The 106,641-nt window shown below is 51.6% G+C and overlaps 1 protein-coding gene across 1 annotated transcript; it reads left to right on the forward strand.

Moving 5' to 3' along the window:
* The first annotated feature begins 3,949 nt into the window (after window positions 1-3,949).
* TRIM8 (tripartite motif containing 8) lies at window positions 3,950-58,918 on the forward strand. Its single transcript, XM_030570900.1, has 6 exons — window positions 3,950-6,752; window positions 49,280-49,375; window positions 51,152-51,385; window positions 52,772-52,803; window positions 53,979-54,094; window positions 57,456-58,918. Exons 1-6 carry the CDS (start codon window positions 6,183-6,185, stop codon window positions 58,064-58,066), a joined length of 1,659 nt encoding a protein of 552 aa, XP_030426760.1. The 5' UTR covers window positions 3,950-6,182; the 3' UTR covers window positions 58,067-58,918.
* The last annotated feature ends 47,723 nt before the right edge of the window (window positions 58,919-106,641 follow it).

Below are 106,641 nucleotides of genomic sequence, written 5' to 3' on the forward strand. Positions count from 1 at the left end.
AACATATTTTGCTTCCAACACCCTAGCACATTCAGCAGGAGTCGGATATACAACCCCCCTCCTCCTGCGAAAGCAGCTGCTGATAAGGAGATTGGCGGGAGAGATGTGATAACAGGCACACCCCTATGTTCTCTTCCAAGGGAAAAGGAGAATTGCTCAATCTCCAAGAGAAGGAAAAACAAAACAAAAAAACACAGGTGGGAATTTTGGGTTTAAAGAGACCTTGTGAGCAAAACATAAATTGTTCAAAAAACAGCTAAAATGTCTGGACACAAAATAATGGCCCCGTCCTGACCCTAGGGCAAAATTCTCACTGGGAGCTGGATTGGCTCATGAGGATTCGGCTCTTTCCAGAGATTTTGGTACCCATGGCCAGTCCTGCAGTTCGCAAGACCCCAAGCTAGAACCAGCTACTGGAAGGGCTGGATCAGTCTATGAATTGCTCCCCTGTGTGGTTGGAGATGAGGTTCTCCATCCCTCGCTGGAATCACAGCATGATAGGGACAAAGGCCCTGGGTGAGCTGTCCTGGGACTGTGTGTTCAGATTGTGTGCAAGGCTCACCCTGATTGTACTCATTTGCCAGGCTAACAACTTGATTTATCACCCACTGTTTGCGTGGGTCAGGACTTGGATCTGTCTTTAACTGAAGTATATTCTCCTTACTTTTCACCAGTTAGGTGCTGCCCTCCCGGCTAGAGATGGCAGCATTCAGATCCTGATGTCGGTTACACGGAGCAACTCTTCTGAGGCAAGGTACCATAGATTGTAGTCTGTAAAATGGTGTGAAGGTCTCTATAGATTGTCAGCAGCTGCTTCCTGGTCTGCTGTGTGCTCTCTAACCTGGCCGGTTGCGAAATCGTGAGACTGCTGTTTGGAGCCGACCCAGCTCTCCTGAGCCCGAGGGTGGGGGCAGCTGAGTTGGATGCAGTAGCACATCAGGGCCCAACTTAAGAGGCTCATTATTAAGGCAGGAATGGGGCAGCCACAGGCTCTAAGGCCTGTGGAATCAGTGCCTGGAGGTGCTTGGGAACAATTGCTGTAAACCACTAATGGCGCTTGTCACCCTCCAGCTTGCTAGGTGCTAGTTCAGCTGTGTTTGAAACCATTGCATGGATGCAAGCCACCACCAACCGTTTCAAATGTGGTTATGAACCCTGGTGGGGACAGGCCATACAGAGCTTGTTGGGCCCCTGTTTAAAAGCAAGTGGCTATTGGCTCCTCCTTTCTCACTTGACCTGCTCCCCGTGTGTGTTCAGAGTCAGACTGGCTCACTTTCACGAGTAAAATGAGTGCTTACTACTTCTGTCTTCCTCAGTACTTTGGTCTTCACCACTCTGAGCTCCTGCTTTATACTCCCCTTCTCCTTGCAGAACCAACACAGCACCGAGAGAGAGAGAGATCCAGATTCTAGCCTGCATTGCTCATAGTCAAAAGAATTAACGAAACGGTGACGTTATGTGAATTGTTTCTTTAAATCTGTAGCAATCCGCCAGGCAGCACTGAAGCTCAGGGAGCTTCTGGGCAGAGCTCTACAGTAAAGCAGAGAGAAACAGAGGTGCTTTTGGGTTAGCATTGCGATGTATATTCTAATAAAGGTCCATGTTCTGTGTTGGAAGAAAGTGATGGTCTCTAGGATTCTTTGCCGCTGGCACATGACGGTGCCAGAGATAAACTCGTTCTGGAGCAGGATCAAGAACAGGAAAAGAAAACTGCAAAAGTTCAGGGCTTCCCAGCCCTTTGGGTTTGACAAGCCCATGGACTGGCCTGAATGAAAGGAGTTTCACCAAATCCCAAGCTGTGATGAAGCTAAATGCAGAGCGCGGTGAAGTACAGGTCAGCTCAGTGTGATCAGCACTGGTGAGTAAAACTGGAAATATTTCTACATCATTCATCTTTGCTGAGGAAAGAGATAAGATTCACTCCTAAAAACTGGGGTGAGCATTTAATTCCAAAAAGGATTTGGCTCCAGGGACACTTACAGTGTTGCCCACTCTCACAATTTTATCCTGACTCTCATGGCTGGGTTTTTTTGTTAAAGCCCCAGCTCCCAGATTCATGTGACTATTCATATTTTTAAAAGGGTAAGGTCTGGGCTTCAGAAACATGACCCAAGTGTAGCTCAAAGGCTCAAAACACAGAAGTAAGATAACAAGTAACCAAACTTCATTATTTTTGGTTTCAGTCTCATGATTTTGAAGCCAATCTCATTGTCTTTATTTTTTTGGGGGCAGGGGGTGACATGATTTTGGAACACTTGGGGTTGGCTGTACTTAGACTGCCTTTCTCATAGAGTGCAGAAAACGTGGAGGCCTTTACAAGGTTGTATGCAAATCTGTAAGACTCTGCTATGCTTAAAAACCAACACCCCTAGAACCAGTGCACACATCCCTGCAACGTCCTAGCTCCAAAATCTGTATTGCTGGCAATGCGTTACTCTGTCTCTCAGATCTCAGGCTGAGTTTGCAGGGCAGGCAGCTAGAAAAACCACCAATTTTCCTGGAGAGCTTTAATCGCACACAACATGGTCTGGTGCTTAGGCCTTAGCTGCTCTGTGCCTCAGTCTCCCATCTGTAAAATGTGGATGATAGCGTTTCCCTATTGCACAGGGGTGTTGTGATGGTAAATATATTAAAGATTGTGAGGCCCAGCTCCCCAAAGGTACACCTCTACCCCGATATAATATGAATTTGGATATAACGTGGTAAAGCAGTGCTCTGGGGGGCGGGGCTGCGTGCTCCGGCGGATCAAAGCAAGTTTGCTATTACAAGGAGGAGGGTTAGCTCAGTGGTTTGCACGTTGGCCTGATAAATCCAGGCTTGTGAGTTCAATCCCTAAGGGGGCTATTTAGAGAACTGGGGCAAAAATCTGTCTGGGGATTGGTCCTGCTTTAAGCAGGGGGTTGGACTAGGTGACCTCCTGAGGTCCCTTATAACCCCAATATTCTATGATAACACAGTAAGATTTTTTGGGTCCCAAGGACAGCATTATATTGGGGTAGAGGTGTATTTAGGCACCTACCTGACGTTGATTTCAATGGGAATTACATGTCTAAGGGTGTCTCTACACTGCCTGCAGCAGCCAGCCTCCGAGCACGTGTCAACAGACTTGGGCTTGCGCTACCCGTGGAGTGGGCCCTAGTCTGTCGAGCCGGGCTCAGAGGCTTGCTGCTGTTAACCGCATCCATGTCCCCTTACATGCCTTGGAGGATCAGGGCCGAAGATACTGTGGGAACGGGGGCCAGAGCCGATGGCTGTAGGCCTGTGCCCCTTGCTGGAGTAAAACAATTGATGCACCAGAGCCCTGACCCCTTTGCTGCCTTGCACACTCGGCCGGAGCGGCCGCCCATAGCGTTTCGCACCGGTGCATCCACCGCCTCTCGCGCTAACCAGCGGGGCTGGTTGTTCCCCGCAGGTCCCCCCCGTCCTCTCCGGCCAAGGGCTGGAAGCTCTTTGGGGCAGCGCCTAGGGTGGCCAGACAGCAAGTGTGAAAAAGCAGGACGGGGTGGAGGGTAACAGGCGCCTGTATAAGAAAAAGCCCCAAATCTGGGGACTGTCCCTGTAAAATCGGGACAGCTGGTGACCCTGGAAGCGGCTGTCGGTACCGTGCCTCGCGCTGCGGGACCCAGGCCTGGGGGTGCTGAGGGCCACGGTCACAGCCCTAAGCCCGCCCGGGGGGCAGGGAGGGTCGCAGGCGCGGGGGCGTTGGAGAAAGGTGGGCCCCACCCCCTCCTGCCGGCCCGGCGCGGCCGCTTTAAGGCAGGAGGCCGAACGCGGCGGTGTTTCAATGTATCGAATTGTGGCGGTCACGTGGCCGGCGGGGCGGGGCTCGGGCTAGAGGCTGCGGCGGCGGCGGCGCGGCCCCGGCGTGAGACGGAGGCGGCGGCGCGGCCACGGGCGGGGGGAGGCAGCGGCAGCGGCGGCGGCGGGCGAGGCGGCGGCGGCGGCCGCGGCACCGGCACCCTCCGGACCGGATTCCCCCGCGCTCCCCGGGTTGTCACTCGCCGGCGGGAGCCTGCTCGGGGCGGGGGGATCGGGCCGCCCCCCTGCACAGCGACAGCCCGAAGAGGACCCGGACCCCCCTCCCTGCAGCCTCCATCGCCCCCCCCACCGGGGAGCCGCTTCCCTGGCCGAGCCCCGCCCCCCAGTCCCGAGGACTTTGGGGTCCGCGCCCCCCCCTTGGGGATTTATAGTGCGCGGTGGGGGTCGCTTCTCCTGCTCTCCCCCCCCCCCCCCGCACCTGGGATGTGACAGCCTGGTTCTGGAGCTGCCCATTGACTATGGCTCCGTAGCTGTCAGGAGTCCGTATTCCTGCTGTATGGCCCAGCCTCGAGGAGCCGCTGCCCCGCTCGCCTTTCCCCGGGCCTGCGTGTGACAGCGGGGCCGAGCCCGCTTGAGTGGTGGCTGGTTTGGGGTTTTTTCCTTTTTCTTTTAATTTTGTGGGGAGTCGGTTTATTCCGCCCCCCCGCACCTCCCCCTGCGTGTGGCAAAGAATCCGGGGGGAGAGGAGAGGAGAGGGAGCCCTGAAACCAGCGAGCTGCCAGAGTCTTGGTAATGATTCTGGGGGCCTAGGGAGGAAAAGAAGAGACGTCTATTTTTATTAAAGAGATTATTTAAAAAAAACACAGAAAACCAAGATGGCTGGAGGTGGCCGTGATGAGCGTGTTGGCTTTTTTTTTTGATCTGATGATAAAGCCAAAAGACAACAGCAGCTGCCGCTGCACAGACTCAATTTGGAGTTTCCCCTCCTTAAACTGACACATCAGGCGCATACTTTGCAGGGTGGTGCTGTCTACCAGATCGATTATTTTTTATTGTTTTTATTACTTTTTTTTTAATCTACCCTTATTTCTCTTGTCGCTCTGTTTTTAAAATCTAAACTGAGAGCAGTAACTCAAAATGGCTGAGAATTGACTAGATCCTGCTGGATTTGTACATTTCTGCAGTCCTCTTTCAGCTTCTCCCTCTCAGCCCCTTTTTGCAGCCTGGATCTGAAAGGAGAAATAGCTTTCATGTCAGAGAGAAAACAGAGAAGAGAAGGAAAAGGAGGGGGAAGGGCTGTTCATTAGCAGTTGAGAAATTCCTTTTCAGTTTGATCAAGGCATGCTTGTTTTCCTACCAGCGACCCAGCTCTCTCCCAAATATTGAGGTTCTGTTTTGTTTTGTTGTTTCTACTTTTGGATGTTTTTACCTTGAATGAGAATCTCTCCAGATCCTGAAACAAGATTTTCGTTTTCTAAACCTGTTCCCTCATGAGCATTTAGAGCACAGGTTGATTTTTGTTTCATGAGCCTTTTTCCCCCCCTCTCCCAAACCTTTTTTCTTCTTTCGTTCTCATTCCTGTTTGTGAAAGGAGGAAGGGATAGGGAGGGTTCCTTTGGCTCTGGGCTGGAATTTCATCTGAATGATTGACCCGTCTTCCCACTGTGTTCTTCCGTCCAAGATCTCACTATTCCAAAGCAACCGAAAGAATTTTTTTTGCTGCTCATCTGGGTTAGAAGAAATCTCTGGGGCAGTTGAAAGAATCCAGTTCATTGTTTCATTGTTTTTTAATCTTCCATTTGGATCTTAACTTAGATTTTTTTTTTTAAAGACTAATTCCTAGCTCCCCTCAGGGAGAAGAGGAAGGGAGAAAAAAAAATCGGAGGCTGTCTATTCTCTTGGGCTTCTGACCGGGTTGGTGGACAAAAGTCCCTTTTAAAATATTGAATGTCAGTTGCAAACCGAAGACAAGAAAAATCAAATCCGGAGTTCTAAATGTAGGAGGTTTTTATAGAACTTGGACTCTGCTACTGGATTTTGTATGGATTTTTTTTCCCCAACCTTCAATAAGTTTTGATTCACCTTCTGGAATCAAAAGAAACAAAACTGCTCCTAAGAGTTGTTAAAATTGTGGGCTTTAAACTCTGAAAGCTTGTGTGGTTTTGTTTTTCAGCTGACAGTGGCCCTTAATCAGATCATATATATACATTTTTGTTAGTGTTTGAGTTTCGTAGAACTCTGGGGGTTATTTTACTTTGAATTTTAGGGTATATTGTAGTTTTTATTTTTTATTATTATTTTTTTATTTTTCAATAGCAATTTATCAGCAGATTTCCCACTGCAGGGGGAGAAGCCCACTCTCCAGCTGCATCTGTAGATCAAGCTGAAATAGTAAGAAAGAGATTATAAATATATCCGTAGAAATGGCTGAAAATTGGAAGAACTGTTTCGAAGAGGAACTTATATGTCCCATTTGCCTGCATGTCTTTGTGGAACCCGTTCAACTTCCTTGTAAGCACAATTTCTGCAGGGGTTGCATAGGGGAGGCATGGGCCAAAGAGACTGGGTTAGTGCGCTGTCCAGAATGCAATCAGGCCTACAACCAGAAACCCAACCTGGAGAAGAACTTGAAACTGACCAACATTGTGGAAAAGTTCAACTCCCTCAACCTGGAGAAGACCCCCTCAGTCTTGCACTGCGTCTTCTGCCGCAGGGGCCCTCCGTTGCCCGCCCAAAAGATCTGCGTGAGGTGTGAGGCCCCCTGCTGTCAATCTCACGTGCAGACGCACCTGCAGCAGCCCTCCACGGCCCGGGGGCACCTCCTGGTGGAAGCGGATGACGTCCGGGCCTGGAGCTGCCCCCAACACAACGCCTACCGACTGTACCACTGTGAAGCAGAGCAGGTTGCTGTGTGCCAATTCTGCTGCTACTACAGCGGGGCCCACCAGGGCCATTCGGTGTGTGACGTGGAAATCCGGCGCAACGAGATCAGGGTAAGTGGACTCTGCAGTTGTCCCTTTTTGTCTCTTTCTCTGAGACGGTTGTGCAGGTTGCAGCGTTCCCGTGGCGTGCATGGTGCTGTCCAAGAGACGAGCAAAGCTAAGGAAGTCCCTGCCCCGAGGACATTCCAGTCGAAAACAGATGGTCAAAGTCCTTAAAAATAATGTGTCATTGGAACCGACCTGGGACTGGCCAGTGGGGCAAAACGAAGGGACTTCCTAGATCTCTTCCAATTCAAGTGTGGGATGGAAGCGAATCACTTCCCCGCATTTTCCACGCTGCATATTTACCTTTCTGAACCTTCACCTAGCCCCCCACGGTGATTCTTTCTGATCAAGGGCTTTTACTCAGTTGTGAAGATTCCAGACTCAAGTGGGCACGGTCAACTCTGACACCCCCGCCCCTCCCCAAATTCCATCTGCTTTAAAATCATTAGGGGAGGAATTTGCCACCTATTCCCCGATCCGCCTTATCTTTACTCCTCTGCTGTGCCCTTGAGAATCTTTTTATTTGTTTATTGAAAAGGCCATGTTTATGTAGGACCTACACAAAACAACTCCTTGCACTCCGCCCCCCTGATGGTTCTGCAGCTGCCATTTGATACAATGTCCTGTTCCCAGCTCCTCCCTGTTGCTGGGGTAGAAATGAGGAAGTAAACAAAAGCAGACATGAGACAGACAAAGTAGGTGAGGTAATATCTTTGCCTGGACCAACCTACCTACTGTGTCTCATATCCTGTGGACTAGCGTGGCTACTAAAGCAGACGTTAATTTCAAGCTCAGCTGGAAAGGCATGGTGGGGGGAAGTGCATGCCAATCAGGAGTGATTGATAAAATCACTGGGATGGGGTATGTGTTTTCCGCTTTCAGGGGGTTATTCAGACAATGGAGCGGAGGTGGAGGAGAGGAAGCAGCGAGGCATTTGATGGGGAATCTTTTGAAGTCATTTGTCACCCACTGGTGACAATAGGACTTGAAACCTTCAAACTGCTTTGCAAACTAATTAACGAAGAGGATATGGGTAACTTGCCGATGCAGCTAATTATGGGTATGGGGTTATAACTTAAAGGATCTGAGTGATTCCCTCCATGGGCCATTTGTCGCAGCGAATGAATGCTGAACGTAATCATCCTGACTTAGAACAAAACATCAGCAAAGAAAGACCCTTGCCCGAGACCTTGCCCCCAGAACCTTTCCTGAAGGCTCTGTCGTCTTCCGCTTTCCAAATAAGCGAGGGTGGAAGGGATCTCAGACGGGTTCGTAGGTTGAATTGCACTGAAATCTGGTTTCAGGCAGCTTGCTCCCAGGGGTGGCAAGCAATGCCTTGATTACAATGCATCCCTCCCTTTAAATCAGCCTCTCCTCTCTTCTCTCTTCCCACTGCCCGGGGCTCCACCAGAGTCTCCCTCCTCTGGTGATGTTTGAAACCCCTTGGAGGTGGGTGTTGTGGAGGAGGGGTGAGGCAGGGGTAGGAACATGAGCAGCTGGGGGTGGTGTCACCAGTGCTCGGCCTTCTCCAAAAGCCCTGGGGAGAAGGCAGCATGGGGGCGCAGTTGGCTAATGTGCCAGCTTTTCTGCCTGTGGGCACTTAGGCTGACATTTGGCTGAACAATGAAGAGTTTGTGGTGGGGACGGGTGGGACCCATGCCCATCCTGGGAGGAGCACAGACCACTGGGGTTTTGTGAGCTCGTGCCCAGAACTGGAATAATAGGGGGTTTTGTCCGTTGAGGCTTGTTTGGCAGCATGGCCTGGTGGAGCCCTTCCTGCCCTAATCCTGGGGTCTAGACCCTGCCTTTAGCTGCAGAGACTGGGGACAGCTAACAAGCGCGGAGGCCATCAGCCCGTCCCAGCGTTGCTGGCTCCCTAGGCCTCTCTTCTGTCCTGCTGTCTCCCGTACAACTGCTTCAGGGCAGTGGGGCCCTCGGCTTCCTCCCAGCTCCATAGTGCACGGAATAAACATTTAACAGTGAATCGAATGGTGATTGCTGTGAAATGGGGACCATTTCCTGTGTATTTTAACACTGCCAAGATGAGTCACCGTTTAGCAATTAAAAAACAACAACACGGTAATAAATAAGAAGCGCAACATAATTACTTTCCAGTTGGATGATCAGGCCGGGGGAGCGGGGGGGATCCTCTGCAGAGAGGAGCCAGTGTGAGCTCACACAAAAGTGGTTTTTCCCCCTCTGGGTTTTTTTGGGGAAAGCCAAGGCTTGCATGGAGCTGCTAGTGGTTGCCCCCGCACACCCACCCTGAGGAAGGGCAAAGACTCAGCCAGGCTTGTGAGAAGCATTTGTTTGCTTCTGTTAATTCATCCTCTCTGGGAAAAGTAGAAAAGATACCTTCATCCCAGAGCCGGGAGTGGCTGGCCAGGCTGGGAAACCCACGCAATGGGGCGGTCCGCTGCCCAGCGCCAAGGAATTTTCCGGGTGCGTTCCCAGCAGACTTGGATCTCATCCACGCCCACTTTTAAAATGTGTTGCTGCTCGAAGGATACCTTCTGCTGGCTCTTCATCAGCCCCTTCAGGGGGTTTCCTGGCTAAACTGCAGGGTGCAATGCTCCAGCCAGTCAAGGAATACACTTCAGCCTCGCTGCAAACCTTTAGTATTCAGGAAAGATGGTCCAGTGGTTAGGGAACTAGCTTGAGACTCGAGACCTGGGTTTGATTCCCTGTTCTGCCACAGACTTCTTGTGTGACCTTAGGGGAGTCACTTAGCCCCTGTGTGCCTCAGTTTCTCCTCTGTGCCGTGGGGATGATGGCACTGGTCCCCCATACAGAGCCATGCACTGAAGATTGTGAAGTGCTCTGATGTAATGGGGACCTGATAAATTCCTTACATAGATTAGGCCAAGTATTGAGGTTCTTAATCAACAATTCTCCAAGTCATCAGCCTGAGTTTGTCTGAATAAGCGAGGCACCATAATCCAGTGGATAAACCACAGAGCTGGGAGTCAGGAGATCTGGCTTCTATTCCCAGTTCTCCCATTAGCTCACTATGTGACCTAGGTCTTGTGCCTCAGTTTCCCCCTTCAATAAAATAGCAGTAAACCCACTTGTTGTCAGTAGGTCTTGGGATCTGACCATTTATATGTTTGTTTTGCATGGTGCTTTGCAGACAAATAAGAGATGGCAGCTTCCTGCCCTCAGGATCTTGGACTGTAAGAGCTGGAGCTGGTGATTCTTTCTCAGGCGAATGTTCCCTTTGGTTAGCCACAACACAACAAGAGATGGCAAACCCCCCCGAAGAGCTGGGCTATACAATGACATTGATGAATGGCTAATAGCGCATAGCTAGTGAGATCTGGGGCTGGGGGGAAGGTGTCTGAAAGTCACTGGTCATGCGATATTCCTCGTAGATCTTTTTGTAGCTCATTTTTTGATTATGTAACAAAAACGTTCGGAGACTACGGGCCTGAGTCTCTGCTCTGTCACCTTCCTAATATCAATGTGCAGCGGGACTCTGGATCCAGCTCTGTGTCTGAGCAAGGGCCTGGGGCTGACATCAGCATGGGAGGCCTTTGAAGGGAACCTGATCACAGCTAGCCAGATGGCAAGTTGAGATTGTTGCCTCGACAGGCTCAAGGCATGTGCCTGTCATATTATTTTTCTTACCCAGGTCCCCCGCCGCCCAACTCTGACCCTTTGTTTGTGTCCTCCACTTGTTAGGTCTAGTCTTGGAGACTGTAAGCTCTTTGGGTGCAGGGACGGTCATGTTCAGTGTGTTTGTACAACCCTAGCGCAACTGAGACCAATCTAGTTGGTACCTTCGGGTACCACCGCACTATAAACGGTATGTTGAGCACGAGTCAGGCGAGATCTCTCCAGGTTGGCGGGGTGGTGGCGCAGCATCAGCGCTAAGACTGTGTGGGAGAAGGGGCAGGTGTGTCTCGAATAGACGCATGCAGAATTGCAAAGGCAGATAGTCTTGTATGTAGATTTCAACTCTTCAGGGCGAAGGATTGTCTTTTTGCTCTCTGTGTGTACAGCTCCTGGCACTGTGGAGTCCTGGTCCATGATTGAAGCTCATGGACACTGTTGCAATACAGATAGCACATATCATTTGTGGTTAATCTGTCGCGTGCAAATATCGCCTCCCCCCGCCCCTTGAGATTTTTTTCTCCTTTATTTCCTGTTTTTGTGGCGTGGAAATAAAAACCCTCTGTTTTGTTTCTTTTCATTTTGTTTGTATCAAGGAATCAAAACATGAGGGGTTTCTCTTCAGGCCAGACCCTGCCTTCATTGTTGAAATCTTAAAGTTCCCAGGCTTCCCTTTATCCCCCATCATAATGGAATCTCCTTCCAACCCTGCAAAATAACCATCTTGGGAACAACTATTTGTTGTTCTTTTGTTTTATGTCTAGTAAAGAAAAGTTTGTATTCAGTTCTGAAGTCACCTAATGGGGATTTGAAGGAATACCAGGAAACAAAACCAGCAAAATATTTTTCCTCCCAAACATTCTGCAAACATTGCCGAGTTCATCCTGGCCTTTACACTGGATGCAATTGACTTAGACTAGCCTGAATCAAAGCTCACTTGAGAATCTCAAAGCAGACAGTACAGAGTTAAAATGCCATTTAGGCCAAAGCACAGGGTATTTTTTCTTTTTTTCTTTCTTTTCTTAAGGGATCCTGAGGGTTTTTAATCCTGCTATTTGACTTGCCTTAAAGGTAGAATAGCTTGGGGAGGGGATGTGTTTGGGGGGATTCTTCTATATTCTGAATAGCGTTAGCATATTTTTTAAGAAGAATGGGAGAGCTGTATATAAGGAGCTTTATTTTGGTGAGACCTTTTGAAAACAATGTTCAGTGCTCCCCCTTCAGGTGATGAAGCAGTACAGCACTGTTTCTAGGGCAGTGCTGATTGGGCTGTTGCACAAGGAAGGTAGTTTTGGCTTTATAGATGGACATGATGGGATGGGGAGTTGTTTGGTTTTTAATCACACAAAGAGCTGAACTGATTTCAGCTCTGTTTTAAAATTCAGGAGGGAGGAGACCTGTAGTATTTGCCAAAAGTCTGAAATGGATTGGTGAGGGGAACAGTGATGAATTCTAAGCTCCTGCCAGGGGAGATTTTTTGGGAGCGAGATTTCTGTACAGAGGCAGGCCTTGTGCCAGTGCACTGCTGGGAGAATTGGCTGCAGAGCCTGACACAGAAGTGACCTGTTAATAGTGCTTGTCCAGGCAAAGCAGTGGCCGGCCATACACTCCCTGCAGATGGTCTGTGAAAAATGTCCATTGTAACTTTTTTCCACCCCCTTTCCTGGCTGACCCTATCGATTTTTTCCCTGACGCACTCCAGCAAGGACAAAAAATTGTCAGTTACACAATGGGTTTCAAAGGGGGAGCTCTGCAGGCCTCTCTTTGATAGACGGCTGCGGAGCTGGGGGAATTTACCTTTTTCCCTTGAAAGGGTCCTTCTCTCCCAATGGGAAAAAATGTTATTGGAACTGGAGTGCCTCTAAATACCAGGTGGCTGGCACTGGCTAGAACTGAGAGCCTGTAGGGAGAGCTGAGGTGGGTTGCATTTTCAAAACAAACAAAACCAGGTTTTGTAGTTTATAGTGCGTAGGGTTTGATTTTAATAGGCATGTATATTTCCAGGTGATTTGTTAGCAGGTGTGTGTGTGTGTGGTACAGCTCATCGGATGGGTACTGTTCATACATATTTGCCTAGAGCTTGGTGTAATTGAGTACTTGTGACTGTGGTCCGTGGGGGCAGATGCTGTGCAAGCATTTTCCATAGTTCTCTGCAAACGTGCCTCACTCCAGACTCGCAGCTATTCCAGCATTAGGTCTCGCCCAGCTACGCCAGTGCACCACCACACTCACGGGAAGTCCCTGGCTATTCTGGTCCTAGACACCCGTTACACAGCTCTGCTGATGTCCTTCAGTTCCCTGCCCACAGCCCTTCCGATATTCCTCAGCCCTGACCTGCAGTGCCCCTGGTTATTCCGGTGCTGGGCTGAGACTCTGGTACTTCTAGTAGCTAAAATCATGGTCCTACTAGCCCGGTGCCGGGCTGCCGAATGGGAACCATTTTTTGTGCCCTGGGATTCTGCCCTTATGTGCAGTGGCTTTTTAGGCCGTCATAGGTGATCTCATCAGACCTCCCTGTCCCCATCTCCATGGCTTTAACAGTCGTTGGTTTGTGTGGGCTTTGCTGCTGCCTTTGGTTTTCCTGACGATTTAGAAGACAGGAAATTAAATGCATAAGATAGCAGGAAAGGGTGTTTCAGAGGAATCTTGGGAGCGCATAGCCATCCCTGGTGTAAAGCCTTTGAAGTCCGGGAAGTTACCCCAAGCATGAACTTGTCTTGATCCTAGGAGTCTCTCAAAGCTGGACGGTACCTTTAGGCCATCAGTCAACTAAAACTGTCTTCAATTTCCCTGTTGAATTCCTTGGCTGTGGGTTCAAATAGTTCTTTCCTCTTCCTATGCCCTCCCCCTCGTCTTCCTTGCTGCATTTATATGAAGGCTCGGAATGCAGTCATACCTAGACAGCTTGGTTGCTTGTGCCTGCTTTGCTACAGATTCCCATCCTCAAGTGCTTTGTACAGAGCTAACTAAAAAAATAAGGGCAGAGACCGGAGGAATTAAGAGGCAGAGGTCGGGGATTGGTTTTTGGCCTAGACTGGATACAAGATACGGAGCTGATGAAATGGGAAGGATGGAAGAAGGCTGCTTGGTGTGGTAGGAGCTGCAGAGGAGAAGGCCCTTGGGCCGCAGTTTCGGACTGCATATAGACATGTGCAGTGGAGGAGGGACAGCGTTAGGGTAGGTGTATGTAGATTACACTCATATGAGACAGGTTGATGTGGTACTGTGCATAGCATCTTTTATCAAGGCTCTCAGAGTGCTTTAGAACCAGTAGCGAGTTGAGGTCCTCCCCTCACCTATGGTTTAGGTATTATCCCTTTTTACAGATGGGGAAACTGAGGCACAGAAAGACTGGATGATTTGCTCACTCACTGAGGCCAATAGCTTGGGGATAGACCCTCCCTCTTCCAGCTGATCTCCCCGTGTCACAAATTCTGGCCCAAAGACCTTCTCCTCTGCAGCTCCTACCATGCCACACAGCCTGTTTTGCAGTGCTTCAAAAGCAAAGTGGGGGCAACCGTGAAATAGACAGGAAGTCAGGGCAGCGTTGGCCAGGTCTGTTCCAGTATAAACCTGCGGGTATAAACAGAGCTTGTGATGGCTGCAGAAATACCCTTGTTGTAATAAACTTGGTCCAGCATCTTGTTCAGTCTGAGGCTAACCTGTGGTGTTCATAGAGTGCCCTTCAGCGGAGAAGCTAGGCAATGGAGAACCATTCTCTTCTACACGTGCTCTGGCTGGGGGAGGAGAGGGCCGGTGGTTGAAAAAGAGAGGAGAGAAAAGAGGCCTTAATTTGAAAGTATAATTTCTTCCCCTTCCCCCCCACTCTCCTCCTGTTGGAACAGAGGTGTGATGGGGAAGGGAGGGGAGGTTTGACACCCTCCCTGACCAGCTGTAATCAAAGGAGCAGAGGAGTTTTGGTAAACTGAGAGGTTTTGAGGACGCTTCCCACTGGCCTCCCCCACCTCCGTCTTTCTCCACGAATGGATTGTTCCCAAACTTCCCAATTGCAAGGGCTGGTTTGGGCCAAAGGCAGAAAGCAGCAGCTCTCCCTCCACCCCCTCACCCCCCCCTTCCCCCCTACTGCTAGGAGCCCGTGGACCTGATTCTGCTCAAAACCCGCTGAGGCCAGCAGGTGCACCAGGGTGAGCTCCTGGCTCATGCCAACATAAGAGCAGAATGAAGCTGCCTGTCTGGCCGCAGGAGGGCAGGTTGTTGGATTAGTGGCAATAGGGTAGAGCAATGAGGGAAGCAAAGAGCTCTGTGCCCGCCTTGCAGTGCGTTGGCCTATTCCGTTGGGGTGTGTGGGGGGGGAGGTTTATTTTTCCTTAGCACATCTCAGTGATCCTACCAGTTTTTGCACTTGTAATCAGAGCTGAACTGGGCAGATCCTCCCCTAGAGTAGGGGACGAGAGAGGGGGAAGGAGAGGAGGGACTAACATTGAAACAATGAAATAGCCGAGAGAGGGCAGCGCCGTGAGGGAGCTTTGCAGAAAGAAATGCTAGCCGGTGCAGTGTTTTATATTCCGCTTCTGTGTTGCCCTGGCCTGCAGCGATCAATGTGATCGGTGTGGAATGCGGTGAATTCAGCGGCTGGCGGCCGTCGTTCTGTCAGAATTCAAATGGACACGTACATACGGATTTATAAATCAACACTCAGGGCCGGATCCTGCTTTGGGTCATGCATGTCGCTCCCGTGGGCTCCAGGGCAGAATCCAGTCTGTGCTTTTTATTTATCTCCAGACGGGTGACTGTCACCTTTCTGTCTTAGCGGCAGCAATAGACTAAGGGGGAGCAGGGGTTCTCAATCCCTTTGTTCAGAGAGATGGTGTTTAGTGGACTTGTAGCCAGGGTCTCCTGAGTTAATCTTTGGCTCCTTTATTTACTTCTGTGAATGTAGACAGGCCGCTTCACTTCTCTGTTCCTCGGTTTGCCTACCTATAAAATGGGGCTAACATTCATTATACCATGGGTGCGGGGGTTGTGTGTGTTTGTATAGTGCTGTGGACAAAAGCGTTGTGTTAAACTGGCTAGTGTGGTATGGGTAAGTACACCACTTCCCTTTATTGCATGGAGTCAGAACTGTTCAGCTATGTGTCATAAACGCTGTACTGATAAAGAAGATTCTCCTTTAGCTCACAGGGTAGGGGCCTGTGCTTTTGGAGGAAGAGAGAAGAGAGAACTGGTCCTGAGCAGCTGTTGGAGGGCAGCATAGTTTCAGCCACGAAATCCTGGGGTTGTTATAAGTATTTTATGTCTCTCCTGCAGATCAAACCCGTGAAAATAGTCCTTGTCCAAACCCAGTTGTTTTCAGCAAAGGAGAATCTGCAGCCCCAGATCCAGCATTCAGTCTCAGTCTCAACCTCAACCTCTTCCTCTTTCTTATTGGTTGTCTTACGGCAGCACCGAGAGACCCCAGCCAAAACTGGGGATTGGTTCTGCTGGGTGCTACATAGCAATATAGCAGGACGTCACAATCTAAATTCTTCCTGTCTCCTGGTGGTGATGTACCTGAAAAAATGGAGATTTATTTTTCAGCCTGAGGTTCTTGTCTTCCCTCCTTCCCGCCCCCACTGATGCTTTTTATTCTTTGATTTTTGCCTTTTATTTTTGGACACATCCACAAGCGGATTTGGAAACGTCAGCAGCGGATGGATCCAGACGAAGCGCTTGGCAGACACGGAAGTTCTGGCTGGGGAACGAGCACTCGCACGCTCTCTAAAATATGAGTGAATATTGGCAGGCCGACAGATAGTACAGTCTGGTGGATTCATGGTGAGCTGGGCTCTCCTTCCCCTCAGCATGTTCTCTGAGGAAGGATCCTCTTGTCTCTTTGGCGCTCCTGCTTTCAAAAACCTCAGGGTGACCTGGCTTCTGAAGCTTTGCTTCAGTGCTGGACCTTTTCAATAATAATAATAAAAAAAGTTATTAAATTGAACTGGCAGTTTCCCTAGAAATACATGGGGGTGATATAAACCCTGCTTTGAGCCAGTGATTGTGTGGGTTTCATATCCTGTTCCCTGGAACCTCCCTCCCGTCGTTTCTGATGTTTTACTGGGGTGCTGCAGGTAAGTGGGAAGATAGATGCTCCACCAGACAGACAAGCATTGATTGGGATTGGGGTAGGGGGGTGTTATTTTGGGCCTCTTCAAGGTTGTGCAGCAGGCATGAGATGCAGGTATAACCTCCCCTCTCTCCCCTCCCCCCTGCATCAGCACAAACGGCAGGTCGCTCAGTGGAAGCTGATGTGGCTGGGCGAGGATCCCTGCTTGCAGACAAAGGGATTCTCTCTCTGTGTGTGCGCGCGCCTGTCTCTTTGTTCTCTTGGCCAGGCACGCCGGGCTCCGACGGCGAAAACTCATTTGAGCTCGGCTTTCCAACAGGCTCAAAGGAGAGAAATAAATAATCAAGCCACGAGGTCTCCGTCACTGCCAGCAGCGTTGGGGGAGGGATGAACGATGGGAGATTTGGCCCCTGGATGGTTTAATGTCATTTGGACTTCCCCAGGCAAGTGACGCTTTTTGCTCCAGGGCTGTTAGGTCCAGTGGAAAAGGGGTGGGGGGCTGGGCTGGGCTGGGAAGGCCGACAGACCATTCTAACTCTGATAGGGAGGGCCTTTTCCAGCCTCGGCTTGACTTTAATAGAGCTGTCCTGCAGCTCACGCCTTGCTCCGCTGGGAAGGCCCTTGTGGATGGGGTCATAATATTACATCCCTGCACCATGCAGGGTCCCCAGTTTTCTCTGTTTGCCCCTGCTGTGCTGTTCCCACAGCTAGGAGGTGTGGGCAGGCTGCCTCCCTGTGTTAGCCAGCAGGAGGTGACTTCCCTGCCCCAGGCCAATGTTCCAACCCAGCAGTTGTAACAATGTGCCTGTCTCTGGCCTCTGGCCAGGGATTTCAAAGCACTCACCGTACATCGGGGAAGTGAGCTTAATCGTACCGCTGTGATGTAGGCTGGTGTTACCCTCGTTTTACAGCTGGGGAAACTGAGGCACAGAAAGGGGACACACCTTGCCCACGGTCACACGGCAAGTCATGGGCAGAGCCAGGAGTCCTGTTCTCTAACCGCTTGTCCGTGGGCAGACGCCATCACCATACACGCTGCAGTGCTGAGAAGGTGGCCAAGACTGGAGCGTGTGGCTTCTGTCCCCGATTCAGCAAGCTACTTACGCACATGCCAAATCTGTGAAAAGTCCACATTGAAGTCAGCATGGCTACTCAGGTGCTTAAGTGCCTTGCTGAATTGGGGCCCCAGTGGCCCAGTTGTCCTTCCTGACCTTGATTCACTTCAAGTTTGGCTTGTGATTCTTGTTACCTGTTAATTTAAATGGCACTGATCTCCACGCACCAGTGTGCACCACGGCCGGCTAATAACAAACACACGTGTGACAAACCAAAGCTCAACCTCCAGCTGGGTGGTAAAGCTCCCCACAGAACAGAGTGATGTCCTGCGCGAGAGGCGAGGCATGCAAAGGGGCGCGCTTAATGATGGAGGGGCTGGAGAGGAGAGTCGAAGGGGGCATCTGCACTGTGCTAAAAGACCCGCTGCACAGCCGCAGCTGATCTGCATCAGCTGCCATAGGCTCCTGAGAGTTGGGTTGCCAGGTTCTAAAATTGCAATGTAGATATTCGGGCTCCCCCGTCAAGAGGGAGGGTCTCAGAGCCCAGGCTCTGATTTGTGGAATCTCCTTCCTTAGGGGGTTTTAAGGTCAGGCTTGACAAAGCCCTGGCTGGGGTGATTTAGTTGGGGATTGGTCCTGTTTTGAGCAGGGGGTTGGACTAGATGATTTCCTGAGGTCCCTTCCATCCCTGATATTCTATGATTCCAGCCCACTGCAGTTTTAAGCCTGAATTTAAACCATAGCCTGTGAGCCTGAATCAGCTGATCTGGGATCTAAGGCAGGGTGCTGTGGGTATTTTTAATCCCAGTGTAGCCATATCCTAAGGGAGACTGAAGAGACCCCTCAAATAACATGTAATCTGAATGTGGCACTTCTCCGCGAAAGATCTCAAAGCACCTGAAAAAAGGGGGAATAAGAGTCAGTTTTCCCACGTTTCTGGGACTGTAGGGAATGAAGGAACAGAAATTGATTTGCCCCAGCCACGGCAGTGAGTCAGTGGCTGAGTGAGGAATAGAACCCAGGAGTCCTGGCTCCCAGCCACCGGGCACGCCATTAGCCCACAGCTGCCTGAGCCAGATCCTGCCAGTTGAAGGGAGCAAATGTTGACCTGTTGAAGGTCAAACCAGATTTCAGACTGGATTCTGAGGTGTTGCTGTGCAAATATCCAGGTAACTTGGAAACAGCCAAGAAAGACCTCTGCAAGCAGTCAGGCTCTGATTGATAGAAATGCAGGAAGACAGTCCCTAGGTCAGAATAAACAGCGTCATGAGTGAAGCCAGGAGCTCCTGGTAAGGATCTGGGAGCACAAAAGGTCAAAAAAGATTTTGGAGAGGATGAGACCTCTGGAATTTCCCAGAAGAACGGGCATGATGAGCAAACTCTAAATCCGGGCAAACCAAGTCTCCGAGAGCCATTGCTGCAGCCCCAGTGGAAGGGCATGGCACTTGGACACAAGAAAATTGGCCTCCTCTTTGATCGCTGCTTCAGAAAATGGCAATACACCCAAATCCAGAAATTAGGCCTGAATTTGAACCAGTGCTCTGACACACACTTCCCTCTGTGGCCACGGGCAAGTCACTTAACCTCACTGCCTCAGTTTGCCTATCTTTAAAATGGAGATAATGTTAAGACGTGGGGAGGGAGAATGAAAAGGTGTCATAGACCTTGTATTGCTGAACACTACAGAGTCCTAACGGAGAGTCTTCTGGAGCTGAAGGGGCTATACTTTTGAGTCAGGAGACCCGATTTCAATTTCTGCTGACGGCCAACTTCCTTGGGGCTGCTCTGGTTTACATGTACCCCATGGCTGTGGGAAGCAGGAGCAGTGCACTCTGGCTACTCTTTATGCCAGATTTGAACTAGCGCAGGGTTCTTATGCTAGTTATGTGCCAGCTGGGAAGGTCCCCTGTGCAGGGTTTTTTTCCCAGGCTTGTCGCCACCAGCTTTATACGCCTCTGAAGTGGGGTGAATTGTGATGGAGAATCTTTAGATATATTAATATCAGCTGCAGAGAGAGGATACGGAAATCAACTGTAGCTTTATCAACGTCAGGGTAGGTTTGCAGATCCCAGGATAAACATCCAAAGTCCAAGGATGGTTCCCTCAAATACCTCAGCTTAATTTTCCAAAACTAGAAAGAGATTGTTGCCACACATCACTTGAGGTAACTGACTAGGCTAGATTCAAACACCTGAGCACCAGTCCCTGGAAATCAAAACAAGAAGATAAATGAGGCATCAGGATCTTAAGATCAATAGTGTCAAAGGCTGCTAACAAATCAGGGAAGATTAAAAACCAATGACAGGCATCCAGATGCTAGCAGAAAAAATAAAATGCAATTTTAAAACAAAACCGTTACAATAATTGATTCTCATGGCAAGTACCCAAAATGTACTCCCCAGACACAGAGGGAGTCACAGTCCCTTCCCCAAGGAGCATACGATGCAAGAAGATCCCCAGAGAAATATTTACTAATCATACCTATTGAAAAGGAATGTTGGAAACTCCTGCCGCTACTTCATGGTCTCCATCAAACAGCCGGGACATCTCAGTCCCTGAGAACAGCCATGGGTCTGACGCTCCCCGGGAAGAGGTGTGGTCTGATTATAGTTTGAAACAAAGGAAATTGAGCTCCGCATCTGAGCATGGGGGTCTTTCCAGGTTGCAAGGTAAATTAGGTTGTGTGTCAGGGAGGAAAAAAATTTTCTTGGGTTAATTAACAACAGCTTAACCACTGTTCAACTTGGCATCACTGGTGCTAGTCAAGGGAAGCGTATGGTCATAAAAAAAGGTGGGTGCAAAACAGGGTGTGAAGCAGACCCTGGAAATCGATAGTAAGAAGCTGCAGGGATTTTCATGGAGTAGGAGCTGCTGCTGGCCATGTGTAGACCTAGGCTGAACTTAGGTTTTTAATGCCATTTGGCCCTGTTGGTATTTGAGCCAGTTAATGCTGGTTTAATGCAAATATAGCCAGGGTTCCAAGAAGGTTCTCTGCTATCCCAGGGAGTGAGCAAAAAGAAAAGACAGGTGTCTTCATGAGCTGGTGGGCAGATTAGGCTGGCCAGCAATCCTGACCCGTTGATCTTACAGGTGATCTGCAAAAAGGAAGGAAAAAACAATTGTGCTCTTTATTCCTTCTTCATGATGTGTAGAAAAAGCTGTAAGGTTGTTCTGGGTGTGTTTGGGGTTTTTTGTTTTTAGCCTGACCTATTAAGAATTAAACCCTCATCTCCCTTGCTTTTGCTGGCAATCTCCTTGGAGTATTTTAGTGGGGAGGGATAGCTCAGTGGTTTGAGCATTGGCTTGCTAAACCCCGGGTTGTGAGTTCAATTCTTGAGGGGGCCACTTAGGGGGATCTAGGGGAAAAATCTGTCTGGGGATTGGTCCTGCTTTGAGCAGGGGGTTGGACTAGATGACCTCCTGAGGTCGCTTCCAACCCTGATATTCTATGTCTATACTACCCACTGGATCAGCAGGCAGCGATCAATCCAGCAGGCTCAATTTATCATATCTAGTCTAGATGCAATGAATTGACCCCCGGGCACTCTCCTGTACTGCACCATGGGGTGAGAGCGCAGGCAGAGTTGACTGGGGAGTGGCAGCAGTTGACTCACTGCATTGAAAACACAGGGGTGAGTAGATCTAAGTACATCAACTTCAGCTGTGTTGTTCAGGCAGCTGAAGTTGTGTAACTTAGATCGACCCCACCCCCGGTGTAGACCAGGGCTTAGAGAACTGTGGATGAGTGTTTACGCAGTCTTTGCCTGAAGGAGCAGGAGTGGTGGATGCCTTTACAAAGAGAACTTTTCTCCCAAGAGTGTTTTGGGTGTTTGAATTCAAACACCGAGTGTAGAGCAAAGCCAAGGGTTTAAGCCAGGGATAGTAAAATACTTTTTGTCAAGGTCCAAATTTCTTGGTCAAGGTATAGTCAAGGTCCAGACTCCAGAGAAAATTATTTTAAAAAATGATAAGATTTCAGGGTCCATTCAGAAGCGTCTGGATGTCCGGATTTGGCCCATGGTCTGCCTATTGACTACCCCTGATTAAAACAGTGCAGTCGGAAAACCCCACCCCAGCTCTTCCTTGCTCAACTTTTATCTCTTGAAATGTCACAATTCTACAAAATTTTCCAACAAAAATGAGGAAGACGGGAGTACATAGATTTCACAGGCCAGAAGAGATCATTATGATCATCTACTCTGACCTCCTTTATAACATGGCCAGAGAACTTTCCCCAGATAATACCTAGAGTATAAATAATTCCTAGACTTGGTATTTTGGGTGTTTTAAGAAAAACACTGAACAGATATTTTTTTTTATTTCAATTTTTTCTTTGGACCTCATAAAGAGTCGCAAACAGATGTGGCTGTGATAAGGCCGAGCAACTGATGGTCTCCTAGACACATTGGCATGATAGTAAAGACACTGGGAATTTAACCGTATGGACTGGGAAATATAACATTTCCTTTATTTCTCTGCTGTGAGCCCATACTGTTCTTCCATACTAGTGTTAGCTAGAGGCCCCAGTTTGCCATAGGCACAGTGAGTTTCCATCCCGTGTCTTCCCAGGAGGCGTGGCCTTTGTGTGAAATAATCCCTCATGATATCAAAAGGGGTCAGTGGCTTCCTGAATGACCTGTCCGCTGGCCCAGCAAGGGAAAGGAGGTGCTGCTCTCAGTAAGGGGCAAAGAAATCCAGAGGCTCGCTGGCAGATGCCGGGCTTGGGAGGAAATACTCAACACCATGGTGCTGGCCCGGGCTTGTTCACATCAAGTGCCCCTAGTAAGCAGCAAAATACCCATTGCTGTCCCATTGGCGTGACCCCCTTTGGTGCTTTCAGTGCCCTCTTTATGAGCCATAAAGTGCGTGGGCAGAGCATCCAGGAAACAATTCCCTTGTATCTCCTGCAATCTGGGGTGTGCACGAAATTTACCTACGACGGGCGCCGCTGGAATTAAGAGCCGAGAAGCCTGTACAAGAGTTTTCCCTCCTTTATTAGGCAAGCTCTTGTCTTAAAGCACCACCCCAAGCTGTTGGGTCTGATTTTCCTCCTGCTTGCTGCTGTAACTCCATTTGCTTAAATGGAATCGGTCTGAAATCACACAGCTGAGTGGGAAGGATTGGGCTCTAGCATTGGGGAAATTCCCATGATCTGTCTACAGGAGATCAGACAAGATGCCCGTACGGTCCCTTGGAGCAGTTCGGTGAAAATTAGGAGCCTAAATACCATTGTGGAGCTGCCCCTGCACTAGTGTACTAGGCTTAGCATAGGCCACCTGCTCTCAGCAACAGTGGCCAAATCCCAGAGAACCTGGGGTATCGACTCAGCCGGGGAAGCCAGCAGTAGGAGAGGGATCAGAACCCAGATTTGCTGGCTCCCAGTCCTGGGCCTTATTCATCAGAGAAGCATTCCTGCCTGGGTGCTGCATCTCTTTGGTGAGGACACTTTTACAGCTGAGCACAGGTAGGTTAATGGACTGGATTTAGGCGCCCGGGGGGAAGCTGGCAGCCCTGACTTAAGGTGACCAGATGTCCTGATTTTATAGGGACAGTCCCGATATTTGGGGCTTTTTTTATATGGGCTCCTCTTACCCCCCCCACCCCTATCCAGTTTTTCACACTTGCTGTCTGGTCACCCTACCCTGTCTTAGCTTAAAAGGCAAGGAGATTAACATGGGGGTCAGACCCCAATTTTTTCCCAAACAGGAGGCTGTGTTCACTGTACTGGATTCTTACCAAAATGATGTGGATTTGCAGCTGCCCCGGCACAGCAGTGGAACTCCATCTACCAGAATGCAATGTTCTACATAGCCTGGCTCCGGAGAGCAAGATGGAGCATTGCATGCTGAGACACAGTCATTGTTGCCACTTTGATTGATGCTCCTTTTGCAATCAATGGGAGTTTTACCATTGACTTTAGCGGGAATGGGATCTGGCCCAGAACCTCCATGAGCGGCATTTGCTCTGTGGCTGGATTTTAATCACCCTTGTTCCCTGTTAGCCTCCATCCTCCCAGCATAGGCCTGGATTTAGCTTGGGAGGTTTGGCCTGTTTATGCCAACAGAGAATTTAGTCCCTTCGGTGTGAGTGCAAGATTTAAATAATCTGATGTCAAGTATTTGTTGAGGGCTTTACTTAAGACTAAGGGCAAAGATTCATTAATGCCGTGCAGTGCTAAGTGTAACGAATCATTGTTGGACCTGATCTGGACAGGTGTGGAACACTTGCATTGGGACAGAAAATATGCGGCAGGCTGTTATGAGCGAGGTAGAAATCCCCTTTCTCCATGGGGGTGGTTATATCCTCTCTTGATGCACGGGAAGCTTATTGCCATGGATAGAGAAGATTATTTCACACAATCTGTGATTAACCTCTGGAACTCCCTGCCACATTAAATTAGCGAGGCAAATAATTTATTAAGTTTTGTCAAAGAAGCAGATGTTTAGTAATAGGAACAGATTCTGAAGTTACTTAAGCAAGGGTTAGCTCTGGAGTGGAGTCAAAACTCCAGATCTGAATACCCCACCCTTGAGAGTGTTTGAATTATGGGTTTGCAATCCTGGCCCCGTTGACTCCAGGTCTGAATTTAATGGCTTGAGCTCACGTGCCCAGGGAAGAAAAAAAAATCACATGATATTGCATTGTATCCTTGTACTTCAAGCTGTAAACTAATCGCCATGTGGGGTTTCCCCATGGGGTGGCATTGTGCCACTGGCCAGATGTGTTTCAGCCGGGGTTTGTCACCTTCCTTGGAAGCATCCCACAGTGACCATGGTGAGAGATGGGATGTTGGACTTGAGGGACTAGGGGGCTGTTCCAACAGGACAACTCCTTTTGTCCTGTGCCATTCAGTGCTTGTAGCCTACAGTATTAACTTCAAAGTCAAGTCCCGTTCCTGCCTTGGATTCTTCTTACTAGGTTTGGTTTTCCCCAGCATTACAATGGAAGCTCGGGCAAGAGATTAAATAGTCTTAACAGAGCCCTCAAAATGTGAAGAAGCGTGGAGAAGAAAGGTGGCTGGAATTGTTTCCTGGTATTAGTTTACTAATAGGACTGAAGCTGCCCTTCTCCAGCGCCTTCCATTGGAGGCTTGCAGAGCACTTTACAAACCTTCATTAAGTTCCAACGTGGCGAAGCATTATTAGTCACAGAAACTGACCGCAAAGGGGAAGTGATCAATTCAGGGACTCAGCGGCAGATCTTGATAATATCTTGATTTCCAGTCTTCAGCTTTAACTGCTAGACCCCACTCCTCTGCAGATGGATGATCAGGATGACTTTTAGTCAGTCTCCATCCTGCGAGAGGCTCTGTATCCCTTCAGCACCTCATCCTGAAACTGCCACCCCGTGGTACCGTACATGTTCCTTTTATAGCGCGTTGGGGGTGGGGAATCTTACCATGAGCGAAAAATGAAAATGTGTGGGATTTTGCTCTTGTGAGTTTTGGTGGCAGGGGAGCCCCGAAGTGTTAAATGGGCCCTGGGGTAAGTGAAATCAGTAAATATAATTATCCCCATTTCATGGGGAAACTGAGGCACCATGGTTAAGTGACCTGTGCCCAGCGAGTCTGTCACTGAGCTGAGAATAAACAAAGATCTGGCTCCTATTCCTGGGACTCAATCACAAGATCATCCTCTCTCTCCCCAGACCTTCCCCCTGCACCCCTCAAGTAACACTTATCTGAATAGAAACCCAGAATGGCCCCTCTTCACACACCCCACCCTTCTCCCCTTGCATCTCAAGATAAACTGTGTCAGCGAGGTGATGCCATGAGACCCGGTCCTGGCACCCTTAGTTAGATGGTGTTTATTTGTGGTGCTTTTCTTTTTATTGGCAAGTTTGGACAGACCTTCAGAAATCCACCTCCCACTCAGAAAGTAACGTGATTCTTTCCTAGTAGGAAAAGGGCCAGGTTTCAAGGGAGGGTTGTTGCAGAGATCCATCCCTCTGCTGCCATTCCCACATAAGAGAAGCAAAAGCCACAGCCTCAATCAATACCATGAGGCGTGCGTGTATCTAAAATGTATATAATATTTTTTAATATAGATCTATATCATTTTGCTTTTTAAAATAAAAACAGGCTGCAAGCAGCTGCTGGTTGGCAGCTTTGCTGGAACATCTGGTGTTCCCAGGCCGTTTTTCAGCACATTCTAACTATGGGATTCATAAAGATCCTAATCCAAGCCTTTAGAATTCTGAGCAAACACCCCCTCAAAAAAAAAAATTATCCAAGCTGATTTTGTTTTAAAGGAGACAGCTGACGGGTCCTGAGCTTCAGCAACATTGTAATTGGTAATGGCATTTCATGGTTGAAATGCCAAGCTTCATTGGCAGAAATCTCATGGTGCTATAAACTGTGTGCTATTTAATCAGCTGTCGGGTTTTGCTCCAGAAGTGAGTGCGTGTTAGTATTTGTAGTGTGATCCCTGAGTGGGATTTGAGAAGGCCTAAATTAACGTTTGTAAACCGCTTTGAGATCCTGCGATGGACGGTGCGGTAGAAGTGCAAAAGCTGATTTGATTTTTCATTTTGATTGCCGAGTCCAGCTGGCTCTAAAATTCCTCTGGTTTGTTTCTCTCTCTCTTTAGCTGAGGCAGCAGGTTTGCTGTTTGCTGGACTAGCCCTTTGCAACTGTTAGAGGCACTAAGGGACTCTGTAAAAACTGGAGTGTTTGTAGAAAGTGAATGATGATGCAACAACATTTTCAAAAAGTGCCTAAGCCTAAATCCTATTCAGAAGGGGTTAGGGTCAGATTGTCAAAGGTATTTAGGCATCTAAAGATCCAGATGGGCACCTACTGGAATTGCTCTTATCTGCATGTTGAGGTGCCTAAATCCTACTGACTCTCAGTGAGGTTCTTGAATGCTTGAGTCACTTTGGAAAATGGGACTAGGTTCCTGGGTACTTTAGAAAATGTTGCCCCACATCGGCACTAGAAAAGTTGCCCCGGTTTAACTTAATCCGTGTGGAAATCTGTCCCTTTAAACTGGCGGAACCACCTCCTAGAGATGCATTTAAGCAGCTTGAACCCAGGTGCATATCGATTTAGTCAAAATTGGTAACTTACTGACACAATTTAAATCTCTTTGCATGAGGGTAAAACCACCATGTGCATCTATATTAGGGTTTTGCATCAGTTTAACTAGATTGAGTTTAAAAATCAATTTACTTAAAACAGGGCAAGAGGGGCTGGATAGTGAAGAGTGGGCACTTCAGACCCAGACTGTAGAGACAACTAAAAGTTGTTACTCTCTTGTCCTGCTGGGTGGTCTCAACCCAATTCCCAGTGAAGGGCAAAACGCCCACCACAGTGGACAGCAACTAGTCCCCTTGTTGCTGGCCTTGGCCGAGGGCAATCGAGGACTGAATGGAGACCGAACCGCACACTCACCCCTGGAGCAGTGTCTTCCATGTCAGGACTGAGACAAGTGGGCCATTTTTTGTTGCCTGCTCTGTTTCCTAGAGGTGCCAGTGTATCATCAGCTGGAGGTGCAGGCAAAACATAAGGATTTTTTCATCCCATTGTTAGAATAAGAATGAGAGCAGATAGGGGGTGCAGGAGAGGGAGCCTGTCAGGCTTAGGTAACAGATAAAGATGGATTGAGATGATCCCATCTCAGTTGAAATCATAAACCCCCCACACAACTGGCAGACCGAGACCCGGGGCTGGGATAGCTGTGGCGGCTCTGGGTCGGGATTGAGGGGCATCAGCAGAGCCGTGGGGGTGGGAGGAGAGCCCTGGACTGGACTAGCCAGATTGGGCTTGAGGGGCAGGCAGGTGGTGAGGTGGAGCCCAGGACTGGGATTGAGGGGCATGGGCAGAGCAGGGAAGGGGAGGAGAAATGGTGGAGGCGAATTGCAATTGAGGGGCACTGGCAGTGCTGTGTGTGTAGAGTCCAGGGCTGGGAAATGGGCTGTTGCAAGACCAGTTTGAGGTGTACGGGCAGAACATTTTGGGGGGGTGGGAGAGGTCATCAGAGCGGGTTTGATCTCCCATAGCACTCGTCTCTGCTACATCTGGCTCAAGCTGGAGGTAGGGGGTTCTCCCCCTCTGACGAGCATTAAACCCATTCGTGCTTTCTTAAAAAGATCTCCCCTTGTGTTCCGGAACAGGTGAGGGAAGCAGTGCAGCAGTAGGCTAGATATGTACCGTGTTCCTCTTTGAAAACACTCCGGATCAAAGCTCCCCAAGGATCTTGAGGACATGGTCTTCCCCTGGTGCTATCTCAGTCCCTGTGTGCAGATTGTTGTGTGGTCTCAGACTGGAGGGACACAGGAGTTCTGGCAATGATGAATTTCCCCCAGTAAGAAAGGGGGTGAGGGTGTGTTTGCCGCGGTTAGTGACTGAATGCAGTGGAGGACCAGAGTTCTCTGCTCACTGAACGGCACAGAGCGAAATAACATGAAGCATTTTAAAGGCGGAGATATTACTGTCTATCACGCTTTCCATCTGAAGCTCTCAAAGCACTCAAGAAACCCTAATTAACCCTTTTTCACACATCCGAGAAATAGGGAAACTGAGGCCCCGAGAAGTGAATTGATTTGCTTGAGGTTAGCCAGATCTCCTGATTCTTCCTTCCTGTGGTCTGAGCCACAAAACCACCTATTGCTCTCTCTAATTTATTTTTCCTGCGCTGTAGCCAGCACAGCCTGTTTTTTCCAGGATTTCATGGCTGTGGAATTCACACAGTGTTGAAGAATTTGACTGCAGAATCTAGATTTTCATAGGGGAAAATAAAGGTCAGGTCTCTAACCATTAGGAGTGTGAAGATGATCTGAATGTAACCAATGCTGTGATGTCTGCAGGCAGCCTGAAACAGCTCTGAGAAGTCACACCTTGCACACATCTAGTTGTGGTGTTAACTCTGAAGCCTAATGCCAACACAAGTGATTATTTCACTGCTCAACCTTTTAGCAAAATCATTTGGCTGTTGTGCTTATCCACCATTGATACAGTGAGTGTGTTAGGGAGGTGGAGTTGCTGGGATACAAGAAGAGGAGTTCAAACTCCCCAGAGAATTTCAAGGTCTTTTCCCCTCTCACGCTCCTCGGAGCCTGCTTGCCTAGTCTAGACTGGAAATAAAGGAAGGCAGCTTTGCAGTGTGGATGATTCAACCGTTGCATGTCCCCAGTTCTGCACGCTGTCTGCCCACCAGGAAATGGACTGGGCTCTAATGCGGTTTTGCATTGCCTTCGGAGACCAGACAACCGCGGCTTGGTGGAGCTGGGGGTGGGATTGGCAGCTGAGGAGTAGCTGTGTCAGGCACTTGGAGGCTCCTGTTGGATCGCGATGCCTGTTGTGAACTGGAGGGAAGTGGCAGCTTGCTCACCACTGAAACCAAAGTGTTTTGCTTCACAGTAAAAAATAAACTGAGAGAGGCCCCACAGGTTCCACTCTGCACCCCCATGAAGCAGACACAGGATTTGGCTGTAGCCCAGCGAAAGGGGGTTTCTTTACTGAGGCTGCCGGACACAGGCAGACCCTGTGGTTCCTTTTGGCCAATTGCTATCTGTGCTACCTAGTTTTTCCGTGTGGGAGCTCCCTGAATCTTGGCCTGCCCTTTGCAGTCGTGGAGAGGACGGCTGATTACATTCCCACACTGGCCTCGCAGCCTCTTAGCAGCTGGGTGGGGATATCTGCCGCTTTCCCTTCTGAGTACCAGGTCGTTGGGTTGTGCAGGATTTCCTGAGTTCCTGTCCCTCTGAGAGCCTGCCTGGTTATTGGTTACCCTGCCCTCTGGAAATCCAGCAGGGCCTCTCTCTGCTGCCTCCGATCTGGCCCCACGCCCCAGCCTGCATGCATTAGCAGAACCACCTCATGCCAGAGGAGATGGCTTGGAGAGCACAGTGCATGGGGGGGGGGCGCTGGCAGCACCACTCGGCAACGGGGCAAGCCACAGTGTGACCTAGTTTAGATCTTCTAAAGTACAGAGCGGATCTGCCTGGGCTTGGCAGGGGATGGAATGGAGTTGGGGAGAGGAGAGGCTCGCCTGCTTCCGCAGAGGAGGAAGGGACCCGAAGCGAAGCTGGGAGCACGACCAGCCAGCCAACAGATGTCGGAAGTTTGATAGCTGGCTGTGTAGCGCCGGCTTCAAGCAACAGCCCAGCATCTCTCTCTGCTACCAGCCTTCGCTGCTGGGCTCTGAGAAGGGTTTGGGTTCAAAGCTCCTCTCAGTTCAGGGGGTCATGCTCATCTCTGGCTCATTTATACCGTAACCTCGCCAGCGTCACAAAGGGGAGAGATTCAAGGCACCCAACTCCCAGAAGTTGTTAGCAATATTGGGGCAGTTAAGCAGCAATCTCCTATTTTAGAGCTGGGGACATGTGGTGGCACCTGAGGAGTTAGGTGAGCCGCCCAAGGTTGCACAATGAGTTGGTGGCACAGCTGGGACTAGAACCCAGGACTTCCAGGCATCCGCTGATTATGTTCAAGCCAGCAGGAGAGATCAGCTGCTGGCTTTGGGGTCACATTGTTTCCCTGGGTTGGCCCCACCAGGAGAGATCAGCTGCTTGTGCAACAATTAGGGAAAATCCAGGGACGGGAAGTCAATGGGAGTTTTCCCATTGTTAGTGAGGGCAGGACTTCACCCCCAGTTCGTTCTTGATTGTTGTAAAGGGCTCTGGCCAGGACTTTCAAAGTCCGAGGGATTTGGTGCCTGACTCCCATAGGCTCGTTTGCAAATACCAGCTGCTGGCTTCAGCCCCTGTCCTGTTGGCTGTTGGTATAGCACCTGGTCCGTGACTGGCGTTCCCTGCTGCTGCCACAATACATGTTATAAATCATCATTTCTGTGCTACCTGGGCGTGCACTGACTGTAGGAATAAATCCCTCTTCCACAGCATGGCTGGCTTGTTCTTTTTCCTCTGGCTTTTCAGCCTCTCTCTGTCTGCTTCCTGGCCAGATTTCCTTTCTGCTACCCCTCCACTTTCTCTCCTGTGCGCTGCCCCCACCACCCCAACCTGGCATTGCTGTTTTGCTGAAAATCAATACAACTCTTAATAGTTAAAAAGCACAAGAGAGAAAACAATGAGCCAAGGAAGCGAGCGGGGTGCGGGGCCGTGCACTGGAGCCCCACCAGTGCTGAGCACCATGCATTCGGAGGGGCTGTGCTTCCGGGGTCAGGAAAGGGGTCTCTCTGTGGCTTTAAACCCATGTTCCAGCAGTTAGATGCGGGGGGGGGGGGGAGGAAGACACAACACCGTGGATACAGGGTTGAGTTCTATGCAGGCCCTGCCGCCTCCTTTCTGTGACGTTTCAGGAGCCTACATCCCAGTCAAGCTCCGCCCCCAGAATTATAAAAGGACCTAAAAATGAACCCTGTGCCCTTATCAACCAAAGGGAGACAGTTGTTACCACCCCCTTTGCAAAGCGCTTTGAGATCCGCCGGTGAAAGGCAGCTGTAGAAGAGCCAAGGGTTGCTGCAAAAAGACCAAGGATGATGAGCAGTTGGGGGCAGGTCACCTGGGTGTTATGTACCCGTAATGGTTTGGATCTTGCCTTGGGCCGTATAGCCTCTAGATTGCCCTTCGCAGCCGTGCTTTCTGTAGGGAGGTGGCGGTTTCGCTGGCCTGTCATCTTTCTCATCCCCTTTGCTTTAGAGCAGACAGGAGCCTGGGCAGCGTGGGCGACTGTTAGCCATTCATCCGCTCGCTGGGCCAGAGGCCGCACTTGGGGGTCCTTATGCTGATGAGGCCATGTTGACTGGGAGCTGCTGACCTCTTTCCCCTCCCTCCTTCCCCGAAAGGGGGTTTCTCCATCCTGTTGCCATGGTGACTGGGCAAGTGAAAGTGGCTGTCTCTGATTTGATGTGGTGGGGCCTGCCCCTTAGGAAGTTTATGGCTGGGGATGTCGTTATGCCCTTAGAGAGACTTTGCTGCTTGTTGTGTAATTACAGTCAGGAGGCTGATCCTTGTTGGGAAATGTCAATATTGATCAGTTTCCTTCCCAGCTCCCCGTGGTCCAGAAAGGGGGAATTTTTCCTTGTTAATCATCAGGATTTATAAAGAGGGATATTCCCTCCCTCCCCCCCAATATCAATTGAGGGCAAATTACAGAGAGAGACTCCCTCTCTCTCTGCTGGACCATGGGACTGTGACTGAATGTGAGAGCATGTGTAGGTGAAACCCGGATCCCTGCACAGAACTCATCAGTCCACGATGCCTGATGCAGCATTAAAAAAACCAACAAAATCTGCGGCTGTTGTGAACTATCCCGGTTACGAAATCCGCGTTATTTTTCACTCTGAGAGCAGTGCGGTCTCTTGCATTGTTGCCGTGCGGCAGAGCTAACCATTAGTATTCAGGGTGTTCAGGGTTTTGGAATTCTGCCAGGGCAAAAATGTAAGTTGATTGCAGATCGAAAATCAGCCGAGGTCACTAGAAGAACCTCTCTGTAGACCTGGAGACAGCACATCCTCTCACTGCCATGTGACCACTGCTTTAGCATTATTATTTGCATGACGGTAGCACCTTGAGCTGTGCAAATATGGTGAGAGACCGTCCTTGCTTCGGAGAGCATGTCCAAACCTAAACGTGGGACCCAAAAGGTGGGAAGGGAAACAGAGCAAATCAGTTGCCATCTGTAGGTCACACATCTGGTCAGTAGCAAGCTGGGAATTGAATCCAGGTCTCCAGACTCCTTAGCCTGTTCATTATCCATTAGGCCACACTGCCTCCCCCGTTCAACATCCAGCCAGCCTTCGCCTTCTGCCACGTTCCTGTTAGTCTAGTGGCCAATGCAGGAGCCCTCTGCTCTGCGGAGTATTTTGATGCGTATAAAGCATCTGTCCCTGGATTATGTGCAGAACCTCGACTGTGTCATCTTCTAATGAGTCTGTCGGGGGGGGGGGAGCAGCCTGATGAGAAAGGAAAAGCGTTCTCAGCTAGTGCTGAGGAAGGGCAGGCAGTTAGAAGGGGAGGTGTGTCTGGCTGGCCCAAGATGGAGCTGTGACGTCCTCTCCCTGTCCAATCTGTCTTCTAACCACAGCAATATTTGTCCTGTCCGTCGCACGTGAGTTAGTCCTCGGGCTGTGACTCTAGGCAATAGTTACCCTGGACTGGGGTGAATCGTGCTGGTGCAGTGTCTCTGCACGAGGGGTTCACACTGATGTTACCATGCTTGTTTGGTTCCCCTTTGCAGATCCCTGCCTGCGGCTCTGTGCTCAGCCCCACGGTATAGTGCTGGGACTGAGGGAAGGAGCTCCTGGATGGAACAGGGAGATCACCAATGTGACCAGGATAAACCCACTGTCCCCACCTTATCTGTGGCGAGGGGGAACAGGGGTGGGGGGAAGCACTGGGTGTGGGGGAGGGATCCTCCTGCATTCACTCCCGCCAGGAGCTTTCTGCTCTTCCACTTTTCTCCCCTCCTGTTTATCTTTCCTAACCCCTTTTTCTCTCTCTCTCTCCCCCTCTCCTTCCTACTCTGGCAAAGGACCCTGGCCAGCTAAGGACATGCCTGGCAGCATGCACTGGTCTGCAGCGGTTGGAGGAAGGCTTTGCCTGCTTGAGGGGGTGGCAGCCTGGGGGAGAGCCGGGAAAGGATCAAATTATCCGCCTCGGTGTGCAGTCACAATCATTTGCATTGTCTCCCCCTGGAAACCGCTGACTGTGGCTTTCCTGTCTCAGGCACTCACCACCCCAGAGGGGTGACCCATAACAATGCTGCTGAGGACCCAGCAGAGGTCCCTGGCTCACATGATTCCAAGAGGGGACGTTTTCCCCATGGCAGCCTGGAAGTGTCTCTAAAGAAAATGGGCCAATTTGTGGGGCCATTGAAACGGGCAGGACTCTTGCCAGGTGGGCCCCCCGCTGCGGTACCGGCGCCCAGGAAGTGAGTTCAGCAGAGGGCACTCGCAGGCCCCCCGCCCCATGGGAAATGTGGCTTGTCTCTTTCTGCGACTGCAGCGTCAGGGTAAGAGGGGAGAGAGAAGGGGCTTCTCCTGCAGCTGTGGGCTGTGATGTGGATGGAGCCGCAACACAAGGGAGGCAGGCAGGCCCAGTGGTATTTAGGCTCCTAAATCCCATTGGTTTCAGTGGAAGTTAGGTGCCTCAGTACCTTGGAAGATCTTCCAGAGGAACACTTGGCCAACCCGACCATGGGGCCAGTGTGTGATGCTTCAGAGGGAGGCCACCATGATTGGACGGCACTGTGCACACAGAGAGGGTGGGGAATTTCTTCCTGACCTCAGCCTCCTGAAGCATGAAATTTAATTACCTTGATCTCTCCATGCATGACTTGAACATTATGGCCCATAAAATTATCCAGCCACAGCATTTGACTCCTTGACCCTCTGCGAATTGGCTTTCCCAGGCTGGGGGAAAAGGAGCTCCTCTTGCTTGTTCTGCCTGTGTTTGCTGTTCCTTGCTCCCTGTTTATGGGTGGGACTAATCAGTGTTTGCTGGGCCCTTTGTTGCCCTGCTCTGAGCCATTTTGCACATGGTGTCCGTGGCGGGAGGAGGGAGGCAGCATCTAGACAGAGGGAGGGGGAGTTTCTCATAAGAACGGCCAGACTGTGTCAGACCAAAGGTCCTTCCAGCCCAGTATCCTGTCTACAACAGTGGCCCCAGAGGGAGTGAACCTAACAGGTAATGATCAAGTGATCTCTCTCCTGCCATCCATCTCCACCCTCTGACAAACAGAGGCTAGGGACACCATTCCTTACCCATCCTGGCTGATAGCCATTAATGGACTTAATCTCCATGAATTTATCTAGTTTTCACCAGTCACTGGATGCTCTGCCTGTGTGTGTTTGGCTTTGTAGGGGGTAGATTTCCGGGTAGGGCTGGAGTGATGCACAGACACCGCCCCCCCCCCCCCATGCAGCAATTCTCCACCCTCATGGTGAATCCAGACCGTGTGTTGGGAAGGCTGCCCCTGAAGTTCGTTAGAAAGTCTGATGAGCTCTCTGGCATGTCGAAGCGAGTGTGGGGAGCTGTGACCAATGACTATCCCCCTCGCTGTCAGCTGTGCTGGGGAACAGAGCATGATTGACTGGGTGCAGTGGGGCTTTTTGCTTTAGTGATGTGTGCGCATGGAAGGGAGTGGTTGGAAACAGCAGGGAGCAGTGACTGGAAACGGGGTGGGCGGTGGAGAACTCTGGAGGGAACCCAGGCACATAACTCAATATATGGAGATCTACCTATCTCAGAGCTGGAAGGGACCCTGAGAGTTCATCGAGTCCAGCCCCCTGCCTTCACTAGCAGGACCAAGTACTGATTTTGCCCCAGATCCCTAATGGCCCCTCAAGGATTGAACTCACAATGCTGGGTTTAGCAGGCTAGTACTCAAACCGCTGAGCTATTCCCCTGCCCCTTCTGTTTCATACCAAGCTGGGTTGGAGCCCAGTACAGTGCAAGCCCTCCTTGCCCCCAGTTCTGCAGGTGAACCTCAATCCAGACCTCATGGTGTCCTCTAATTTCCTCCTCTCCTCCCCTCACCCCCCGAGCTCTCCCAAGGAGAATAGGGAGCTAGCCTGCAGTGTCTCCTGAGCAGGGGTGCTGGTGCTGAGCATCCGGAAGTACCGAGCAGTGGAAGGGGTGTGAGAGAGAGACATGCTCACCTCTGCAGTGCTGCTGCATGGGGGCTTTTTCGCAGGGTATGGCTGGAGGGCCACCTGGCTGACAAAATAAAGAAACCGGAAACATGATGCACCTCTCTCCAAAACTAGCCAGTGGTAAGAAGGATCCTGCGGGCATCCATGTCCCCCTCCTCTTCCCACTCGGCCTGCGAGAGGTAATCTGATGGGATGGGGGAAAAGGGGATGTACCATTAAGGACATGAAGTCACTGCTGCTGCAACACAGATTCAGATTGCTCTGCCCAGAGCTGTGCGATATTTCAGCAGCAGGCGGTGACAGTAAACAGGCTCTCAGCCCTTTCCCGCCCGACATCCTCCCACTGGGTTCCTTCCATGTGTCTCTTCAAAATTACACTCTGTGTGGACAGGTGCAAATGAGGGCGGAGCTTGACTGCAGGTGTTGTCCAAGTAGCATCTCACGACATCCGTCACGGCCAGGGGGTTGTTTGGGGCCAAGAGCTGAGCTTGCTCCATGTCCCGCTATGGTTGTGAGTCCTGACTCCAAGGAAGGACTGGAAGTGGACTGAAATATACAAGCAATAGCATACTGGGGAGGGGAGAGCGTGGCTGGACTCCTGGGCTCGCTTCCTGTGTGAATTTTAAACAGGTCACTTCCGCTCTCCGTGCGTTAGTTTCCCACATGTCGAAGGGGGCTCCAGCTCACAGGGGTGTTGTGAGGTTTGATTAAATGTTTGTCCAGTGCTTTGAGATCCTCCGATGAGGCGCTAGAGCCAACTGAAGGTGGTTATTTGGGAAGGTGACAGACGCTGCCCCAGGCAGGCATTTGGTCAGGACTTCACCACCCAACATGCTGGTTTCAAACACATTGGCGCTAACCGTGGAATTTCAGTGCCCATATATCTGGTTTTTTTTAAATTGTGGCAGATCTGCAAGAGGGCTCTGTGCATAACCCCCAAACATAGAAGTCAATAAAAGCTGCAACCATTTGGGGAGACAAGGTGGGTGAGGTGATATCTTTTATTAGACCAACTTCTGTTGGTGAGAGAAACAAGCGTTTGAACTTACACAGAGCTCATCTTCGGGGCTGGGAAACATACTGAGTGTCACAGCTAAAGACAAGGTGGGAAAGATTGTTTAGCGTAAGGAGTGAACACATATTTCAGACCTGAAGAAGAGCTCTGTGGAAGCTTTAAAGCTTGTCTCTCTCACCAACAGAAGATGGTCCAGTAAAAAATATTTCCTCCTCCACCTTGGCTCTGTAATATCCTGGGACCAACATAGCTACACCAACAAGGTATAATCATTTGGGGAATCATATTCAAATTCCACTTAGAAGTAGTTTTGCGGTTACATAACTTATTCTGTTCAAGGATCTTAAACCAAATGGCTTCTCTGTGTGTCATGGGCCCTATACAGTTCGGTGCTAGGGGAGATTTTCCTTTAGTTCAAGTCGGCAAGGCCTGTCGTTTTGGAGCAGAAGGATCTGAGTTCTGTCCCTGCTAGGAGTGTGAAGTTCCATGTGGCCCAGCTGTATTCAGCCCAGTGGCCTCTGTGAAGCGTTTCCTGGATTTGTTACAAGGCTGTCCACAGAAATACGAGGCACCTTTGTCAAATCACTGAACTTGCAAACACCAAAAGCCAAAATGCAACTGAATAGATTGCAAAGCTAGAAGGTAACCACTGTGATTGTGGAGTCTGAATTCCTCTATATCACAGGCCACAGGGCTCCCCTAAAATGACACCTGATTTCCTTATAAAAGGCTGGACTGACAGGAAGAACCGATAGGTGCAAGCAGTGTGGTTTTGGTGCATCCGTAATGGTTTGCAAAACAAGACAGGCTTCTTTGAAATCCAACTGCAAGAGTGATCTTGAGGTGTAGCTGAGTGGGGGTGGTAAGTTCTCAAGACCATTTTTGCATTTTCTCCCTCCCAGGGTGACATTCAGCCCTTGCGGGCGTTGTGCATATTTTCCCCTTCTCCCCGTAGCGTTGGTGGAACTTGGCCCGAGATTTGGATCCACCCGGAAGTAGCATGAGACTGGCCAGACCTGAAAATAGATGAGATATGTGTTTCGCTAGCTGGGGGGGAGGAGAGGCGTTCAGCTCGCCCAAGACCTCCTCTGTTGACTGCTGGTTACTGTAAATTTGTGTAAGATGAAACCCAGAAAACATTTCCTTCCTGCCTACAGTCAGTCTCCTGGGGGTTGGAGAGATAATTAAAGGGCCAGTGCCTCTCTGTTTGCGTCAGTCGTAGGCACTCATCCAGAGCTTAGCGTGTTTCATCCCTTCGGAGGCCGGGGTTGTTTCAGATGGGGACAGGTGGGGTCCCAAGGTTTGCCCAAGGAGTTCACGGCCTCAGAGCCAGGAAGCAGCTAAGTTCTGCACTCTGATTTCGCTGTGTTAAAGGCAACGCAGTGCTCCTTCTGTCCACGAGGCTGTTTGTACAGAGACATCACCTCGGGCTGTGAGCGCATCGCATCTGATGAACTAAGTGGGGCTGGGCTTGCATAGGATTTGAATGAGAGGCACGAAGGGGTTTCAGGGTCACTGATCTCCTCCTCCCGCAGTACTGGAGCAATTCCCCAGCACAGTACTAAGGAAGGAGACCCTGTCTTCTGTATCGGGACCCTAAACGCTTTGTCATTTAAAGTTTCTGCAGTAGGTGGGGTGTTCAGCCCAGTGCCCTGCCAAATTCCAGCCCTAGTGTTTACTTCCACCCCTCCCCCCTAAAATTCCTTCTGTGGTTTCAAATGGGTACGCTGTTCGTCAATTCCTGTCTTAAATTGCACTCGGGCTGCAGCATGCTGTTAAACAGCCATCGTGGTCCACCCCAGAGATGGCTGCATTTTAGTGGTGGCTGAGCCATCTCTGTATAAAGTCTGTTGCTTGTTTACAGGCTGGAGCACAGTAGCCCTCCCCTGGATGGGAAGGGGTCGCCATAGTTACGAACGCGTTTCTCATTGGAAATTCACTTTTTTTGTGGCGCGGGCTGAAAAGGAGGATGTTAGCAACCATGGAGGGAGGAGTCCAGTGTTGTATGCAGCCTGAGGGGAGGGGGCGGGGGGGGTGCCTGCGATGTGTCTCTAGTTCATTGTGTTCTAAAATTCAGAGCTAGTGACTTAACCCCACTGCTATGCTGGGATGCTGGGACAGCCAGGATCAGCTTTCCCACAGGACCGCCGTGCAGGACTCTGGTCTCAATGTGGGGCCCGGATACCGTTTTACCTCTGGACGATTTAAGGTGTCTGGAGTTGTTGCACCGTTTGTGACCTCTTTGCTCTTGCTGCATCCTTACCTTCCCACCCCTACCGCCCCCGTGTCTTTCCCTCAGCTCTGTCTTTCCGGTTGTTGCAAACAATGTCCTTATTCACTCGGGCGCTCAGCGCTGTAATTTGGCTGCAAGGGGAGAGCCAGAGCGAGGAGAGAGAGAGATCAAAGCCCGACAGCACTTGCCCGCTGTACAGTGAGAGAACTGGACTAGCTAGCCAGTTGTGCTTAAAGGGACAGTGTCTGGTGGGGTAGATTTAAAAAAAAAAAAAAAGTTTTTGGGTATTTAAAACAAATACTGTAATACACGCTGATCAGAATGTAAGTGTTATTCGTGGTTCAGTGAAAGCATATTGTTTATTGTTTGCATTAATGGTCGCCTCGAGAGACCCCGTCTTGCCTTCCTTGTGCAAGGCGCTGTGCACAGATAACAAAAGGATGGTCCTCGTACATTACAAGAGGTGAGAGAAATAACCAACAGACAGGGTGAGGCACAGGAGGACAGCAAAATGATTCTGATCAGTGTGGCTAGCAGCGGTCACAGCATGCAAACTAGCTAGCCAAAGCTTTTTTGTGTGTGTGTGTGTGTTTGGGGGGGGATTTCAAATGACCTTGTGGCATTTGCAGCCCAGACTTCTGCTGCAGCGTGAGAACGGGTGAGCGAAACTCACTAGAGTCAAAAAGAAACGGGGGTCCCTCTGATTGTGCACTGCCCCGAGCTCAATGAAGGAGCAAAAAGGTCAATGAAAGGCAGAACCAGTGTGCAGCGAAATGTAAAGGTTTAAAATGCTGCTTTAGTGGTCTGTTAGTAAGGACTTAACCAAGCCTTCCTTGGAAACGGACAGAACCCCCTTCTCACTGATGGTCGCTGGTCTGATGCGATGCAGAGATCTCGGCAAGAGGTGCCATGGAAGAACCTCAGCCAGACAAAGCTTTTTGGAGGAGGGTGCTTCACTGGGGTGGATCGTGTGGCAGATTCACTTGCAAGTGTGAATTTAGTCTGGGCCGCTACAAAAGCACGGAAGGGCTCCCTGCTAGGAGGCTGATCCCCTTTGTTTTCAAGGGAAAGGGTGTGCACGGGAATTCTCGCTTTTGTGATCCAGAGAGCAGGAAAAAGCAGCTTTCCAAGGACAGCCTGGGGTGGGACCCACTCCCACAGAATTCCATAGGAGCTTGGCCATCGGCTTCCGTGAGAGTGGGATTTGAGCACGTTGTTTTCAGCTTCTGCTGTGGGTACAGCTCAGACACTGAACTATCGCAGGCTGGGCTGTCACCTCGGGTTAGCCATGGCGGCTTCCAGGCAGGGCTGTGGGGTGCTGCTGGGGGCATCGATTATTATCTGCTAAGCGCTGACCAGGGCTCAGCACTGTTCAACGCTTGAAAGTAGGACAGTCGCAGGATCACTGTCGAACGGATTGGGTGGAAACACTGTGTACAAGTGGCCAGCTGCAGAAAGTATGGCCTAGTGGTTAGGGCATTCGCCTAGCCATGGGAGACCCTGGTTCAATTCCTTCCTGTACTGCAATGAGCTTCCTCTGTGACCTTGGATGAGTCATTTGAGTGTCTCTGGCCCTCAGTTCCCATCTGTCAAATGCAGATAACAGCCCTGCCTTGCTCTCTTTACCTAGAACACCTTGTTTGTTTGTTTTCCCTTCTGTCTGGAAACTCTGTAGAAATTATATAGGTATATAAGTTTTAGTCCCTAGTACCAAAACCACCTCCTCCCAGGTCTGTGTATGTATTGTGCCCAGCACCATGGGGCCTTGATCTGTGTGTGTGTATGTGTGTGTGTAGTGATGGCTGGAATTTTTATAGGCAAATCCTATTGCCGTTCAGTGAGATTTGCGCACCTAACTCCCCTCGGCACCTTTGCAGGATTCCAGCTCCCGTGCGCTCACTGTGCTCTGGACATGTATAGATAAGAGAGTTTAGCTGAAATTTTCAAAACGGATTAGCACTTTAAGGTCCCTGTGTTTTTGGGGTGCCCGATTTGAGACATCATGGGGTACATCTACACTGCAAAAAACCCGTGAAAGCGAGTCTCAGAACCCGGGTCACTGACTGGGGCTTGTGTGGCTCGTGCTATGACACTAAAAGTTGCAGTGTAGACGTTTGGGCTCAGTCTGGAGTCCGGGCTCTGAAACCTGGCAAGGGGTGGATGGGTCTCGGGGCCCAGGCTCCAGCCCAAGCAGGAACGTCAACACGGCTATGTTTAGCCCTGTGATGCAAGCCCAAATCAGTTGGCAGGTGCTGAGCCTCACTACTGTGGGGTGTTTTTTTGTCGCAGTGTAGACATGCCCTGAAAGGAGCCTGGTTTTCAGGAAGTGCCGAGCCTCTTCCGCGCGTGTGCCCTGCAATTAGAATTAGCTGTTTTCGCAGCAAGTGCAGCCTCTCCTTCCTGCTCACCAGTTCCCCGCTCCCAGGCCTCAATCCTTACCAGTGTATCCGTCGGTCTAAACGACCCGGCGATCAGTTTGCATCAGTGGAGCTCTGCCTGGGAGCTGCTTGCAAGCTGCTGGTGGTGACTTAGAATCATAGACTCTCAGGGTTGGAAGGGACCTCAGGAGGTATCTAGTCCAACCCCCTGCTCAAAGCAGGACCAACACCAACTAAATCATCCCAGCCAGGGCTTTGTCAAGCCATCACAGGGTCCTTAGCGCTTAGGGTCCTTGCACTTCCCGCAAAGAAAATTTTGCTCCTGTTCATGATCGCAGGGGACCAGAACACCACTAACCCGAATAAACATTCCCAGATGTTCACCCAGCCTAGACCAACGTAGATTCTCTGATAATTAACCTGGGTTTTCTTTCCTCCAGTTACCTTTAATAACAGCTTGGTGTTTGTGGCCTTCATATACTTGCAGAGCATGATCCCATCCTTCCCTTATCACGGTTGGATTGAAGCTAACCATACAGCTACTTTTTTGGGGGGGATGATTTGTGACGCTAATGGAACAGGCAGGTGGGGAGTGCTGTGCTGCTGGGGGTTGTAGTACGTCCACTCAGCCCAGGCTCCGATTCATTTGGGGTCCCCACTGGCAGGCTACTCGGAGGAAGTAAAACAGTATTTCCCTCCATTCAGAAGTCCATTGTGCTCCGATGGTGGAACTGCTTCCGTTTTCCGCCTGTGAACCAATGTATCGCCGGCTGCTAAGGAACCAGTTACTGCTGGGGTAACTATGCACCGAGCAAACAATAGACTCCGCACAGTGGGGGCCAGTCCTTCCAGGTGCTGAGCGCCCTGCTTCCTATGTGCTCAGCACCCAGTTCCTCCAGCACCTTGCAGGACTCGGACTGTGTTCAGTGTTGGGGCAGCATCTCCTTACTTGTGGGGATTTCTGGGGCTAGTAATGTTATTTATTAATAAGACACTGTCAGAATTTGCATATAAAATAAGACTTCTTCCCTGTGTTACTGACAGCACCGTGAATTACTAAACCTCAAAGAGTCTAAACAAACAGATCCACTTTTCACCAAGGATGCTGTTGATTCTCTTTTTGCATTTCACTTGGCTGCAGCGGTGAAACTGGACCAGTCAGTTTTTCTCAGTGTTTCTGTGCAGTTTCACTTTTTGTTTTCTTAGGCTACTAGCTTCATGTCCTTGTACTTGGGTTCACAACACCACAGGGGAAGACTTAAATTTAAAAAAAACCAACTCCAACTCTTTACCCTGAAACAAAAAGGAAATTCATAATCTTCATTTTATCTCTTGTACATTTTGTTCCTCAAAATTCACGTTGTGGGGCAGTGTAAACTGGGGTGGGGATTATTGCTTTTTAAGGATAAGGGGTTGGGGTTTTGTTTTTATGTTTTTTAAATGGAATAAATTGGTCAGCTGCCATCCCAGAAAATGGCTGCACCATCCCATTTCTCAGAGAGAGGGCATAAGGTTTCTTAGACTTTGGGAAATGCAAACAGATATCCAGACATCAAACCAATGCAAAGGGGCTCAGGTTGTCCCTACAGGAAAGTCAGGCGTGAACTGTGAGATTTTGCTGCAAATCTTGGGGGGATCACTGGTTAAGTGGTGAACCCTGCTGAGCTGAGGGGAGCAGATCATTCCGAATTCAGAAATACCTGTTTGGGAGGAAGTTGGGGGAGAGGACAGGGATATATTTTCCTTTTCAAAATACCTAAAGAACTCAGTCCATACTACAGAGAAAGGAAATTGCTGTCATCAATACAGCAAGGGGTGGTTTCTGCCTATCTTTTTTATTATCGGAACTAGTTGCTGTGGGTGCAAATACCTCTTATCCCATTGTGCCCTCAAGCATTCAAAATCATGAGTCAGGACCCTCCCCCAAATCAGAGATTGGCTTCTGAATCATGAGCTGTATCAAACCATCATAAATCTCAGATTCTTTTATTGGTCTTCTGATGTCTGAATCTTTAGATCATACTTCTGACACATTTTCCAGCTTTTCTCTGCACCAGTGAGGCCTGGGAACTTCAAGCAAGCAAGTGAGCAGAGATTCTCATGTAATCACAGGATTCCAGGAGCTGGGGCTTTAGAGGAAACACCACATATTATGGGGCTTGTAGTGGAATCACGAGAGTTGGCAGCACTGCATGGAAGGGTTGAAAGGAGGTATAGATAGATTGCGGTTAAATAAGCTGCCACAGGACAGGAGAGACACTAAGTGCTTAGAGTGTTGGTCTGGCCTTTCCAGAGGCTTGGGCTGAGAATCGAACCCAGAACTTTTGCATTGCTGCACAGTGCTAACAACTGTGAGCCAGTAGACCTGCTCCGGGCCCCATTCTCACGTTGGAATGGAGAGTCCCGTTGAGGTCAGCGGGAACTTTTCCTGCAGGCTCCGGGGGGCCTGCTGCAGGATGTGTGTGGGCGCTTATGATGGAGCTGGAGTGTGGGAGAAGAACCAGGGCTCAGGAGCCGGGAATGTGGACGGGATTCTGCATCGAGGCTGCTGAGTGGACACAGCCCCCAGAGCTTCATGGGTCAGTTGCCTGCAGCATGAGAAAACCAACCTGTGCTGCACAAGGTCTGGGTGGGCCTCCCTGGAATGGATTGCTAATGGCACTGCACCCCTCCCACATTTAAAACTCACGGGCAATCAGATGACCAACTCTGGTTTAATTACTCCTTGCTAGGAACCCAGATGCTTTGACACCAGTGGCAAAGTTCCCATTGAGTTCCATGGAGCCAGGATTTCACCCACTATTTTTATATTTAAAAAAAAAAAAAAATCCTACTGTCCCACAGAGTCGATGACCAGGCCACATTGATCAGTCACCACGGAGATCTACAGGGTTCTGGACTCTCAGGAGTCATCGGAGTTAGGGGCTCTGGTTGTGGAGAGACGTCTCCCTCAATGTATTCCTCTTGCTGCGTGGCTGGAGTTCTTTGCAGCGCGACGCATGTCTTGTTACAGAATGTCCGTTACGTGGGCCACTGAAGGAGAATTGAATGGGGCCGTCCACTTCCTTCCTTGCTCTGACAGGCTGGTATGGTGGCCTCACGAAAGGCTTTTCATCAGGCTGCTGCGCCGTTGTGCGGCTGTGGGAACGGCCTGGGTTATGCGGTGTGCAGCTTGAGGCCGGGGATCGGAACGGGCGTGCAAGCAGGAGCTGTGCCGGAGATTGTCCTGGGCGTTCTTTAGCGTTCCAGAGAAGCTTGTGTCACTCCTGTTTCCATGGCTGCCTTTCTGCTGCAGAGGCAGTAGTGGCTTTTTGTAGAGGTTTCATGAAGCGCTCGGCTTTCTGGGAAGTCCCTGAGAAGTGATGTTTTTCCTCTGAGGGGAAGCTGGAGACATGGCAAATTTTGTCAACTCCTGGCTTGGACAGTGGTGATTCATGGTTAGATCTGACTTCCCAAGGATATCCCAAAGGTAAAGAAATCTTTTCAAGCAGTGAGGTAACCTTGTGAGCAGATGCAGAGGGGGCCAGCTCTCCGGCTGGTTCCCTGTGTGTTGATTGAGGAGAACCAGGAGCCAGTCATCAGGGAAGAAGTGACCCACAAAAATCATCAGGGTCCTTTGGACAGATCTTGCATTTGATGAAGATAGTTGGCTTATGTCAGTGGCAAACGGTTGCTTGGCTTGGGACCGGGGGACTCAGACAGCTTGTCAATGCCCGTTGTCCGCTGTGAGGTATGCCGCTCCAGGTGGGCCGTGTTGTTTCGGAAAGAAATGCCACATGCCTTCCTGCTTTGAAATGGACCCTGCTGGAAACCCCCATCTCCTTTTGTGGCTATTCCCAGTTCTTCCCAATAGTCGGACGCTTGTTCTGGGTGTGGAGTGGGAGCTATCGATGTGGCTGGCAGTAAGCAAGCATCAGGATGGAGCTGTTTTCTTGGAAGTCTTGGAGTCCTCTGGGTGACGCTGGTCGGTGGCACTCTTTGGTACAGTGCGAATGAGTCCAAGCAGGGAGGCTAAGCAAGGACCTGTGTGTGCCTTGTGCAGTGCAGAATATGGTTCTAGTTAACACGGCTAAAGGACCGAGCTGCCGCTTGTAACTTTCCCATCAGTCAGTGGCCAAGTGGGGAAACGCCAGCTATTGTCTTCCGGAGTGTAAGCGCCTTAGAGGCCTTTACATCCAGAATAGTGACCCTGACTCCTGAGCAGGCCTTCACCAGGGCTCTGATCCAAAGTCTCTCTGTGTTTAAACGCACGTCCTCTTTATTTGTCTTGGGATAGGTCACAGCTAACTGGTCCGTCTGTCCAAACCTAGGGGGCTTTACCCTGGGATCTGGCCAAGCTGCACTCATAGAATCATAGAATATCAGGGTTGGAAGGGACCTCTGAAGGGCATCTAGTCCCACCCCCTGCTCAAAGCAGGACCAATCCCCAACTAAATCATCCCAGCCAGGTCTTTGTCAAGCCTGACCTTAAACACCACTCAATGCAGGCTCCAAGGAACGGGCCCTCGCAGGCTCCAGAGCTGCATGGTTCTGTGGTTTGCAGGAGGAGGGAGAGGTCTGGCCCAGACTGAGCAGTGGTAGACTGGGTCACGGACACTGCTACACTGGGGAGCCAGGATTAATCGTAGCTGGTGCCTCAAACCGTCCTGTGTGGTTAGTAATTGTACTTGGGCTTTTTCAAGGCCTGACTCAGAAGGGGGAAGTTCTTATTCCACCCAGTAGAGGGGAGTGATGAGGGGGGCAGTGAAGCCCAGTGTATCGCACTGTCAGGGGACTGGGGCTCTGTTCCCAGCTCCACCACTGACACGTGTGACCCTAGGCAGGTCATGTCCCCTCCCTGTACCTCCACTTCCCTTCCCACATGGCCTGGCTGTTGAGATGGTGAGTTCTTCAGGGCGGGGGCGCTCACTGCATATGTACAGCACCTAACACAGCAGGGCCCTGCTCTCCCTGGTGGCCAATCAGTGCTACTGCAATATAAATATTAATGCTGTAAGAGTGTGTGTGTGTGTGTGTGTGTGTGTGTGTGTGTGTGTGTGTATATACACCCACAGCCTCCAACACCAGTTTCTTTCAACCACCTAGAGACACACACACACCAGGGGCACCAGAACGGGGGGGGCCAGAGAGCCATGGTCTCCCCACTTTTAAAATGGGAAGGGCATGGCCATAAGAGCAAGTGCTGGGGGGAGGGGGTGGAGAGGAACGAGCAGGGGGATTCTTGGGGGAAAGAGGCAGGGGGCAGGGCCTCAGGGGAAGGGTCAGCTGGGGAAGAAGGGACAGGGTGGGGCCTCGGGGAATAGGGAGCGGGGGCTCAGGCAGAAGGGGTGGTGAAGGAGGGGCACCCCCCCACATTTTTAGGGTGCTTCCGCTGTTCCTGATGCATACACCCCCTTCCTGTTCATTGCACATCCAGTCAGGCTTCCCCCTCAGGTCCTCGTGCCCCGCCCCACCCAGGAGAGCAGAGTGGGGGCTGCCTACAGACCCGCTGGGGGCTGCCGGTTTGATCCAGAGCCGAGATTCAGGGCCACTTTGACCCGTCAGTATCTCTTTAAGGGACCGAGGCTGGAGACGAAGAAACCCAAGAGGCCCCCCTTGTCTACTAGTGCCTGACTTACCCAAGTGTTAATGAGGCTGCAGGTGCCCCAGACCTTCAGAAAAACAAGGAACGAGGAGGCTCCAAATTCTTGCTTACGAATTAAGTTGAAGGCTTCAGCCTCTCCCTGTGGTGCAGTTAATCGTGGCAACTCCATCCACCGCCTCTCTCCCACCCTCCCTCCCCCTGCTTAGACCAGGAATTAATTACTTGATTATAAATCCCTGAGCGCTGGTTTATATTAGCAATAATCCCCTCAAAATTGGTCTTTGCTGCCATTTCCCTCCATGTCCCCATTGCTGTGCCATGTCCAACTGGTTCGTTTCCCAACGACCTCTCCCTTCTGCCTCGGTGTTAGGAGCCCAGCGGCTTTTTCTGATAGGATTAATGCAGGACGAATTAAGGGCAAATGTCTGAGAAGTGTGTGTGTGTGTGTGTGTGTGTGTGTGTGTGTGTGTGTGTGTGTGTGTGTGTGTGTGTGTTACAAGTAGGGCGCCCCTGACGTAGCAACTGGAGTTGCCCAGTGCTGATCCTATACCGGTGGCTCTTCGCTGGCCTTCTGGCAGGGATGCCGGGCCTCCGAGCCAAGCTGTTTAGCAGATGACTCATATGGTCGTAGCCATTTTTGGATTTCTAATTTATTCTGTCTTTTAGGGCGTGGGCGTGTGTGTCTCTTCCATCTGGCTGAAGCTGGAAAATACACTGTCCTCTTCCCAGAACAAGATTCCCCCTGTTAGAAAATAGAAGTTGCTTGCGGGGCAGCATTTAAAATGATCTTTCCTCTCTCATCCCTGAATTCTCAAGGACAGACCTTCTCTCCAGGTGCGCTGTCTCCAGTGCTTCCTCTCTCACCGAAGGAGCCTGAAACCCCGTTTTTAATCAACGGGGAACTGTACCAGCCCAGCCACAGATTCCACCTTGATGGTGATCAGCCTGGAAAACGTATCATGATATTTCACTCCCCCAGCCAAAAACCCACCTTGTGGTGGGAGTAGGATTTCGCACACTTGGTTTAGCTGAATCTTTGTTATCCAAAAAACACGTGTATCAGAAATGAGGTCACTTTCTCCCATCTTTTGGGACACATCTGAAACGCTGTTTATCTGAATTACCTTCCTATCGCCCATCTTGTGTCTTTCACTCTGTACACAACAGAAACAATGTGAAGGGACCACAATTAGATCCCAGATAACCATGTTTACTAAATATACATGAACACGTGAGGCCTTGGGACAGACACATGGCTGTTCTGACTGGTTTCTGGTAGCGTCTACAGCACAGAACACAGTGAGCGTCACTAGAGGGCTCACAAGCTATTAAAAGGGATACTGCCTCGTTCCTATACACTGCACATTTCACTCAGATCAGCGAGGCGATACTATAAATATTTCCTTCTGTCATCACCCCTAAGAGAATTGGGGGATATAGGGATTTGGACTGGAGGTCAAGAGATCTGGCACTCGTTACCTATTCTTCCACTGCCTCGCTCTGTGACCTTGGATATCTCTCTTTGCCTCAGTTCCTAGTGTATCCAATGAGAGTAACCTTTCTTTTACACAGCACTTTGGGATCCTCCCCATGTAGGGAAAGGTCTTTAGAAGTGTAACTCAGTAGTAATAAGATCCATATATAGGTAACAGCCTGTACTGGGAGTCATGAGCGGGGATTGAACTTGCATACTTCTGTACCTATGCATCGGCTTCTACCTGTAAAGCTAAAGGAGTAACTCCGTCAGCTGCTGGTGTAGTAGGCTCTTATCCTTACCAGCCATTAGAGAAGGCTACAACATGCTCAGCCAGCCTGTTAAATTTATTGCCAGTATTACTATTCCCTGGTTCTTTACTTGGTTGCTTAGACACAAACCCTGTCCCTGAGTAATGGGGAAGTGGGGCTGCACGGGACAGAGGGAGGAGAATGGATGGGGAGCAGATGGGATGCACTTTTTTCTCCATTCGTCTTGTTTACGCTGTTACTTTTGGTAGCCCCTTCCGACTGCGTGAACACTTCTTTGCAGCCGGACCTGGTGGTCCTATAGGAAGCAGCTGTGGCAAAGGGGACTCGTATGGGAGACCCCGGGAATGCACTACAGCCCTATGATTCTCTGAAGGTCTGGGAGGGACAGTGGAGAGATAAGTGGATATCTTTGCGTATCCAGGGAGGCAGCTGTGAGTGGAGCCAGCATACAGCTAGACCCAGCCCCCCTCAGATTATAACGGTGTGCTGTTTCCTCCAGGCCAGCCGGAACCCCAGACCTCCTGCTGGGGTGCCAGAGCGTCTGCCCCACCAAACCCAGTCAGTGTCGGCCCGCTGGGGTAATTGTGATGGTCGTTGTCCTTCTGACAGGGCTGGGCAGTGTCGCTCGTAGCGGGGAGCCGAAATGCAGGGTCCTAAACAGAAACAGGTTGGACCCCACGGTGGCCAGGCTCGCTGCGTGGAGAGGGAACGCTGACCTTTCAAACCCGACCCTCAGGACGGCTGTTCCAAGGGGGTTTCCAGGCACAAACAGTCCTTCAGCCTAGAGGATCAGTTCACTAAAGCCACCCAAAAGGCTTTGCTGACATGGGTTGGCCCAGAGCCAGCGAGCTAGAGCTGAAAGGCTCCACTGATCAGTTCCACTTCCACTAAAGCCACTGATCAGTTCCAGATCAGTTCACTAAAGCCACCAAGAAAGAACCAATATAAAGTCCCCCATGAGGGAGGAGGCGGGACCGTCTCTCTCGCTCTGTAAGACCCTCCCCATCGTCATTGCTACCCCCAGAAAGCCAACCAGGCAAAGACTGGCACTAATGAGAGGCCGCAAATCAGGGACGGATGCTGCCTGCTAGCTGGAGAGAGGTGCTTAGGATGGGACCTTGTAGATCAGGCTGCTCTGGGGAATTTCAGACCCCTGAACGGTTGACCCGGCACGCCACCTCAGCCGCCCCGGTGATGTGTAACGCTGATCCCGCTTGCGACTCTCCTCCCTCGCGTGCCCCTGCAACTCTCCCCAGTGTCTAACGGCCGCTTGCCCCCTGTTCTCTTGCAGAAGATGCTGATGAAGCAGCAGGACCGCCTGGAGGAACGGGAGCAGGACATCGAGGAGCAGCTCTACAAGCTGGAGTCGGACAAGCGGCTGGTCGAGGTAGCTGGTGCTTTTCCCTCCCTTGTGCCCGCGTCCTTCGACCAAGGCAGGGTCTCACGCGGCAGCAGGGCATGAGCCAGTCCTCCCATGCCGGGGGCTGCCCAGGCATCGCTTTCCGTCCTCGAGGCGCCTGCGGCTCGGTTGTGCTGGGCGTGCTGGGGTTAGGGGGACAGAGGTCCAGCTGTCATGGAGTTAACTCTCTGCTTGGGGCCAGGGCAGTCACCCTAGAGCTGCATTGCTTGGGGGTCCAGCAGGGGCCCGATGCTGCTGGGAGGTCTCCCGGAGCTGCTGATCATCCGGATTCATTAGGATCTTGGGGGAGGGAAAGGGAGTCAGTGCCCAGAGTGGACCCCCAAGTGAAGCCGTGGCTAAGTGAGGGTGTGGGGAGCAAAGGGGCTGATGTGGGGCTGCCCTCGTGGCGGAGGAGGGGGCACCCTGCTCAGACGCTGGGGGGCTAGGTTCGTCTCTCTGTGCCTTTTTCCTCAGGTGCCAGCCAGGCAGCCCTGGTTGGGGAAGTGGGGGAAAGTCATTTGGTACAAGAGCTTTTCGTTGCTGGTCCACGCAGCCTCTCTGCCTGTCCCCAGCTCCATCAGGCTATTGGGGGTTCTCGCTGCTCTCCCCCAGCGCCATGGAAGAGGAAGGAGTGTGGGTGGGGGGGTGTTGGGAGGGTGGGGGAAGGAACTATCTTAATACACTCCAAGCCAAGCAGGATGCCAGCGCCTCCTTGGGCAGGGCATGGAACCCAGATGTGTGAGACCCTTATATAGGGATGGCCGGGGGGGGGGGGGTGTGCCGAAATCCACAGGAGAGGGGAGATTGAGGTTAATATTTTGTGTGGGGGAAAATCTGTAGCATCCGCCCCCCTCCTCTTGATGGCCCCATGGCATGGCAGGCCACCCCCCTGGGGGGCTCAGGCAGAGCAGGGGGCAGGTGGAGCCTTTCAGCTCTAGCTCGCTGGCTCTGGGCCAACCCATGTCAGCAAAGCCTTTTGGGTGAAACTGACCCGGGGGGGAGTGGTGTCTCAAGCCGGTGATTGCGGAGGGATCTGGCCCCTCGGCGGGTAGGCTCGGCTGAGGAACCAAGGCCTGAACGGGCCCTGGAGACAGCTCCCCTCGCTGGTGGAGTTGGTTGCTCTGGGACAGAGTTGAGGCCCCATACACCCCAGGCGATCTGCTTGGATCTGGAGGGAATTCGCTTTCCCAGCAGAGGCCTTGAGCCTCCACGCTGCCCTAGGACCTCTGCGGTTTCCAGGCTGCTCAGCTGCACGGCCAGGGACGGTCCAGCTGGCAGATGGCCCTGGAACTGCTCTTCCACCCATCACGGGCCTTCCCATGCATGGCAGAGGCTGCAGGACGGAGTTAGTGCAGGGTGGGGCAGAGGGCAGGAAAAGGCTGTTCTCTGGGTTGTTAGAAGCTAGGCCTGGGTGGGCGACACTGATTAATCCACTGTGATCGCTCCTAAGCTCACCCTGCCAATCCTCCCGCCCCCGGGCCAGGAATGGAACCCAGGCGTCCTGACCCTCAGGGCTACACTGTTCCCTCCTGTAAATGCCTCCACAGCCCTGAATATCTTGGTCAATGGGCTGAGGCAAAGCCGAAGGGCCGGCCTGTCAAGAGACAGGTGGTGGGGAGCACAGGGCAGGCCGGGGATGTCAGCAAAGTACTAGCAGGCCCTGTCCCCGTCCCTCCCTCCCTCCGCGAGGGTGGTGGGCAGGGCTCTGCAGCGAGCGGGCGTGGCGGGCGCTGACCCTGCGCGCTCTCTCCTCCCCTCCGGCAGGAGAAGGTGAGCCAGCTGAAGGATGAGGTGCGCCTGCAGTACGAGAAGATGCACCAGCTCCTGGACGAGGACCTGCGCAAGACCATGGAGATCCTGGAGAAGGCCCAGGCCAAGTTCTGCAACGAGAACGCAGCTCAGGTGCTGCACCTCAACGAGCGCATGCAGGAGGCCAAGAAGCTGCTCAGCTCCGTCCAGGTCATGTTCGACAAGACCGAGGACATCAACTTCATGAAGGTGCCGGGAGGGGGCCACCTGGCCATGGGAGAGCAGAGGGGGAGCCCATGGGATAACGGGGCTGGTGGCTGGATTCTAACAGAGTAGGGGAGGGATGGGGGACATCTTGGGGCAGAAACTACTTTGTCAGGGTCCCTGACCTGAACATATCCCCCCAGAACAAAGACAGTCGAGTTTAGTGATGGGCTGGAAGCAGAGTAACCTCGTGGTTCCCCCATGCCAGCTCTCCTCACACCATCGATACCCCCATCTCCCAGCCTGGAAGTGGAGGTGGAGCGCCGTAGAGGAGGGGGCTTCTGGGCAGGGGACAAGGCAGGATTGGCTCCTCTCAAGAGTCGAAATTTGGCCCCAGTTTCCCGGTGGCCGGAATAGCTTTTCCAGCCCACCAGCCCATTTGTTCAGCTGTAAGCCGGGACGCTCCTCCGTCCTTGCTGTGGATTAGCTGGTTTCTCCTGGGATAGGCTGGCAGTGGTTGGCCCTGCCCGTGTCATGGCCCGTGGGGATAATGAGCCAACCCGGGGATGGGCCAGGAACAAAGTCCAAGTCTCACAGCAGAGTTAGGGGTCGGGGGTGGGGAAGACATCGAGTGGATCGTCTCTAAACAGAAAAGGGGGACCCTGAGGATCTTTCACCTTCCTGAGCCTGGGTGGGTTTTAGGACCTCCCACCCAAACCCCGATTGAGCTGGTGCACAAAGCGTTCAATCCCTCTGCCTCACCTCGCTCCCCGGGTGGATTCCGACTGATTTAGGGGCCCTTCCCGGCCTCGAAGCTGGGGTGAGGTAGTGGCTGGGCCAGTATCTCCCCTCCCCGCCCCTCCCCTCCCCTTAGCCTCCTCTGGTGGTAATCTCCTGCTCGCAGGCCCCGACAGCTCTGCTCCTTTAAGGCGGATGATCAACCCCTGAGCTGCTGCCGCCTGTGCTGGCTTCCTTAGTAAAGAGGCTTTAAAGGAAGCTGGGAAAATCTCTGGCCGAATCCAGCTGATGAGTGGGAATTTACGCCCTGATAGAGGGGAGCGCTGTGGCCAGTTGCAAACACAGCCAGTGGGAAAGGCCAGGGCCCCAGATCCCTTCCCAGAGGTGAATCCGAAGGCTGCTGTTTTGGGGAGTGGCAGTGAAGCTAGCTGAGGGGTGGGCAGTGCTGCGTTAGCCGTTCAGCCCTGGAGAGCCTCCTCCTGAACTGTAACACCGGTGCCAGGTGACTGTGTCCCATCCCAGCTCCCGGTGGGTGACTTATCCGCATCTCATGCTCCCCTGCGGCAATTTGGCATGATCTCTGCTCAGGAGAGAGCCAGGCCTGGAGCGAGTAGAATGGGGGGGCTGCAGGTCCCGGGAGAGGTGCATCGGGACACAGCAGCCACTGACCAGGGTTTCTCCTTTCCCTCGTAGAATACCAAGTCCGTGAAAATCTTAATGGACAGGTAAGAAGCCAGTTTCTTGCCAACTCATGTTCTTGAGCAAGAGTGGGATCGGAGGCATTGTCAGGCTTTGTTGCAGGGCTACGAAGCGTGGCTTAGACTCAGGGCTAAGCCTCGCACGACGTGGCTTCTAGGCCTGTCTCTCACTGAGTGATGTTGGGCAAGTCACTTCCCTGCCTTGTGCCTCAGTTTCTCCCCTCTGAAAAATGGAGCAAAGAATTTATCCCCCAGGGGTTTGGGAGGTTTGAGTCATTGCCACGTGCAGAGTGCTTCGAGATCCTCAGCGGAGAAGCGCTGTGGAAGTAGAAAGCGTAGTGGTTGTGTGATCCACAGCCGTTATCTGGGGTGGGGAGGAAGGTGGGGAGAAAAGTCACACGCTCTCCCAGAAGGGCGAGCCCCCATCAGATGGGAGTGAGTGCAAGACGCGTCCCTGTTATAGTGGATCCATCCCTGGGCCTAACTACCGGCACCGCGAGGACTCGCGGTCCCCACCCCTGCAGTGTGCACCTCTTGGTCTCTCCAGCCTGGCCTTCGCCTATTTGCTGGCTGCAGAGATGCACGCAGGGCACCCCGAGGAAGTCCATGCCCTAGTCGTGACATGGTCAGGCCTGGGAAGGGCCCTAACAGATGCATTCGCCTCCCGTCGAAGGGCAGCTCCAAAGAGAGCCACGGACTGATTTGGGAGGAGAGATTAAAAGAGCTGGAAATGAGGGGCTGTGATCACAGTGCATAAGACCCCCAGAAGGGAGGAGGCCAGTGTCGGATGGTACCCTGGGATCTGCCTGGGGGTAATGGTTTGAATGGAAAGGAAATGCAGGCTAGATATCAGGATCAACGTCTTGCCTGTGCCGTGTCCGGCTGCAGGGGCGTCTCCTCGGGGAAATAGTACATAGGGGTTGGGGGAGTCGCACCACAGGGCCCTTTTAAAACTAGGCTGGCCAAAGCCCCAGGAAATGGCGCCCAGGAGAGGGACTGGCTGATGTAAAGGCCTTTCCGTCCCTGGCTGAAGCGGAGCTAATTACAGATGAGGCTGCCTGGCAGATGTTCAGCAGCTGTCAGCCTCTGGGAAAGGCTTGGGGAGAGATGGGAGCCGGGCAGAGCGTGGGGGGGTGAGGGGAGAGGAGGGGAAGCTCAACGCTTTTAATAAGTCCTTTTGCTCTCCTTGCCGGTTCATCAAGGACCCAGAACTGCACGGGCGGCAGCCTGCCGCCTCCCAAGATCGGCCACCTCAACTCCAAGCTCTTCCTGAACGAGATCGCCAAGAAGGAGAAGCAGCTGAGGAAGCTGCTGGAAGGTGAGACATCCCCCTGAAGCACTGGCCTTGTCACGCAGCGCTCTGCGCCCTGAGATCAAGATCTCCTGACACTCTGCTGCCCTTCCCTGGGTCCGCTGCAGCCACCAGGCAACTTGCAGAACTAGCCTCCAGCGCTGGTTGTGGCACAAGTTGGATCTGGATCACCTGGATGAGAGTTCTGGTTTAAGCAATCATTAAGGATCCCTGGCCCCTTTTCCCAGGACAAGTGATAGCACCGGTGCCCTGGCCAGGTTGGATAACTGCATTCTCCCTCCCTACATGCCATTTCCATCGGTTATGGCGTCATTTGTTGTGTATATATAGTGCCATGGGCACCTCTGGGGCTTCACCCGGCCCAAGAATCTTCCAAGCTAACGTAGAGTTAACCGAGCAAGGAGGACAATGAACAGTGTCTGGCGGGAAGGCATGTGGCAGGATGGAGGATTGGGCAGTGGTGATCAGAGCTGCTCATATGCAACTTCCTGTCCTGAAATGCTGTGCACAGATGCTGGCTGTACCAGCTTCTCTGGGCGAACCCTGATGGACAAGCAGGTTTAGAAATCAAAAGAGGCGGCACAACTCCGAGCCGGGTGCCCACGCACAACTGCTGCGCATGCACCTGGGTGAATTTTAGGTTTGCTTTCTGCAAACATTTGTGCCAGTAAAATGCACTGTCTCTTGAAGGCTGCTCAGAGGCTAATACAAAAGGGGACTGGAGTGAATTCTTTTAAATAGATGCTAGTCTTTTTAATGACTGTCCCAGCTCTCCCAAAATAGTAACAGAAAATGGTTATGCAGGCAGGTGACTTTCCCACCCTGTTCCAATCACAGAACACACAGGATCTGAGCCAAATTTACCTATATCTCTGGTTCCCATCACCATGGTATCTGGTCACCTTTCTGTCATTTGCCTTTAGCATTAACTTAAATGACAACAAAAGAAACCTCAACCGGCTGACCTTAGAGTTTGTCTCTGCAGGACCCCTTTATCCCTGTTCTGAGTTCCCTTTGTCTCCTTTCGTAGCCCTGGGTTGGAGCTAATAGGGCCCACCTGGTCTGGCTGCCAAGGTGAGTCAGCAGACATAACTCTGCCTCTCTGTTAGCAAGAGGCCTGCAGGTCCGCACGGTCAACTAGAACTTGGCTCCGTGTTACAAGGTAGAAATCTGAGTCTGATTCTTCTCCTGCAAATGGCTTTGGAATCAGTGGTGTTACTCTGGAAGTCTACTGTTGTGCCCCTTTAGGTAAAGAGGAGGCAGAAATCCTCTCTAATGGATGTAGATGGGATTTTGTATTGAGGCTGCTGGACACAGACAAACCCCATGGCTCCCACTAGTTTCCAGGATAATTAACACCCCATGGTGGCTAGCATCGCCACCAGGCAGGGGCTCCTGAAATTACGCCTGGGACTGCAGAGCTGCCTCACACACAGGGGTGACTGAGCTAGCCCCAGATCTGGCTGCTCCAGGCTCTGTGGTTCTTGCCTGCCCTCCCGCGCTGCCTCCTCTTGCTCCTGGGCCCTGCCAAATGGCTGCACTACTAATGCAGAGCATCACTAGCCAGCAGCTGCTCGGCAAGGAGGGTGAGGTAATGTTTGGCTGGTGTACGGACCCCTGCACTTCCAAGAGACCCAGCCGAGGTTCGCCTTGTACGCTGGCCGACATCAGTGCAGCTCTAGTGCTGGGAACAGGCTTTGGGAGGGCTGGAACCGGACCATGGCCCTGTAATTACAGCTCTGACCACGGCTCTGAAACCAGCTTCCAGCTCCTTCCCTGTGGGCCCTCGCCTCGGTGCATGGGGCAAATTCCATCCCTTCTCTTTGGATGGTTGCCGAGGGTGCGGATTCCAGCTCCCTCCCTCTGGACGAGTGCGATGATTGGGGGAGTCCGGTTCCAGTGCCCGCCCTCTCTGGAACGTGGCAGCGACGCTTCGGGCAGGGCTGCAGGGAGAAGGGACTGCTGGGAGAGCGGGGTGGAACTGACTCTGCAGTAGCAGGAGAGGAAGTCAGACAGCCCCGGTAAGCGTCCGTTGCCTGCTCTCTCAGAACGCGAGCTGGGGCGTTGCAGCGGGAGTGTCAGCGCCTGCCTCTCGGATCCTTTCTGCAGCCCCCCTGCTCGCTGGGCTCTTGCCTGCTTCTCAGATTGGGCCACTGCGGTCTGTGCAGGATGGAGAGCATCCTCATAGACTCATAGACTTTAAGGTCAGAAGGGACCATTATGATCATCTAGTCTGACCTCCTGCACAATGCAGGCCACAGAATCTCACCCACCCACTTCTATAACAAACCCCTAACCTATGTCTGAGTTATTGAAGTCCTCAAATTGTGGTTTGAAGACCTCAAGCTGCAGAGAATCCTCCGGGCCTCTGTACCCTGCCCTAGAGAAAAATTCCTTCCTGACCCCAAATATGGCGATCAGCTAAACCCTGAGCACGTGGGCAAGACTCACCAGCCAGCACTCAGGAAAGAATTCTCTGTAGTAACTGGAGAGCTCCTGCCCGCAGGGAGGGACTGGTACCGACAGAGGTCTGCAGGTCCTAGTGGGCTGGCTCAGGAGAGCAGATGGGGTGGGGATTGCCTCTTCCCACTAGCTTAGGGTGGGAGACAGGATGGCCTGGTAGGTCTCTCCCAAAGGCCTTGACGCTAGCCGGATTGGCTGAAGCCAATTTCCTGACAGTTTCTTGGTTGGGAAGACCTGCAAACCCAGGGCTCAGCATGGGCAACAATTAAAATCCTCTGGAGTATTTCCTGGAAGCTGCAGTTTGCCCATGTGTCCTGGGTCAAAATCTTCTTTCTGCCTTGTTGCCGAATGTTAACTGATCTGCCTGGCTGCTTGCCTCCACCCCAGAAGCAGTTGCAAGCCAGCGGTGCCATGTGTAAAGTGTCACTTACTGGCGATGGGCCAGGCTAGAAGTGGTTGGGAGACCACCAAGGGCTATTCGATGCTTCCAGAAGAGCTAGTTGTGATTCAGTCTCTTCCAAGTCAGTACCGCACCAACGGCCTAGGAGGTGCTGTGCTCCCTTCCTGCCCTGCCTCTTCCCACCCCCACTTGTCCCCCTCCTCCTCAGCACCTCCCGCCTGCTGCTGAACAGCTGATTGGTGGCAGGGGGGAGGCACTGGGGGGAGGGAAGGAGCCAATCAGGGGGCCCCCTGAACAGCTGATTGGCGGCAGGTGGGAGGTGCTGGGGGGGAGGAGCTGGTCAGCGGGGCTGATCGGCGAGTGGCTGGTGGGTGCTCTAGCCACGGAGTTGGCACCTTTGGTCTTGTTGTTTCTCTGAGCCGTTGTTAGTTTTCCGCTCTGGCTCCTGAACTCCAGCGCTGGTTTCTGATCTGGCCGTTTTGTCTTTTCTCTCTCCTCATCCAGGTCCATTCAGCACCCCGGTCCCATTCCTACAGAGCGTCCCCATGTACCCGTGCCCTAGCGTCAGCAGCTCTGGAGCGGAGAAACGCAAGCACTCCGCGGCCTTCCCCGAAGGCAGCTTCCTAGAGCCATCGTCTGGGACAGTGGCTAGCCAGTATATGAGCCAGGGGGCTTCTGCTGGTGAGGGCCAGTCCGCACAATCCATGGTGCCTTGTACCTCCACGCAGCACATTGTCGGACTGCCCAGTGGCCCGCAGCCAGTCCACTCTGGTTCGGTCTTCAACCCGTCTCACTATCCCAATAGCACGTCATCTCAGCAGTCTGTGCTATCCCAGTACGGCGGACGCAAGATCCTCGTGTGTTCAGTGGATAACTGTTACTGTTCCTCGGTGTCCAACCACAGCGGGCACCAACCGTATCCCAGGTCGGGTCACTTCCCCTGGACAGTCTCTTCGCAGGAGTACTCCCACCCGCTCCCCCCTGCTCCGGCTGTTCCTCAGTCGCTTCCCGGACTTGCCGTGAGGGAATGGATTGACGCATCCCAGCAGCACGGGCGGCAGGATTTCTATAGAGTCTACGGCCAACCTTCCACCAAACACTACGTCACCAGTTAACCATCAGACTCCCCATAGAGTGTTGTTAATTACACATTCGGAGCTAAAAATCCAGTTTTCTTGCTTTCTTTTTAAATCGCACCCAATTTTCTTCCTTCCCACCTCTTCGGAATTTGGGAGGCTCTTTTCTCTCATCTCTCTCTCTCTCTCTTTTTAATATTGGTTTTTAATTTAATTTTTTCAAAATTCCTCCCTTCGCTGGAAAAAGATGAGGATGAAATTAATGAAGAGAAATGAATGAGGTTTTTCAATCAGACACCTGGTTTCGAATTTCACATGTACCTGCTACTTCCTAGTTTGGAAAACTTAGAGGGATGGTGGCTCCTTTTCTATTTCAGTGTCTGTGGGTTCTTTTTGGTTTGCTTAATTCTTATTTTTTCCTTCCCTTAAAAAAAAAATTCTATCATTGATTCAGTAAGAAACGATACTTGTAGATTTTGGATTTGTTTTTTTTAAAACAAGGCTTATCTTTTTCTGTGTGTGTGTGTGTGGAAAGGCCACTTATCATGCATCCTGGCTTTTTTTTTTTTTTCCTTCTTTCGAAGATTTGTAAATACACAATGGCAGGAGATTTAATGCACAAACAAACAAAAACAAAAAAAAAAGGGAAAAGAAACTTTAAAAAAAAAAAGAATAAATAAGAAAAAATATTTCTGTTTTAGTTTCCGGGGGGGGAAGCGTCGCCAAGTTGCACACGCCCCTTCCCGTGTATCGCTGATGCAACTTCCTGTAACAAGCACTTTGTATAAAAAAAAAAAGTGGACTTCCTGCTATAAGGCACAGGTATTTATTCTGTAACCAATTTTAGAACACAAAAAAAATATTCAAATAAATGTGATCACTTAGTGCAAATGCCTCGCTTTGCTCCCCCTCCTGCCTCTCCGTGGGTCCCCCAGGGAACAGGGACCCATCTCTGCTCCAAAAGAAGGCTCTGACTTCATTTTAAAGAATATTCTCCGGTTAGGTGGGTTTGTCTCTTTAATTCAGGCGTTGGAAATGACCTAATGAGCAGTGCCCAGGTTGGGGGAACACACGCAGGCGTTGGGCCGCTCGCACTGATGTAAATCTGGAGGAACCCTTTTAAAATCAAAGGGCCCAATTCTGCAGTGGCTCAGTGCTTTGGATCGTTGCGGTTGACCTGCTTCTCCGTTGCTTTGCACGCTTTACCTGATTCTCCTCTCATCTTACTCCAGTTTTGCCATGGTGTAAATCCATTGACTGGAGCAGAGTCATTCTTCATTTGTGCTGGAGGGAGCAGCAATTCAGCCCCCTTGCGTCGACCTTTTGCCCTAATGCAGCAGAACACTTTAACACGTGCTTCAGTCCTGTTGATTTGACTTCCATTGGGTGCTGAGCGGGCGCCTTCCCTTGTTCTGATCTGGGAGCATTTCACATTCACTCTGGCAGAGGAGTGAGCACAGTCCTTTGACTTCAGTGGGGCTACACCCGGTCATAGGGGTTACTCCAGGTAATAAGTGCGTGCGGAACCAGGGGCTCATGCTGGTTCTACCTGGTGACGTAAAGTGTAATTACTCCTGATTCTCGCTGATGGAGCGCGAGATCCGAATTGGATCCATTTTCTTTTCAATATAAACTGGTCCCCCGGGGAGAGCCATAATTGGGCTGTAACGCTCTAAAAGCTGTGACCAAGCAAGGTTTATTGGGGGATGGGGACAGGACGGAGATTGCTGTCCCAAGGAACTAGAGTGAAATCTTGTTGACTACAGTGTGTGTAAGGATCTGTCTGCCTTTATAAAGTAGCAGTGAACCCAGTATGGATACGGTTCAGAGCTGCCCCAGGCACATCGGGGGCTGGATTGCACTCCCGGCTGTGGCCAACTAATCGGTCCCAGGGATGGGTGGGCGTTTCACATCTCTGCTTTTTATAGCGTAGCCCGTACTTAGGCCAGCCGACCTGGAAGCTGTGGGGGCGGATCAGAGAGAGCTGTAGAGACGAGTTCTAATTCGTGTTGACTTCCACAAACCACCAAACTCCCCCCTTTTTTGCTGCAGAAGCAAGTTGGGAGGTGCAGCCAGTGAAATCTGGCTCGGCTCTGAGCTGGTGCCTGTGGGTTTAGGGCTGTTGACTTCACTCTTGACTTACATGGGCATTAGTGGCATCTGGCCTGGCCCAGTCAGGACACCAGACTCCTTCCTAGAGGAACATTTTCGTTGAGCTCGTCTGATGTTTTGGCTTCAGACACCAGGGAGTGGGAGGGAGGCTGTGAGGTCCAGGAACATTTGTGGTTCCTGAACTGGTGACAGCTTCCCATGTGCCCTCCCTGTTAGCCGGCGGAGGGCTGCGTGCTGGGGAGAAGAGGCACGCGTAGTCTAGGCTAGCGCTGCAGAACCCAGGGTCTGGGCATTGGCTGCTCTGGCGCAAACAGAACCAGAGTCAGCGCCTGGGTGTGTTTGGACCTGGAGTTCCCATTTAGGCCCCTCTGATCCACGCTGCCTGTGCACGGCCCTCAGTCCGTGCCATCTCCCGGGCGGTCACAGGAACAGGAACTGCGGCTGCTGTCTTTTTTCCCGACCTGCCGTGTGCAAACGTGACGCGCTGCTGCTTCTCCCCAGTGGCTACTGACAGGCGCATGGGCTGCAGAAAACCTCACACGGGCTGCGTAGGCATGAGTGTACCAGGGCAAGACATCGTACAAAGGGATCAGATCCCACTGGGGTTTGTGTTCTTCTCTTTCCTGTTGCATTTGAACATGTAGACATGGAATAAAGGTATTTTCTGTCCGTCCCCCCACCTCATTCAGCATGTCCCCTCCTCTGGTTCCTTCCTCCCCCTCACCTGGCCCTGTCTCCTCTTCCTCTGGTTCCCAGGAGGCCAAAGTTCACAGGCTGGTGTGGCTTGGTGGAGGACTGGTGCTCAGAGAGAGCTGGGCCTGCTCCCATGCTCTGTCTATTATAGCAGCACCGAGAGGGCCCCTGGCAGGACCAGGCCCGGTTGTGTTCTGCTCTGTACAGACCCTTAGTGAGAATCAGCCCCTGCCCAGAAGAACTCGTATCCCAAATACACAAGAAGGGTGGGAAAGGAACCGATTTGCCCAAGGGCACTGGCAGAGCCAGAGATAGAACCCAGGTCTCCTGAGTCCCAGCCCATTGTATTATCCACTGGACCCAATGGCTAAACTCTCGTCGGTGTCTGTCTATGCTGCAATGAAGGACCCAAGGGGCTGGGTCTCAGAGCCGGGCATCCAGCTGAGTCAGTTGACCCAGGCTCAGAGACCCAGTGCCGTGGGGGGTTTATGGCAGTGTAGACGTACCCTTGTTGGCTTTGACGAGAGACAGATCGCGCCGCTGGGTTCTCATGGGATGTCCCAGCGGGCCACGGCGCAGCTCCCCCCTCCGCAGGACGGGGCGGAGGAGTGAGCTGAAGTGGTTCCTCTCTCTCATGCAGTGCGAAATGCAGTGGTAGTTCCTCATTTCGGCCCCAATCCAGCAAACCACTTACATATGGAACAAAGCGGCCGTCTCTGCCCCCAGTGAGATCCCAGGGGAAGGGCTTTGCTCAACAGGGAATACAGCGAAACAGGCGCTTAAGGCCTTGTCTGAATCCACTATGGAGGGTCCAGTCCTTGCTTGACTCAGCTCAAGCGGGATGGAGACACTGAACGAGAAGCCTTTACTTCCCCCCCCCCCCCACAGTGTTCCCATGAGAAGGAGCTGCTGGAGGGAAGGGCACCTCAACTGCTGTTTCATTCCTATCAGGTTGGAGCAGGAACTAGTCCTGTTGTGCAGGGGAGGCTCCTCCTAGCTGCTGTTTGAAGTCAGCTGGGATTTGAGCCTATGGCTTTGATGGCAGCAGGGCCTCGCCCTAGATTTCCTCCCTCCCCCCCACCCTGGTATGTCATTGCTCTGTCCTCCCCCACCATCCTTTCCTCCAACATTGGTCGCTCAGGTGTTGAGCGGGTCTCCGGAGCTGGGCTGAGACGCCCGGGCAATGGCGCTGTCACATAGGGACCAGGAGGCGCCCGGCTGCAGGCAGTTTGCCTCTGGCAGCTGCAAAGTGTTTCTGTCATGCAACCTGCCCCATATGGCTGGTGTCCTCCGCAAGTGTTTATTGCCAGCCTGTGGGTTAGGGACGCATAATGAGGCCTCTTGGAAGCCTCATCAGCCAGGCTGAACAGGGCGTGGGTCCAAAACTCGTGGGGGTTTTAGAGGAGCAGCTTCGCAGCCCTCACTAACCAAATAGCTAATGCGAGGAAACTAAAATGAGAGTTTGTATTGCAGTACGTTGCCCAGTGGGTCTGGGCTCCGCTGCCCTCTGCTGGTTGCAATCAGCACTGCTGAGCTCTGTGTCATAGGCCCTGTACTGAAAACAGCTCATGGGAGTTCTCTTTTAGCACAACTTGTACAGTCTTGTGCGTTCGGAGGAGAGATTTTTTCCCTGACATTCTGGGTGATCGTGAGGCACAGCACAGAGACCCCCAGGACGTTCTAAGCCACTGTGGATTTGCTACAGGAACATTCTTCCCATTTTACAGTTAAAGAAACTGAGGCACGGAGATTGTGACCTGCCCTGGCCTTTGACTCCCTAGGTGACCTCAGCCAAGGAATTTCACCTCTTTGCCTCAGTTTCTCTTCTGATAAAATATCTGTTTCCCCCACCCTCTTTTTTGCAGCAGGTCACAAGTTTCCATGTTTTTCTTTAAAGTCCGTATGCAGAGAACTATAGAGAGGTGGGGGGTTTTGCGGGGAGGGGTGGTTGATCTGTGATGGTTCTATACAAAGGTGATGTCAGGCATCCAAGAGGAACAATAGTCTAGAGATCTGTCTCGGAGAGAGTCATTTTTTGAAGTGGGAAAAGGTGCAGCGGGGAACTCTGCTAAGAGGTTAAATAGACACAGCCTATTAAAAATGATATTGTCCATCACTCCTTCCTTTCGCTACTAATGACACCGGTAAGTGTCAAAATCGAAACCCGGCAGCGCTGCTGTTTACATTCCTTTTGCACTTGGACCGCGGGTCTGTCTCCCCTTGAATAGCCTTGAGTCCTGGTTTGGCGCGTGTTAATGAACATGACTGACTATGCTCGTGTACAGGCAAGCTCCCACAGTGGGAAGTTGAAGCTAGAGCAATTCAAACTGGAAATAAAGTGTCAGATGAGCTGGTGACAATGGACCCTTCTGGCCATTAAAATCTACACCCCAAACATTTCTGCCCAGCCGTGAGGCCAGCCTGGGGTTAAGCATATCTAGTAACAAAGGGTTGTGTCCTGTCTACACTAGAATTTATTGACATGCCAATACGTGTTAATACCCAGCTAAAAACTGACATGGAGCCAGACCTAGCCTGGGCAGCGCAGTTTAGTATTAGATTTTTGTACAATTTCTTTCTTTCAAAAAGATCCAAAATCTGTACTTTTGTGCCAGGCAATGTTTCAATAAAGAGGGGTTCTTTACCCTTCTGCCTGTGCCTTTGTTTCCTGGCAGGCTGGGTAAGATGGTCCCACTTTGGTTCTCTTTGCACTGCCCGAGCAATCAGAGTTTGGTACCCACTTGTGACCAACTCATCTGCCCTGATTGCCATGGCTGCTTTTTCCACCAGCCATGCTGTCTGTGTTTGGACTCGCAGAGTCTGGGAACATCTGGCCAGCTCTCCCCTCCTGCAGGGTACAGAATGCCATGGCGACGTGCATTGCCAGGTGGAGCAGTGCCCTCTCACAGAGAGATGGATGGATGGATGGACACCTGGCCTCCCCGTCATAGGCAGGTGGTTGGGGATCACCTCTGTGCAGCAGTATGAGGGCTGGAGCCGGACTCCAGGAAGACCGCCATGTGGCAGTCTTGGGCACAGCTAGCTGGTGGTTCGTATTTGCCTTGTTGGGAAGCAAAGCGTGGCTGGAGCACCCAGGTTTCCCAAGGGGTCACAGACCCAGTGAAAAGCTGGAGTGCAGACAGGGCCTTGGGGCGAAGGAGCGGAAATCAAAACTGGGTGTGAGGCTGATGTAGGGGCATCCTCGCATCGGCCGTCTCCGAGGCGCCTGTCTGGGCTACAGAGGGACTGACGTACACGTTCGTCTGACCAGCTCCCACTACTCCAGTTCAGTGTGTCTACGTGATGGTATTTATCTCCTCACAACAGAGTGCCCGCAGTGCTGGTCTGCCCAAGCCTCCTCTACTCACAACCATGGTGCCATCAGTGCTGTCTGTGCTATCCTATCCCATCCCATCCTGCTGCTGCTGCTGGGGGCGGTGAGGTTACAGGTGCCTCTCACCCAGGGCAGTGCTTTCGGATGGCTCCTCTCGCGCTAGGAGGAAAGACTTAGCCGATCACACAGCTACACCTGGAAGGGACAGAAGCCGGTTAGTGATCTAGGCTTGGTCTGGAGTGACACTGTCATGGTCTGTCGGGATGGGTGGGTGGGTGATAAAACCACTCCCCTGACCCCCCATAGCTATCACACCCCAGTGGGCAGAGTTAAGGTTGGTTGGGGAGTTGGTGATCCTACACTGGCAGCAGAAAACCCCTTCTGCCGGCGTACGCTGCCTTGACCCCAGGGACCTAGGATGGCACAGTTTCCATGGTGTAGTCATAGCCCCGGTGACCTCATCTGCAGCAGGAATGAAGCAAACCTAGGTGTGGTAGGATGTGACTCACGTGTGGAGTCAGCCATGCTATATCCTGCCTGCGTGCTCAGAGCAATCTGTCGTGTGGCTGGGTGCTGGGGCGGAGGCTGACGGGACCTTCCTTCCTGCCTTGCCCCCTCCCTTCCCAGCAAGTGGCCTGGCATCTCTTACCACGCAGCTCCAAGCTGCCTTGAAGCCTGACATCATCACACTGTTCCCATGCACCGTCCATGCAGTCAGGCTCTCGGGGCCAGAGGGAGGAGAGGCCACAACAGTGTCTTGCAGTGAACCTGCCCCCAGCAAGAACAGAATTCCCTGCATGTCAGAGCAGGCACCACACATGTTATTTTAACATGGGGGCTGAAGCACAGATAGGCTGAGGTCTGTTTTAAAATGGAAAATCTGTCAGTCCCTCTGCAGATCGATGCACTTTGGCTTGTACTGGCCTGCCTCAGAGAATCCGACAGCCCATTACACTGCACCCAGAGAGAGGATTTCTTTGTAAGATGTTCTGTTGTTATTAACACAAGTATCTAGCACAGAAGCTCATTGCTTTACAGTCTCTATATAGGGAGCTCGCTCACCCACGGCTAAAATGCAGCCACCTCTGGGGTGGCTAGAAATATGGCCAGTTATTAACACCACGTTGATAGAGCCCGGAAGAATCCCATTGCTTTGTAGCCCCCGAGCCCGCTTCTGCTCTCGCTTGTGCTGGTGTAAATCAGGAGCAACGCCATTCAGGGCAAGGGAGCTGCTGGTGGGAATCATCTCAGAATCTGGCTCTTTGCGTCAAGCGATCACCATGGAAATGCAGCTAATTCTGGAGTGGAATGGGACAGTCATTCCTGTGCTCCAGCCCTTCCTCTCTGTTCCACCCGTCGCTGGCTCTCAGAGCTGTTCCACATCCCCAAGGTTGCTGTTCCTCCTGCAGCTTAAGTCCTCTGTGTCTTTGTTGCAAAGTTATTGTGCTGCATTATCATCACTGCTTGCTGTGCGATGAGCCAGCCTCACCTGCTAAGCTTGGCCCGGGCGCCGGCTCCGTCAGCACTTCTGATGCGCGCTACCTCTCAGCTGCTGGCCTTTCTCCCCAGACCCCCCTGCCTTTTCCAGCTCAGGCAGAGCCCGGATGAGCACAACTCGGGAGAGGAAGGACGAGCGGCTCGGAAATCTAGGCAGAGCTATTGCTTGGCCCCTGAGCTCGACAGCTCGAAAGTTCAAAGGGGGATCTTCCCTGGCATTCTGCTTTGGAGCCATCTCTAGGCCAAGGCAGGGTGAAAGCAGCGTGAAGGGAGCAGAGAATGTGGCTCGGGGCATTTCTACATTGCAACCAGAGGGGTGATGGCAGCGCCTGTAGGCATAGGCCAACAGCCAGCTAGCAGGGCTCGATAGAGCGATAGAGCAGTGGCATGGAGACTAGGACCTCAGGTAGGTACCCACCATTCTGGGCCAGCTGGTATGGCTTCTGCTAACCCTGCCACTGCACAGGGTCGGCTCTAGCCATTTCGCCGCCCCAAGCACGGCGGCACCCCGTGGGGGGCGCTCTGCTGCTCGCCGGTCCCGCGGCTCCGGTGGACCTCCCGCAAGCGTGCCTGGAGCCGGCCCTGCCACTGCATTTTCGCTGTCTTTAGCCCAGCTAGAGCTGCAGTCACCTCTCCCCCCTCCCCCAGATTGCACCGTAGCTAGATCCTGAACCTCTAACGCCCTCAGATGTCATGGAAGGTGCTGGGCTGACCCAGGAGAGGGGAGCCCCCTGTTTAGCCATGCAGTAGACACAGCACGGGCCGTGGCAAAGCCAGCTTCCTCGCACGTGCTGCACTCAGCTGGGAGCCAGCTCACAGGACTGGCATGCAAGCCCCAGGATCAGTTCAGTCCCAGGGGCCCACCAGAACTATCGCTGTGGGATTGGGCTATCGCTGGAAGATTGGAAGCAGAGGCCCCAAAATGCGCAGCCCGGGACTGTTGGTTGGATATTTCCTACCTACTCCAAATCAGGAAGCGTTGGAAAACTCAGGGCCAGTGACATTCCTGGAGTCGTGCCATTGCAGCCGGGTGTTTGGCGCTTTTAGGAACCTGCCTGTCCTTGTGAGAGCCAGGAAAAATCTGATCCTGCCACTGGGTCCTTCATTGCTCCAGACCCTTCAAGACAGATCCTCTCCTACTGCTGTGAGCCTCATCTGAGGACCAGCCTACCTCCATGCCCTCCGTGTGCTCTTCTGCCATGCAGCCTAGGGAGCGTCCAAGCCTTTAGCACAGTGGAGATTAGCACAAACCTGCCAGAACACAATGATTTCTGTCCCTGGGTCAGCCCAGGAGAGCTAAACTCCCACTGGCATATGGGCCCAGCACACCTCTCATTTCAGTGCCACCCAACCATGTACACACCAGGACACAGGAGGGTCTCAGGGAGCAGATGGCAATGCTGCAGTCACAGCGTCCGTTCTTATGCTGCCCAAGCCCCTTGGTCAGATGACAAGGGATCTGTCTCAGGCAGGGGGATGTTGGTGGCGACTCAGAGTGGGAGGAAGTGCCAGCCCACAGCACAGGCCCGTCAGCATCAAACCACAGCCCAGGAAACGAAGCCGTTTTGGAGCACAGATCTGCCTGACATGTCTGCCTGTCTGTCCATCTGCCTGCCAGCAGCCTGGGTGGTACCGTTCACCTGGGCTTCTGGTCTGGCTGCATGTGAAGAACTAGGGAATGTACAGAGGCTGTAGGGGAGGCAGGCAGGCAGCAGGAGACTGCTGGAGTGGCGGGAAGGGGACCGAGGCCCAAGGTCATGGGCAGGGAGAAACCCGTCCTGCCTAGCTGGCAGAACTGTGAGTGTAACTCGGGACTGTTGCCCTGTGGCTTGTTCTCATTTTATGCTCGAACACTGAGCAGCAGGGACAGCACCAGCCCTTGTTCCCTAGGCAATCTTAGTTCATTTCCTTTCCTTTCATCACTCACTGCCTACAAAGCCTCCTGCGTCAAGCCCTTTCACCCAAGCAGCTGCACCTGCAAAGAGAATCCGACCTGTGATCGCGGTCAGTTTCATTATGCAGTCAGCTCGCTGCACAGGGACGACTCTGTCTTGGTGCTTGAAGCTGGCACCTGGACTGATTGCAGGGGAGGTTGCAGGAGAGCGGTGTGGGGGTTGGATGAATACAGCAGAGGGGCCTTGTCTGGTTCCTGGGCCAGGCTTTTAGCACCCCGGCTCCAACATTCAGCAGCGGTCTGCTTGAGCCACTCCTTCCTGCCGGAGAGGAGGACGGCAGACAAGGCAGCTACTGCTCAGCAAGCAGAGCCGACTCTAGTTTTTTGCCGCCCCAAGCAAAAAAAAATTTAGCAACTCCCCCCCAGCCCCCGCTTTTTTGTGGTTTTTACACGTTTACACAGCCCCTGATTTGAGTTGTTTTCCACTCTGCTCAGCAACGGCTGCTGATGGCTCTTTAACCTCATTCCAAGGGCATCTCTTAGGTTCAAAAGAAAGACAGGGCTTGTATTCGTTACTTGGTTTATTGGGGGCAACATGTCTTATTAAAGGAAAATCTCTTTTGTATTTGCTCTTCTTTCAGCGCATGCCCCTCCAACTTCACTTCCCACCCAGACTGGAAGCGAGATCAGAGAGTTTCACTCCTTTTAAGTCTAAAAGCCACCAGTGTTTCCTTCCCTCGCTTCTCTCTCCTTTTGGTAAAAGATTCCTGGTGTCTTTCGCTTTCACCTTAATTGGAAGGAATGTCCCCTGTCACCCCTCCCCAGGTCCCCGCTTTCCCATCAGCACCCTCCTTCCAGTGACCTGCTCCTCAGCGAATGCCTCACATGTCTAGGGTCGGGAAATATCCTACAAATAAAAAGGGAAGCGGGGGTGGGGGGATTGGGACAATGGGGTCTGAGGGTGCCACTCAGTCTGTTCCAGAGCCATGAAAAAACCTCACCTGGACAGGTCAGTTCCCAAATCCCTCTCTCCTCTTCCATAACACTAGCAGGGTTTGCATCCAAGCAGCTGTGAATTACACCTGTTGTTTTACCGCAGCGAGACAATAATCCACACGAGTTACTGGACGCTCTTTTGCTAGCAGGGCTGCACTTTAAGGCGCTTGGGTTTGGGAACCCCCTCCCCCTTTGCGGCTCTGATCACTCTGCAAAAAGACCAAAAGAAAGCAGCAGCCGGTCCTCAGCTGGTGTGAATTGACACTGACTTCAGCTCTGACCATTCCCACCATCTGAGGAGCTGCCCCCAAAGGTGTTTCTCAGCTACACCTAGCATGTGTGACACAGGTCCGGGAATATCTCCACCACCCGAGGCTCTGAGCCTGCTCTCATGAGAGAGAAATCAGCACAGATCCTTGTCAATCCCTGCATGACACTGTGGGATTGGGTTCCTGGGCACACCTGGCTGGCCGGGGGAGTCCCAACAGGCATAAACAGCAGCCTGCCCCAGGCCGAGACTGAGTTTTCTCTCCTTCGACCTCCAATGAGCTCTTCCACATGGTGACATCCCCGCTGGGTGAGCTGCAGTTGCTTCGCACACCGCTTCCATAGCAGTGAGCAGAAGATTGTTTGCAGGACCAAGTGACCCGCTCTTAAACCCCATAGACCACATCTAACCACACAACCTGCCTTCCCTAGACTCTGCCCTGCTGGATGCACAGGGGAGGACAAAACCCTGCATTAGCGGGGTCCTTTTCCTCTCTCTCCCCTGATCTAGCACCCACAATGAAGACATGGCTGTGAAGTGCAACAGCCCAGTGGCCGCTGATGTGCTGAGCAGAACCACAGGCCCATTCCTGAGCTTGGATCCCCTCCATGAGCAGAAACGTGCCATCTCTGGGGAAATATTGTCAGCAAGGACCCTGCCCTGGTACTGAACGGATCCAGATCCGGATCCCCGCCAATCCGCTGTCGGTTCCTTCCCCAGGAGTTTATAAGAATGTCTGGACAGGATCTATACATCTGTTGTGCTGCCCCACAGTCAGCTACACCCTGACACGGGGAGCTCTCCTGGGGCTTGTGTTGTGTGGGGTCTCACTGCCCGTCGTGAGCTCGAGGAAGGAGCAAGGCTGGAAATAGGATGCTGGAGTTCTCACTCTCCAACCCTTCCTGAGGCAAAACTCCCATTGAGTGCCGGGGGGTGGGAGGGGTAGGCTCCAGCCCTGCGCCTTTCCATGCAGCCCTGCAAAGCACATTCCCCTGGCAGATCTTGTATCCGTGTGGATGTGCCTGCACAGGAGAGGGAGAGAAGCCAATTATCAGGCAACCCAGCGCCTCGCGTCTTTCCTGTGACACGGGCAGCACCTGCCTGTCTTTCTGGGCTGCTGCTTGGCAGAGGGGCTGTGTTCAGGGGGGAGCACGTGTGGGTTCCTGGGTGCAAGCCAGGGTCACGGGCAGCAGCTCGGGAAAACGCTTGGTTCTCAGAGAAGCACAGAACACATGGGAGGAGTCAGCCTGGCCCTGACTCACCTCGTCATGTCCAGAGTAGCGCAGAATGAGCCCAGGATGGCGTCTGGTGTCGCTTTTGTTTGGAGTGTGTTTGAGTCTGACAGTTACATTCATGGGAGTCTTTGCTTCTCCCAAAGCCACCTGGGTGGAAGCAGCAGGGTGCTGCCGAAATACAGAGACAAGGAGAGAGAGGAGATTGCCTCTTCTGGAAAAGTGCCCTTATGCCCTGTCCCTCTGACCAGTCCTTGTTTCTTTAGAGTCAAGTCTTCTTTTGACACTGCCCTGTCAGATCAGGTGCCTTTGGCTGGGGCAGCCTGCTGCAGCCATACAGAGCAATTGGGGGAATTGGGCTCCAGTGGTGATGGTGGGGCAGAAATGGGGCTGGCTGCATCAGCCTGACCCCCTGTGTACGCTACCTATTTGTACAGACAGGTCCCCCTAGGTTTCCCTAGGAGAGCCCAGTCTGGAATTTCTCTCTCGATCCAGACACACGAGTGTGAAATAGCCTGAACTCTGTGTTAGCCTTGCCAAGGGTCAGTCCACGTTCGCTTAGAGGACAGGGTCAATGCACGTGTCATAAACAGATAGTTAAGGGTTAATGTCTGTTTTACCTATAAAGGATTAACAAACAGGGAACCAAATACCTGACCAGATACTTTCAAATCTCGGTGGAGACAAGATACTTTCAAATCTCGGTGGAGGGAAGCCTTTGTTTGTGTTTTTTGGGTTTTACTTTGTTCTCTCTGGGCTCTGAGAGTGACCACACGTACCTACAGGCTCTCTAATCTTCTATTCCAATTTTGTGAATACAAAGGTAGAAAGGCGGTATAGTCTTTTTATTTGTTTTCCTTTATTTGCAAATGTGTAGTTTGCTGGAAGTATTTTAAATTGTATTTTGCTGGGGGGGAGGCTTCTTTCTAATTTCTATAAGCTGACAGACCCTGTAACTTTTTACCATCTAAATTGCAGAGATAGACTTTTACCTTTTTTCTTTCTTTTTATTAAAAGCTTTGCTTTAAGACCTGTCTGATTTTTTTCTCCTAGTTAAGGCTCAAAGGAACTGAGTCTGTACACACCAGGAAATTGGTGGGGAGAAGGGAAAGAGAGAATGGGGGAGAAGGGGAAAGTGAATTTCCTCTTTGTTTTAGATTCATGGAGTTTGAATCTGGATTGCCTCTGGGTGAAGGGAAAAGAGGAGGGGGGAAGGTATCATTCCTCTCTGTGTGGTGATTCAAGGAGTTTGAATCACGGTGATCTCCTAGTGTACCCAGGGCAGAAAGGAGCTGGGAGGAAGAAAGGAGGGGGGAAGGGAAATGGTTTATTCCTCTTTGTTGTGAGACTCAAGGAATTTGGGTCTTGGGGTCCCCAGGGAAGGTTTTGGGGGAGACCAGAGTTTATCAGGCACTCTACTCTAAGTCCTGATTGGTGGCAGCACTACAGGATCTAAGCTGGTAATTAAGCTTAGGGGAATTCATGCCAGTACCCATATTTTGGACGCTAAGGTTCAGAATTGGGAATTATATTATGACAGCATGTGGGATCCAGCTGTCAGGCTGAACTTCACTCTGCAGATCCATTAACCAGCTGTTTGATCTCTCCCCTCGGTGCCTTACTGCGTTCTGACACTATAAACCATTGAGGTTACAAGGTATCCCAGTGAAGACCCTGCATTGGCTGACACGCTGTGCTAGCCCCTACGTGCTCTCCTCTTCCCAGATGTGCTGGCCCCTTGCACACCCCTGAAATTCAGGATTGAGGGCTTCTGAGCTTGATGCTAACTGGTTAGCTTGAAAACGGTACCGATTTCCGTTTGAACCCTGCATGGATTGGAGCCCAGAGAGGCAAACCTGATTGGAAACAGTGAGGTCTGCGCTCGGAGAGGTTCTAGATTTCAGCTCCATTGGGATTTGGAGAGTGGCTCTGCAAACCCTTCCTAGCCTGAGTAATTCTTACCCCACAACTTGTTCCACTGGAGCCAGTGGGGTCAGTCCCATTAGTAGGGATGGCAAGATCTTAAAGAGAACTAGACCTTGCAGACATTTGTCTGGTCAAGCCCCGGCCTCTGTTCTCAGCACCTGAGCTCCTTCTAGCTTTCCATGCGCCCAGCTTCTCTTTTCTAGCGGGCAATTGTACAGTAAATCCCGTGAATCTCGAGTAAGCTCATGGACCGGTGCTCTTTTCCTTGCAACACCCGAAAGCCTCAATTCCTGGGAAGAAGATGGCCAGAATGCCGCCCCTGGAAATGTGCCGCCCCAAGCTTGTTTTGCTGGTGCCGAGAGTCGGTCCTGTCAGCAAGGCTGCCGGACACCAGGACTACGAGGGCACAATGATGCTCTAACCAAGCTCACATAAGTTATCAGTTGGGATCGAGCCAGGGACGGGGACCTCTAGCACAAAAGGCCAGAGCCAGAGTCCATTGAAATCAATGGAAAAACTCCCAGTAACCACAGTGGGATTCGGCTTACGCCCCGAAAGCATAAGCCTTTCCCCTCCGCAGTAATTCTGGGCTGGGAATAAGACAGCAGCAGCCGTCAGAGAGGGAAGACAAAGGCCTTCTGCATAGTAAACTCTCCCTCTGTGACTCAAGGGCAGGGCCTGTTTTTCCATAGCAGCACAGAGCCAGCTGGACACCTTTTGCTTTTATTATTTCCTCTTGATTTCTGGGCAGCTGGTGCCTTTTCAGTTCAGATGCCCCGTGCTGGATCTCTAGAGCTGTTAGCTGAGGCGAATCTGAACCCTCTCCTTGAGGGAGGCAGCGCCGGCCACAGGTACTAGCGTAGGCATAAAATCATGAATGTGGAGAAGGCTGTGGCCTTCCTCCCCAAGCAGCGCCATCACAGAGTGAGAGAGGGGCATTCTGGGCCTGGGAAAAGCCATCCCACCGAGGCAGGGGTACCGTTTTAGAGGCAGAGAAAAATTCCAACAGCCTTCCCAGGGCACTTGCATCTACAGTTGCCAACCCTCCAGGATTCATAGAATAGCAGGGTTGGAAGGGACCTCAGGAGGTCATCTAGTCTAACCCCCTGCTCAAAGCAGGACCAATCCCCAGACAGATTTTTGCCCCAGATCCTTAAATGGCCCCCTCAAAGATTAAGCTCACAACCCTGGATTTAGCAAGCCAATGCTCAAACCACTGAGCTAGCCCTCCCCTCTGGAGTCTCCAGGAATTAAAGATTGTCATGTGAGGAATACATCTAACCGAAACTGGCCACCCTACTCGCCTCCAGCTCAGCCCTTGCAAGGAGGACTTGTTGCTTCTGCGGGCGTGTCTGGCTGGGGGAACTTCCTGGGTGTAGAGGTAGCGAGTGTTCAAAATTAACAGTCGCAAACGAGGCCTGCCCCAGTCAGTCCTCATCACAGGATTTTTCTGTCTCAACCGTTTCCCAAGGCAGACCTGGCTTTTCGACTAAGTGAAGCCTTATGTGAAAGGTGCCTGCTTTCCATCGAAAACTTCAGTTTTTCATCAACAAGCCCCAATACCCAAAAAGCAAAATATTTCCTGCCAGGGAGCCTCATGCAGCTTGTCGTTCCACGTCCCTCTTCTCCTCTATGGGCCAGGTGCACCATGATGCACCACAGCCAAGAACTCCACCAGGAGGGGAGATGGTGCTGCACTGTAAGAAATGTAGTCTGAGCTGGGAGCCCATGAGGTTCGCCAGCGGGAGGGAGCCATTTCAGATTTCAGCAGAAATATTTCAGTTTTTCACTGAAAAGTCTAAATTTTCAATGGGGGTTGGAAAACTCTCATTTTTTTTACCAGCTTTACCATCTAGCGAAGCTTTCTATGGAGCATCTGAGCTCTCTGCATAAAGCCAAGTCCTGAAAGTGATGAGTACTATGCCCCCGCACCTCTAGGCCTGGCAGTTCACAGCCCCGGGACCTCTGGGCTTGCCACGTCAGTTACGAAAATTAAAAAAAAATAAAAAATCACTTGAACTCCAGCACTTCTTTCATTGCAAATTAAGCACTGCTCATCATCACCTCTCAGGATCGCCCCCACCTTGCCTCTGATGGACAGGGAGACCTGTACTTATAGGGCTCCAGCTCCGCCTCCTTGCAAAGCCCCGCCTCCTAGCGGCAGTCCCCAGGGGAAATCCAGTGGGCATGCTCAGTAGGATCTCTGCTGCTTTAAAAACCCAGGAATGCTTTGAGAAGGAAGGACAGTGGCTGCAGCTCCTGCTGGCCAGGGTGCATCAGGAAAGTAAGGAAGCTTTGGGGTTGTAGCGCACAGCATGTGTGTCCTGTAGCTTATACATTCAGCCATGATCACAGGGAGAGACACCAAGAGGCAGAAACAAAAGAGAAAAGTGACTGGAAAAGCAATGGTGAGTGAGGAAGGGGCAAGCCTCTCATGTCACAGCTGGCTTTGGCCCCCTCAGTCTTGGAAACTGAGGCCTGACTGGGGGCTTGTCTACGTGGGGAAGTTGACTGGAATAGCTCCCTGGGAGGGATACACTGTTCTGGGATCCAAGTGACCAATTCTATAATCGAGTTCCCATGGGGAGCTAGTCCAGTCAATGTCCCTGCAGAGAAAAGGTTCTAATTTCGGTACCCCTATAGCCCATGGCAAGGGGTTGCTTTCACTGCTGGTTGGGGCACTCCCGGCTAATGCACCCATCCTGTGTATTCATGCTGCACATCTTTATCCCACCTGCAGATCTGGCCCTGGGCATTGATCGTGTGCCCCTCGCCCTAGTATTGGGCCTGTCACAGGTTGCATTCTCAAGGTGGTTCTCCTCCAGGTAGGCCTTGAATGTCTTCTGCAAGGCAAAGGTGGTTTGTCCGTCCACCTGGTGCCCAGATGCCTGTGCTGGATCTTGTCCGCTGTTACATCGAAGGGATTGCTGTGGGGCAAGGTAACGGCTCAGCAGCCCTGGGGGCTGACGTCCGGTGTTTTCCCCAGAACAGATGCAGCCAAGGCAGCGGCTGGATGAGCTCCCCCATACTGCCCAGCTGCTGAGCTTTAATCCCGATACATGGGTAGGGGAATTTCTGGGGACTTTCTACCCAGGCTGCAATTCTTGCTTCAGGCCAGGTCTGCGTTTGCCTAAGGCTGGGGAGAAAGGAAAGAGGAGCCCAGCCAAGGAACAAGCGACAAGCCGGGGGTCCCGGCCCCTTCGCCTGGCTGGCCTGTTCTTAGCATTGAGGTAGTGCCTAGGAGGCCCACCCCCCCCAGGCCCTGGAACAGCAAACAACACCCAGTGCACTGCTGAGACACCGCCCCCCCCCCTCCATGCCAGCGCAGAGCCTTTGTCAGCTGCGGAGGACCCTGTGCGGGGGAATTCTCAGGCTGCCGTCTCCACCTCGCTTCCGCCGCCAGCTTCACTGTGAATCCTGGCCCTGGCTCCCAGACACAGAAATGCTACAGGAGCCCCTTGTGGTGAGACCAGCCCATGGGGTGCAGAGACGCCTCCAAAGGTTGGGCTGTTTCTCCCAGCCCGATCCCAGCGTGTCGGGAAGCTGGGCCTGCACCAGAGCTAGCCCCCTTGCCACCTGCAGAACATAGCTGGCCTGCAGAAAGCTGCCTGGCTCTTAGGCCAGCAGCAATGATGGCTGCTGCACCGGCTTGTTCCCAGGCTCGCTGCTGCCTGGACAATCAGTATTATCCCTGCCTTGCCTTGCTCTGGGTAACCTGGTCCTGACCTTCGGCTCCGGCATCTGGCTACTGCCTCCAGCTCTGATTCCTGGCTACTGGCTCCAGCTCCAGCCACTAGGCGTGACTGCCCACTCCCCAGTCATTGACGCAGCCCCTGCAGGTCACCCGACACTAGTTCTGGTGGGAGCTGGGTCTGAAGCAAAGCCCATCTCCCTTCTGTGGCTCCTGGCCGGGCGAATCTCCAGCCGCAGGAGCAGAACCTGTGTGCTCCCTCCCTGGGAGGGAGGGCGGGGGGGAGTGAAGGACAGGCCCCAGCCGAGCCGGCGGTGGGGAGAGCTGGCTCTGACCTCCTTCCATGTGCTCTGCTCTGGTGCTGTGCAGTCACCTAGGAATCATGGGGAATCAGTGGCTAGTCTGGATTCCCAGAACAGTTTCTGAACAGCTGCGTGGCTCGTAATAATCCCCCGAAAACCGGTCTGTAAACTGCCTCCCTGCTCCAGCTCCAAATTGCCCAAGAGTTTTTTGCAAGGGCTTAACCGGGCTGGGGTGGGGGTGGATAACTCACCCCTGGCCCATTCCCTCCCACTACGGCTCCCAGTGGATGGCTCAGCAGATAGGACACCGCCTCTCCCCCCCGCCAGCCTTCCCTCTTGGAACCCCCTCTGCTGTGGGGGGGCGGGGACAGGAGGTGAGCCGAAGGTGGCCCCTTTGGGATGGGGGGGGGGCCAGGGTGCTAGCTGGGAAATGGAGGCTGGCTGGCAGGGCAGAGTGCTTGGGCGGGGAGGGCCCTGCATGGGGGAAGGGGGTTCTAGGGAAAAGGAGGCCCAGGGGTGAGAAGCGGGGGGCTCAGATAAAAGGTATTTTAGGGGAGAGTAGGGCGAGGTGGCCATGGAGAGATGGAGTCTGGGGGGCACAGAAGGGAGAAGCACTGGAGTGTGTGTGGGGGAAGCTTGCAGGGTAGAAGCCCAGGGAAAGCAGCGGGTCGGGGGCCTTGGATGCCTCAAAGCAGCAAATACAATTTCCTTCCCTGGCCACTGGGCCTGAGATGGGTTGTTGTGGCCTTTAGGGGGTCATTAAAGCCCCAAATACAGCAGGGAGAGGGATTTCACCCCTCCCCTCTCTTTAAAACTCCCCTATCGCCCCTGCTCCCCATCCTCTGAAAGCCCGAGTGTATCAGTCAAGCTGCTCTCCATCTCCCACCTACACACAGATCCCGCTGAACCCTGGCAGCTCTGCCTTTCCCTTGGACTGAGGGCAGGAGACTGCCAAAGATAGATAGATAGATATATTGGTCAAGGTGGCTAGCAGGGACGGGGTCCCCTTAAGAACTCCGTGCCCTGCCGCCTCTGAGCGCGTGTTATGGTGGGTCAGTTGCAGACAGGATCTGCGGAGGGCTGGGGGTTTCCTTCCCAGGGCTTTGCCTGGCCTCCATCGCTGGGACACATGCATACACACAGAGCCTTTGTCCCATTGTTTATCGCCGGCTGTAAACACGCAAGGCTGCAGCTGTATTTAAAACAAAAATAATTCAACACCACCAGCCCTGGAATGGGAGGAGAGGCCACGGGCTGGGTGCGAAACGGCGGCCCTGCTTTCAGAGGGCTGGAGCCCGTCTCCGACGCTTTGGAGGAGGACCTCCCAGGGTAGGAGGATGTGGGATGCACTGCCCCCAATGAAGATCTCATCCTAACACTGATCGATAAAGATCAGCTGAAACCCTGCAGCACGAGGTTTTCTATTCCTTGTTGTCCATACAAGTGTCTGGTCTATCTTGCTGAACTTGGCCTCTGGGACTCCCTGGGAGGTGCTCGGCACCTCCAAAAATCAGGCCCGAGGGGGTCACGCTGTGGTGCCCAAAGGCTGGTCTCACCGCCTGCTTGTTTTCATACCAAGCGCTCTGCTGGCAAAGTGGCCACTCGGTGGCAGGAGGGTGAGTCAGCGTGAACATGTCCCAGGTGAGGAGTGACTAACCAGGCCCACCGGGCAACCAGAGAGACGTGATGGTGTTCCTGCTTTACCCCAGCCTGCCGGCCCAGGGGAAGGACAGCAATGTGTGCTGGCTATTCATTCCCATCCCTTGTGGCTTACGCAGCTTGCCCACCGATCTATAATAACACAGCTACAAAAGCCCCTCTTCGGCTCCCACGCAGATGTCTCGGCTAAGAGGCCAATTCAGACTGCGTTCAGGGAGCCCGATAAGAAGGATCTCCTGGTCCTGGTAACTTAGCTCTGCCCGTGTTCCAACTCTCCTGGTTTTGTCACGAGCCTGGTGCTATTTGGTGTTTTTCACAGAGGCTCAGCACCGGGAGGCGTGTGATTAGGTGCAACGCTCAGCTTTCGTTTGAAAAAAATACAAGTTTCTGGGCCTCAGTGTTGCAGAGGAAAGCTTGCAAATGTGCCCCGCGTGTGACCTAAAGGCTCAAAACCCAGAAGGCCAATTAAAAGAACCCTAATTTTTAAAAAAGGAATCTGTTTTCGGGGATTTTCTTTGTTTTTTTGTTTGTTTTTGAGGCCTAAATCACAATACAGCCCTTACCTATCATTTTCCATGATGGACGTGCTGCATAATAAACACACTAACCATTTTCAAGTACATAAAAGTTTGTTACCGGGAGGCAGGAGAAAAGTTGTTCTTGTTAACCTCTGAGGACAGGACAAGAAGCAATGGGCTTAAATTGCAGGGTTAGGTTGGACATTAGGAAAAACTTCCTGTCAGAGTGGTTAAGCACTGGAATAAATTGCCCAGGGAAGTTATGGAGTCTCCGTCATTGGGGATTTTTAAGAGCAGGTTGGACAAACATCTGCCAGGGATGGTCTAGATCAGTGGTCCCCAACGCAGTGCCTGCGGGTGCCATGGTGCCTGCCGGGGCTTCTATGTGTGCTCATGTGTACAGGACAAGCATCCACTGAAATGCCACCAAAAAGCGACGTCACCAAGAGGCATTGCTGCCGAAATGCCGCTGATTTTTGGCAGCATTTCAGCAGCGGTGCCTCTTGATGACGCTACTTCAGCACAGATGCCTCTTGACGTTGCCACTTCTCGGCGGCATTTCGGCAGATGCTTGTCCACCGGCCACGGTCCTCGGTGGCTCGTCGTCTGGCGCCCGCCACCTGGAAAAGGTTGGGGACCACTGATAATACTTAGTCCTGCCATGTGTGCAGGGGACTGGACTAGAAGATCTCTCGAGGGCCCTCCCAGTCTTGTGATTCTATAATGATCGAACACTCCCGACAAGTCCCAGCGTAGCTCTGGCGTGTAGAATGGTCTCTGGATTTGGCTCTGTTGGGCCAGCTGGCTCAGCAGGAGCACTGGGGGCTGATCGGTGATAAATGATGAATTGCAGGAGCGAGTCTGTAACGAGAAGCCAAGGACAGCTGCTGGAGATTTGCCTTTTGAAACGTTTTAAAGTGAAAAATGACCTTTTTAAAGCAACTTTTTTTTAGTGAAAAACTTTCCTTTTTTTTTAATGGGGAAAGACTTTTGTGGAGTTTTTTTTGTTTTTTTTTTTCAGTGACTGGGTCTTCCCCGGCCCCTTTTCCAGTGATACATTTGGAAAATAAAGGGGCAGGCGGGAGAAATAAAAAGAAAGGGGACGAAAACTCAAACATTTGAAAACCAACTCATGTTTGCTTTAGTTGGGTTTTCCACTACTATAAAAAGTCAGTTTTTCTTTTGGGGCCGGGGGGATAGTAAAATTTTCCAAGCTTTTCAGAAAAAAGGTTGAGAAAATGAACAAGTTTCTAACTGTGTGTGAACGCTTCCCACTGTGTTGGGGTCATGCCTAGCCCCGGTCGTCCTGCACTGGGGAACCAGACAGCCGCTGGGGCACGGTTTTGCAAGGGAAAGCTTTGCTGGTGATGCTGGGCATTGTCTTGGTTTCAGTATAACTGACCTGTTCCTAATCTCTGCCAGCCAGTGACCAGACAATATGCCTCTTCTGCAACGCCCGCTCTGGCTTCTAGACCTTGTGTCTGCAGCTGCCATCTGCACACGCGCGCTTTGAGCAGGATGTGTGCCTGGCTGGCTGCATTCCTGTTTGCACTGGAAATTGCAACCTGGGCCCAAGTTGCAACAAGCCAGCTGCAGGCTTCTGCCAACGGCATCTTGCACCGTAACCATCGCCTGGCACATCAGCAAAGCTGGACAGAGGCCCCTGGTTCATTTACTCGCAGTGCTCAGCACTGGTTGCCAGGCACCCAGAGGTGAACCAGGGGCCTTAACTGAATGTATTTCATTTGCATCAAATAATAACAAAAATAGAAGCTGTGACCATGCTCAAGGTGCCCTGCTGCTCAACATGACCGCGTAACCCAGTGGTGGGCAACCTCCGGCCTGCCACTTCCAGCAGCTCCCATTGGCTGGGAACGGTGAACCACGGCCACTGGGAGCTGCGGGGGGGGGGGAGGCGTGCTTGCAGCCGGTCACTGTCAGCAAAATGTCTCACGGCCAGCAATCAGATTATGACGCACGTTGCCCACCACCGGTGTAACCCCAGTAGCATGAAACAATCCATCAAGGAGACACTTGGCTGGCCAGCCACCTCCAAAACCGCTCCTTTCCACTGCTTCATCGTTCTGGGAGCGCGTGCTCAGCGCTCTGCAAATCCCACCGTGGGTAGGGATCTTTTGCCGTGTGCCCAGGCCACCAAATCCAGGCCCTTCTGGATCACGCAGGGCAGCAAATTGCCCCGAGGTGGCCTGCCGGCTGCCGCATCTCTCTTCCAACGGGTGGGAGCAGCTCAGGCATCTCCACTGGCTGCAGCTGTGGCAGTGTGGCCCAAGGAGAGAGCTCAGACCCAGGCCATAACCAACCCCTTAACCTCCACCCAGAGACCAAGGGGTAGACAGTGCAGACTCCAGAGCACAGGATTCGGGCGCTCCCAGCGAAATGCCCCGCACAGTCAGTGAGCCGCTGCATCCTGCACCAGCTTCCTCCTCCGAACGGAGTGTCTTGCAATAGTCTAAACCCGAGGTGACAAAGGTCTGGATGATGGTGGCCGGCTCTGCAGCCAAAAGGCAAGGTCGCAGCCTCCCAGCCAGATGCAGAGGGTGGAAGCTGAGTGGGTCGCTGCTCTGCTGGGAGCATTACACAGCAGGGGGGAATTGCCCTTAGGTGGCCAACCCTGGTAACTAATGGAGGCTGCACTCCCACTGTCAAAGGGGCTGTGATTACCTCTGCCATCTCCTCCAGCAGCTTCCCTCACACTCATCCCTCTGTCTTCTCGACTGGACACTTGCTGAGAGGCTGAAGTGCATCGGATGAGACACAGATATAGAATCATAGGACTGGAAGGGACCTCGAGGGGTCATCTAGTCCAGTCCCCTGCACTCGTGGCAGGACTAAGGATTATCTAGATCATCCCTGACAGGTGGTTGACTAACCTGCTCTAAAAAATCCCCAATGATGGAGATTCCACAACCTCTCTAGGCAATTTATTCCAGTGCTTAACCACCCTGACAGTTAGGAAGTTTTTCCTAAATTACAACCTAAACCTGCCTTGCTGCAATTTGAGCCCATCACTAGCTTTGCTCTCTTCCAGTCTTCTGGAATCTCTCCCGTCTTCCGTGAGTTTTCAAAGATAATCGCTAATGGCTCCACTATCTCCTCAGTCAGCTCCTAGAGTATTCTAGGGTCCGTTTCATCAGGCCCTGTGACTTGAGGACATCTAACTGGTCTAAGTAATTTTTAACATACAGCGTGGGTGTCATAGCATCCTGAAAACCCAGCACCATGTGCCTCCTATGCAATGAGTTCTGCTCAGTCCAAGCTGCACCAGCAGGCTGGAGAGAGAGAACCTTCCACTCTGCCCCACTGCAGGGAATCTCCGCCTGCCCAGTTCAATAGCCTCTCGTCCTTTGCACCATCTCACCGGCTGATCATCTGGGGCAAAGAGCGCAATTGCCAGCTATCTATGAAAGCGGAAGCCTTGTATTGTCCTAGCATGGCATGCCCAGTTGCATAGACAGCCTGTGCCTAGCAGTGCACCTCCCCAAATACACTGACACACACTCACCTCCCAGACCCTGCCACAAAATCGACATAGCTCGAAAGGACAGGAACAAAACCCCACACTCCCCAGCACTTTGTGTTTCTAATTCAAGAGACAGAGAGCTCTCTGCAAGGAGACAGTTCAGAGGCAGGAAGGCAGAACCGAATGGGCCGCTAGCAGTCCCTAAAATCTGACCTAAGCCAGCCATGCCTAAGCCAGAGATCATTCATTTAGTGTCTCTGTCACTCTGCCTCCTGCAGCCCAGATGCTGCCAAAGTGGTTTAGTCCTAGTTTTGATTAACGACTGTGATTTTTGCAACGCTCCAGAGCCGGCCAATAAAATGGACTCTTCCTTCCCTGTTTCCAGCTTCGATTTTGATGCACCCAAACCAGCAAATGGGCAAAAGTCTTATGCTGAACCAGACATCAAATCAAACCCCTCTGGTTCCCGGCTTCTGCCACACTGGCCCTGTTCTATTGAAACCTCTAAAACAAACGATGCCCGAGGGGCGGGTTAATCTTGTAAGGGAAGCATGTTTCTAGCTATGCTGACGCTTTAAAAATCATGTACCAGGTTCCTTCTCCACATCACGCATAACGTAGAAGCTTATGACAGCTGAGAGGATGTATAAACTCCAGGCTGCTTTCGCTATTTATGCTCTTTGTTCACTTTCTGCATTTCTCCTGGTTTGGCCAACGAATGAACTTAGGTCAGCCAGTTTCACCTTGTCTAGTTCATCTCCGGTCACATGCACTAGCACAAGGCTGCAGGGTTGGGATTGTAAACACTGTAGGGGAAAGTTTATTTGAGCCAAACCTGGCTGGTTCATGTCCCCATTCATATCTCTTGTTTAGCGGCAATTTAAAATCGGTGATGAAAATACGTGGGCCTGGGGTGCCAATCTGATCCATGTAAACGCTGTACAGCAGAGGCTCAGTATGCTGCACGCTCTCCAGTTGAAGGTAGTGATACTATAGTGGTTATGCTAGAGGGTAGGGCTTTAGTGAGCTAAGCTGGAGGCCTGACATACCTAAACTCCTTCCAATCCCAGGTTCAAATCCCAAAAGGGGTCAGCTCAGCCCTTGCTCCTTCCAAGGCAGAGAACCATGTGTAATGAAATGCAGTATCAGATGAGATCTTGAAAATCAACATGCTGCATGGCACCCTTGGTCAAAAATGCTGTTTTCAATGTCTGCTCAGGAGGCCACTTGGCTGCTGCACTCCACCCCAGAGGCAACTGCATTTCAGCAGTGCTTGTCAAGTTTGGCGGGGTTCCAAGGGTGACAGCAGCATTATCATGGGAATGCATAACACTTCAGGGCCAGAGCCTGCGTCCCCTGGCGTCACTGACCCTTGGGTCACCGCCTGATGGGAGCAGGATTAATGGACCTCTATTTTAGGAGCAAGTTTCTTCTCTTACTAAGTCACTTTTAGCAGAAAACAGCCACCAGCCTCCCCTTCCCCCACTCCATTGACCCACAACCTCATCCGTCATGGCACTGGCCATTGGGCCTGTCAGCATTGTCCTCCACTCCAACATGGGACCATTCAGCGAGCTGTGCGCTCGCATCACTTCAGCAGCCTCAGTGGCTTTATAATGGGGACGGAGCGGCTCCTGGCTAAGGCACAGGACAGGGGGGCAGGACGCCTGCTGCATCCTATTCCCAACTGTGCTGTCTAGCCGTAGGTAGGTCCCGCCCCACCCCTGCTCTGTGCCTCAGTTTCCTCATCTGTAAAATGGGGGCTATGATACAGACCCGCCTCACACGGGTACTGGGCAGCTTAGTTCAGTGGTGTCTGGAAAGCATATTTAGAGTATTGTTTCTGCTCAGCCCATTTTATTATGCTGGCATTCTGGCTTTCAGCTTCTGAGCCCCCCCTGATGCCCCCTGGCATAAATCTGCCAGAGTTCCCATTGATGCCAAGGAAGTTACTGCAGAGCTAGGGGGCCAGTCCTGCCTCCATTGACCCCAGTGAGAGTTTTGCCCTTGATCTCCATAGGGGTGGGATTTAGCCTGCTGTCAGTGGGGATGTACTGACAGAATGGCACCAGAATAACAGACTCCTGTATGGAGAATGCCCCTGGCTGCCTGCTCCACCATTCACACTGCACCCGACACACATGCATATGGCCTGCCCTGGAGCTGGGCTTTCCTTGGGGATGTTGGCAGCGAGTGTTTCAGTTTGACGTGTCAGCCAGGGTCGTGGGAGTTTATCATGGGCATAGATAGATCAGCTAGACAGGGCCAATGCTTGGGTCCTCGTCCCTTTTAGTAAATGTTTTCTTTTGTTATACACAGACTCAGTGCTCGGGTTGCCTCTTAGAGGCGCCCAGGGGTGGTGATAAGTTTTCCCCGATTGCTGGGTAGAGGCTCGAGCCAGTTCTGTTGGGTATTCTTAGGAGACGCCAGTACTGAATAGCTGAAAGCGTCATTTGGCTGAAGGCGATGAGCAGCGTGATCATGAATCTTCCCCTCGTTAAATCTCACCTCAGACCCTCCCATTGCTCGTTACCTGACGGCTGGATTTTCGGGGAAGGTGTGTGGGGTCACTAGTGCCAACCCTCAGGATACGGCCACCCTGGCGCTAGACGTGTAATTTCCAGCCCTACCTATGCTAGCACTGAGCAAGAGAATGGGCTAAAAATAGCCGTGTGGCTGCACCTGTGCCAGTGGGGCTAGCCCCTTCTTCCCCTGAGTACATGTTGAGGGTCTCGGCCAGGATCTTACGCAGGTGGCTAGCCTGTGCGGCCCCGGCCTAACTGCTGTTCTCAGTGTAGTCACTCACTCAGAGCCCACGTGTGCACGGCTGCCGGAGCTGGGAATTGCAATCCGGCTCCAGCGTAGCCACACCCCTCAGCCTGGCCATAGCCCCTGCCATCCACGCATGTCCAAGCGCCTTACACCCTTGGGTGGGCTAACCCTCCCAGCCTTCTGCACAGGTCAGGATCATTATCCCCATGTCACAGACAGGCAAACCAAGGTCCCAGAAGAGCTAAGTGATTTGTATCCAGCCAGCACATCTCACAGAGCCATTAACCGGCCCGGTACAAACGCCACAGAATCCCCCACTCACAGGGGCCTTAGCCTCTGCGAAAGCAACCTGTTTCTTGAGGCTTCCCTAGGCAAAGCTGCCCCTTCCTTGACCTTCGATCTCCCTGCCTCCTTCCGGGTGGGAAAGCATGTCTCCCTGGAGCTAGGAGCTGGCCGCTGATTCCGTGCTGGGCCTGTCTCTGAGAGGCGCTGGCCCGGCCTTGCTTTGTGTGTTGGACGCCTCAGGCCACGGGGAGCATGTTCTGGCCTCAGGAACGTGGCTCAGGCTGGTGGGATCTTTGCTCGGTCCCTCATCTCCTGTCAGTGTTTACACCGGAGGAGGCTCGGGCAGCTCAAGCCAGGAGGGGCTGTATAGTAGCTAACGGGAGGCAGGGTGGCCAGCACACAGGCGGGGCAAGTGAGACAAAAGCAGGAGAGGCGAGAGCAGCTGCCATCTGGAACCGGACCTCACTGGAGGGATAGCGAGGCCAAAACAGGAACATGGGGGGTCTCTGAATGGCTGGAGCAATCCCCTATCAGCCAACCCCGCGTGGCGGGGAGTCAAGGCCCTGCACCTCCCACTTCCTGCAATTCACTGTCACTCTCAGCCAGCCAGTAGAAGAGAAGGTTTAGTAGCTGACAGGAACACAGTCCAAAACAGAACTTGTAGATACAGACAACAGGACCCCTCACTCAGGTCCATCTTGGGGGGCAGGGAGCTTAGACCCCAGAGCTGGGCTCCCCTCCATTTCCCCAACCAGCTCCAAACTGAAACTCCCTCCAGCCCCTCCTCTGGCCTTTGTCTCTTTCCCGGGCCAGGAGGCCACCTGATCTCTTTGTTCTCCAACACCTTCAGATGGCACCTTTTCAGGGGAGGGGCTCAGGCCATGAGTTGCCAGGAGACAGGGTGTCGGCCATTCTCTGTGCAGACACCATCCCACTGGCCCTCTGGGGCTCTGCAACAATCACATACCCTTATCCCACCACCTAGATACTTAAGAACTGCATAGGGGAAACTGAGGCACCCATACAGTATTCAGAGAAAACATTAAGAACATTCCCACTTCATCACACCATGACTGTGAACGATTCCTTTTGAGTGGCGAGAGGCAGTCCCTGCAGGGGATGGGACCCCCGCTACCAAATGGAGCCGCCTCAGCAGAATATCACCTCACCAAGAAGGGACAGGGGCCTTTCACCACCCTGGCACCCCGCCTCCCCCACAGTCACAGAGTCAGTGCAGGGAAGGGAGAGTGAAGGACACTCATTCTGCAGGCAGCCAGTGGCCCTTGTTCAGATGCCAGGGACGGGCCTTGGAAGCACAGTCCCCCCCGTAAAGGACCTGAGGGGGCGTTTTTAGGTCATCCAGGGGCTGGGCAGGACCCCTTGCTCCCCTGCATGGATAGTGTGCAAAGGCCAGGCTTGATTTTGATGGGTCTGCTGTGGGCCTCATGGGGTATTGCAGCCATCCCCAAAATAGCCAGTATCCCACTAGGAGGCAGCAGTGTTGTCCCTGGGGGATGCTGTGGAGTCAGCAGGGTCGTCTATGATGGCTAACTCTAGGGTGACCAGATAGCAACTGTGAAAAAACGGGACAGAGGGTGGAGGGTAATAGGTGCATATGTAAGAAAAAGGCCCCCCAAAATGAGACCATCCCTTTAAAAACGGGACATCTGGTCACCCTAGCTAAGTCCAGCCCAGGACTTAGCTCCTGTGCCTGGGGTCCCTATCTGTGCCCAGAGGCCTCAGTGAAGAATCCCCTTTGCATTCATTATATCTGAGTCCTGGTTCTTCCCTATCACCGGGGAGGCTCCAAGGGCAAAGTCTGAATGGCAGCGGCCCCGTGTGCCAGGCTGTGGGAGAGGCTAAGGCTTAATGCGGAGTATCATGATGCCCTGTAGTGGTGGTCCCAGGTACAGTGCTCCTTAATACAGGAAACCCCTGCTCTGCTAAGACAGCCTTAGCAGCACGCTTCAAATGATCAGCGAGGTGACTCCCAGAGAGACAGGCTCACCCTGGCCCAGCCCCAGCAAAGTGACTCTCAGCACAGATGGAGATGGTTCAACCCCATGAAGGCACGAGGCTCCCACCAGCTCTGCCAAGACATAAAACCCCATCTGAGACCAGCTCCGTGGATCTCCCAGCAGCTCGATCCAAGAGGAGATGGCTTTGAGTGGAGGCCAGACTTCTCAGCTCCAACTGGCTCAGCTTACGAGGAGACTAGGCCCACTAGCTCCCCCAGGGGCAGATTCCCTCTTTCTTCTCCCGAGAACATTGCTCTCTGGCTCTTGGGCTGGGTCTGAGTTGTGGGGATGGATGGGCCCCAGTGCAGCCTCTGGCTAGCGCATGGAGACTGCATCTCTGGAGACTGCCAGCTGGCAGTCTTGCCCACCTGCTGTCCCGTAGCTGCCTCTTTCCATCACAGCCACTGCTGGGAGCAGCCCCACTGGGCTCTCACAGCAGCTGTCACCCTCACGGGGGTGTCAGTAGCAACACTGGGGATCAGAGGCAGAAGGATGGGATGGGGGAGTGGGGATTAAAGCAGCTGTTGCTGCCTGCTGCTGGGGCGGGGGGGCAGGGTGGGGAATCTCTCACATACCCGTTAACTTACTGGTATAGTCTCTCGCTGAGCAAGGCTGGAGCCCATGGGCAGTGTCCCTTCCATTGCTGCCTGCAGCTGCTGTCATATAAACAGGAGGGAGGCCGCCAGGCCGAGGAGGCCAACAGCTGTAGCAGCTGTACTAACTCCTTGCCATCCTGGGAGCTCTGCACACGTCACAGTGCTGGAAAGGCCATTGCTAAGGCAAGCCTGGAGGCTGATGAGGAATTGTACAGAAGGCTGGAGGAAGATGGCAGCAGGAAATTGGGTTTGGGTTGGCAAAAAAAAGAGGAACAATGAAACCCAACCTTTTTGTGGGAAGAATGGGAACCAACCCATAAGCGATGGTAGAGATATGGGAAAAATATTAAATGAAAAAGCAAGCTGCCAACTGTTATGTGGATGCCTCAAAAGGTGTCGAGCTCTGTAGCCGAGGCAGAAGCAGCACTGGATGAAATGAAGTGAAGAATGATGAAGACGAGATAACTGTTGATATGATCAAGGCAGTTGGAGGCACTGGAGTCAAGCGGCTTCGTAGATTACTAAATGTTTGCTGGGATCAAGGTTGGGTACCCGGAGGGCAGGATCGATGATGCCTCTTTGGAAGGGTAAGGGTGATGCAAATGATCCAAACGCATATCAGGGGATCACCCTGTTACATCAGCCTCTCAAAGTCCTTGTGAGAGTTTTGGAGGCAAGGTGGGGGAAAATATAGGAGAGGAGGAATATGCATTTTGGGCAGGAGAACTCTAGACCCGGTATTTGCAGTGAGACAGAAGATTGAAAGAATGATCAATGGAGGGCATTGTTGCTGTGGAGCATTTGTTGATCTTGAGAAAGCATATGGCTTGGTTCCACCAGAGTTGGTGTTTGGAGTATTGAGATGGATGGGAGGGGGCCTTCAAGAAGTGGAGAGGATAGCGAAACGGTATCAAGGGTCAGAACCTAAGGTAACAATATATGGAATTTCCGAGAGTTCTGAGGTGATGGTGCAATGGAGACAAGGCAGAGTGCTGAGTCCACTTCTCTTCCTCTGAGTTATGAAATGAATTAGTAGAAGCACCAAGCCTGAGGAGACAAAGAGAGCTAATGAATGCCGCTGACCTAGCCCTTTTGGCTGACAACGAAAAGGAATGGCTAAATATGGTATCAGACTGGGCATCTATGTTGGAAGATCCTGGTTTGAAGAACACAAAGAAAGCTGGAGTTATGCAAGTTGAGAAGGTGCAAGAAGCTGGTGATAGACATTTCAGGAGAATAGCTGATTCAGAAGAAAGAATCTGTGTCCTTGGGAAGTACACTTAGTGCCACTGGAGAGAGATGAGGAGAATTGAAAAGAACCCCTTGTGTGTTGGTGGCAGCAGTAAAAAAGGTGGCAGGCAAATAAGGAACAAATTGAAAGGAACAGTGTATGCAGCCTGTGTTTGTCCCTGCTGGCTCCGTGGTTTGGAAACAGTGGCTCTTACCAAGATGGAAGAAAAGACGATATAAGTAGTAGAAAATCATATACTGAAGAGAATGCAGGCAAGTGCAGAGTAGGCAGAGTGTGCATGGAAGAAATGAGGCGTAAGATGAACTTGAGACCTTCAGTGATAAATGGGATGGAGAGGGCATGTTTGAGGGGGGGCTGGACATCTGATAAGAATGGGAGAAGAATGACCAGCAAAAAAAACCAGGGATGAAAAGGAAAGCAAGCAAGGACATGGAAGACTGAGGATACAATGGAAAGACTCTGTTGACCTGGTGGTGTCTACATGAGGGCTGAGGTCAGCTTAACGATATCTCTGTGTAAAATTTACACCCCTGAGTGATAGAGCTAGGTAGACCTAAGTTTTAAGCATAGACCAGGCCTAACTTAGAGAAATTTTCAGTCAAACCCAGGAACAGAACTCACTACCTTGTGTTCTATGAGGTAAAGACTCCTACCACTAGAGCCAAAGGGGAATCTCTGTTTGGGCTAGCAGTGGTAGGGCTTTCATGCTTCAAGGGCTGTAAAAACTCTAGGACAACAGGATTGCTCTGTCACACTCGCCCACACACTAGTTGCCATTCCAAAGAGCTGTGATGCATGCAAACACTACATGGCATCTTGCGGTTTCCAAATTCTCTAGTATCCCAGCAGTGCCCTAGGACCCAGCTCATTGGGTGAGTGGGCAGGGAACAGCCAATAGCTACAGTCCCCGAATAACCTATAAATTCTGGCCAAGTAAGGCCTTTTCTTTCATTTCAAAATGGCTGCCGTCAAGACAGTTCTTAGCTCTAGAGGCCAGGGGTTCAAAGTAAGTCAGTCATTTTAAAGTGAAAGTTGCCATGCCCTAAAATAAAGTGTGTGAGAGAGACACACACCCATCGTCTGTCATGCAACAGTCCAAACCCATGTGGAATTCAGTCCATTATGTCTTGGTCTCTACTCCACTTTTTCCATCTAGAATTTAAAATCCTGTCATGACCAAATGCAGGATTCTGAGCTTGTCATGTTCATCAGTCTCACTTGCTTCAGATATGATGGGCCAAAGCAGGGGGGAAAACACAGCTTTTTAAACTGGGGTCTTGGAAGAGACATAAAACAGGGAAGCTGTTTCTCAAGTATTTTGTGGCTGTTGGGAATTTCTGAGCACTTTCCAACCTCTGCTTTTGTTTGACCGCTGCAAAATCTTTGCTGTTTGACTAAAAAAAAACCCAACGACGCCTTTGTGTTATGCAGGTCAGACTAGGTGGTCACAATGGCCTTCCTGGCCTTGGGATCTGTGAAAATAGTAAAGGATCAACTGTGAGCAAATGTGCTTTTAATTTACCTCTAAAACAAATCTCTTTCAGGTCTGCCTTGTGGGTGATCAGCTACGTCTTCCAGGCTGGTGAGTCAACTGAGTAAGGAGCATTTCTGCCAAGGGTAAGACTTGAGGATTTTTCCCAGACTTACTAGTCAGCAGTTCTCTAAGGCTTTTCCTTTCCGTAAGAGTTCTGATCCCAGATTTGCATGTGACTGCCTCTGTGATCTTCGGCAAGTCATTTTACCTGGCTGTCTCCTCTATGGGGTGAGACGCTCCTAGTTCACTGAGGGGCGGGCGGTGGCGTGTTGACAATGAATGTGTCAATCAAAGTAAGTACAGTGCATTGAAGCTGTAGGTGCACAGTGACAGTAGTACTCTCAGAGCTAATCAGGTGTGTCCAATGTCTCTCTCCAGCGGCTGCTGCTACAGGTCATAAATCTTAGCACTGCTGCAGCGAGTGAGGGGTAATCTCTGTACCTCATGCGACAGAGGCCTGTGCATTTGGGGTTGAAGGTTGAGATTTCTCTTCCTGGGTGCTACGTGAAGGAAGTGGAGCTGAGTTGATGTCTGTTCGTGTATGTGGCAGATGTTAATTAGTTTGGTTTGCCTTACACTAGTATATAGTATTACAGATGCCATTTGGGAAGTAGAAACTACTTAGGACTGGATTAAAAGGTCTGGGGATGTTGTAAGAGCAAAGGGAAGATCCATTCTGGCACAGTTGTTAAAATGTGCTTTGGAGTTGTTTTATCATTATACTGAGGCTTGGCAGAATTCCAGCTTTATTTTTTGACAATATCAATGTGTATATTTTTAAGCATTTTTTCTATTTTATCCATTTCAGTTTGCAGAGTTGCACAAAATTCTGGGTGCGAAGGCATTTACTGTTCTTCGTTTCTATTTCAGTGTTGCAGGAAATGATGGGCAGGTCAGCCGATAATTATCTCATGACAGTAGATATGGAGATTCCAAAAGTGAAAGCTTTATAACCATTAAAACACAAATTGTTCACATCACATGACAGCATCTACAAAGTAAATGTCCTTAAATCAAACTCGAATAGGTTCTCAAGCAATGTTTTTCTTACTTTGCCCAGCTGTACATTTCGATGATTATCAATGGAAATGGTTTTTTGTGGGTTTGTGTGTGTATAGTGAAATTATGGATAAAAACCTAATTCTTCTAAGCCTAATTATACTTTGTGTCATCAGATGCTCCTGGTGTGGTGCTCTATTCTAGTCAATGTTGATATCAATCGGCTGCGTGCGTGTTCCCTCTGTGTGCTGCCCTGGCTCTGCGCAGATTGCTGACCCAGCAGACCCCGAGAGAACCCCCAATGACCACAGACTCTAGTGAGGTATGAAGGCTCCCGGGCCAGGTTTATTGTTGAAGAGAAACACAGTCTCCAGCTCCCCAGCATAGAAGTCAAAGATGCTGCTAAGGTGCTGCTAGCTAGTACATATGTGCTCCCTGACAATGGACCAACTCAGTCAGTGGCAGGACTTTCCACTGCCCCCTTGCCGGACAAAGACATCCACTCAGGGTGCATTCTTATCCACGGGTACAAACAAGTTACACATCACTCCTGACGTATTGAGATGCAACCCCTCTACGTAGCAAGATGCTGCCTCTCACCTTGTACATGTTGGTTCAAACAAAACTCTATCCATCATATTACCCTTTTGGCCCGGTCATTGGGATGGGTCAGCCTGTTCCTTGTTATCTGTATGGAGTGTACAGTATGCGAATGTTCTGATATCTGGTGTCCGGTACCTTTTAGGTCTGTCTCTTTTTGCAGCATCAGCCCTTTCCTTGCCAGCTTCTGTGGGCAGGGCCTGCCTCTGGCTCACAGCTTCACTTGGCTTTGTGTTAGCGAAGTCTTGACCATTACTTTAGTTCAGGCCTTAGGCCTCATACTGGGCCTCTGATAAGGGTTTATGTTTCAGGGTCTCATCTTACTACACTTTATTTGTCCCACTCTTTTGAGCCAAGTATCACAAAGCTCACGGCAAACAATTAAATCCCACAATTTGTTGGGAGGTGAGAATTGTCACGCATACATTCACTCACTCACACACACTCACACACTTTACAAAGAGAAATGGAAACAAAAGTAGAATCATTTGTCTAAGATCACACACTGAGCTTACTTAGATTATAAACAGCTTGGGGCAGGGACTGTCTTTTTATTCTGTTTTTGCACCAGGCTGAGCACAATAGGGCTCTGGTCCCTGACTGGGGCTCCTAGGAGCTACCACAATACGAATCATAAATAATCAGTGGGCTCTCAGGACTCATTGCTCTAACCGCTAGATCAGGGGCGGGCAAACTTTTTGGCCTGAGGGCCACATCGGGGTTGTGCAACTGTATGGAGGGCCAGCTAGGGAAGGCTGTGCCCCCTCTAAACAGCCTGGCCCCTACCCTCTATCCTTCCCCTCCCACTTCCTGCCTGCCCCCTCAAAACTCCCAACCCATCCAACCGCTTGTGCTCCTTGTCCCCTGACCACCCCTTTCTGAGACCCCCCCACTGCCCCTAACCACCCCCCCAGGACCCCACCCCTTATCCAACTCTCCCTGTCCCCTGACTGCCCCAACCCCTATCCATACCCCCACTCCCTGACAGCCTCCCCCTCTGGGACTCTCATGCCCATCCAACCGCCCGTGCTCCTTGTCCCCTGACCACCCCTTTCTGAGACCCCCCCCGCCCCTAACCACCCCCCCAGAACCCCACCCCTTATCCAACTCTCCCTGCTCCCTGTCCCCTGACTGCCCCAACCCCTATCCATACCCCCACTCCCTGACAGCCTCCCCCACCGGGACTCCCATGCCCGTCCAACCGCCCCCAACTTCCTGTCCCCTGACGCCTCCCCAGAATTTCCACCCCATCCAGCCACCCCCTGACTGCCCCTCAGGACCCTCTGCCCCTTATCCAACCCCCCCACCCCCTGCCGGAGCCAGTCATGCGCTGCCCAGCAGGAGCACAGGGTCAGAGTGCTGGCGGTGCAGCAGCGTGGCTGCAGGGGAGGAGGGACAGCAGGGGACAGACCAGGGACTAGCCTCCCCGGCCGGGAGCTCAAGGGCCAGGCAGGATGGTCCTGTGGGCCAGATTTGGCCTGCGGGCTGTAGTTCGCCAACCTCTGTCCTAGATCATGCTGCCCCTCAATTTGACTCTCACTGAGTGTTTTACATGGAGGCAGTATGCATTCTCTCTGGGGCTTGCATCCGGGCTGGAGAACATTTCCACTGCACTGCTTAGCAAGACCTTTCCTGTGTAAACAGTCCTTGTCTGCTTTGCACTGAGCCTCCACTATAGATTTCCCAGGATGCTGGCAGGGGAAGGGAGGGTGCACGGGAAACCTGACATGGCATGTTATTTTATTGATAGGCTGCTTCGTCCTGACTGGGGGCAGGGGGAGGGCGGGTTAGAAACAGCGCATCAATAAACAACTCGAGTTGTGAATGGAGAGAGACGGATTAGGAGCCGGGTGAAAACGTGTCAGAATGCAGAAAGAAAAATGAGCAGCTGGCTGAGCAAAATTGGTATCTGATGAAGGCCGCGGGGCCTGGTGGAAGCAAGACACCAGGGCCTGGTGACACTGATCGAGAAAGACTGATGAAGAACAGCTGGAGCTGGTTGCAAACATCTGGAGAACCAGGGCTGGTGTGAGAGCAAAGTCTAATAACTACAGTGGCTCCAGCAGCTACTTCTCGGTGTTTTACTTCGTGGCCTCGATAACGCGTCAGCAGGAGTTTAATTAAAAGGTTGCAATTGATGTGTGTGCAGGCAGGATAGGAGCAGTCACTTCTTTGGTGAGAGGAGATTGAAGTGTAGCTTTAGACACCGGGCCCCTGCCCACCCCCCCCAGACTTAGATTAGGTGTAAAACTTGGGAACATTGAGGCCAAATGCAACTTCCTTGGGCTAGTGCCTGAGAAACAGGATTGGAGAGGTGCAATCGACACAGGCCTGGGCAGTCCAGTCCTGTTCCAAAGCCCAAGCTAATCCAATTGCACCAAGTTGGCATAAATAAGAGGGGCTACTATTGGGAAGGACATTTTCTCTGAGCATCTCCGGACTTCAGAATTCACTCCTTCCTCCTAGTCTGAAATAACCGAAGTATGATCGCCTGCAGGTCTTATCATTTTTCTCAGGCGTTTGAAAATGAGGTAGGGTGGGGGGAAGTATCAAGGATGGGGGAATTGTTGGAAAGGGAGATAACTTTCAGGGTTTTAAGTTGCCTGGGTTACTAGCACTTAAGTTATAATTAACTGGATAGCAGCTTAAAAGTACAGCTAAGCGCAGTGGCAAGGCCCCCAGGGCATATGGATAGGAGCCTTTTTGTAGCATTTGCATAAATCTAAATAAACAATCAGGGTAAGGATGGGGAAAAAAAGTTTGATCGTAAATCTGATTTTAGTGTGAATCTAGAGGGTAATGTTTGTAACCTAAGGAATCTTTAAATGAATTTCTTGTCCCTTTCCCAATGTTTCTGTTTTATTGAGTCTTACATGAGTTGGTGGTTTTCTTAAAGCCCTAGCTGCTGGAGTCAGGTAATGGGTTGAGGACTCGGCTTTTGTTAACAAATCAAAGGAAATGCCGAGCAGAAAGAAATGTAACCTCTCCTAGCTGTAACAGCAGAAGGCAAAGTAAGACCTGCCCCCCCCCCAGGTATTACTGTGTAAATCTCATGATTTTTAAGCCAATCTCATAATTTTGGCAGGCCCATCTCATGATTTTGGAATGCCAGGCACAGTTCTGCTTGTCAGTATGATTTATCACAAGTCATTGGGTTGGATGCAGGCATTACTGGATGAAATTCTCTGGCCTGTGTTATGCAAGAGATCAGATTTGGGGCTCATGCTGGACCCTTCTGGACTTGGCCTATGAATATCCAGGAACCGAAGAGAGCTCCTGGTTCACTTGTCTTCTAAAATTCCTTGAATTTAAAATTCTATTTCAGGGGAAATCTTCCTGGTTCATTAGAAGTTAAACACAGAGCTTAAATATGATGGGAAGCATACTTAGATGTCATCATCTTAAACACATACATCAGCCTCATCAATATGGAAGATAACATCATCCACTCTTGGAAATTATGAAGGAATATTAATTAGCCAGGATCTGGGTAGTATAATAAATCAAAACCCTCGCTGCGTAAGATAAATCACTGTCGGGGGGAAGGGGGGAGTAAGTTCCCAAGATTGATTATTGTTTTATACAGCACCTTCCTACCTCAGAGAACTTTGCAGATATATAAAGATCACTGCAGCTGCTTAACAGCTGATAGCCCCACAACACAACTGTGTTTTTATTTAGATTTGAGACAGTAGCTAGAGGCCCCAAATGGGGATCAGGGCTCCATTATGCTAGGAGTTGTACAAACACACAGGCCATGTCTAAACTACAAACTGGGGTTGCCGGTCCCTGCCCCAAAGAGCTTAGTTTAATAGACAGGGGTACAAAGGGTTGGATGGGAAACAGACTGACCCAAGGGGTGTCTCAGACAGCAGATCAGTGGCAGAGATAGGTTTAGAATGCGGGTCTCCCAGTTTCTAGTCCAGCACCTCCATCCATTAGGCCAGGCTCTCTCTTCCTGACGTGGCCCTCTCCCTCGCTAACGTGGCTGAGGAATTTTAGAATGTGCTGCGACAGCTCGAGCTGGAATTGAGCTAAGATGCTGCATGGAGCACCTTTGCTCTGCGGGGTGGAAACCCTGGAATCTTCCCCAAACTCAATTGCCCAGGCCCTTGGTTTGACATTCACCCCCAGCAGCACGGCATCCCCTGCCTTGGTTTGGCGAGCATTTGTGTGTTACGAGCTAAGAGGGAAGCGTGCCTGCCTCCCTACTGAGTCATCAGCACTGCTTTCAGCAGCATCCTGAGGAAATGCTGTTCTGTCTCCTGTCCGCGGGCTGAGTTAGATCAGAGAAAGAGACGGCAGCATTCCCAACCATGTGGCGCTCTCTCTAATCCACTGCTGGCTTGGCGGGTGCCAGGCAGTCTGTTACTTAACCAGATAATTATATGAACTCAAGAGGAAGCCTTCTCTTCCCACGCAACATCATCCTGTCTCCAGAGGGTGTTGGTGGCAGACGTACCTGCTGGAGCTACAGTGGTATGATGCCACTACCTGTTGGCTTGGTGTATGGAACTTATCCGGTCTCCACTGCAAAATCCTTAGTATTTCTCTCCTCACACCCCCGTGCAAGGTAGGACATTGTACAGATGGGGAACCGAGGCATCTGGAGCTCCAAGCTTTGGCACACGGCCTAGAGTATAATTTAGGATTTTGCCCCAGATGTCAGTGGAAGGTTTGCATGAAGATCAAGGGACGACTAGGTACTGCATAAAGTCCCTAAACTTCCATCTCCCTTTTGTTCAGTGCTTTGCTCTCACATTCAGCTCCACTCAGTGGGAAGTCTGCTCCCCTTCAGGGCCAGTGCTGTTCCAGCCCTTTGTTTCTCTTCCTCTTCCCTGTCTGTGTGTCACTCCTTTCTTCCTCCTGCATTGCCTTCCTTGTGGGCTTCTTCCCTTCCCCATTCCATCTGCTAAAATGAAGAGCAATGGACTAGTTAATGCTGACATTTTATGTGACTTCATTAGACTTCAGTGTTAACATTCCAGTGGGATTAATGGGGGCTGGCCTGTTCACACCTCTATGAGTTATTTTTTCAGGCTGTCTGCAGACTCAGGCAGACGTCACTGCATTGATTATGCTCCGTTCACACATTCCAGGTTTACCTCCCAACCACAACGCCTAGAAACATACCTGTTAGAATGCAAACTGAGATTCTGTGTAATCTGAATGTGCCACATGCATACGTCAGCAGGGCTGGGCACTTTGTGCCAATGAGCTGAAAGGTGTGTGTTGTTTTCTAAATGATCTGCCCTTTCTCTCTCCTAAGTAAAGAGCAATGGTGCTTTAGAATCCTGTGCAAAGTTTCTGTGTATGCGTATGCACCTGTTATGTGCTACACCGATCATGTGCCATCAAAGATTTAACCTGTGGACTCAAAAATGCTGAGTTCTGGGAGTGGGTGTGTTGAAGCTATGGGGGAGTTTGGGGACAAGTTCTGGTCCTGGGGTGAGGCAGCTGGTCTGTGGAGATCTTCAGCAGGGAGCTCTGCGCCCCGAGAGTGTGTCCAGAGCCCTCAAGCTAGGGGCAGTGCATGGACCCTGTTGAGTCTCCCGAAGCTGAAAGCACATGGTAGGGTTCAGTCTGGTGCATGCCCAAGAAGTTAACAAGCTCTGTGACAGGGGCACCCGTTCTAGTGTCCCCATTTTCAAAAAGATGTTGAAAAATTGGAAAAGATGGAGAAAAGAGCCAGAAAAAATGATATTAAAGACTGGAAAAAAATACCTCAGAGCGAGACTTAAAGAGCTGAATCTGTTTAGCTTATCAACAAGAAGACAGAGAGGTGACTTGATCATGGTGGATAAGTCCATGAGGGGGGATATGATAGAGGTAAGGGGGGCTATGACAGAGGTATATAAAATCATGAGTGATGTGGAGAATGTGAAGAAGGAAAAGTTATTTACTTGTTCCTATAATATAAGAACTAGGAGCCACCAAATGAAATTAATGGGCAGCAGGTTTAAAACAAATAAAGGAAAGTTCTTCTTCACACAGCGCACAGTAAATCTGTGGAACTCCTTGCCTGAGGAGGTTGTGAAGGCTAGGACTATAACAGGGTTTGAAAGAGAATTAGATAAATGCACGGAGATTAAGTCCATTAATGGCTATTAGCCAGGATGGGTAAGGAATGGGGTCCCTAGCCTCTGTTTGTCAGAGGTGGTGATGGATGGCAGAAGAGAGATCACTTGATCATTACCTGTTAGGTTCAATCCCCCTGGGGCACCTGGCCACTATCGGTAGACAGGATACTGGGCTGGATGTACCTTTGGTCTGACCCACTATGGCCATTCTTATGTTCTTAAGTCCCTTCGCAGAGAGGAAATAGCAGGAACTAAGGTGCTCTGTAATCTAGTGACGAAAGGCAGAACAAAACCCAGTGGCTGAAAGTTGAAGCCAGGCAAATTCCGGTTAGAAAACCCGGAAGTGAAGTTGTGGGTTCCCCGTTGCTTGATGTCTTCAGATGCAGCCTGGATGCCTTTAAGAACATAAGAACAGCCCTACTGGGTCAGACCAAAGGTCCATCTAGCCCAGTATCCTGTCTTCCAACAGTGCCCAGTGCCAGGTGCCCCAGAGGGAATGAACAGAACAGGGAATCATCAAGTGATTCATCCCCTGTCGCTCATTCCCAGCTTTTGGCAAACAGAGGCTAGGGACACCACCCCTGTCCATCCTGGCTAATAGTCATTGATGGACCTATCCTCCAGGAACTTATCTAGTTCTTTTTTGAACCCTGTTATGGTCTTGGCCTTCACAAAATCCTCTGGCAAGGAGTTCCACAGGTTGACTGTGTGTTGTGTGAAGAAATACTGCCTTGTGTTTGTTTTAAACCCGTTGCCTATTAATTTCATTTGGGGGCTCCTAGTTCTTGTGTTATGAGAAGTAGTTGTTAACACTTCCTTATTCACTTTCTCCACACCAGTCATGATTTTATAGACCTCAGTCATATCTCCCCTTAGCCATCTCTTTTCTTTTCTGAAATTTGAGCTTCAGCCAACCACAAGTGAGTGGGCTCAGTATGGAGGGAAATGGAGTCAATGTGCTATTTAGGAGGTCAGCCGGGTGATTTAATGGCCTCTTCTGGCCTTGAACTCTATGATTCACTTTCTGCTTGGAAGACTCTCTCAGGGCCAGTCATGTTCTTCCTCTCACCTCACCCCAGGAAAGGTTAGACTCTAGTTCATAGTTCTGCTGGGTGGGGTGAGTCCCAAAGCTGCCCAGTTAATACACAGGGCTCTGCTTATAACCAGTCCTTGACTCCTCTCTGCTACAAATCATGGAAAATGAAGCCCCGTGCGAGGTTACCGGAACTGATCTCACCGCACTGCTCCGCATTATAACAGCACAGGAACCCCCCTGCTGCCCAAGGGATCCCTCGCTCCATCTGCCTGTGGTATTTGCACCACGTCTTTCCCTGATAGCCAAGGGGAAAGGAAAAGCAGCGATGTTCTGCTGAGCATCTCTGAACCGGGTAGGTGGAGCCAGGTTCTGGGGAGATGGGAATGGGGTAATAAGCAAGGATTGCCCGGCTCCTGATCCAAAGACCATTATGCAACTGACATCAGCAGATACGCTCGGTTGCTCACGAAGCGCTGTCCAGAGGGAACGTGAGGGCTTTTCTTGGCAACTTTTAGTTTGACTGTCAGCTTGATTTATGTTGCAATTTGCATCGCTTTGCATAATGTACCCATAATGTACTTAGCACTTTGGTTTGTTGTTTTAACACCATTAAAAAAAAAAAAGCCCAAACCTCGAAGGCCTGATTTTCAAATAGAACTGAGCCAGGCACTGATGGGGCCCAGAGATGGATGCATCACAGGGAGGAATTTTATCCCTTCTTGCATTGGCTGGGTACGTGGTGGGCTTCCTGTCCAGAAGCTTTGGGCTATAGATTGCTCATTGCAATAGCTTTTTCTGCCTCAAGCCTCCATCTCTCCTTGTACTGTCTGCTGTTAGACGCAACGTCGTGGGCCGGTGCTTTGATCTGGTCAATCCCACGTCCCCTCTTTATTATTTAGTTCTAGTGCTTAGAAGACCCAACAGAGATCAGAGCCTCCTCATGCTCAGTGCTGTACGAACATAGAGGAAGAGACAGGGCCTGTCACAAAGAGCTTGCCATCTGAACAGACAAGACAGACATGGGGTGTAGGCAAGAGAGCGGATTGTTGTCCCCCATTCTACAGCTGCAGAACTGAGGTGCAGAGAGATTAAGTGATGTGGCCAAAGCCAGATTGGAAGTCTGTGGCAGAGCTGAGAATGGGCCCCAGGTCCCCTAAGTCCCAGCGCAGAGCCCCATCCTGCCCCCTTTGGGGGTGTAGAGGTCAGTAGGACAAGCCCAGGAGAAGCAGCAGAAAGTGATGGGGATTCTTAGCATCCCTAAGGGAGGCAGGACCACAAGCAGCAGCTAGAGCAGAGCGGGGTGGGCCGTGGTGCTGCAGCTTCTCCAGCTCCTTTCATCCAGGCCTCTCCGAGCCCTTGGCAAGTATTCAAACCCCTTGACCTCTCCTGGGGGCTGGGGGCTCAGCACCCCTGGATACACCGACTAACCTGATCCTTCTCTGTGCAGATGACAGCACCACTTAGCCCAATAACCTCAGCTTCCAGAGTCCCGCTCCTTGGAGAAGCTGGGCTTGGCTATCCAGCGTCACTAGCTCCTACGTGCCAGGACTGCAGCGAACACATCAGCATCACAGGCTCCCAGGCCCTGCCCCATCGCTGCTGAGGGGGAATCGCCATTAGCTGCAGCAGTATTGGGGCTTTCAGCAGCTTTGCAGATGGAATGTCCGGGACATGCACCCTCCAGATCCCTGACCAGGAACAACCAAAGAAAATACTGCCCCCTGCTCCCAAAGAATCCCTCCTGGGTTTTCCGCTGATCTCAGTTTGTGCTGGCAGAGGACTTTGGGAGGTTAGTCTCTGCTATGTGGATACCCAGGCAGCATGGGTGGGACCAGGAAAATACAGCCATCCAGCCTCACTGCCTTGATTTGAGGCATCCCCTGGGCCTGACCAGCATAAGCAGCGAAATCTGTGCAGGAAGTCAGTGATGCCTCCCCCCGGCCAAAAGGAACCCCTGAAATAGAAAGTGCCATACATCGCCGGTAGAAGAGTTAATCACCACAGATCAGCCTGGGAGTAAGTGCAACAAGAAACTGGCCCCCCCACAGCAATGGAGTTTCCTAAAGAAGAAGCTGAAGACCTATCACATGAGACCCTGGAGGCGTGATGGAGCAGCGAGGTTGTGAACCCCACAGGTCTGGGATGGCCTGAGAGCGCTGCAGGGCTCGGCGTCCATTGATCTGAGATGGTACCTTGGGTAACCTGCAGGAAATTACACCACAACACTGCTTCCAGGGAGGAGGCTGCCGCTCTAGGAGATGGGGAATGCCAGTTCTGATCTCCTGCCCACCTGAATCTGAGCCTGGGCGCCATTCGCTCATCGCTGGTCCCCAAGTCAAGAGAAAGGAAAGGGGGGGTGTTGGGCAAGTGGGGATCAGGCCTTTCCTCGCAGCAGGGTTTCACGTCGGGTGCACAGGGCGCCTTGTTCTGTCCATCCACTGGGGATCTCTTAAATGGGAGAGAATTTCATTTTCATCGAAGGGAGTGACTGATACACATTGGCTCCAGATGTGCTGCACAACAGTCTACCTGCACAGCTGGGATGGTGCACTTCAGTCCTGACCCGCTTCCCGCAGTACTGCTCCAGGCCTCCCCCCATCCAGTTCTGCTGATGCTCCTCGATCCCGCAAACAATGTGTGTTTTAATCCAGCTAAAGGTCAATGTACACAGCTAGGAACAAAGAATGTCGGTCATACGTATAGGATGGGGAGACTCTGTCCTGGGAAGCAGTGACTGAAAAATACCTGGGGGTCATGGTGGATAATCAGCTGAACATGAGCTCCCGGCGTGATGCTGTCGCCAAATGAGCTAATGTAATCTTGGGATGGACAATCCCGCGTAGGAACAGAGAGAATATTTTACAGGAGGTTATTTGGCACTGGTGCAACCACTGCTGGAATCCTGTGTCCAGTTCTGGTGCCCGTTCTTGATGGATTGGAGGGGGTCAGAGAAGGGGGTCAGAAAACCTGCCTGGTAGTGCCAGACTCAAGGAGGTCGATCTATTTAGCTTAACACAGAGCAGGTTAAGGGGTGACTCGGGTCACTTGGTCCGTCTATAAGTGCCTACGTGAGGAACAAATATTTAATACCAGGCTCTTCATGCTAGCACAGAAAGGTAGAACACGATCCAGTGCCTGGATGTTGAAGCTAGACAAACTCAGGCTGGAAATAAGGCGTGAATATTTAACAGAGAGTGTAATTAACCACTGGAGCAATGTACCAAGGGTAGTGGCGGATTCTCCATCACTGGCCACTTTAAAATCAAGCTGGGATGTTTTTCAGAGAGATCTGCGCTAGGAGTTTATACGGCCCGTGTTCTGCGGGAGTCAGGCTAGATGGTCGCAGTGGTCCCTGCTGGCCTTGGAATCTATGAATTCTGACCTGCAGCTTCCCCTACTCACAGGTCTGCCAAGGCCCCTCAGTCCTGACCTGCAGCCCCCTGCTATGACAGCACTGGCTCCCCTCCCCACAACCTCCAGCAATGCCAATGCACTTCAGTCCCAGCCCCACCCCCCAATCCAGCCTGGGCCTGGCCTCCCCCACTGCTCTGCCACTGCCCTTCCGTCTTGCCCTGCAGCTCCCCTGCTGTTCCACTCTTGGGACCCCAGCACCACCGAGCTCTGACAATATAGCTTAGTGGTATAGCCCCCCTGGCATTTCAGTCTCACCAGAACAAATGCTGCCCATTGTGCCAAGCTGCGGCCTGAGTAAATGTCCCAAGGGAGTTAGATCTGGCTAAGCACATCTCCGAGGTGTGGCTGTGAAACAGAATGGCCCTGGGTCACTACCGCATCTCCTCGGCATTGAGTAGAGCATGCATCAGCTGTGAATTTGGCCCAATCTCCAGAGGCTGTCAGGTTAGCATCTACACGGTCTCAATGCCAGCCAGACCCCACCACGGCCAGAGAGTGATGGAGCCTGTGGGTGGGTTTCATGCTCTTGGGTCACATGCGATGGCTGCAGAATTTGGTCAAATCCTGGAGAATACGTGACATTTCCATGTGAGATTTAAGAGGCTTCTTTTGAGTCTCTGTAAGATCCAAAGCAGCATACAGGGAAGAGCTGGGGGCATTATCTAAAATTCTTGCCACACACCCAAACCAACGTGAAAAGAACATTAGTCAGATCGCAAAGCCAAGCACTCGAAAGCTTGGAAATGCCTGAATTAAGGCTGCCTGGGTAACCTTAATTCAGCCCCCTTGTGCATGTGCATTATGACGTAGTCGTTAATTGCACGATCACACTGTGTTTTTCACAGGACCCCTGCTTCGTTCAGTGCCCAGGATGGTCAATGCTCCCTTAATGAGCAGCTATTCAATATCTGGGCTTCTCCCCATGAAATATGTGGACCTGGCCTCACCACGCACTGTTCAACCTTTGCTCTGAAGGTTTGTTTCCTCATGCGCTTTTCTACGGGGCTCATCACTACAGTACCCGAGTGCTTCATAGACGTTAAGAGATTTATTTTCACACACCCCCCCTGGTAAGGTGAGCATTGTGCTATTGTCCCCATTCTACAGGTGGGAACTGAGGCACCAAGATTAAGGTCCAAAGTACCCACACATTTGGGGTGCCTAATCTGAGCCCTGGAAGCTGATTTTTCAGAGTATTCTTAGGGTACTTCCTATGTTCAAAGCCGGGGACCCGCTAACTTCAGTCACAGCTGTGAGTGCTCCGCACTTCTGCAAATCAGACCCCAGGATCTTAAGCCAGGCACCCAAACATGAGAGATGCACCATCAGCGACAACCTGTGAAAAGTTGGGTTTAAGTGACTTGCCCAGAATCACCCAGGAACTCTACAGGAGAGGCAGGGACAGGATCCAAATCTCCAGAGCAGCATTCAACTTGCGTTCACCATGAGCCCATCCTCTCTCTCTTCCTGCAAGTCCCTGCCTCGTTTGCTACACACCTCCCAGCATCTGCAGTGGCGCGGCCCCTACAAACAACCATCTCCATTTCACAACCCTGGCTCGTCCCTGGAACAGAGCCATCCGTGGAAAACTAGTATGTGATTGTGTAACTAAAGACTGGATCATGAGGGATAAGCACAAGGCGGGGTGGGGGGTGGGTTTCTGTGTAATTTCCCAGGTTTTTTTAAAAAAAGCAAACTGAAAAAACTAGAAATTCCATCATGGGGCGCTATATTGACACCCATGTAGATTATCAGCAGGGTTGGAACCTTTAGATCTACTGTACAAACTTCTGCCACTTGAGAGATTGGTGTAACCAATAGCAGTAGTAGGTTGTCATCCTCTGTGTGGAACTTGGGTGGTTCACGCCTATTTGCTGACAGCAGAGACACGATGAGCCTCAAGGTTGTTGGGTTCCATTCCAGGCTCTAGAGTGGAGTGTGCTGTAGTGGACACAGACTTTTCTGACCCTTTCCCCTAAGCATGACCTCTTCTGCCCCACCCAGCTAACCTCAGTCTCCCCCTGCCTACTGGCTCCAAGTCCATCCCCCAACATTTCCCTCCCTAGTTCCCCTTCCCAGTCTCTTACCCAACCAATCCCCATCTGACCCCCTCTCCCAGCCTCCATTCCCAGTCCTTCCTGCCGTCCCCCGCAGGCATCTTCTCCCCATCGACTCCCCCCACCCGCCCTCCACAGGTCCCGCTCTTGTTCCATTTGCATTCACATCAGGCCGCTTCCTCCTTCTCACAGCCTGGGCCCAGCAGGCTCCCTGCTCTCCGTTTAGGTGCTCACCCATAGCTGGCCTAGCACGGCCTGCAGCAGCCTGGAGCTGCAACTGCAGGGAAAGGCAGACACAGCCGCAGGCTGGAGCGTGCCCAGGTGGACAAAATCTTCAGGGAACCGAGCTGCTAAAATCTAAGGTCTACTGAGCACGTGCAAAATGCAGCATTTTCTGCAGCTGATAAGCAGGCTCGGCAGAACTCCATTTTGATCATTTCAGTGGATAAGACTGATATTTTTAAGCATTTCCCCCAGTTTTGATTGATTTAAATTTCACAGTTGCACAAAGAGCTGGGTTTTAAGCATTTTTATTTTGATATTTATCGATCTAAATGTTCACAGTTGCAGAGGGGCGGGCAGTAAGTACTTAATGCCAGTAAGCGTTGCGATTCAAAGAGCGAAAGCTTTCGAACCAGTAAAACACTAATTCTCAGCGTCCCATGTCCAAATATGCAAAGTAAATATCCTTAAATCAAGCCCTAGTAAGTTCTCAAACAGCATTTTTCTTACTTTTCCTGTCAGTGAATTTCTATTATTATTATGGCTCCGTGTTTGTCATGGAAGTCAAGGATTCAGTGACTTTCCGTGACTTCTGCAGCGGCCCATGTGGCTGGCCCGGGATCCACCTGAGCAGCTCGGGCAGCCCCCGGGCCAGGTGCACTAGCCACTGCTGGAGCAGGCTTCAGCCTCCCTGCCCCCCCAGTAGCAGGAGTTTGGGTGTGTGGGGGCTCAGGGCTGGGGAGTGGGGTACAGGGCAGTGCTTACCTGGGGGGAAGCTCCCCAGAAAGGTGACAGGATCTCCCCTCCCTCAGCTCCTAGCTCCACATGCTGCCTCTGCTGGCAGGCACCGCCCCTGCAGATCTCATTGGCCATGGTTCCCAGGCAATGGGAGCTGCAGAACCGGGACTTGGGGCGGAGCAGAGGCAGCACGTGCAGCTTGGAGCTGGAGGGTGCTGCTGGGTAGGGAACCTACCTCAGCCCCGCCAGCCCCCCACCCCGAGCACCCACGGCGCTTCCTGGGGCTTCACCTCCCCCCAGGGTGCCGCCCCAGCACCTGGGCTCCCCTAGGGTCACCCACGCGTGGTGTTCCCCCAAGTTTTAGTCAGGGGTATATAGTAAAGGTTATGAACAGGTCACAGGCCATGAATTTTATTTTACTGCCAGTGACCTGTCCATGACTTTTACTAAAAATACCCGTGACTAAAATGTAGCCTTAATTATTATCAATGAAAAGATTTCTTTAGTTGGGTCTGTGCGTGTACAGTGAAATTTATGTTTACCGACATTTACTGATAAAATCAAATACTTCCAAGCATACTATAACTTGGCTAAATTTGGGCAGATGTTTGTGGGAATGGCAAAAGGCACATCCCTGACCCAAAGGCCACCCCTTCCAAATGTCAAGTCCCTGCAGCTCCCAAGCATGGGGCACTAGAGCTTTGTAAAGAAAAGGTCTCAAGAATTATATTAACATGGGCGAAACACTGAATTTTCCCCTAGCCTGGTTCTCAGTAATGGCAGAACCATTTTGGCTGAACTTAAACACATATTCAGTGTGGGGCAGACATTTAACATGGAAAATTTCAGCCCAAATGGTTCAACTTTGGGAAAGTTATAAGCAACTGAAAGCAGGGACTTATAATGGAAAGTGTCAGGCAACCTTAATAAAAGGTGCTACCAGCGCTGTCTATAATAGAGGTGGCATCCATGTATATGTAGGTGGTGGGTGTCTCTGAAGAGCACAATCTGTTGGCATTGGGTTTAGGGTATCCTGTATTGTTCATAAGTCTGTCCACTATAGCTGTGGTTGTATATGGTAATTTCTGTATAGTCCTTTAAATGGAGCTCTCACCCTTATGGGGTCTGTGGTCTTTCACTCTAACACAGACTGTTGATCGTTCTGGACTCATCACACCCCAGCTTCCCAGTGCCCCATTGCTCTTCCATGAGCAGCTGGCATCACCTGTCTGTGCACTGCAGCATTGCAACTGGCCATTAGTGAATCATAGAATCATAGCAGCAGAGAATCCTGTGGCACCTTATAGACTAACAGACGTTTTGAAGCATGAGCTTTCATGGGTGAATACCCACTTCATCAGAGGCATATAGTGGAAATTTCCAGGGGCAGGTATATATATGCAAGCAA

This window comes from Gopherus evgoodei, chromosome 7 (genome assembly GCF_007399415.2).
Source record: "Gopherus evgoodei ecotype Sinaloan lineage chromosome 7, rGopEvg1_v1.p, whole genome shotgun sequence".
Lineage (NCBI taxonomy): Eukaryota > Metazoa > Chordata > Testudines > Testudinidae > Gopherus > Gopherus evgoodei.

Excerpts from the sequence above, each read along its gene's own strand:
- TRIM8 (XM_030570900.1), top strand. The coding sequence starts at position 6,183 with ATGGCTGAAAATTGGAAGAACTGTTTCGAAGAGGAACTTATATGTCCC. Across the intron at positions 49,376-51,151 it reads CGGACAAGCGGCTGGTCGAG|GAGAAGGTGAGCCAGCTGAA; the intron begins GTAGCTGGTGCT and ends CCCCTCCGGCAG. Across the intron at positions 51,386-52,771 it reads AGGACATCAACTTCATGAAG|AATACCAAGTCCGTGAAAAT; the intron begins GTGCCGGGAGGG and ends TTTCCCTCGTAG.